Source organism: Sciurus carolinensis, chromosome 13 (assembly GCF_902686445.1).
Source record: "Sciurus carolinensis chromosome 13, mSciCar1.2, whole genome shotgun sequence".
Taxonomy (NCBI): Eukaryota; Metazoa; Chordata; class Mammalia; order Rodentia; family Sciuridae; genus Sciurus; species Sciurus carolinensis.
Window position 1 is genome coordinate 43,064,983 of NC_062225.1, and position 144,179 is coordinate 43,209,161.

Here is a 144,179-nt window from a genome sequence, read left to right on the forward strand (position 1 = left end):
CTCTCTTCAAAGGGGCCTCTTAAGTGGTGAGACTGTTGCCCCTCCCCCATACATTATTGACTCAGCATACAACCACCCAGTCTAGAGGCAAGTATAGACTTACTTAGAGCCAATTCAGCTTTTCCCTTCCTTTCTTCCTTTCTTTTCTCTTTCCTTTTGGATGGGTCCATCCAGGTATATGAAGGAGCCCTCCAGCTTCCGGAGGGCCAGGGAGCCTTTGGAGAGAGTTGCTAGACTGAATAATGGTTCTACCAGGAGCCCCCTGGGGAAAGTCTGTTTTTATAGAGGTGTGTCTACTGTCCTCCAGGGACCCCCTTGGGTCTCAGCTTCAGGATAACACTGGGGATAGAGGAAGAAGAGGAAGACCACCCCGTTCCTCAAACACAATCTCCCTCCTTTTAAAATTCATTTTCCATTGTCTAACACCTTAGCACACCACCCTCAACAGCTCCAGATTCGAAACCTACATCAAGTTCAGGATCCAAACCTAAATTTTATTTGTATGAAGAAAACTGCCCATTTTCTATTTTCTGATCTGACATTAGAAAAAAAATAAAATAAAAGCGGGAAGAAAAAAGGATGAAAGGATGAAGTCATAAAAACAAGGTGGGATTGACTTTTTAATCATTCATTCAGTCATTCATTTATTTATCTTTAAGTCTATATAAAAGTGTTTTCCCCTAAAGGCAGACAGTGAATATTTTATTTTAATCTCGTAGTTTCCATCGAGACAGACCTTTTAACCCTTCATTCTCCAGCTCAGTCCGAGTCCCCCGCGCCAGGCGATCCTTCGTAAGAGGGCTGGGGCTGTATTAAGTCTCCCTCTTCGAGCTGTTTGTTGACCACATTCACGTTCAGAGCCCTGGAGCTAAAAGCACTTTACACCATAAAATAAAAGCACTGTCTTTTTTTCTAAAAGGTTACGTCTGGAGGCCACGCGGCTCATACTTCATACCGAAAACTACTGAAAGGACTATGAAATCCTCTATGATTTACACTCTCTCGCTGCATTAGGGTATAGATCTACTCGACTCTAAAAATACGGTGGGTTTCTAACCGACGTGAATATATGTGCATTATTTCAGAAAGTCTGTTAGAAAACTTGTCAACACATTATAAAGCATAAACCAGGACTTGGCTATTAAGTACGGAGATCAGAGGCAGAATATATACTGCAGGAAGTACTGGGGAGTCTCCTCCGCCGGCAAGATAAAAAGTGGGAGGAGGGGCGGGGAGGGGTCGTCTGTTGGCCTGGAGTTTACATGCAGTGTCGTCACCAAAGGTTTGGGAAAGAGCCCACGGAGCGTAATTACCCTCTCAATGCAAGCAGAAAAGGTTCTACAACCCCAAACGAAGTTAGCTGAACGACCAGAAAAATAATTTTAACGTTGTCATAATTTATTGCTTTCTAAAAGCCACTTCTGGAAAGGTAAATATACTTATTGTGTATCCAAGTGTGCACGTTTAAAGTGACCTTTCACCCCCTCTACAAAACCACCTGCATCATTAATCAATACTTATGTAATATTTTAAAATCTCTTAAAACAACACTTTCTTTACTTCTTTAAACACAAGTAGAAACCCTCCCCCTCCCCCACTTTTGGACTCTGTAGCAAGCATCCAGCAGCGATGAGGGAGGGGGCGTCACCCGCACCGCAGACCAAGAGGGAATGGGGGGGGGGGTCCGCGACGAGGAGAGATCAAATGCCAATGCACAGCCCTAGTTTTCTAGACTGGGTGAAATCTGGCTGGGGGAGGGGCGGAAGAGGAGGGCAGTTCCCATTTCACCCTGGGCATTTTATGATGGTGAAATTAAATATATGTTAATGGTGGAAACGTCGCTCCTTACCTCTCCATTGGCACCCAGGGAAAGCAGCTGCAAAGCTGGCTTTTTAATGTATGTTTTAAGATGTGGTTTCGGAAGGAACCCCCTGGAATCTGAAACAAGTGCAATAACATAGCAGACCTACTTGTAACTAAGTGCTTAATTTCCTATGATTTTTTTTTAAAGAAAATCAATAAAATGTTGCCAGTTATTTATTGGAAATAACCACAGATAGCAGCCCTGATAGGGTGCCGGTTTTAGAGAGCACACAATTGTGTAATGAATTGTAATTCAGAAGACTGTTAAATGTGAACCACAGAACCTTTCAGAGGTAATAAAGTCATTACTTTTTACACTACAGCCAACCCTGAAAAGCTTTATACACACCATTATATATAAATCACACATATACAGTATATATTTCCCCAACACAATTCTCCCATTTATATATCTTCTCTCTATATGGACTTTTATGGATGGATGGGAACAAGATTCAAATTTGAAAAGCTCCGTTCTGAAAGAACCTGACTCACCATTGTTACCTGAAGGGGCTTTCATTTTATTTATTTATTTTTCAAAGGCCTCTCAGTTGCACTTTCTTCTTCCCTTTCCTTACCTTCCCTCCAGGCGTCCACCTCATTGTCCCACCTCCCCTCCTACCCCTGCCTTGGCATTTTTTTGGTAGCTCAGAGGCTGATTTAACAAGACAAAAAACCAGATAGTAGAGATGCTGACCTGCTCTGAAGAACTCAGTGAAAAGGGGAAATGGTGTCATGCACACGCTACAGAGCTTTACTGCGAGTGAATCTTCCTGCTTCTTAAAAAGAACTTGAGGTCTTCCCCCCTTAAAATGGAGGGAAACAATAACAACAACAAACCCCATTTACACAAACCCAGTCCAGCCCACACCTCTCCTAAGGCTCGGTATCAAAACCTTCTTTCCTTCCTTAGAGGGGCCCGAAGCTTCACCGAGCTAGGCAAGCCAGTCATTTTGTAATAGGTTTGAAACTTTCCTAAGACGACGCAGGAATAAACAGCCGCTTGCGGGAGAAGCTGGGAGGTGGGTGAGCGCTGCAAGCCCGAGGCCCTTGCTTAAAACAATAAAGCCCCCCGCCGGTTGGGTGAATTTACGGAAACGACACCTCTCAGGCTGAGGAGGGGGATGAGAAGACACGAGGGGATGTGGAGCCGCTTGGAGGAGAGGGAAGGAAGGCTTCTTGTTCTGCAGACACACACATGTCCACCTGCAGCTCGGGGTTTCTCGGGCCGCGGCGACCCGTCTCTACCCTGCACCCTCTTTGCCTCCCTTGGACTTAAGTCCATCCCCCGCCCCCCTCCGGCCCTTCCCGATTTTGAATCCAAGCGCGATCTCCCAGGCGGCGGCGGCGGCGGCGGCTGCTGCTGCTGCAGGGTGGTGCAGGCAGGCAGGGAGGCTGGGAGGCGGGAGACGCCGGGGGACTTTGCAGGCACGTTTCTGAATAAACTTTCCAATCGCAGGGGGTGCTGTTGCTGTACATTTTACGTAAAACTGAAAGTATCCCACGCCAGAGTGAAGCCCGCTTTTTGACAGCGGCAGCGCGCGCGTGTGTGCGTGTGTGCATTAAAGAGACAGGGGTTTATTTCCAACAGGTCTTCCCTAATTTCCAGGGAACGTCTTGCGGAGAGGCGAAAAGGGGCTGCGGGCTCAGGGCTGTGCGCCACGGCTGCGGGCGTCTGGGGAGTGAGGCGCTGACCTGGGGCGGTCATCTCGCCACCGTGGCCTCCCCGCGGCTCCTGAGAGCCAGTCACTCTCTCCTTTCCCCATTTTCTCTTTCCCTGGGTAACAGCACAGAACTGTTGTGCTTCGCCCATAAGAATCATTTTCTTTCTATCCCTCTGTGCTTTTGCAGTTGCTCTGGAGTGGGAGGGGGTGTGTCCCTCCCTAAGACCCGGCTCGGGGACCTCCCGCGGAGCCCGGAGCACGTTCCCAGGGACTGGGACTCCAGAGACTGCCCGCGCTTTGTCCTCCGGCCCTCGGCCGCTCACAGAGAGGTGGAAGCCTTAGTGCCTCAATCGACCCGGCCCCCAGCACTCCCCTCCCCGGGCTGGAACCCGCCCTGACTCTGGCTCCTCGGTCTTTATTCCTCCGCCTCTGTCCCTACGACCCTTGAGAGCTGGGAACTCGGTGCATCCAGTTGCTTTAGACCCAGTTGCTTGTTGGGGCTCTCCTATCCTGGGTCCCTGGTTTGGCATGGGGGCCCCCTCCGGCCCTTGGGCCCAGGCCCGCGCCGTTTCCCTCACCCCAACCCCTTCCCTCGAGGCCGCCCAGGCTCCGGGAGGCCCTGGCGCTACCCTTCCGGACCCGCAACCCTCCAAACTTGGGCTGGATTCCGCTTCACCACGCGCTCCCTCCCGCCTCCCCTTGCCCGCTGCGGAGCTGTAACTTGGAGGCTCAGCTCTCAACTTCGGGTGATTTTTCTTTCCTGTCCTCTCCGTGGGCAAAGTTTCCTGAGCGCTGCCGCGGGCTCGGGGCTTTCACTTCGGGCCCGGGCGTCAGCAGGCAGGGAGCTAGAGCGGCGGCAGCGGGGAGGGGAAGTGGGTGTGCGCACCGAGGAGGGTGTCCGGGAGCAACTCTACCTGGCTTCCCTCCGCCCGCGCCTCCCTGGCCCTGGGTTGCAGCCTCCTGGGGCACTCTTCCTCCCCTCCCCCCTTAAATAATCTTTCATTTTAGGGTCCGCGTGTGGCGGGGGGGAGCAAGGCACAAGTCTTGCTCCCCCCCTCCCAACCCGCCGCCCCTTTCTTCTCTCCCGGCCACGCCACCGCCGCGGCGCTCGCTGCGGCCACTGGTGAGCCAGCGGCCCCAGAGCCCCCTCCCCTTCACCCGCCCCTCCCCCAGGGGCCGCGTCTGGCGTCTGCAGAGCCCCCCGCCCCGCACCTCCCCCGCCCCGCACTGGCCATTGGCTTGTCCTGGTCTCTTTTTCATGTCCAGCCCCTGATGTGTGTCCATTGGTGTGAGCTTCCCCTTCCCTCCTCCCCTTCTCTCCTGCTCGCCCTGCCCATGTTTTGTGTGTCTCTGTCCATCCAGACTCCTGACGTTCAAGTTCGCAGGGACGTCACGTCCGCACTTGAACTTGCAGCTCAGGGGGGCTTTTGCCATTTTTTTCATCTCTCTCTCTCTCTCTCTCTCTCCCTCTATCTCTCTTCTCTCTCTCTCTCTCTCTCTCCTTTTTTTTTTTTTTTTTTTTGCTTAAAAAAAAAAAGCCATGACGGCTCTCCCACAATTCATCTTCCCTGCGCCATCTTTGTATTATTTCTAATTTATTTTGGATGTCAAAAGGCACTGATGAAGATATTTTCTCTGGAGTCTCCTTCTTTCTAACCCGGCTCTCCCGATGTGAACCGAGCCGTCGTCCGCCCGCCGCCGCCGCCGCCGCCGCCGCCGCCGCCCGCCCCGCAGCCCACCATGTCTCGCCGCAAGCAAGGCAAACCCCAGCACTTAAGCAAACGGGAATTCTCGCGTAAGTAACCCAATAATAGTAATAATAATTATTAATAATCACGAGAGCGCGCAGGACGAGAAGCAAGAGCGAGGGGGAGAAAGAGGTGTGTGCATGCATTTTAAAAATTTTCACGTGAAAAACCTCAGAGAGTCGAAGTAAAAGAGATTAAAGGGGAAAAATACCCTCATCACCTCTCGAATCACAGTCGTGTGTGCACTTTTGAGATAGCACGCACCTTTCAATTTTATTTAATTTTACAAAAATTTGACTCCTCCTCTTTCCTCCTTTTCCGCCGCTTTATTTCTCTTTTCAAAAAGGAATGCAATGAACCCCCCCCCCCCCGATTTTGCAAAATAATGAACAATGCTAAGGATGGGAACAACTCACAGGCAAACCTGGGGGTGGGAGCTGAAGGGAAAGGAGGTTGCTTCCACTCACCGTAGGAAAACTGAGGGATGGGGGGAGGCATTCCAAGTCTAAAAAACAATTCCTGGGGAGAAAAGATCGGCCCTTGGACACCAAAGCGCTCACGATCAAGTGTGCAGCGGGAGGAAAGTAGTCATCCTCACAATAGTGAGAAAGTGGGACTGTGGAAAGGGGCCCCCGGCGCTCCTGAGTCTGCGGAGTCGGGAGAGGGGCTGCGGTGGCGGGGAAAGCCTGGTGACCGAGAAGGACAGGAGACGCGGCCGGCGCTGCCGCCTTTTGTTCCGGCCGGAGGTGGGTGTTTGTCCCGCTGCCTTTTGTGCCGGCTCCTAGTGCTTGCCCTTCTGCGCCGCCGCCGCCGAAGGCAGGAGCAAGGGCCGGGGGAGGAGGCAGCCGGGGGGCACGCGGGAGAGGGAGGGAGGGAGCCTGGGCCGCGGCCGCCCGGTTGCGGCTGCCCGCCCCTCCCGGCGGAACCTTAGAGGCGGCAAGGAGAAGACGTGCAAAATAAATAAATAAAATTTGAATTAAATTAAACAAGGCAAGAGAATGTACAATTTCTTGCCCTCAAACAGAAGTCAAACGCTCTGCCAGCCCTTTTCTTCACCATTTTCCTACCCCCCCCCCCCCGCAAAAATCTCACAATCTCTAATCGGGGGAAAAAAAACATTGACAATGACCTCCTTCCCCCAAACCCCTTCAGTGGTAAACTTAGAGCGCCGGCGGCACAGAGAGGAGCGAGGAACTCCCTCCTCTTACTATTTTTTGGAAGATTTTCAAAAAAAGTGGAAGTGGATTTTGATTGGGAAAAATCTCGTGTCTGAATGTTTACAAGCACCGCGTGTGCGGGAGCCTCCTGCCAACAAACAGACAGAGGACCGTGCGCGGCGCGGCTGCCCGGGAGCAGGCGGCGGCCTCGGCCGGGCCTCGCGCGACCTCGCCGCGCCCCAGTCTAACCCGGGATCGCCCACCCCGCGCCCGCCGCCCACCCGCCAGGCACCGCGGCTGGCCAAACTGCGACTCGGAGCCTGTCGGGTCCGCGGTCTCCGTCCACCTCCAGCACAATGCCCAGATCTCCTCCCGACCTCCCAGACTGTGAAATCCGCTGGATGAAACTCTGTTTTGCAAAGCATTTTTATTTTGCAAAGCAACTGTGTAAGCACGTTCTGCGCGCCTGCTCCACGTAGCCCCGGGTACTCTCTCGGTTTTCTCTAGCTCCGGACCCGGGGGAGGTCACCACGTGCTTTCCCTGCCCCCTCCCACTCTGTCGGGCCACCAGCCTCTTGCACCGGACCGTATCCAGACCAGGTTGACGAAGGGGGTGGGGTAGGGGAGAAGTGTGTTCGAATATGCATTTTGGGGCTACTGTATCCCAGGACCCTGCACGCTCCACCTTTAGGTTCTTGTTCTTTACCTTGGGCCTGGCTTGGTCGGGGGTCCTCGTGAGCCTGTGTGAGGGGGGAGTTGTGGTGGTGGTGGTGGTGGTGGCTAACTCCAACTGAGCTGCGCCTGGGAAGACCGGCGGTAGGCAATTAGGAAAGTTTGCGATTAAGAGAGAGAAAGACGTGAGAGGGCCCGCATCAAACCCAGCTCCCGCATTCATGACTCTTTTAATTTTTGATGTAAGTTTAAAGGACCACCTATACTCGTTTCTGTATTTTTTAAAGGTGGGGGTGCGCACAGGGAATTGAATTTTTCACTGGGTCCTGGAACTTGTCACACACTTCGGAAGCTCCCCCGCCCGGGCACGTTGCGGGGCCCTCCCTCTCCCCACCCCCGCGCATCCCTCCCTCGCGCTCTCCCCCGCCCCCCACTCCCCGGGCCGCGCCGGATGCGGAGCAGACGCGGCGCGCGGCGGTGTGAAGTTACAACCCGGCCAGGTACCGGCGGGAAGGAAGGGCAGTGTTCGCAGGACTCGGGAAAGCCGGGCCGTTCGGAAGGATGCAGTGGGGGCTCAAAGGACCGACTGGGGCGCGCAGTGCGAACTGCTCCCTGGTACCTCCTCCCTCTTGGGTCCATTTCGGGACACTCCAAGATGGGAGGGTTAGTCTCCCCGCCCGTCCCAGTGCGGGCACTGGGTTAGGGGGCCAGATTTTGTGGGGGCATGGAGATCTCTCCTTTCTCTTATTTTCTGGGTGCGCAGGGGGTGGGTGGGAGTCATTCCTGGTCCTTAGGATCCCCCCCCCCCCCCTTTGCTACGTGGGCCGAATGAGCCATTCGGTCGCTAGGAGGCAGAACAAGATCAAGAAAGCTCAGCGAACTTGAACCTGTACCAGAGCCTCCCCCACCCCCTGCCCGGCGTTCCTTGGCCAGGGAGGGACGAGCTTTGCGAGGGTGGGGGTGGGGGTAACGAACGGTTGGGCAGAATTCCCTTTCTTCCCCCCACCCCCATCACCCCTTGTGTCTTTGTTCTTCATTTTGACTTTAAAAATGCTTCTGGCCAGGGCCGGGAAGAGGAGACCGGGCGCGCGGCCGCCACCCCTGTGTGCGAGCCTACGAGACCAGTGCGTGTCGGGCGCGGAGCGGGGTGCAGTTTTCGCTTTCTTTCGGGCCAGGCATTTTTGGTACGAAGGAAAGGGGAGTGCGCGCTCTCAGGCTTCAGGGCACCGCCAAAGGGAGGAATATATAGCAAGTTCGCATTTAGTCTCCAGGTTCACTTCTCCCAACCCCTCATCCCCGCGCAAAGCACAGGTCTCGGCGGCTAAGGCAAGCTTGCCGGGCGGCTCGGCAGCCCGATGCTCCCCCTCCCCGCCTCCCGCAGCTCTCGCCTCGGAGCCCGAAATCACAACAATAGTAATAGTTATCATCATAATGATGCGGGCAAGCAGCGTCATTAATAATGAATAACCGTGGCCGCCGCCTGACGCACACCGGGTACCCAGACTTACGGGGGGAAAGCATTTGCACGGATCCTGTAAAGTAAAGAGTGTTAGCGTGTGGACACAGAATGAATTTCAGGACCCGCGCTTGTGGGATGTTGGGGGGGGGGTGTAAGGAAACCAAGACTGCACCAGATTAAACAGCCGAATTTTCCAAACCTCACTTCCCTTTTCACCAACTGGCGGGCCTAGGGAACCATCACCCCGCGGCCAGGCTGGATGGGCGTGCACGCTGCGGTGGAGGCCCCTGGCTGCCCGCCGCCTCCGGGCCCTGGATCCCGGGCCCCAAGGCCGCTGCTGCACGTGTTAGCAGCTAGCGCGGCCAGATCCTGTAGCCTGAAGGCTGATCGCTTTGTGCTTCAGAGTCCGGGCGCCCAACTTCACTTTCTGCACTGCCCACCCCATGCTGGGCCCCCGGCCCCGGGCCTGTAGCCTCTGGCTTCGCTTTTGTTTCTTTGCTTTCCCCCCTCTGCATTTCAGCCCCCGTTTGCTTTACCCTGTTAAGAAAATTCAAGGGGAAGGACTTGGAAAGCAAACTTGAAGACACATCTCCTTTTACCCCTCCCCCCTCCCCAGCAGCCCTCATTTCCCTTGCTTCTTCCCGACATGTCTTCTAAGGATTTTTTTTTTTTTTTTTTTAATTTATTCTTCTGCAACTACAGAGAGAAGAGAGATCTCAGTCAGCCTTCGGGACATTGAGATGTTCCAGTAGGTTTTGCTGAACGCAGAAGCATTTTATTTTCTATTTCTTCCTTCTCTTGTAAAGAGAATTCGCGGCTAATTATTATGATTATTTGCCCACTCCCTTCCACTTCAATCGAGGACTCCCTGCTTTGTAGCCAGAGTTAGGCCGGAGCTTAGAAACGATGGTTTTATTGGGGGGAAGAGGATAGAGTTGAGTCGATGGAGGGGGTAAAATGATTGAGGTTAGAAATGTTTTTAGGGAAAGAGGAATTTGCATTAAAATACAGAGAAATTATCTGATGCCCAGAAAGGAAATGTTGATTGCCACTGAGAAAAGATGTCAATGCAAATCAGTAGACTGCAACAAGAGAATTGTATTTTCATATTTTCTTTGTGCCCCACTTCGTCTGATTTTTAATAATATAGCAGCAATAATAAAAACACGTTTTGGTCTTTCTCTGAACATTTCTAACCAAATGTTTTTCAAGGAGCCGATGTTAAATGTATTTCATACATTAGGATATAATTCTTGTTAATTAGCAATAATTTACGTTAAGAGCATAGAAAATGTTGAGGTTACAGGTTTTATATCTGTACATTTGATCATCTTGTTATTTTCAAGAACTTTGCCTCCTATAAAATTAATTAGGTGAAATGTGGAGGTGTAATCAGCAACCTGTGAATTACCACTTCATTTCCTGGTTTTGATTGTAAATCAGTTCAGTCACTACATTTAGAAGACTTTAACCAAGTCTGTTTTGTACCGAATTACCTTTAACTATTTGATACCTAGGAGAATATTTTCTTTTGCTTCTAAATAATACTCCCACATTCAGGCCTTGGGAATTAAAAAAACAAGTAAACCCAATTTTTAATGGCGGAATTTGTAAAAATGTTTTAACTTTAATAAAATATTTTTTTCCTGAGTCTTCCTCCGGTCTGCAAACCTCAGCACCTGTAGTTAATGCTAAACAACAACAACAGCAAAAAGCCAACATTTGTCAGTGTGTACTTCATTCAAATAGCAGGGATCTTGGAGAATGAGTTCCCTATTTCATTCTTCAATTGGTCAAAATGAAAGCAAAATGTTGGAGAAAAATGACAGAAAGGCACAAAGCAGAAGCACTTCCATTCCTCTCCTTTTATTTGAGAAGTATGCATGTGCATTTTGAATTTACCATTTGATCAGAATGTTGGGCAAAGAAACATTAAAGTGCTGACTTTGCTGTCTTTATTAGTAGGGATATAACCTTCATATTCCTGTAGTGACCTTATGTTAAATTAGGAGGTGTACCAGAGGCTAGAAATTATGACATGTCCTACTTGAGCACAGGTGCAGCTAGGCAGGACTCTCTCAATATTATTTCACCTAGCACATCTGGGAGTTACTCCAGATCTTCCCCCTCAATATTCAGCCTGGGTAGGGTTGAAATAAATTTAACCTGAGTTCACTGGATTTTTGCACTTTATCAAAATCTGTTCCAATATTCTACACTCAAATTAAAATCTATTTTTTGATTCTCTGTGGCTTTAAGTTCATTAAATGTGAAATTGGCAGCTTGCTAAAGAAGGTCAGACTGATTAACTGTTTAAGACTTGTACATTTTCTGCTTCACTTTTTTTTAACTGGCAACATCCTGGTCGTGTTTTGTATTTTATGATTTTTTTTTTTTTTTTGAGGGGATAGAGCAAGCATAAGATTTCACAAGCAGAGACTTCTCAGATCTCCTTTCCCCTCTGGAAGGTTAAAAAAAAAAAATGATAGAAGCCGTTCAAATAGATGCTGGAGTATTTTGGTGCAAAGTTAAAAAAAAAAAAAAAAAAAAAAAAGAAAAACAGGAAAGAAAGACATGTCTACCTTGTTATACCATCCGCTGGTGATTATGTGTGCAGAAATAGTCCCATAATGAAGCATTTTGGAGCTCATTCAGAAAATTAGTCAACTTTGACAACATTAGGCGAAGTATTTCAAGTCTAAAGAAAGGACTTCTCAGCCCTTTTCTGAAATGTGGCGTTTGCTTGACCATTCTGATTTTTATGTCATGGATGCCACCAAGTGCAAACATGTTTAGAATATTTTAGGCTTTCCTTTCTTCAGAATGAAAAAATGACTAATTGGCTTATTTTCTTAAGTACTCAAAGTATCCCATTTAGCTAATGTGTCTGAGAAGAATTGCCAGTGAATTTGGTATTTCTTTGATTTTGTGGCACTGCTGAGAGTAAGATCAGAAAGATTTTTGGCAGAGTGAATTATGCTGCGTTATGATTATTACTTAGATCAGTTTCACAGGTGAATGCAGTAGTTTCCTTGTTGCAGCAGTGTAAATGTGGCACATTGTGGTATAGTAGCTTTCTAATTTATGAAACTGTATACTTAGGCATATATACATTCACACACAAAAGAGTATGTGTTTATTCCCCTCTTTTCTTCTTTGGCATAATAGACAACTTGGTGTACAGGATAAAAAGAAACAAATTTGGTTTCAATCTGTTTTTACCAGTTTTTCTTGGTAGTTATCATTTAAGCTTTCTTTATGCCCCTTGTATTAACTATTTAAATCACATTCTTCCAAAACTTATAAACCAGACATATTTGAATTGTGTGTGTGTGTGTGTGTGTGTGTGTGTGTGTGTGTTTTCTTTAGAGTTAATACAAGTCAGACAGGTTTCTTTAAATACATGATGATTTGCTTCATTGATAAGTGCACTTTCTTGTTGATCACCTCCACATCCTTATACATTTTGTATGCTCAAATTTTCTGTTACATAGAGAAAGCTAGAAACATTTTATGTAATGTGGTAATGTGGGATGGGGTTGAGAATGTTTTTTTTTTCCCTTTTCTCTCCCCTCTGGCACTTAAATAATTGTGCTTTTGTTTTTCCAACCACAGCCGAACCTCTTGAAGCCATTCTTACAGATGATGAACCAGACCACGGCCCGTTGGGAGCTCCTGAAGGGGACCATGACCTCCTCACCTGTGGGCAGTGCCAGATGAACTTCCCATTGGGGGACATTCTTATTTTTATCGAGCACAAACGGAAACAATGCAATGGCAGCCTCTGCTTAGAAAAAGCTGTGGATAAGCCACCTTCCCCTTCACCAATCGAGATGAAAAAAGCATCCAATCCTGTGGAGGTTGGCATCCAGGTCACGCCAGAGGATGACGATTGTTTATCAACGTCATCTAGAGGAATTTGCCCCAAACAGGAACACATAGCAGGTAAATGAGAAGCAAGGAGAAAAGCTGTTTGCATGTTTTCTTTTCATTTTCAGAGGCGCTGTAGCCAAGCAGTAAGGAGTGGTGAAGTGCTTTCTGTATATCTCCATGTGACTGTCCATGACAGCCCTGTAATGTTAAAATAATCATTCCTATTGCATATGTCCAGAACACAGAAAATAAATATTTTCCACCTCATGGAGTCAGATGTAGGTGGAATAGGTACACACACCTGACACCCTCTCTCTGGATCTGTTGACTTTGAATTTCTTTCCGTTACCCTGCCTGCCTTCTTCTCACTTTGAAGTGTTGAACCTTAACTACACTCAGCCCCATTTCCAACATCCATTTCTGGCCTTGGTGACTTGTCAGAGGCAAAGTGGTCAGCCACATAGACATTTGTGGTTCAGCCAATGACCTGCCTGACTCAGGATACCTGGTTGGGCCTCCCTAGGAGTGCAGTTAGTTAAAGGGTTCCCGAAGTGGCGTGGGTTGTCAGGGTGACTTAGAGAGGGTGGAAAGAGTTAACTGAGCTCCAGGGCTAGCCTTGGATCCATATTGGCTGTCAGCCCGTATGGGGCTGTAATTAAACACAGCCCCGTGGTGGGATGACACCGTGACCTTGACTTTAAGATGCCATTTTCGACTGGCCAGGCCAGAGTAGAGAGGGCAGTTGCTGAAGCGCACAGACATGCTTACTCGAAAAGTTTAAGGGCATGTTGGAAATTTCAAAAGGTTGGTTTGACAGGAACGGCTGCTCCCTGCAGCCTGCCTCCTCAGCTCAATGATAAATGCTTCTCTGTGCTCTCTCTTGTCTCTGATGTGGTTTTGACAGATGTATCTTGATTTTGTTTGTGGTTTACACAACCACATGTCACCCTTACAAATGTCCAGTCCAGACTCCACTGTTTCTGTATAACACAATGTAAAATTTTTCTTGGGAAAATACATATACATATTCAACAGCTCTCTTTCCTTCAGTTAATTTTACCAGGGAGGTAGCTAGATGTGTGGGTTTCTTAGCAGCTCAAGGGAAAAGGAATTAAAGGCTAAGAGAGGGACTTAAATTCCCTACTCTGAGTGATAAACAGCAACAGTATATGATGACCCTTAAGATACTCTTTTGATTTAGCACATTAGACAAAGCAAGTGCAGATTCTGTGGTGAGAGAAACGCCACGCCTATCAATGGATCACTTTCTTCCATCTCTCCACCCACCAAAGGCAGAAGGTTCATTCGATTTTAGGAAAAGTAGTGCACATAATCAATGGATTTCCCTGAAACTTGTCTCTCTGACATAGTTTGACCATAAAGTTGAATCATAATACGTTAGTGGCCAGAGGGGACTAAATGTCATATTATTTCTTCTCTCCTTCTCTGGAATTTGATCATTAAAATCATCCACGTGGCATTTTCTTTCTTTTTAAAAAACATTTTCTGTAATACTTTTCCTTTAGTGAAATGAGAAGTCTGCTACCAGAGAAGCTGCATTTGTGAAGTGTTTTTCTTGAATCTACCACATTTAGCTTATGTGACACATAGGTTGAGGTTTTCATCTCTCCCACCCCACAGTCGGATATGGCAATGACCATTTCCATGTGCTGTCTTGTGACTGGAAGGAAAATGAACAGAAGTGTAAGGCATGATTAATGAAGCAAGAGCAGGCGGAAGGGGATTTGTCGTCTTTGGAGATCCAAAGCCTTGCTAAATCACCAAATATGGAGTAACGCTTGCGTGATGTAACACCGTATTTACATATCGAGCTGCTCGTTTAAAAGACAAAACACAGTGTCTGTCAGGCAAGAATTAAAACCACACTTCTTTCTGAGGTCCTAGATAGTTATTCAGTCTCAGATTAACCAGCTTGAAATTCTGGGCCTCTGTATTTAGAGGAGGACTCTGAGGCTGGGGAAGACCTTATAAATAGTTAAGGCATTTTTTCTTACAGTTGTGAATCTACATGGGAAAAGAAATTAGCTTTAATTCTCTGGTTGTCATAATGGTTCTGTTCCTTTTTTTTTTTTTTTTGAAATGGTATAATAGCAGAATCCAGAGAAGTCCCTTCCCACCACCACCAAAAGGGCAAATTTGAGATATATTTTATGAGTCTAATAAGACATAGTTGCACTGAGATGGAAAGCTATCCAAGCTGTCTAAGATAGTCAGTGGGTGCGCAAGTGCTGCGACCCAGGTGAGGTAAACCTTGTAAGCAGGAATAATTGCAAAATCTTGATTCCTTTCATTGTGTTTAATCACCTGTTCCCACCCTGGAATTGGCTGAACATAAATAGCATGGTCACATCTCAAAGTGAGATGTCAGTAACTAGAATCATGACTTATCATAATTCACAGTAATGAATTAAGAGTTTCCTATGGTGAAATTAACATTCTACCAATGCACATAAATTATGATGCTCTGGCCCTCAGGTGCCCCTGAAGCAAAGTTCTGGAAAGACGGCTATGTACTCCCAGCCCATTTCTCTAATGCACATCTCCACAATTCTGTTTTTCCTTTTCTTCTTCTTCTTTTTCTCATGAGGAAGGAAACAATAACAGTAATCATTCAGTAGATATTTGAATTGTGTCACAAAAAGAAAGGAGAAGCAATGCTCTGTATTAGGAAGGAGATATATTGATGAATCTCTAGAAGAATATGTTTGGCAACTACATAAAAGGTAGTCATTTAAGCACGCTGTGTAGAAAAGGCTTTATTAAAGTGATGTAAGTTGGATTTGAGTTCACAGTGTGCTCTGTGCCATTTTATAGAAAGGAAGCAGGAATAAAACCGTGACAGATCCTCGTCAGATAAATAAAGCTTAGAATTTGGAGCTTTCAAATAGGAGAATAAGGTAGAGTTCTTAAGCTCTGTAGTAAAATGGTGTGCATTTTGACTGTTCTCAGAACTCCCAAAGCCGAGTGGGTTTTGGAGGATGCTTTTTACCTGGTGAATAGATGGTATGTGCTCCCACATTCCATTCCTGCGCAGGTGTTACCTGTGTACAGAGACATTGATCAGGTTGTTTTTCCATTTTATTCTTATATTCAGAGTATTGTGTGATTGTGATCTATAGAGACCACTGAAATAGTATTAATTGAACTGGAAATTAGCACCTTTTATTGTGTTGGCCCAGTCAGTTCATATGTGTGTGCAAGTACTCACCATCAGATATAAGCAGCTTTAACTGGCAGTCAGAGCTTTCAATATGGATTTTGTTTTGTTTTTGAGTCTCTTATTTTATGATGGGGGAAATATTAATGGAAGGTTAGTGGACATGAAACTGCTGTTCCCTTAGAGAAAAGGCCAAAAATATTAACCCATAGTGTCAGATTTGGAGTTTTGACTTATTGCACATAGGAATCTTTAAATTAGGGTTGAACTGTCATAGAAGTTAGCGTGTAGAGGAAATGGGGAAAATATGATAAATCCTACAAAATGCAGTAAAGTCTGCTGTTTTTGATATGTAACATTGTTTTCTCCTTAAAATCATGAACGTAAACACTTATATCAGGATATTTGAAATACTTGCCTAGACAATACAGCTGATGTCTAGATAATGGTATGTAAGACAGAAACTCTCATGAAGGGGGTTATACTAATTTTAGCATATTGCTTACAGGTAAATCAAGTATAACATATTTGTGCTTTTCAGAATTTAGAAAGTCAACTTACCTTTTCTTTTTGTACCCATTCTAATTCTTTTCTAACTTGGACTGAACTGGAGGATGCATTTGTATACTTTATGATATAATTGTAAAAGAGTATAAATTATAGTATCCTATTATAACTACTTATTTTTCATTTCTCTTCATTTGTGTGATTCTGAATAAAAACTACTGACCTCTGAAGTGAATTTTCAAACCTGGCAGCTAAAACAAAAAAACACCAGCACAAAAAAACAAAACAAAACAAAACAAAAAAACCCAACAAAACAACCAATATACTGGCAAACATTTTATTTACCTTCAGAATCCAGAGAGTTGAGAATATTGTTTCCTAATAAATACCTAGGATTTCCATAGGGAGCTCTGTTTGTGAATCCCCTTCCCAAAGACTCATGTTCATGAAACTGGGAGTCCTATATACAAGCTGTATTTGTAAATAAGACAGAGAAAGGTTGTGAACTGGCAGCTTGGATGTTTTGTCAAAGTACAATGTCAGAGAAACTCTTTCTAAGACAAATTGTAAATAGAACTGTCACAGTGATTGCATGATTGAGCCGCAGAAGTGTCCTACAATTGTTGGCATTGTCAGAGGACTTTTGAAAGCTTAATTAAACACGGTGGCCCGCATGGCTGCTAAATTTACTTTGGAAAGCCAAAAAGAAAAAAAAAAATATCTAAAATGTATAAGATCCCAAAGATCCCAAAGTTCTTCTGACGGTGCCCTTTTGGTGGCACAGAAAAGATGCATTGTGCATTTTCCGAGTCGTCTTTTATAAATAATAGTTTTGAGAATAGGTCCACGTGATATGAAGATCATCCTGTGTGTGATGTGGAGATTGTGTTAGTTTTTCTGTCTCCTGCTGTTACAGACAGTTAATGTAAAAATGGCCTTTTATTGGAAACACAAATATGTATTCACTTCAAGAACAGGAGCAGAGGGGGACAAAGTTTCCCTCCCATTCTCTGTGTTTATTCTGTGAAAGCTTAAAAAAAAAACAGTGCTGTAATTTCTCAAATCATCCCTTCCCTTGTTGTGTGGCAGGTTGTGCCTTTTCCTTTAAAGGATCTGAAATATGTTTTGCACACCTTTCTCACAGTGAATGTGGCATTTAATTGTGGAGCTGCCCATGGGCTGAAAAATGTAACTGGGTGTAGAAACGTGTAGGAGGGTCAAGATAGGCACCTTCAGCTCAGGGAAGAGGCAAGTTGGATGCATATTAATGGCACATTTTAGAGTCCTGGAAAATCATTAATTTCACACTGCAGTCTCTGTAGTTTGGTTAATGTGGGAGGGCTAAATTGGGGTACCTAACAAACATGCAAATCCTGGGGCAACATTTTTCAGATTTTCATGATTTCTTAATGAAAGTGTTTAATAAAGGAGAACAGATGAATGGTGACTTCCCACACTAGTCAGTGAGCAAGGGAGAAAGTTTGGCTTTCCTTTGGGGGAAAATATTAAATCTAAAAGAAGTAGAAAGCCCAGCTCGGGAGATGCACCGAGATTGCATCACTCCCTGTTAATTTAATCCACTTTGGTTGGTCTGTTCACACCCTTTATTGCACAAAGAAATCATTTGACAAAATTTACCCCAAGCCCAAGTCTGTTTTTACATACAGTAGTACCAGCTTTGTGCAATAAAAAGCACTTAGCATCAAGCTGGACCCAGCCTGGCACCTTGCCACTTTTTTAGCATGAGATTTAATCACCAAGGATCTTTAGTACCTTTCTGCTTGTTCAGATTTCATTTGGGTCATGGCTATGTCAGCAGTGTTGTTATTTCAAGGATTTAAAAAAAAAAAAGATTTTAACTGAGGGCCCACTTTTAATATTAAATCAAGCAGGTTTTTATTTTATGTATCAATTTGGAGGACATTAATAAAGTTCATAAAATATGTCCAGACTATATAATTTAAAGGAGAATGAGCAGTATTTTTATTTGTAATATGAATAGAAAATTGACCATTGTATCCTTTTCTCTCTGTCTTTTCTCCTGCTCAAGTAGATAAGCACCCTTAAACTGTTTCTCCCCTTTACTGCCAGGGTATAGAGCACTGGCCAATATCAGTAAATTTACCTTTGTAATTTGCCATGTAGTTTTTACAACAATGACCTAATTAATTTGAGCACGAACCATATTATTGCTACTGGAGTCATTTTCTGTCACAAACTTAATTTCCAGGAAATGTAACCTGATGAATAAGAATTCTTCAGCTCTCCACATGTGCTCCTAGAGACCAAAGGCAGATTTAAAATAATAATAATAAAAAAATGCCAGCATTATTAAAGCCAGTATTCTTGATGCCAAACTCAATTTGAAGCCAGTAAACATCAGACTGTATTTTTAATCAGTTTTAGAATGTAACGTATTCCAAATTGGGTTCACTGGAATTTGTCTCCCTGCTTTTTACTGGCCAGCTGCACTCCCTATGCATTTTTAAAACATTTCAGCAAAGGCTTTTGCTGTTCTTAGCAGGGTTCGTAACTTGGGGTCTATTTCTGAGCTCATTCGTCATTCTGCGATGGCATTGAGTTAGGTTGGCAAGGGAAGGATTTGAGGCATGGGGGGTGGTGAGGTCACTTCTGATCCCAGCAGGGAATAGGTGAGCTTCATTTGCCTTTACAATAGGTGCACAGTTACTGCACCTTGGAGGAGCTCTCAGGTGCCGCTCAGATGGGCGCATGTAAATGCCCTGTCAGATGCAGAGCTGGAATATTAATGCTTCTTCCACCACCGCACCATAATAAAGCTGTACACAGCAAGCTTAATATGCAGCTAGTCTGGGGAATTGTATAAACTTAGATAGCCCAGTGTGAAAGACAGCAATGGAAGAATGCTCGCTATGCCACAGTTTCCATCTTGTTCTCCTTTGATCTATAGCAAAATGAAAACATCATCCTTTCCTCCTCTTGGAGTTGTCTCCCCAACTCTGCTATCTCCCCATCCACCACCAGAAATTTTTTGCATGTGCTGGTATGGAGAAATGGGACATAATTTGTTTCATATGGTTAATTACAGGCGTTTGAATATTTAAAATTTTAAATAGCCACAGTTCCAGCTTTTCCTGTTAAAAGTATGTGATTTGAACAAAGGGATTACAGTGTAAATATTTGTGGTTATTTGCAACACCCCTCTTCCCTATTAAACACACACACGCACACACACACACACACACACACACACACACACGAGTTTAAAATCTAGTGCTGACTTAAAGGACTTCACCTTCATTTGTACTTTTTTTTTTTTAACCAACTTTCAACTGGAACTCCATTAAAATGCTTTACCATTATATTTTTGAGTCCGCTGTTGCTTGAGGTTTTAAAGAGGATTTTGATAATGTGTTCATTTAACAGAATCAACAGCTGTCAGAACCAGTTGTGGTAAATCCACAAAACGAACAAAGAAAAATACACAGGTTTCCTGAAACAAAACACTTGGAAAAATAAGGTGCCAAGAACTGGCAAATTAGAAGTTTGCAGACAGGGAACTGAAGTGGCTCGTCTCTTGGTTTGCCCTAGAGACTGATCTGAGCAGATCTGATGCAATGCTGCTGGGAGGTGGACCTGAGCAGGTTGCTCCTTAAGGCAACGCTGTGTGCTGTGTGCTACTGACGTGTGCACCAGAGGTAGGCCGGGCCTCGGTTCGCTCCCTCTGCTCCTTACTTTTCTTTTGGATCTTCTTATATAGATAAAATATCAAGTTCTTAGAGTGCTAAACAACAAATTATATCCACCTTAAGGTGAGACGATCAGGTTTAAACTTCCTGTAAAAGAGGCCAGAAGGCGCCTCCCACACCCTTTTCCAGATAGGGTTTGGCAGTGTGTTATTCAGGACCGAATCACTCTCTGCCAGGCAATTCCCAGTGGGAACCTGGAGCAGGTATGTTGATGAAGGGGATACCTGGGGACCTTTGGTCACTCACAATGAGTTTTTGTTTGTATCCTCACTGTTGTTAGCACTGGCGCTGAACAATTACACCCACAATTTGATCTCAGTTTTAGATAGAGGTAAATCCATTGATTAAAAACTCCTATTAAAATGAAGAATGGAATTATTGTGAAACCTGCAAAGGTACTTTCAGAAGGAACACAGGTGCCTGTATCCACCCCCCTCTTCTATTTTCTTTTTTGAACTTTCTGAAAAATACCAGGGAGGCTCCTGCTAAGCATCAGGGCATTTAAATTTATATTCATCACTTGTTCATTTTCTTGATATGTAATGATGGTTTTTTTTAAAAAAAGCTTTGGGGGGAATCACATCTGCTAATTTTTAGGGAAATAAGATATATCTTGGATTCTCACTTTAGTTGGAGCACAATGTTTTATGTGCCAAGTCTGATCTTTTATTATGTTTCAAATATAGTTTCTCTTTAGGCAAAAGAACTCAAACCCCCCAAAACCATAAAACAAAACCTGAAGCACTTTCCTTCACCAATTATAGGTATACCATGATTTCATGATTTATTTACATTTAAAGGCAAGCCTATAATGAACCATTTGCTGCCCATTTTAACTCCTCCACCCCAAATCCTTTGAGTTCACAGTTAAAACAATGCATTAACCAATGTTAAAATTTATATCTCAGGAGTTTCTCTCTCCTACTTCATCCCACCTTAAGATTTAAACAAAAAAAAAATTATTCTTTTACATTTAAAAGTGAACATTGGCTACTGAAGAATGATTTAAAGACTGAAAAAAAAATTTTTAATAATAAATCCTAACCTTCTCATGTTATGTTTTTGTTATGTTAAGGGGAAAAAATCAATAAGGAAAAATTTAATTCTGATAAAGATACTCTTGGATCTTTGAAAACAACTGCTGTCCTTTTAACTAAAACATTTGAGCAGCTTCAAAGACTATGTATTTCTTCTGATCTTGGAGCTGTGTGACTGGTAGCAAGAAAGAAAAAAAAATCTTATTCTACATACAAGTGGATTGCTTAACAAGTCAGCACAGACACGTACTTGTTTGTACAATAGAGATAAAAATTCCTGTATAAAAATAATTCAGCTGCTGACAGCAGGCATTGTTGTTGGACCTGTCTTTTGTGCTTGTCCCAGCTCTGGGCCCTCCTCCCCTCCTATCTGCTTGGGGCAGCCTGCTGCCTGCAGACTCCTGACCAGAAGTTAATTGCTATATATTAAATATATAGGTATTGTATTTAAAGAGGAATATCCCAAGTCCTCCTATAGGCATTCCACTCTACTTTCTGATGTGACTGTAGCATTGCCAGCAGGGGGGTGGCAGGCAGACGCTCTAATAGGGAAAATGACTTGAAGGCAGTTAGGGGAAATTTGGCCTTCAAGTCCCATTTGCTCTGCAGTGTAGCATCGGTTTCTAAACTTTTGTTTTTAATCTAATTCTGATTTACCCTGTCACATCCCATATCAACCCTCATTGAACTCTACTCATGTAGAGTAACATTAGTGTCAAACGGAATTGGTCAGGACTGTGGACCTGTGGCTCATACAGATGGTGGTGAATGCAGGTTCCATGCAGCTCTGCATCCTATCCTTTCTAATAAATGTTAAAATGTGGCACACTTCTGAGCAGGGCCCGTGGATAAGAGTCAGGGAATCAGGAATAGTACCTGAGGTTTTCTTCCCTTTCTTTCTTTCCCACTTCCTGATGCTCCTACATTTCCAGTAAGATTAACTCTATTAAGAAGTCTGATCCTGGAGGGTGGAGAGGGGAAGGGTGGCAGAAAGAAGTTTCTGGAATATTTTTCAATAGGAGTGCAAACAAAATCCCCACAAGCAGAGAGCCTTTGGGGTCTAGCAGTGGAGCTCTCAGCATGGACACGTGGCCCTTTCAGAGCTGTTCTCAGTCTGACTTATACCCTGGCTGGGATGGGACTTCCACACACTTCCGAGCTTTCACCTGGTTTGGGGTATTTGGGGTGGGGGAACAGGAGGAGTTCATTGGGAATTCTGCCACTAGACTTTTCAAAATGTCAGGAGGTTGGTAAGATGTCAGCGTTCAAGGAAAGGATTCTTCTCTGGTCTGGTAATTGGGAAGCACAAAAACCCAAATTCCCACGGTACTCTAATAACTGGGGTGGGCTGGTGGCGGTGGTGGACATCACAACTTCCTAAATGTCAGCTGATGCCTGCATGACCCATTCCTCTTGGATCAAGTGCTGCCAGAGCAGAATGGGGGAAATCAGGACGATAAATAGCAAAGGACAGGATTTTCACTCCTCAGAAGTAAAGCAGACCTCGGTCCTCTGCCTCCCCTTCCATTCCTCTCCTTTCTTGCTCTTCCCTTTGGAAGCAGAAACTTCTAAAATTAATGCCACTCCAAGCCCATGAAAAAGCTGTTTTTCTACCATAGTGGATGTTTACACAGGAGAGGCAACTCGAGGGGAAAAGGCATTCTGGGAGGGTGGAGGGACGCGTGTTAATCTGTGCTGTTGGAGTCTTGTGCAGTATTGCCTATAAGCAACTCTGGGCTGTTTTTGATAAATTACCATGTTTAGAGATAGGTTTGGCTCTTAAGGGCTTAGTTTTATGAACAAAGTCCGTAACGATGTTTGCAGCCTCTGTCTGTCTTTTAGCCCCTTTGGCTTGACTAGAAGCTCTATGTTTAGTTTAAGCTCAGTCTGGAAGATATAACAATTTTGCATTAAAAAAATGAGGAAATCATAGGAAGAAAAACCCTTTGCTTTTTGGATGAATCTTACTGATAATTTGCTAAAGCTCATTTGAATTTTAAGCACTTCTTTAATCTTCAAAGGCTAAATTGCTTTATGAATATGCATGGTGTGGGCAGACTTCAGTTCATTACCTAGTTGTAAATTCTAATGACCATTAGGTCCTTCCAGTAATTGCGAATTGTTTTGCATTTTTGATTGGCCTATTAACATGTACATTCGGTGCACATCAGGCTGGCCTGTCAGCCTGCTGAAGGAGAAAAAAAAGGTGAAAATTGTTTATAGCACCAAGATTCTTAGATTTTCAATCTTGCAAAATTGATGATGTAAAAAAATTAAAGCAGTGTTTTTTCTTCTCAAGATTGAAAGTTCACCAAGAGATTTGACATATTTAATTTACATGATGACTTTGCACTCCTTCATTAATGCAATTTGCATATGAAGCTGTTGTTAATCACTTTTGATCATGTTTTGTGTATTAGCTGCCTCAGTGGCTCTCCTCCTCAGATGCCCCAGTAGAAAGAAGCAAAATGATGCCTCTTCTTGCCAAGTTTCCTTTAGTGAATTGAGGAATTAGAAGTCTAACCTTGAGTAATTACATATGTTTTATCCGTTTTCTTTTAATGTTAAATACAGTTTGTGGACGTGTTGGCTGGAAATTGTTCTCATTTGGGGAGAAGACTGTAAAATTTAAGTATGTGATGGAGGCACATCCAGAGATGCACAGAAATATGGATTGCCTGTCTGTCCTGCACACACACTGTTGGGCAGGTTCGTTGTTAGCAGTTGGATGATAGGCTTAGATGTTCCAGTATTAAGACGTCAGGTTCCTACTTTGGAAGAGAGAAGGCTACAATCCTTTCTAACAGGCTTTGGGTTTCTTAAAATAAATGGCTAGCACCTTCACAACGTTTTGGGCCTGGGTTTGGATGACTCTTTTTTTATCTTTTAGGTCCAGTAAGTTTTCCTGTCCTGAGCTGCAGGGTGTTCTCCTCTGGCAGGTCAAAGTAAATCATGGTCCCCAGGCTGCCCCCTCCTCCCCATGCCTCTCTCAAGGTACATCAGTGCCCTGGTTGTAAAAACAAGGTGCTAACTAACGGTTTCTGACTTTCTTGAGAGCCTGTGATTTTAGTGTTTGCCTTTGCTGTGGAATAGCCTCTGCTCTATTATTGATGTTCGTCTTTGGTTTATGAGTTTATCACTGGTTAACAAGCAGAATCAGAACACTGAAACTGCTATTCTGATTAAAGGGAATGTTTAATGAAAGAAAATAAATTGTGATGGAAAATGAACAGTGTGTAAGAAACATAACTATAATTTTAACCTCTGAGGGACCTAGCCTTGCCCTACCGTGACTTCCATCCATACCATGCTAAAAGCATGCTTCAGTTCAAAGTTGTTAATATTCAGCTGGGAAACAGTATCCAGAACACAAATAAATTATTAAGTGCATGAACTTTTTAGGCAGTAAGATGAACTGATGGGGTCCATCTGTGAGATCCAGGGGCTTTTTATTTGTGTGTGTCGAGCGATTCTGCCCTCTCCGACTTCACAGCCTTTGGTCTCCGGCCAACTGCATGCATAATTGATTCCACACGCACTATCATTTTCTTGATGTAATTGCTTTACTAAGATATGATGAAATCTAATGGATAATTTGCTATTTGAAAATGGGCAAAAAAATCTTCATACTTTATGTTGGGGGTGGGTGGGGAGTGGAGAAATGGGGTGCTCAGGTGACCGAGTAGTTAAGAAAGCAAAACAAAACAGACAGGACTCACTAAAGCAGCGTGCGCCTGCCTCAGCCACGTTGGCTGTGGATGGGAAGGTCTTTGTGACATATGGAAGCCAGTGTATAAATCTCTCTATCTCATATCAACCCCCTTCATTCCTTCTCTCTCTGTCTCTCCCCCAAACTTTACAAGAAAGGGATCCTAACAAGGTAAAAAGTAAACAATTTAGTCATCGTAAGCCTTATTATTCAGTCTATCCAGGAGTTTTGCCATGTCGGTTTATTTAACTTCCAGGAATGTAAACACTGACAACACAGCCCTCGAAGCAGCAAGAAAGATTACAGTATTAGAGTTAAAAACGCGAGCATGGAGTAGCTGTGCTTTATACTCAGCTATAATAACACTGTACATTGAAATGTAATGGTAAGTCAAGACCGACTGGGAACTTCTGCTTATATGGAGTACAAATTTCACTCTAATAGATTGGCATAATCTAGTATACCCAGAGTAGATTGTTATATAATGGAGAAACTGTATAAATGTCAAGTACACAAATAATTTTACAGGAAGTAAATGAAAAGTATTAGAATTTCTTAAATCACCATTAAATTTTGTTGGTGGGACAATCTCATTAGCTCCCTCAAAATCATGTGTGGCTTTGCATAAGCCTTTCGGAAACGTATTTTGAGGGAATTTACAGACGTTGAAACATTGTTTTAATCCAAACCAGTTCATGCTTTAAATGTACCTTAAAAAAATTGTAGTTTTTCAAAGTACTTAAAGGGAGTGGAGGACTAGAAAGCATATAAAGCAAATCCATCTCACTGTGGCAAACTGTTTTTCAAGTAAAGTCATAATAATGAACAACACATGATGTGAAATTTGATCAGCAAACATATACTTATGCCAAGGAATTTTCTTTCTTTCATTCTTTTTTTTTTTTTTTCACCATTCACATACCAAGGTTCTGTAAATCAGTAAACCAGGCAGAGTGACTGTTGTAAGGGGGAGACCAAACCCTAATATGCAGAATGGCGCAGAAGCTGTTGTTTTAGAGAAGCATTAATGCCACTACCACTAACAACAACAACCCCAAAAAACCCTTTTTACAAAACTGGAAATGACAGAATAGTTTTAAAAGGAAAAAAGAAAAAAACTACTACCTTCTGACGCTCAAAACTTCAAACTATTAATAGACCACCAGTGAGATAGACTGCCTTTGTGCCTTGAAATGCAAAACGAGGGAAATAATTAGCAGAGGAACAAAATTCTCAAAATTTGAAGAACTTCTGTGATTACTGGGGGTACAGTGAAAAGAAAATGCAAATTTCTTCCTGATCTTAATTAGATTCGATTGTGCGGTGGATGTGTTGGATTTGGGGGGAGGGGTGGGGGCAGGGAGTGCGGCGGGTGGGGTGAGGCCCAGGCTGAGTGACTGGAGACAGGTTAGCAGGGCCAGGCGCTGTGGCAGGAACAAAGGCGGCTTCTAGCGCTGGTGCAGTATAGGGTGCCTTGAGCCAGATGCTGATGGCGCCGGGATTTCATTTGTCTTTCTTTGGGGCGGGTGGACACTGACTTAACTGCTGGGGCCGACTTACCAAGCAAAAACAGCCTGTGGCTAACTTTTCCTGACCACATAGGTAAGACATTATGAACCCCACCTTGGGCTCTAGAGCCATCCATTTCTCATGGTGGCATCTTTGCAGAGCCCCACACCAGGGCATAGCCCAAACACGCACTTGAGAGTTTAATGGTGGTGGTTGATCAGAGTTCTGCCAAAGTGTGTGCAGCAAGTTTCGTTGGCTGCATTTCCCCTTGTGTGAAATAATAAAAGCCCTGGCCAAGGCTTATGAATCTATTTTTGTTTCATTAATATTATTTATTATGTATTTTATTAATATTTTTAGGAGGGACTGTGCTCTCATTTGACCATTTGTAGTTATAATTAATACATTCCGTACTGGTTGTAAAAAGTGTACTTGCATTTAATTGCAAGTCAGGATAAATTAATGGATATGATTTAAAACAAAACTCACTTAAAATATTCTTGCAAGGAGCAAAGGAGGGGGCAGCCCCTGCATTTAATTTATTTTCTGGGTGAGTGTCAGTGGTGAGAAGGTTGGAGGACCTGGGAGGGTCTAAAGGGATCTGGGGAGGTATGTGCAGGATGGTGGGGGCACAGAGGGAGAGTGGAAAACCTGCCCAGGAGGAGGGCCATCCAGGAGCTCTGGTCTTTTCTTTAATTTCTGAGGTTGCCAGGAGGGGCTTAAGCAAAGTGGTCAAGTCCATCTGCTCTGGAGAAGGTGGTAAAGAAAAGAGGTTAGTGGCAAGAGAGAAGGAGCACAAAGGGAAAATTGTACGTTGGGAGCATTGCTCTCCCTGGCCGTGGTGTAGCCAGACTGGTTTAGCAGACAGAATGATAGATTGTTTTGTCAAGGGTCCCAGGGTGCGCCCTGAACTTGAAGCACTTTGTTTATCTTGAATAGAAAGGGAAAAGCGCAGACATAATCGATGTCTAGTTTTTAGGAGCTCGAAAGAGGTAGGAGAACAGAGAAGACTCCGGGAGGGGCAGGGGCTGTGGGGGAGGTGCGGGCCCTGGTTGTGGCTGTCCATTAACAGATGAACTTGGCCAGGGGCCAGGCTTTAGATGAGAGCGTGTCAGGGCCCCAGTGCAGCCAAGCCTTTTCAGTGTCTCCCCGCCTTTTCTTTCTTCTTTTTTCTTTTTCTTCTTCTTCTTATTTATTTTTCTTTAAATGCCTGCTGACTGTACATCAAATACTCTTAGGTCTTTTGGCTAAAGGCAGAAAAATAATAATAATAATTAATAAATAAATAAATTAATTAAATCAAAAGACACACAGGTCAATTATTTTGTTCTCCTCTGAACCAGTTGGGGCCAGTCTTTTGGCTGCACACATGGGGTTCTATCATCTTTCCTGGCTTCCCACTGGGGGGAAAAAAAAGAGTTGTGATAACGCCAGTAACCCAAGGGCCCTGGTTGGGAAGGGTTGGTCACGTTCAGGAGACCAGTGTGTGAGCTCGAGGCTGCAGCAGGGCAGGGCCTGGCTTAGTGGGGCCTGTATGTGCAGGTAGGAAATTGGTGGAAACAAAACAAAACAAAGATTTAAAATTCTAACTTGTTGGAAAGGACCTGTGAATTAATCTGTTGGTGACTGAGAAAGATAATACTCAAGAAAGGCCCAGGAAAGGCCAGGGATGGGGAAAAGGTGCCCAAGGAAGCGTCTCAGAGCTGATGATGGCAAACCCATGTGTTTGGGCTGGTTTTGTTCTTGATTATCTTATCTTTCTTGGTCTGTTTCTGTCTTTTTTTAGTTTATTGTGACATTACGCATTCCACATATGAGAGTTGGCAAGCGCGAGTCATCAGCCCAATAACTTCCTGACATTTTTAGCTCTTTTAATGTGCAGTCCTAACCCTCCTGCCACCAATGGCGAGGTAATTGAATTTTCCTGTTACTTACTGGCAGGTGGCATGTTCTGGTTCCCACCAGAGGGGCTACTGGGGCTAAATCTGGGTTCATAGCATTCCAGCTAGGAAACACCAGGGCTTCCAAGTGGTTTGGGGACCTGTCCGAAATGCCATTCACACAATAATACTTTTCCACCCCCACGGTTGCCTTGAAAAGGTGCCATAGTGAACATTGGTACAAAATGTGACAAAATCATGTTTCTGTCTCTAGGCTGAAGCCTCATAAGGGAGGTGGATTTTTATCCTCCTTTTTTAGGGGCAATAGAAACTGGGAAATTTGGGAGCCTCTGGGCTCATCCTACTGATAACTCATAAAACTCAGCTTTAAATGTAGTCTGCTCTTCCGTCTAGGTTTATTTGTAAGCTGAGTTGGTAAGAAAGGGAAGAGGGGCTGAAAGAGGGGTATAAACTCTCAAAAATATGTTCGATATCCTTTCTTTTCAAAACTCTTTGGTTTCTAGTTACATGAAGTACCAGGGTTTGGACTGAGGTTGAAAAGATGCTGCCCTCTCTAGTTGCGTGATCTTGTGTGGTTTTCATCTCTCCAAGCCTCAGTTCCCTCATCTGTAAAGTGGGGGGAACCTTAGAACTCACCTCGTGGGCCACATGAGAACTCTGGGGGCATCCGTCTTAGTACTGGACCCAGTTAAGGTAAGCACTTACCAAAGGGCCAGTTTTTATTATGACTCATGACTTGGGACTTTTTCTCCTATAAGAGCTGGAATGGGATGCTAGGTTGAGGTAAGAGGAGAGGAGAGCATGTGGGATCTAAAGAACTCAGTCTCTTTATGCCTCAGGGTGACTCCTTCTGTTTGAACCTGTGGGGATGGGTTCTTGGGTGGGGACAGATAGCAAATCCTTTGAGGTAGGATGATGAGGGACAGGGCCAGGACCATTGGCAGCTCCCACAGGGCATAGGGTTCCCCTCTCCCCATAGACATCTGCTGTTATAAGGAGCACCATCCTGGGTGTGCGATCTCATCACCCTGGATTAGATTTCCGCTTGAAGAGAGTTTGGACAAATCATCTAAACCCTCTGTGAAATGGAAACAACCAAAGTCCCTACCTTGCAGGGTCCCTGAGAGAGGTAAATGAGAGAAAGCACATAAAATCATCTGCCATGCTGGATGCCCATGAAGGGTGGCTGTAGTGATCACTCTGTGCCTAATGTGCCATTACTCCACCCACATCAACCCTGGAAAGGAAGTCCTCACAGCAGCCCCATTTAGTAGTGCGGAAGTTGAGGCTCATCAGGGGTCAGATAATTTCCCTGAGGGGCCACAGTTAGTAAGAATTCAGCCCTTTGGCTTCCAGTCATTACCCTCTTCTACCTTCTCAGTAGGTTTGCAGCTTTCTGCACTGGGGTTGTGCACCCACTGGGCAGGAAGTTCGGTTGGCCCTCCCATGGGTCCTGTGGTCAAGTTTTTCAGTCTTCTGGGAAAGAGAAGAATGTTCCCGTCCAGCCCTGGGGCGGATGTCCTGGGCATGTTGGAGGGCCTTGGAGCAGTTGGAACAATTGCAATGTAAGGAATCCTGCTTTGCAAGTAGTTACTTCCCTATGTGTTCAGAATGAGCCAGAAACTGGGTGAGGGTCTTGTGAAGTTGAGGGAGAGGATTTATTGTTTGTGTGTGCTTTGGTTGGAAGATAGCAGTGGGCCAACCAAGAAACCAAGCTGGGACTTTTAAGCGCTGGTAAATTCTAGCTTTCAGCAGTTCTGTGTCTGGTCTCTTTGGCATGAGCTTTTCTGGCCACACCTTCGAAGGGTGTGGAGTCAGAATTACTCTGTGAGGAGAGACCGTGGGAGTGTGTAGTGGGTGGGGGGAGGGGGTTGTTGGGGACAATGGATACTGGGGGCAATAATCGAGGGAGGTTTTTGTTTCTGTCCAAAGAAGCACTGTGGTAAAGCTAACCGAGCAGGCAGGCTAGCAGACTCGAGGGCAGTTTTGAATGGAAACTGCGGTCAACAGCTCCCTATGATCCACATGTGGCTTTCCCCCAGGCGAATTTTCAGCTACACGGTGCCCTCCCCCATTTATTCCGCAGGCTGCTCTGACACCATTAATATTTGCTGAAGCAAGACCTGAGGTTCCTTGCAGAGGGATTACATAATGTGTTCAAACCCAAGTGTCTGTGTTTTCCTCACATTCGCCATCCATTTATTCATCTGCAGTAGTCAGGAAACACCTACTGTGTGCAGAAGCCCCACGGGGAGTGGAAGGTTGGCAGAAGAGAACACTGTCACTTGAAAAGTCCTGTTCCACCTGAGGGAGGCTGTTCAGATTTTGTTACTGAGACGTCGACATCTGCATGAACCCAAGGGGCCTTCTGAATTGGAGGTGGGGATGGAGGTGACTGCTGAGAATACATGTGGGCAAAGAGCTCCAGACTGTCAGTGGCAGTCTGCCCAGGATGGCCTGGTTCATCCTGCCTGGCTGCGGTCAAGTCTCCACCTCCTCCCTGCCTCTTCACTTGGTGCTCCACATTATCTGTACATACTCCTGGTTCAAGAGTGGAGTGGGGCTCCCTGGTGGCCCCAGAAGAGAAGCTCTTGGTTGTATTTGCTGAGACTTCTGGACTGGAAAGCCGAAATGGTAAAAGGAATGCTGTTGCTTTAGAGCCCCCCAACCCCCACGCCCCCCTGTTTTCCTTTTATTTCCTTTAAAAATCAGGCCAGATCTCTGATGGTGGCCTTCTGTTTCTTTCTCTTTTTTTCCCGTTCTGCCTTCGTTAAGGTAAGCATGAATTTAATGTCCCAAGAGGCAAACTGGTGACCCTTCAGGCCAAGTGCCTGGATGTGGCAAAGCTACAATAAATATCGAATGGTGAGAGCAATGGAAATTTAACAAAGCCATAACGGAGGAGACCTCAGAGGGGCAGCGGACTGGTTAAGAGGCTGTCGGATGAACTGGGTAGTATTTCTACTTCAACCTGATTGAAATGTCGACTAAAAATCAATGCTGTTGACTAGTGATAATTTACAATGTTCCTGGCGCTAAGTAGTTCCCCGCTTAAGAATGCGTTGGCCGGGCAGAGATTAGTGCAGGGAGTTGTGTGTGTCACTATGAATCAGACGCATTATAGGTCAGCCCTTTATTTGTCTCATCATGACTTTTACACAGTTGTCATGTAATTTATGGCTGCTTTCACGTTGTCAAACATTTTCATTGCATCTTCTTCTTTAACACAGTCCTGACACTGACGTGCTGCCTTCGAAGGCTTGCTATTGTTTCATAATCCGAGAGGAGGCCTATAAACCATCAAATTACACTATCTTCGGGCTAATCTAAATGCGCTGCAGATTAAAATCAGAGCTCATTTGTCCCTGATGCAAATTATTAAGTTCTAATTATAAATATCCATTTAATTACCCCATACATTTTTATTTTGCGGACCCTTTTGAGCACTGCTGTCTGCGACGGGGGAGGAGGCATAGGAGACAATCTGCGGTAATTAATGTACACTTCCCAAATGGTAAAAGATAAACATATGCTGCTTTGTTTGGCTTATTTATTGATTGATTAGATGTATAGAGACTTTGGCATTGGCACAATCTGAAGTTGAGATCCTTTTAAAAATGAAAACTATTTAAAAATCTTTTGGGAAAGAAAGAGCAAATTATAGCCAACCAATAGCTTTCTGTTAGAACACATCATCCTAAAATAGGGGATTCTGCATTTGATCAAATCAACACTTTCTGAATTTGATCAAATCTAGATTTTGCAGGAGTTAAGGGTAAGAGAAACCATGCCTATTTTGTACCTAGAATGCGAAATCATTGTTACAGAAAAAAGCCTATACTGTTTAAAGAAACTGCATCCTTTTTCTGAACCCTGCTGCAATCCTCTGCTAGAAAATAATAGTATCCGCCTGTGATGTGAAGATATTTCAGCCGAGAGCCTTATGACAAACTGTTTTTGATTACCAAACAATAAATTAGGAAGGAGATCATGTAAAAATTAGTAAAGACCTTATAAATAGATATTTACCCTCCCACGAAAACAGTGGAAAAGTTACTAAGACTGGGTGGAGGTGGGAGTGAGTCGTGGTCTTTGGGCATTCCAGATTTTTCTAGAACCAAATGTTGACTTACAATGATAGTAAAAAGGCAGTGGTCTGAGAGCCAGGACATCTGAGTTCTAACCCTGGTTGTGTCATGCTGTGGGAACTTGGGTTCCCATTACGTTTTGTCATTTTGGTTTTCTCATCTGTAAAATGGGTCATTTGAACTGGGTGGATCTCTGAGTTCCCATCACATGCCACTGTGGACACCACTGGCCAATTCCTCCTTCCTCTTTTTGGAATCTGATTGCTGAATGGAGCTCACTTGCAAAAAGGGCAAGAGTATTTTCTTGATTTACCTCAAAGATAGAAGCTGTCATGGGGATGAAGGCTTGGGCTTAGGATCCCCTAGCAGAAAGCTTAATGACATCTTTCAAATTGCTGGAAGCTAAATTGAAGCCTGGTGTCATGGAATGGTGACAATTCACAGAAGTTTCCAGCCTTATAAGAGTTCTCCATCTTTTAATTGTTGCAAGCTGTTTTTTGATAAACTCCAAAGAATGTAATGTGTACTTTCTCCAAGCTTGCTTTTTTCTTTTTTGGGGGGGCAACTGTAACTACGTCAAAATAGAAATACATTTGAAAAAGAAGTTAGTTGAATTCAAACAACCAGGTATTTTAAATTCAATTAACTGACTGAATTCAATGATACTTTCCTCCTTCCTTCTCCTAAAAGCTGGTTTCTCTGTATGGACATAGCCTGCATATGCTGAGTTCTTGGAGTTTCACATTCTTGCTTGTTAAAGGCATCGGATGCAACATGTTTAGAAGAACTCTCCCTCTGTTAGTGTTGGAAGGCAACATAAATTGAGGGAAAATGTTCTTTTTTTTAAATTCATCATGTAGGTAAAAGCATATGGCCTGTTCTAGGACATGTGATCTTTGTAATCTACTTTCTAAACTTGGTGCTTACTATTGACTTTTAGTGCGATGTTTCCGTTTTCCATGCTGTCCAGAAAATGCTGTTTATACATGGCATTAAATTAGGTATAAGATGATGTTTTCAGAAGCATGCCAAAAAGGAGCATTTGAAATTATCCTTTGGACAGGGATTATCTGAAACTTTCTTTTATGATCTCTTGTGCTTAGGAGAAGGGGAAGATGAACCAGTTGTGAAATATGTGTTCCTTGCTGGACACAGTCACTCTTGAGATCTATAGCTTCAATAAAAAAGTAATTTATTTAAATTACTGCCTCTTTAATTTATAATGTTTGGGGGATTTTTATTAGGAGTGCTCTGTAAGGGCATTAGCTGTTTCAGATTTTGCATGCTCTTCTGTCTGGCAAACAACAACAACAACAACAAAACCCCCAAAATCAAGGAAGAAAAAAAACGAGGAAAATAAAGTTTAGCCTTGACCCAAACCCAAAGAAGATAATGAACCGATGGGATGAACGGTAACTACTAGAGGCTCTGCTTTCCCCTTTGGTTATTATCTGAAAGGAAAGCATGGTAACATTCATGCCAAAGAGGGGACAGAATATGTATTCAGACAAGAAGTTTAGGATTTCATAGCCTGATATTCTCTCTTCTCTTCCCATGCCTTATTGTACTGTGCAAATGTATCGGCCGTTTTATTGTTAATGTATGATAGGAAGTGGCTGCTAGGACAGTCTTGGCTTGCTAATGGGGTCAGCTGTGTCACAATGTGATATATGGATTATGTTTACCATGGCATATTTTGTTTTCGAACTGGGCTGTGAGATGGGAGCAGATGATAAATGAAGAGACCCTACAGTGTTCACACTAGTTCCTGTGGTCCTGAGTTTCCCAAACAATAAAGCACCCCTGATAATGTAGAGGTATTTATGGGGACATAATTGACTTTAGAGTTTGAGATCTCTGGCTGAAGTTTAAGATGTGATAATCCATTACATTAATGCCTTTGCTTAAAGCTCCTATTTGACTTAAATAAATCATTTAGGATTTGTTCATAAAATTGTGGTCAATTCATGGACTTTTGGGCTAGATGAGTAACTTAACAGTGGCTCTTTGTGCCTTGGTGATTCATTTATTTGAACTCCTATGTGTTTGTACAATTGCTAAAGTTATTTCTCAAGTTCTACCTGGCAATGATTGTTCTTCCTAAAGAACACATGGAGGAAAAACCCTGAACCATCATAAGATAAAGTATATATATATATATATATATATATATATATATATATATATATATATACTTTTATGTATGCACACAGATACTGCATGTGTATATATACATGTCTACAGAGAGAGAAAGTATATCTTTAGGAAATTTAGTAGAATTTACCATGATTCCATTAAGTTTTTAAAAATTGTTCATGAAGATTTCACTTTTCTTCAAATTCCAATCTAGTCAAGCCCATTTTGTACTCTATGACTCTATGACAGTCTCTTATTCATGCAGCCCTGGATGGAGGGTCACAGTTGCAATTTAGGGACCAGGGTCCCAGGCAGTAGTCCAACATGGCAGCCTGCCCTCTTCACCTCCACTGAGTTGAGAAGGCCCTTCCTTCTTCTTTCTCTCAACACTTGTTGCATTGAAGCCTTCCTCTTTGAGAGATCGCCTGTTTCCTGTGACGTGCCTCTGCATCTGGTTAAGTTGACTTCAGTAATCTGTACATAGTTACTTCTTACTTATTTTGTATCCTGAAAGGTATCAAGTCCAACAAGCTTTTACCCACCAAGCCTACAGAAAAAAACAGCCAGGCAATTTTTGTTTCAATCTCTGTGTCTCTCTGGAGCACTAGTTCCAGAGGCTGATCAATAGGTTTTATTGTAGACCTCACTGTCTCTAAAAGCATTGTGACCTTATCCTGTCTAAAAATAGTATTTGCTCTTGCCTGCAGAACCTTGACCTGTGAAAACCCATTTGGAACATAACTGACATATCTAGTCAGCTGTAGATCCAAGACATGCTCTGTGAATGAATTCTGTGCAGAACCATCCAAGAGAACACATTCTCAGAAGAGAAACAAGTACCAGTTCTGAACACTGGGAACGCACATGCTTGTCTGTGTGGTCATGGGCCACAAGGTGGGGCGCCAGGAAGACTCGTGGCCCTCGGGGCAATTAAGAGGGGTGAGGACTGTCAAAGAGGACTCCTGAAGGGTGCATTTAAGCCCTCAATAGGGCAAAGGACAGCAATGGGCAGGAGTTTGGACTTTGTATGTATGACATGCAATGGGGCTTTAAACAGGGTCTGTGACTCTGTCGGAGCATGTGATTTCCCCCAGTGCTTTCCTTGGCAGCTTCAGTCTTGAACCCTGGTGGAGGGAATCCCCTGAAGCATGACCCAGATGGGAAGAAGTATTTCTGAGTTTTAAGTAACTGCTCTATTTGGTGATAAGGAATTATTGTCACTCTTTTTTTTTTTTTTTCCCCTTTAGGTGTGATAATGGTTTTGTGGTTGTGCTTAAGAGAAAATAAAAAAGCCCTTATCTTTTAAAAATACATATTGAAGTATTTACTGATGAAATGATATGATGTCTGGGATTAACTTAAATAATCCAGTGGGCAGGGGAGGTGATAGGGTTATAGATAAGACAAGAACAGCTATGAGTTGCTAGTGGCTGATGCTGGATGATGTGTTCTAGGGAACTGGCTTAGACTACTCTCTCTACATTTGTATATATTTGACATCTTCCCTCAAATATAGGTACTGTGTGACTGGTAGAGGGCAGAATGACCTTGCTCAGTGGTTTCTACATTCAGGGATGGGCTCAGGGTAGGGAGGGGGCAGGTGTCCTGTGAGGAGGAAAATATCCTTGAGCTGGATCTTTTGTCTGAAACTTGGTTGTTAAGGGGGCCCTCTTGGGGTCTGTGCTGTGCATTGTTCCCCATTCTCCTGGAAGAAAAGAGAACCCAAGCCTTTTGCAGTGCGTGAGGAAGAGTTGAAGGTGAAGTTTGGCTGGGTGTCAGCTCAGATGCCTCTTTTTGTTGCAATGGGTGTTGGGAAGAAATCAGGGAAGTGTCCACCAAGTTGGCTGTGTTGGTGAAGACACGGCTAATTGAGCCCTGGCCTTAGAGAATGATGATTTGCCTGAGAGGAGGCTGACCTCACTCTGTGGAAGGAGCGGGCAGAGAGTGCTGTCAAAGTCTCTGCAGCGTCCCTCTTGGAGGACCTGGGTGTAGCCCTGGAAGGATGAGAGGGAGCAGGACAATAATTGCAGACATGGAAAAGGGAGTTTTTCAGACCATTGGAGGGTCACAAGGGAGCCAAGGTGGACTTGGTCTCTGCTGGATCTGCTGCCTGGAGGCTGAGACCAGCCTCCCTGTGTCCTTCCTGGGCCTGGGTCCCTCTGGTTTCACAAAATGTCGGCTTCCGCTCTCGCTTCACGCAGAGGCTATTATTAGCAAGTGTCACTCAGTTATCTGAGAGTGGTGCTTTTAGCTGCCATCTAAGTGCCCGACACTTGGACTTATAGCAGATTAAATTAAATTTTAGGCTGGTTTGGCTTCATTGGCGGTAGACAATAGGAGCAACTGTTGTGGAAATGTAAACTGGCACCCTCAAGGACCTCTGTGTGTGTGTAGTATGTGAGTGCAAGTGACTTGTGTGTGCTCTCATGAGCACGTTTAGAACTTCTGAGCGTGTGGGCGACTCTTGGGAGAGAGCAGGGACTTGACTAACCTTCCAAGAGTCACCTGCCTCTCCCACTGTGTGAAGATGTGGGAGGTGCCATGGTCTGGGTCTGGGGCTGACCACTAGGCTGCATCTTCTTGTCCTCTCTTCCTATTTCATTCCTTCCCCAAAAGTGTTCAGATACAGAGTTTCTCAAACTCAATTTTATGATTGCTTGATGAGGGGAAAATAAAAACTGGAGTGATTTTTTTTTTCTTCCTTCTACTATTTGCACACCCATGTTAGTGTTTTTCTGCAAAGAAAGGACTAAGCTTGCATGGGAACACCAGTGGAGATCAGCAGGAGAATTGTGTAGCACTGACTGTCTGGTCTGTCAGTAGTATAGGCAGCAGATTCCTATAGGTCCAGCAAGCTGACCAACATGGGTGTTGGGGGTTGACGGGACATCTGCTCTTTTTGATTCAAATACCTTTACTTGCTTCGGTGTTCTGTGAATTTAGGACCTTTATGCCTCATAATGTTGAGTCAGAGCAAAGCAGTGTACATCAAAGCCCACTTATTTAAAATTCTTCAGAAAACTCTGTGGGGATAATTTCTCCTTCTTCTAAACGGAATGCAAATGTGTATGTTATTCCACAAAAGGGCGATGCTCTTTACTTGTATAATCTGGATTTTTAAAAATTCTGTGGCACTTGATTTCAGTTCTTCAGATTCCAGAATTTATACTCACTGATTAGTAATGCATTATGCAAATAATTCAGTTTACATATCCAAATACTGTTTTGCATCATTCACACCTCAAGTCTTGGGAAAAAAAAAAAAGTGAAATGTTTCCTCAAAATAAACAAAACCTGCAGAAGAGTTTATTGTAAGGGTGAAAATTAGAGAGGCATCCATTTGCCTGGGAACTTTGGAGGAGATTTTTAATACTCCTGCATAAATAATTTTGCAAGTTTATGTTTTTTTCCTTTTTTTGGCTCCTACCCACAGGATGTGCCATTCATGGCATATTGCATTATCTTTGGCTTCTGAATTTTTCAATTTTGTGGAAAAATAAGCCATAACATACATAATGTACACATTTATTCAGAGACATATACAGCCATAAATGAAAACTTGGGCTGAATTGTTTGAAGGAGGTACAATAATTGCATATCACTGACATGATTCTTCTGCAAGAGAGAGAGGAAAATAAGTAGGTGCAAACTTTTAATGTCCCATGTCAAGCAAGCTAGCCCAACATAGCCATGAATTCCCAAGTTATGGATTGGCAAATGGCAGTGTCCTAAGAAAAATCTCTCTCTGATTTCATTGGTTTTTTATTATCATTGGAGCAGTTCAGGAGAATGCAGAATATGACCAAGAGCCCTTGTCTGAATAAACAGGCCCCCATGCCTACATGAGAGGCTAAACCAGTGACTTCCAACCCTATATGGCAGGAGAGAACTGGACCCAGAAATCTGCACAGGATTCCACTGGTTCCAACCTCACTCTCTTGAGCACAGCATGTGAGATTTCAATAGCGATTTTCCTCAGAAGGAAGGAAGGAAAGAAAGCAAGGACCTTCATTTCTGCCTGCAGCATGAGGAGCACAGCCGTCTTTCTCCTAGGATGCTCCACACCCCTCTCTCTTTATAGGTTATAGACACATTTTTGGCACAGCATAAAATAAGTGTTCCAGCATGTTTTTAATCTTTAACTTTCATGTCATTAAAAGTCTGATGTACTGACTTTCAGCTGCCTGGAGATAGTTCAGGGTGCAGCACCTGACAGGTGTAATGTTCTGTGTTTTATGTTTCTCAGTATGGAGGGCATAGAATCAAAAAGACTGCAAAATGCCTTAAAGATGTTGGTACCCATCGATACGGTCTTTAGGTTCTCTTTCTTGCCCCACTTTCCCATCTACAATTTTTTCTTTGGGTAGCACCTGTATTTATGAGGAACTCTTGGTGTACCTGGTAGAAAAGAAACTTCTTGGCTTGATACCACCTACCCCAGACTCCCTGCTTCCTGAGAGTGTCAGGATTGAACAATCTCCCTTCTCTTTGTTTTTCTCTCAAGGTCTGAAATCTGAGTGCCACAACTCTTTCAGAGAAAGACCTTTCCCATTGCCACCGATGCTAGGGAGGCAGACTTGGTGCTTCAAGTCTCCACTTAAGTGACAGCATACCAGTAATAAGCAGCCCTAGGAAACATGGTTGTGAATGATTGCATCTTAATATTTGCCCATTGAATAGCAGCATGCCAGTGGGTTGGTCCAGCTCAACTTGAACTTGAATAGTAATTGCTGAATCCATAGAGTGTTCCCTGCTGAAATCTTTGTGGCACCCCCTCCCCCTTGTCCTGATTTTGAAAGGACTATTTTTTTGGGGGGTGGGGTACTGGGGATGGAACTCAGGAGCACTCAACCACTGAACCATATCCCCAGCCCTTTTTGTAATTTATTTAGAGACAGGTCTCACTGAGTTGCTTAGTGCCTTGCTGTTGCTGAGGCTGATTTTGAACATGTGATCCTCCTGCCTCAGCCTCCCAAGCTGCTGAGATTACAGATTGGCCTGATTTTGGATGGACTTTTAAGGGAACTTCATAGTGATGAGTATGTTGACTCTCAGCATCCTCTGATGGACTCGTGTGCTCCCTCAGCCCTCTCTGGTGGGCGAGGATATGCAGGTCCAGCACCTTGCTTCTCATCTTGTCCCCCAAGTCCGTGTATGTGAGGTACTGACAAATGTTGCCCTCCTGTGTTTTCACCTGGTCCTTACCTCTCCTTTCCTCTCACCGCAGGCCAGGTAAGTTGGAATGTGATTTCACAGACATGATCTAGAATCTGCTGCAACACAGATCTTTAAACAGTAAATAGTTTTTAAACTTTAGTAGTGAGTAGTGACAAAATCCTATGGGTCTGCTTCACGACAGACTGTAAGACACCAGGTGGAACTGTCGGTCTAATTTGACACCTCCTTCGTCTACAATGTTTTATGTAGTATGGGAGCTCAGCAGATGATGGAGGGAATGAGATAAGATGATTTCAGGCCTAGACTTGTTGGAGGGAATCTGGGTAGAGAAAGAAAGAAAGAAAAAAAATGGACTTAATTCTTAAGATAGCTAAATCTTATTAATTATTTTAAAGTGTTTGAAAAAAATCTCCTCTTTTCTCCTAAAATTGACTGTTAGGACAAGACTGTTGTTCCTGTCATTGAACAAGAGTACCTGAGGAATCATGAGAGAAAGTATAGGTCTTCGAGTGCAGACATTTTCCTTCGTAGAAGAGCTGAGTAAATATTTATTGAGCATCTTTTATGTAGATGTAGAATCACGGAGTCGTACTATTTGTCTTATTTTATGGATGAGAAAGGCTGAGGCCGAGAGGGGAGGCATGTTCCAGAGACCACTGGCTAGGCAGTGATAGAACTGGCCTGGAACCTGGGGCTTTGCACTTTCAGGACCAAGTCACAGGGTCTCTCCAAGTGCTATGGGAACGCCCCCCCTCCCCCGCCCTCCTCCACCCTATTTCTCGGAGGCACTTGTGCCAACACTTTTATGTGTGACGCTAGAGGACTTCTCTGAACTGGAGCTTTGCTGAGGAGCCTGGCGCTCTCAGGGCCACACTTAACCTGGGGGTCCTATGGTAAAGCTCAGTCAACACTTGGCCACCTATGCCTGTTCCTTTGTGACTTCATCTCACCTACTCCCTTCCCAGCGCCTCTGCCCTGTGTTCAGGCCAGCCTTCCTGCCACCTTTCCTGACAGGGCTGTCCTGGGGAGGCAGTTCTGAGATTTTCAGTGTGCCCATAGAATAGCTTGACTTTCTTATTCAGATCATTGTCCATACTGGGTAGGTGAGTCAGGGTCGTGGGGGAACTGTACCCTCTCAGAAGCAGACAGTCTTAAGAATCAGCCAGCCTGTCCTCTTTTGCACCTCATGGTTCTATTTTTAAAGACATCTCTCAATAGCAGGAAATCCTTTCTTTTGTCTACCTTCAATCCCTCACACTTCAGTTTAAACCCATTTCCTCTTCAATCTAGAGAAGACAAAGTATGTTATCACCAGCATGTTGTAACATCTCTCATATTTTAAAATTCTTTGCTCTACTCTCTGCCACTGTGTCTGTCCTCTCTCTCCCTTGAAGGTAAACTCATAAATCTATTTTCTTTTTGCCCATTTTTAATTTTTGTTCCTGTCTTCAGAGGCTGCTAGTTTCCCAGATCTTTTACTCAGACACTAGTTTTGATGACTTCAGAGCATGGTAGCCAGATACCTGTTTTCCACATGCCTTCTTCTTACATCTGCATTCTTATATTCTTGCTTTTTTAAAAAAAACCCTTGCTTCATTGATGCCTCACTCTCAGCTTGATGTACACTAGGATTCCTAGATCTTCATCAGCCATCTTGGAGTGTAGCTGAACTTTCACTCCCCACTGTATTGATGCCACTTTTCTCCTTTCCCACATCTCCTGTCTGTCCTTGTCCATACTGAACTTGGTTCTCCTCTGCTGACACAAGTTCCCTGCCCACCTCTCCGCTTCATGGACTGAGGTAGAGTTATGATCCTGTCTCTAAATATACCTCCTCCCTCTTGGCTCCTCTCCCAGTGACAACTTCACCGAGGGTGAGAAGAAATACAGTGAGTGGCCTTTCTTGCCTCATTTTTTGGGTAACTTAGCTCAGGGGGGGAGCTGTTCATAACTTCCCACTGACATCTGAAGAACAAAGGTTTTAGAGGAGCAGAGCCCAGATTCCCTGTGAGCCAGTGAAGTCAAGTCTTTTTTGAGTTTCCAGCAAAACCTGTGTTAAAATAATAGGAGCGGGTCATTGTGTTTAGTAGTACAACAAAACCTAAGTGCACATAATAAGCACATCTTTTCTGCGTGCTGGGGTGAGGAGAGGTGACAAGGAGTGTGTAGGATGATATGAAAAGCATTACAGACATGGGAAAGCATTTCAGAGTACACAGATGTGGCATGAGTAATCGCAGGCATATAACCACAAGGCTAGAGTTTCAATCCCTGTCTCCCCCCACCCCCATCTTTTTTGTACCCCAGTTCAGTGAAGATTTAACTGAAGTGGTGAGAAAAGGGGCCACCTGCTCTTCCCACTCCAAGGGTTTTGTACCCCTGGACCCCTTTGTGGGTACTGTCCCAGCAGTGCCCAGACAGCATCCCCTGATCTTTCTCCGATTGACTCGCTCACTTCCCTTCCTGCCAAGTCCAGAGGTGACTGGGTAATCCCCACAGGGTGACCTCACAGTGAGCTGGGTGGCCTGGGAACTTCAGCCTCAGACCTCAAGTCAGGAGCAGAAATGGAGATGCTGGGATGCTGGGTGGTCAGGAGTGCTTAGGGACCCTGGTTAGGGACCTTGGGTCAGACCCTGCTTTTGTCTTCCCCATGATGCACTGCCACCTTCTCTCCTGAGCACGATGGCTGTGCTTGGGAAGGGTAGCCTGGGCCCTCGTGTTTGTCAGGTTGCCTGCTTCTCATCTCCATGGGCCATGTCCCCAGGTAACAGAGTGGCTGGGTGGGCATGGCCCAGGCAGACTCCACCAACAGCCTTCCCTTTGGAGGGGACATCGCTCTGGAACTGGTGAAGGGGATCAGTCGCATTCACAAGGCCTAATGGATTTTCTTATCATCTCCTCCCTAAATTGTACCCTTTAATGAAGGCAGAGATCATGTTTTAGTTTTTGCATTTTCATGGTGCCTCACATAATGCTGGTTCATATACGGCATTCTCAGTTAAAAGTGGTCCATGGAGATTGAGAAGCAGGCATGTAACAAATGTATGTGGGCCCAGGCTGCCTATCCAAAGCAGTGGAAAGGCCAGGCTTTGCCTTGAATTCCCTGGCTCCTTGTGATGAAATGAGAGGCTGGACAGGTTTACTTCCCACGTTTGTCCCTGTGGAGAAGACTGAAGGGTTGGGGTATGGGATGGTGTCTTTGTGGTCTTCGTGGAAAAGAAATGAGCTCTATATGCAGCTTCTGCCCCCATCCACCTGGAAGATGGTGTGGGGGAGGCTCTTCCCAGGTGGGCGAATGCTGGGGAGCAGGGGATGCCCTGGGGATATGGGAAGCTGGAGCTGCATCCTGTACATAGCCCAGAACTCTCCTCACTGGAGGAATGTGGTCCTGGTTCAGTGGGGACTGTGTGCTGCTTCCCTTCCGGCAGCGCCGACTGACTCTGAATTGCATTTAAAAGCTGATTCTTTCCTCTCTCCTCTTTCTCTCTCTCTCTCTTTTTTTTTTTTGGGTGTGCAAGACCTTTGATATTTGAGTAGGGAAATCCCTCTTATCAATGGAATTCACCGACTCTTACAGTGTGTTACCCTTTTCAGTGTGCAGTGGAGAGTCAACCAGACTAGATTGATTTGAACAATTCTGATTTCTTTCTTAAGCAAACAAACAAACAAACAAACTAAACCAGGAAAACAAAATAAACAAACGAAAACACAAAAAAACAAAAAATGCTACGTTGAACTCTGCTTTTAAATGACTTGTTCTCCAAGTCCCAGGATTGTGCAGAAATGGGCTGTCTCAGGACTGGCAACCCAGGGTGGCCTATAGTCCTCTGGTTCAGCTGTACCTTTCCATCTGCTTCCATCTGTGTGCTGGAGGTGGCCTAGCCTGAAAGCCTTCTCCTTGGAGAGCTCTAAGAGTGTCCTAGGTGCCCTAGGATGCAACTCTGCTATTGCTTGTGGAGGTGCTGTCAGGGAAGTTCTGGAGGAAGTGGCTTGTGTTACCAGGAGTCCAGGTGCATGCCTTAGCCTGAGCTCGGGCAGCCACCTGCCTTCCCTCCTTCGGGAATGCTGGACCTTGGACTGGGAGTATTCCAGATGGCATAATGAGAATTCAAGCCCTAGCCCAACACAAATGGGAATGGCCTCTCCTCCCTGTCTGCTCACTGGCAACAGGGGTGGCTTATTCTTCAGATTCTGGACTGTTTGTAGTCTGGGACTCCTTTGGGTGCTCAGCTCTAGAACAAGGGCTCAGTGCTTGTTCCCCAGGTGGAGGCATGACAGGAGTATTAGTTGTGGTGCAGTCTTTTTCTCTTTTTTTCCTTCTGTTCAATTATCTGTTCTGTTGTGGGTGTGAGTGGGGCGACTAAGTAGGTAGCTGACTCGGGAGGCTGGGAAGATCCAGAAACCAATGGGAAGCCTCTCACAAGATTCGAAGATCTGCTCCCAAGAGAAGCAGTAGGAGTTTGGAGAGAGGCCACCTTGGCGTCTACCCTGGTGAAGTGCTCACACCAGGTGGAGCTTTGGGGCACAGGGCTTCTGCTGCAGATAGCCTCACAGAAGTGGTGGAGGCAGCAAGCCCTCGCCACCTGGCAGTGAGGAAGTACACCAGTGGGATCAGGGATTGCACCTTCTGCCACGTCTGGGACCACACTCCTGTCTCCTTCTTGTGCCCTGTTCCACCACCTTGGAGCAGTGTCAGCTGCATAATGGGGATAAATGGGGACTGGGGCATGACAGGGGTTTACCTGGACGTGAGTCCCTCAGTCTCACAGGTAGCCATGGATGGAGGTGTGGTCCAACGTGACTTTGCTACTGCCCTGGGTGTTTGTTTTTGGGTGAGATTGATCTTGGAGCTGTTTATGGGGTAAAATGTCTTTCTCCTTCTATCATCCAAACGGATGATAATGCCTCATGGGTGGGCAACGTGGTCAGTCTTATTCATTCACTTCAGGTGTGTATTGTAGTAAAACTTGCTTGTTCTCTCACCCCTCATTAAAGGTGACTCACAGAGGAGGAACTGAAAGAAAATAAACCACCTTCACCAAACCATGAACATCACCAGAATGTGAACCAACTTCACGTAACCTAGGGGAGGCCCGACAATGACTTTCTCGAAGCCGTCTTAAAGTAGATAAGACGAGTTACTGGGAGCTTTAGTTTTCTTTAGACCTAAGCATTTAGAACTGAGAGGAGATCGGTCTCATCCAACTTTCATATTTTTTATTCAACGTGTGTCTGTCAAGCACTTCTCTATGCAGAGCCCTGTGCTGGGAACTGAAGAGGGAATGAGCGAGGCGAGGTAGGCTTCCTCCCTTGAAGCACACTTTCTCATTTGAGAGGCAGAAGTAGGGGGGCAGGGGTGGATAGAAGGGGGCAGATTCTTTCCACCTGATCGCACGACATGCAGCCAGAAAAGCAGAGGTACACAGGTCAAGTGATTTGCCAGGGCCATCCAGCCACCTGGCAGAGTTCAGTCACCAACCCAAATGAATTATTCCGAATCTTAAACCCATGCTTTCTCTAGTGCATCAGACTGCCGCCTTCAGCAACCCAACAGACTGATAGGTGGGGCTCTGAGTGCTTCTGAATTGTCCCTTCTCAAATATCCTAGGTAAGCAGACTAACTCTTTCACAGCCTTCTGGGGATGGTGAGCACACAGGTTCCTTCCCAGCTCTCTAGCTTTAACTGTTCTGGGCTTTTCGAGTTGTTGGTAGGAAGTTGCAAGTCTAGGGGACCGTATAGCTCCATTTTGGAGTTACTCTGACACTGGGAAGGGTTGTGGTTTGTTTGGCCCAGTTAGTTCTAAGTCCTGAGCTATTGCCTTTCTTTTCCCTTTGAACATCTCTCTACCCTATTGTCAGAAGGGCAAATTGGGGAGTGCGCCTGGACCTCTGAGTGGAGCAGAGGAAGCACCTCACATTCTTATTGATCTATTTATTTGAAAGACAAAAGTTTGTATCTCATTTACTTTGCTATTCATTCTGCTTTCTCTTCCCTTCATAAAGACAGTGCTTGAAGCTTAGAGAGTGAATGGCATCCCGCCCTCCATGTTTTACCTTATAAGCTGCTTCTTTGCCAGCTGCACTTCCAACTTATTACAGCTTTTCTGCGGCTTGGAAAATACGTTGACTGAGTGATGATTGTTTTCGTGAAATGGTGCAACATAGAAAGCAGTGGTTGTCATTAATAGCACCATTACGTAGAGTGTAGCTCTTTAAATCTTCAGTTTCAAATGAGATTAGTGCTCTGTTAATTTAAAATTGCCCCCAAAGAAGAAGAAGAAAAAAAACACCCAGAACTGTCGGAAATCAGAGGGAAGTATTAGCATTATGAAACATGTTAACAAGTGTCCATTAGCACTTTTTATCGACATGAATAGCATCTTTAAGTGTTTTATTGGTAAGAGAATAGAGCAGAGTCACATAGAATGGCATTACTTTCCAAATTGGCAAGTTCTTTTAATTCAGACTTCTCCTTGTTATTGCCTACTGGGGAGCAGTCATTCACCTGTCAAAAGGTATACCAGGGTAAGAAAGGGCACGTTAGCACTTCTGGCTGCATCCGGGGCTCTTGGGTGTAAGGAAATCTGTCCCTTCACTTTGTCTGCCTTCTCCTCTGCTCCACCCCCAGGAGGAGGGAGAGTCTGAAAGCATCAATGGAGGGAAGGTAATGCAAGGCGACTGGCATCTCAGGTTTGTGCCTGGCTAGTGTCCCCTGTGAGGCATTGAGTCTGAGAATGAGCCCTCAGCTGCACGGGTATTGAGGGGGGACCACCAAGTGGTGCTTGGAGTGGGTCCTTCCCTAGGTACTTAGCCTTTTCTCTTCCTGAAGTCTCCTTGTAAGCCTTGGGGAGAAGACCTTAATTAGTCTTTACTGGTATCTGTCAAAGGTCTCCACTCTTTTTCCCCCAAACCAGATGAACCCCACCATTTATATTATAATGCAAACATTCTTCCTTCTAGGCCTCAGGACCTGTGGGGAAAATGGAATTTGGCCCCAAACCAAACACCAAAGCCAAGTGCCCCAGGTTGAACTGCCTGACAGGTTTATAGATACAGTGTTGAGCGGCCTCTTGGCAGTTTGGAATTGTAAGGTTTGCTCATTCATTTTTCAACAAATATTTTGAACACCTGCTGTGTGCCGTGAAGTGCTCTTGGAGTTGGGCATACAGCAGTGGTCAAACTAGTAAAAATTCCTGCTCTTGGGGTGCCCCTCTCTAGCTGGGAGAGATAGCTAATACATAAATAAATATGTGAGTTGTGTAGTACGTCAAATCAAACTGCCCTGAAGAAAACTAAGACAGGGAAGAGGAAAGGGAATGTGTGGTACGTGTGCTTCTTTATAGGACGGTTGGGGGAGGCCCCCTGAGAAGCCCAGTCTCCGAGGAAGTGAGGAAATGTGTCATGTGGCTTCTGGGGAAGAAGATTCAGCAGATGCAAAGAACTTGTGAGTAGTCTGTCTAGTTGTGGGAGGAGGGTGGTGCTAAAGTCAGAGAGGCACTCGGAGTGTGGAAGGTGACTGGCTCCTTGAAGTTTGTTGGGCAGACTTTGGATTTGACTTCAAGGGAGATGGAAGCCACTGGAGTAGTAGCATCATACAACTTGCGTTTCTAGAAGATCCCTTAGGCTGCTTTTTGAGACTCGAGCATAGGAAGGTGGGCAGAAGCAGAGGGAGACAAAATCCAGGCCTGATCATGGAGGCTTGAACCCAGCTAGTGGGGATGTGAAAAGGGGTTAGATTCTGGACATATTTTGAAGGTAAAGCCAATGGGACTTGGTTGGGCATGGGGTATGAAGGGAAGAAGGTGGACCGAGATGTTTGACTGTGAATAGAAAGGTAGAATTACTGTTTTTGTGGGATGGGCCTGGAAGGCCATGGAGGTACTTAAGAGAATGGGTGTGTGTGTCCTACAGGTTAGATCTCAGGTGGGTTCTGTTGGGAAAATGAGTGGCCCCCAGATGTGGCTGTTAGGAGACCTCCAATTAACTGCTCACTGCTGAGCTGACTTAGGTCAAATCTAACTGCCGTTCAGGAGGGGAGGCTGGTTCCCCATTCTGCAATCTTTTGTTTATTTTCTTTCTCTATCATTCTGTAGCCACCAAAGACAATTTGATCTTTTGACTCAGAAGTACCTGCTTTGTTTCTTGCACTTCTTCACTTAGCTTGTTTCCTCAGGGCTCAGGTAAACCATCAGGGGCTGCTGGTGTTCCATGGGATTTGGCAATGAGCGAGTAAACTACATCTTTTCCTGGCTTCTCAGGACGCTGGCTGCCACTGTGTCTTGTACGTCTGAAGATGTCTTTGCTGCTGTGCTGGGTGCAGATATGCTGGTCGGCCCTGGGGACTGGAATTTCTTGTGGAAATCCCTCGTTCTCTTTTCCCAGATCCTCCTCCTCCCTTTCCCCATTCCTGGAAAGAGGAGGGCTGGCAGATAGAGCATTTTTCCTTGAAAGGAGAGTGGAGAGCCCTCTAATGGAAAAGTAAAATAATTCTTGGAATCTTCACAGCACTCAAGCCAGCCAAAGCTGAGATCAAGTAAATTATTTGGGGGTAATTTGCAAGGACCTGAATCAAACAAATTGTTTTCTTGCTCTGACCTCAGCTCAAATCTTCAGACCAGAAGCCTGTGACTTTAGGAGTCTGATGAGGAATGGGAGCCGGTGTTTTTGTCTGAGCCTCTCAGGACTCTGGGGATTAATGGTAAACCCAGGACAGGTTCCTTTCAGGAGGGATCCTTCTCCTTTATCTCAAGAAAGACCTTAAATAGCAGTGTTTCAAGTGTAACTTTAATGTCCCTCAAGTTAGGCCTGGGTTTTCTCTTTCAGTAGTGCTGGTTTTTCCACACATAGAACAAATTGTTTGAATCACAGGTGACCCAAGGGAAAACCCATAGACGAGTCCCAGCTGCAGCTCACAGGTCTAGCCCTGTCGCCAACAAGACCCTCAGGGAAATCCAGGGGCCTCAGCCCTCCCCATGGTCCCTTGTAGGTAAACGCTTGCGACTTCTTGAGCCAGATGACTGAGGTCTTTCTGCCATCTTCATCCTCGTAGTGAGGTCTCTCTGACCAGTTTGACATGGGACCTGAAATAAGTTTTCATGTCTCACCCATCAGTCGTGTCCCCACATCCTGGAGGGTGCTGACTCCTCTTCACAAAGGGAAAAGCCAGAACAGTGCCATATTTTGCTATTTCAAAGCCCTTTGGAAACGTGTGTGGGGGATGTTTGTCTTGCAGCATCTGGAAACCTCCTTGTTTGTGTCCGAGCAGGGCCTGCTCCTGTCCCTGCGGTGAGCATGGGCTGGGGCAAAGTCCATGTACCCAAGAATCTTCTCTGGCTCCTCTTTCCCACCCAGCTTTTCTCTGAGTTCTGAACCGAGTAGTTTTTATTTGTCTAATTTGTTGTTGTTGTTTGGGGGAAAGGGTGGGCAACCCTCCGGCTGTTGTTGTTTTAGGCTGGTTCTTCGAGATGAATAATTACTTAGTTGTTGCTCAACTACTTTTGTTTGTGAAATAAAGGGCAGTAAGCCCATGACATGAGAGAATTTCAGGTTTATTGTGATTTTTTTTTTTTGCATTTGTATCTGTTCTGCTTAGTTTGGGGGTATCATCTGGAACCCTATAGGAGCCAACACCGAAGACCATAGGATTTTAAAGCTTTAGAAGTTCGCGTGTGTAATATGTCTTTTGTGGAATTTGTTGTTGTAATAATAATCCATAGTAATTATCCCATAGTCTGCTGTACTTTGTTGCAGAAGCATTGGGTTAGTGTGAAAACGTGGCCCTTGGACGGTTTCAATAGCTTGATTTTGCTTCTCTATCAGCTCTCTCCCCGTTTTCTTTCTTGTGCTGTTTGGAAGACAATTTCCACATTTCTCCCATATGTCTTGGAAAAGCTCAGAACTTGAGGCAGTAGCAGAGTTAGGAGAGGGAGCTTGGTTCAGGTGGGAGGTGGCCCTGCATGACAATCTGTTATGCAGACAGTGAGCTGTGGAAGCAGCTGCATTTGGAAAGAGTTCTTCCCCTTGCCTGCCCGCTTTCCTTGAGAGCCTCGGAAACATTTGAAAATGCAAAAACACTTCACCAGGTTTTAACTTTGTCAAGGAGAGCACAGCGGCTTTGTAGGTTTTGTACACATTTTTCCAGCTTTTCAAGAAAGACAAGCACTTTTTTCTTTTCCTCCTCCTTTCTTTTCTCTCTCTCTCTCTTTTTCCTTTTAGTGTCTTGTTTTGCATTCTGCTGAACTGGAAGAGCATTTAATCCTTGGCCTCCTGTCTGTGGGGATATTATGTTTTTTTAATAGTGCTTGTTTATGACTAAGGTCAAAGACAGTATTTCAGAACAAAAATTAGAGTTAGTTCATAATTGAGTACATATGTATGTTACTGTTTATTTTTATAGTTTGCTAATTTATTTTTAAACAGCTCAGTTACGCCAACATGTTTATAGCTCTGTTCATCTCACATGCCTTACCAGTCAGGGTGTTAAAAGGCACATGCTTTTCAATAGTTTGGATCCCAAGTTAAATTAGATAATGCCATCAGGTAGCAATTTAATTACATTAATTGAATGTTTAGGCGGAAAGGTAGTTTTGCAGAGGCTATAATGAAATAACATTTATAAGTACACATGTATAAATCTCAGCATTATAGACATTATTTGAGGTTGCTGACAGAAAAATGGATATATATCAGGCATTTAGAAGGAAACATGGGGGGAGGGATTCTCATCTGTGGCCAATGCTGCTTTCTTGGTTCAGGAGACTGCTGGGCACCACCATTTCCTTAGTGAGCCGCCTCTGTCCTTGGTTCCCTGAGCAGCAATACAGAAAGGCACTTTGGGTGCTGTGGTTCTGTTGCTGGGCTTTCCTGGGAGGCAGAAATGCCAGCTCAGGTGGGCTCACTGAGGCTGAAAAGACAAGACACAGTCCAGTGAGGTCTTTGTCACCTTGGAGGGACTGAGTGTTGGCATTCTTGGCTTTACCCCGTGGCGCTCCAAGCCAGCTCTGTCCTGACTCTGAGCAATGCTGTCTCAAGGTTTTAGGGGATTTTACAGACCAGGATGGAGCTGCTGGCAGAGTCCTGTGGCTTCAGATGTGGCAAGCCAGGCCACAGCCTGACCGTGAAGGTGACTCTTCCTTGAGTGGGAAGGAATTAAATGAAGAGGCCAGAAGCCCCAGCCACTGGTCAGCGCTTGCCCCTGATGTCCTCAGACAGTGGGAGTACTCGGCATTTGGCCAATACGATGAGCTGTTTGGGGCCCAGATGTTCTTCCCTACCTCTCTGTGATTTAGTGTGGTGGGTGTTAAATGATGTCTGGAAAAAAAGGGATTTTTAGGTGTGCTAACAACAGATCCTTTGCCTAGGAGTAATTCATTGTCTTCTCACACCATCTGGTGTCACTGGGGCTGCAAAGCCTAGTGCGGTGTCCCATACCCTGCAAAACCCTATTTGGGTTATTTGCCAAATGCCACCATGCCACCCTCATAGCGTCTGGTAGATATACCAGGTGCATCTGCTATTACTCCTGGGTGTTTACTGATTGCAAATTTCTAGCCCACCTTTGTTTTTTTTGGGGGGAGTGGTATTTGCCTCCTCCCTCAGATAGGACCCCCTGTGTAGGAGTCAGCCACGAATGACAGTCTAGAATTACAGACCCACAAAGGCTGGGTGGGGATGAAGGTCAATGGCAGAGTGCTTGTCTAGCGTGTGCCAAGCTCTCGGTTCAATTCCCAGTACTGAAAAAGAAAAGGAATTATAGACCCACATGCGTGTGTAGGGGGAGTGTTACCTACTTTCTTTATAGAGTGCCTGATTTGTGTCACCTGCCCCTGGGAAGTGGGGGCAGGTGGGCTTGGGATCCTGATTTCCTAATGCTCTTGCCTTGGTGATCTGGGGACCTGTCTGTCCCCTGAACAAGAGCTAACGGAACTGGGAGGAAGGGTGGGAGATGTGGGAAGGGGTCTACAAGGTGAGACAGGAAGGTAAAGGAGAGCTGGGTTGGCTTCCCTGGAGGCATAGGAAAGCTAGGGCTCCCCGTGCAGATGCAGTGTGTGTCCAGCTGAAAGCAGCCCCACCTGGGTGACTAGCTGATGAGTGATTTTCCCCACACTGACAGCTGCTCCAGCACATTTCACCTACAAGTTCTGACAAAGTGCTGTGTTCTTTTGGGGCTGTTATTACTGCAGCAGGCATTTGGAAGAATCTGGAAGCATGGAGCTCTTAAAGGACAACCTTAAAGCAATTCTTAATATCTCTTCCTTCCCTTCTCTTCAGTCCTCTTTTTTTTTTTTTTTTTTGGGTTTATGAAAAATTGGGCCCATCCCTTTCGAATGTCCATTGTGCTGTTAGTAATGAACACAGATAAAAATCGCAGTGTTGTTTTATAGGTCTTGAGTAAGCTCTTTGATGAGCATTGTCATATTTGAACCTCACCTCCTGAGCTGCCTTGTGAAGAAGCAGAAGGTGAAATCTGAAGCCCAAGAGACTCAGTGGCATGCCTAGTCTCACACAGCTGCAGGGGTGGACTTGGATTTCAACAGAAGGCTGGATTTTGGTAAAAGATCTGTTTAAGCAGTTTTGAGTGGGGTGCTCCCTGGGAGGGGAGACCAGTTGTAAAAATTAATTTGGTCTTTGTGGGGTTTGGAGAAATAGAAATGTGACTCTGACATTCAGCCCCTCTGTATAATTTCAAAATTTTATTGCTGTAATCCCTAAGCACCATTGTTAACTTGGAGAAGCCTCTCAGTAAGTACATCAGCTACCTTTGCAGGTGAGAAGCAGTACTTGTTTCTTGGACTTTTTCCTGTCTTCCTGAAATGCTGAGCAAGGACTCTGAATAGGAGAGTTTTGGGGGAGGCAGATAGGAGTTGGTTGTTTCAGCAGATACACTCTTCCATTGCTTTTAGCCAGAGACGTGGGTTCCATGATGCTGAGCTCCAATTTCAAGAGAAACATTAGTATAAATCTAGAAACCACAGGTAGTCCGAGGTCACCATTATTTTGTTTTTTTTATTCCTTCCTTCTTGGGAGAGCAGGCTGGCAGGTTCAAGTGTGTGCAATATCCTGGTGTTCAGATTCCTGTCCTCCTCTGCCTTTGTAGTGGGTGGCTTGGCTGGGTGATGGCCCGCAGTGATTTAGAAAGGGAAAGGCGGATCCAGACAGATTTGGAAGATGGTGCATCTTTATCGCAATTGCTTCTGCACACATGCAGGGGGGAACTGCTGTGTGTTGTGAGCTCTGGGCCCTGTTCTCTCGTTCTGATCTCAGCGGAGCACCTGTATTTTGTGTGGGGAGTCCCGCGAGGCAAGCTGAGACCAAAGGGAGACCAGAGCCCTGGGCACAGGGACAGTGTAGGCTGACTGATACTTTCCAGAGCCACGAATGACTCCAGCAGGTATTGGGAAAATGTGGGATTTGATCTGGTTGGAATTTAACACTCAGTATCCCTCCCTGCCTTCCTCCTCCTTGCCTTCCTTCTTTTTCTCTTTTTCTAGAAGCAATAAAGCAATAATCAATTTGCAGGTTTAGGTGAATGCAAATGAGTTTAATTGCAAAAATTAAGTTAAAAAGTACTTAAACTCTGACAAAAGATCCAAAATATTGTCTCTGTCAGTGGGCATTGGGTTTGCATCTTGTCTCCCAGATCTTCTAGACAGGTTATGTTAGTCCTCACAAGGTGTCACATTTTCCTGGCAGTAGCTATAGGTTTCCAGGAGGGTGAACAAGGGCCATCTGGGTGTTTGACGAAGGCTGTCAGGGCTGGGTAGAAACTGCTGGGCATGGAATCCACCAAAGCTTTGTAAACCCTGAAGCAGCCACTGGTGTTGGGAGCATGTTTGGTGCTCAGGCCCCAGCTCTGCAGATTCTTGGGCAGTCCATAGCAGGCTAACCCATAGGTAGGACTGTATGCCTATCCCAGGAAGAGCTAGAGAAGGTACAGAGAGAACTGTCAGAGTGCTCAGAGGGGGAAGAGCCAGCTGTCCCTCTGGGAGGGGCCTGGTTCCTGGAATGCCTGCCCAGGCTTGGGTGGGCGGTGTAAGTGAGGATTTTAACGAGAAGTCAGAATCTCTGGGGAAGTGAAGTTCCTTTGCAGCCCCCCCCCCCCCCGGTCTGTCTTTGGTCTCCTTGTTGGACTCAGTGTCCCCCCAGCTGTTTGGAGACTGCTGAGGCTTCAGAATGGGGGCCAACACCATTAGGGGCGATGTAGGGCTGGAGAGAGTCCAGGTTTGAAGGCCCTGCCTCTGCCACCAAGGCAAGTGAAGTGAACTGGGCTGGCGCTGCATCTCCCCATGGTTACCTTCTTGACAGGCTTTGAGCCCCCACTTTAAACATATTCCATGTGCATTAAGATGACAGATGCATTGGTTTTGCTCCAAGCCAGTAGCCATTCACCCTAGATGTCCTGGGCCCTAGAAGACAGACAGGTGTTGGAAAGAGAAAGCAAAAAGCCTCACTGTTGTGTTCTTTCTGTTTCTTATGCCTTCCCCATCTCATTCGCCTATGTGAAACTTGACTCCCCCTGAGATTAAGGGCTTTGTCCTGGTCACTTGGCTTCTGAGTGACAGGACTGGAATTTATGTCTATTGACCACCAGGTGAGTGCTCTTTCTGCTCTACTGTATTGCCACAATCAGAGCCACATTTGTTTATCTGATGATGATAAATGAAAACCAAGTTTTATTTGTATCAAAAAGAGCATTAGAACACAAAAGAATGCCATGTTAGAAAACTCTATAAATGAGTATTTCTTAACACTTCTATTTTCATATAAGAGAGCATGATGGGATTGGGTGTGAAGAATAATTTTTGTTGCAGGAGGATAAAGGGAGGAAGTTGGTGGGAAAACTCAAAGCCGGACCTGAGACCCAGGCATCACGCACAGAGCGGGTGCTGGCACAGCTCACGTACTCTCTGGCACAGCCGCTGTGCTACTCCCTGGAGTTCCACGAAGAAGTTACTCTGCCTGTGTAATTTTATTAGGCTGAGACTTTTTCCGATAGTTTATTTTTCCGTTTGCTCACAACCTGTAGAGGAGAGCCAGGGAGGGAGTCCGCGCATTTGCACTATTTACCTACTCTCCGACTTGGGAGCTCAGCAAATCTGTTGTGCATGGCTTCGTTCTGCCGACTTTTACCAATCTGGACAATAAACTGTGAGCCTATCAGCACTTGTGGAGGTACCTGATCTCTGATTGTTGCTTAGATAAGTGTCTGTACAAATATTTATAATTCTGATAGTCTTGAGTTGCGTCGTTATAACATGCAAAGCTGTCAGATTTCCAGGACTTCTGGTGGCCCAGCTTCTCTGCAGTGTGAGCTTTATTCTCAGTCTGGTCTTTCCTTCCTGAAGGTCTGTTAGCCTGTGATTTCACCCAGGGCAACACGAGTAGAAAGAAGCATAATATTACTTTGTTCCATCCTTCACTAGAAAAATAATTGGAATAAGAAGTCATTCTGGATGGCAGAAAGGCCAATATAACTTCTCAGAATGTGTCTTCCTGTTCTCCTTCTTCAATTTTTATGTGAGACAAGTGAATTGCTGTAGGAAAGCATCTTCACATTTTTGGAAGGCCTGTATCAGGGTGAACACTTGAGAGAGAACATATAAAGCAGGTAAAGTGTCTGGAAGTGATTAATCAAATTACAAAAGTATCCTTCAATTCCCTAAAGGACTCATGGCTCCTTGAGACACTCACACGCATATTTATAGATTGTGGAAGACAGAGCCCAGACTGTGAGCTCCTTAAGGGCAAGCAGCAAGGCTCATACCATTTTGTTCTCCTAGCAATTAAAACACGTTTGAAGTGAATGAATGAAATTGGCTTCCATGGACTACCAGGCAGGATGAATGCAGTGTTTCTGAAATGATGGTGGAAGTAAGTGCGACATTGGTTATTTTGCATGTCAGGGCTATGCTCTTCAGAAATAGGTCTTGTTTTGGGAAAATGGTCCATAAACATCTTTTTTGGGAGGGGTTTGTGGGGCAGTTGGAGACCCTTGCTTTGGAATAAGTTAACCATGAACTGGATGAAGTAGTTCAGATTTTCCCCATACTGTAGATAAGGATGGGGATCAGAAGTACCTGTGAGCCCACCCAGCTAGGTTCCTGGGTTCAAGTGGATACAGGACTTGTGCTTTGGGCTGAATGCTTCAAATGCACTCCCATGGCAACCACAGGGCCCTGGTGACACAATATGGTCATGCACATTTGACTGATGAAGAAACTGAGACTCAGAGACGTTCAAGAGTTGCTCAGAGTCCACAACCAGGAAGCGGTGGTAGATGAAGAGTCCAGTTTAATCTACACAGCATGGGAGTCTGGTATTTACCCTGCTGAAGCTGTATGTCCCAACTCTGAACTGTAGGTTTGCAGTTCAAGGCCATCAGTCTTACACCTCCAGTGCCGGCAGGTACTATATCTGTAGGTAGCAGCCACCAGCCTGGCTCTAGACTTCCTTCTGAAGGGTTGGGAAGTGTGGGGTGTCTGGTTCATCCCCTGGTACTCCTTGTCCCTGCCTCTTGTCCCCAGTGTCACAGGGCCTCACCCTCCTTCTGCGGCTCTTGCATGAGTGCCCAATCTAATGCCCAGTCCTGCCAAGGGGATTGTGCTGGCCAGGCCACCAGCCAGTGCATGCCCTGCTCTGCCGGCATGTCTGTCAGCCCACAGAGGTGTGGTTCATGGGGCGGAGGAGTCAGAGGCAGCACAGTCTAGGGGAACTGGTCTCAGGGAACCTCACCTGCCCCCTACCTGCTCACTGCCCAGGCTGGACTTGGGGACTTTCATACCGAGGGCCACTTCTCTAACAAGCACATAGCCCTTGTGCTCCCCGGGTGTTGCCCCCTGACTGAGCCAGGTCTCTAGGTTTCCAGTCCAGGGCAGAGCAGCAGGACACTGGGAGCCAGAGTCCTCAGTGCCTGGGGCATAGCCCTGACATGCAATCACTCTGGCAAGCAGCCTCAGGCAGGCCTGGGCAGAGGACTGAAAGCCGGTGAAGGAGGGCAGGGAGCTGCAGCAGGGCGGACCAGAGACAAAAGCCAGCTCGAGTAAACAGGCTGGTGGTGGGGTGGGTGCCCTGGCTGGAGGGGCTCGCCCAGGCTGGCCTGCCCTGGGAGGAGGCAGATTGGCGCCGGCTTTCTTGAATCTTGGTCCCACTTCAGGCCTGCCAGCAGCTGGAGCTGCGTGTGGGGCTGGAAGTCGGCTGCTTATGGGAGGAGGAGAAGTCAGAACTGAGATGGCAGAGTGTCAAGTAGCTTCAGAACACGTCCCCTCCCCACCATGTTGTGACCCCAGCATTGCCCCTTGGACCTGGGGAGCTCGTGTTCCTTGGGGCTGATGGAGAAGGGCAGGGTTGCTGGAGGGACCTCTTTGCCAGCCCTGGCCTGGAGTAAATCCTGTCTTCAGAAGGCAGGACTTGAAGGAGTTTGGGCTCTGAAGACAGGTACCCCTGAGTTTTCACCTGCCAGCCTGTGTGGGGCTCATGCTCCAACCTATAAAGTGGGGCTAATTTTTTTCTTGTCCCTGGGAAGAAATGCGCCTATAGACCTTCACTGGCAGGTGTCACAAAATGTGTGGCTTCTTTTCGGGCATGGCTCCTGAAGGAGGCACGAGGGTCTTTTGAATTCAACCTCTAACACAGTGAGCCACACAGGTGGCAGAGGAACAGGTGCCTCTGAGCCCTGCAGTCCACTGAAGGATGCTGTCTTCTCACCTGGCATGTGGTTGGGCTGTGTTCCACTTGGCCTTCCCAGACTCTGTGGCCACTCTTCTCTAGCTCATTGGCTTGAACCCCAAAGTAGGAGAAGATAATGATAGCCCTAGAAACCTGAGCACCATGGGACACATCTGAGGATCATTGCCTAGAAAAGGCAAAAATAGCTGGACTGTGGCTGTAGTATTTTTCCCTTTGAATGCCCACATGTGGACAGGGTCAGGGGAAGAGACCCTGGCCCTGCCTCTCATCTACCCCAGTGCTTCCCATTCCAGTGAGGAGGTGTGGTCCCTGGGTGAGTTGGATGGTCATCTGAGTTTCATCAAGATCATGGGTGATTTGAACACATGTATGAGTTACATACATATTAGTACAGAAATTTGAGAGGCTTCTCTAAGCTGTGGAGTCTTCTAGGCTGCTCAGAGAATCAATGGTCAGGCCAACAATGGGATGAGTCCTACAATCCTGGACCTGCAGATGCCCTCAATGACTTCTAGCCTTTCATCTCCCTGCTTCCCTGTCTTTGCTGATCTTAGGTGTTGGTGAGTAGATGGAGAGACCAGATCACTCCTCATTTCTGTTCAACACCCTAAACCTATTTGCTGTTGAAATTTGAAACAGAAATGCCAAGTGCCAGAGGTGACTAGATTATGAATGTGCCAGGCCACTTCTAGGAAAAGAAGTGGGTATGGGGCAGTCTGTTGCCTTCCTGGTACCAGGATGATGCAATGCTTGGAGGCTGTGACCTCCCACCTCCTCAGGGCACACCCTGCAACCTTGTAGGGACCCCTCTGTCCAGCCCAGCTTGGGCGTGCATCTTGTGTGCTTGTTTGGCACTGATAGGGGTCACTGGTGGGGAGGAGTTCTCAGAGCACACTGCTGCAGGTCCTGAGAACTGTCCCTGAGACTGTGCCCAGCCTGGATTGTCCAGGGCCTCTTCTGCTGGGGCTCTCTGTTTATCACTGTGGGCATTATCAGCACTCACCACCTCTCTGCCCAAGGCTGTGTGTCCTCTTGAGGAGCCACACACCCTTCTACCCAGAGGCCCTTTTTGCTTGAAGTATGACCCAATCCCCCTTCCCCACCTTCCCAGACTTTGGACTCATGCCAGCCCTGAATAATGTCCTTCCCCAAAGGAACCAGACCCAACTCTCTAGGGTTGGCTCCGCGGTTCCCCCAGCCCCTTGCTTCCATGGGCCTCCTGGGTTCTGTGCACAGAAATTGTGACACCCACATCATTGTGGGTTCTCCTGGTGGCTTTTGGATGATGGAGTGGTGGGGTCCCCTTTCTGTCACCTGGGCCACTCCTGTACTGTAAAGGAAATTGGTTTCCCTTAGGACAATGTACAACTACCTTTTGATCATTTCTCTCCTAGATCATTGCCCTATTATCAGTAAAGGGAGAAATGGGACAAAAAGAGGCCACAGAGTCCTTTGGGGGAAAATGTGTGCTGACAGTAAGTCGGTAGCCCGGAGAAAGGGGAGAGAGTAGAAGAAGATTGGTCTTGAAGGGCTTCAAAGGAAGTAAAGGTTGTTAAATTGCTCTGTAAGCTGCAAAGTGCCATCCGTGGAAGCTGTTATTATTATGATCATCATCATAATGGTCATTATCATCACCATTACAGGATGTGGCAGTGACGGAGGTGACTGGTGAGTGCTGATTGAGTTTCCAGCCCATTCCTGATGGTACAGGCCATGAATTTGCCTACCTGGGACCTTTGAATTCAATTCAAGAACTGGGGTTTGAGCCTAGACTTCAAAGCTCTCTGACACCTCCCTGGCCTGCTAGGTTGAGGGCTAGTTTTTAGGGATCGACTTGAAGACAACTTATCTCTACTTGAATAAGTAGTTATTCATATTCTGAAAAAATATGAATTTATCAAACAGAGCAGTAAAAAGGTGATGTTTCATTTTACAGAAGGATTTTCTTCACCTCACAAAAGGATCCACAGTAGTCTGCCTTTTCACGGACTGTTTCTCTAGCTCATTAAGTGTATACAGGTCATTAACTGCTCTGCGGAAGGACTTTGATAGAGAAGAGAAAAGCTGCGAGGAGGTAGTTCTCAACTCTAGCTTAGGGGATGCTGGTTAAAGAGAATTAGAATTGGTTGGCTAACAGGTGACCGCTGAGGACTCACTGGAGCAGAGGAGAGGATGCTCCCTTCCATCTGAGAATTTACGGTCCCTTTGGAATCCCAAATGTAGACATTGGGTACCTAGTTGTGTTCACTCTGGTCTCCTGATTGTAGCTAGGAAGTGGATCTTGCTGAATAGAAATCCAGTTACACTGCTTTTCTGGAATATCCCTGGTGCATACAGGGAGGGAGATCTGAGGAGGGAGCTGACCTAAGACTCTCGGAGCATGGAGGGAGCTCACAGTGGCACTTGGAGCATGAAAGGCTACCAGTTGGATGTCCGGAATGTAAGTGGGTGGTCAGTGTTTGCACTCCAGAAGTGGCCCAGGCCCGGACTGTAGAGGTTGGAAGCCATGCATTCACTGGTTCTTCCAGGAGGAACTGGCTCCGTTTTGGGTCTCAAGGAAGGTGATCTTCTCTTCCTCTTCCTGCTCTCTGCCTGTAGCTGCTTTTGCCTCAAGTCCAGAGCTGACCAGAAGGAAAATGGCAGATCCATTGGCAGTCTCTCAGCACCAGCCTGGCCTTCCACCTCTGCCCCAGATACCTGCCCCTTTGGTAATGCCTCTGGGATGATCCACCCTTGCCCTGTCCCCATGTCAGCCTGCATTGTCCTCCTGGCCCAGGCATTCTGTAAGTGTAGACTGGACTTCCATTGTAGGGAGTCATGCTTTGTTTTTCTGGTTTCTAGGGGTTTCCCTGATCCTGGTGTTTTGGAATTTCATGAGCAAGTCTGTATTCCCCTGATCCATTTCCTTTGAACATTTTCCATGCATAGTTTCAATCCTCTTTCTGCTTGTTATCCTAATAGCCTCATCATCAAATTTTCATTTCTGAGGTGGACTTCTCTTCGATTTGCTCCTTTCTGTGGGTAATCATTCTCAGATCTGTGGTATGTTTCTTAGGTGTTTTCAAAAATATTCTAAAAAGATGAAATCATCCATGTACTTTGGAGACTCAGAGACATGGCAGCACTGTTGAGTTCGGTTTGCCATGGAGCGTGCCCTCCCTGCCCCAGGCTCCCATGGCAGCAGGGCTTTGCTTTGGGGGCCATATCTTGAGTGGCCTCTGTCTGAGCAGGAGGGGAATTGGGGTTTGCCAGATGCCTCCTCTCTATATATGCAGATTTAGGGTCCCTTTCACATATTTCCACTTTCAGGAAAGCCCCAAAGTCTCACAGGACAGGGACCCCAACACATATATGTATACTGTTTGACATGATATGTATGCATCACAACAGATATGTAATGTCTGCGCCCCAGTCGGGGAAACAGCCTGACTGCCCACTAACTGAGCTGGACTGGTTTCTAGAGGGTTCTGCTCTGAGGTACTAATGGAGCCCACATGTTATCCCTGTGATGAGGAAGGAAATAAGGTCAGGACTTGGGACTATTTATAGTGATATACCTGAAGAGAGACACAGTGTGGTCTTTGCCCAGGTGTGCATAACAAAGAGCAAGTAGCTGATACGAGTGCAAAGTCCCAGCACTCGGCCAGGAAAGACAGACAGCATCCACTCTTAGACACAGTGCACTAGGGTAAACACAACTTTAAAGGTGGTCTAGTGCAGTCTTAAAGTTGCTTTTGTCATAAGCCCCAAGGAAGGGTTTGGCCTCTGATTGGGGTAGGGTAGAAGAGAAGTGGTAGATCTCTGGGTTTGTGGCCATTTGCTCAGGTGACCTCTTGCAGAGGTTCTTTTGCTGGTAGAGAATTGGGTTTTATTTCTCAATGGGAATAAAAATGATTTGTAGGACCTACTGGGTAGACTGATCATCTCTCCCCAAATTGTAAAGAATAAAATTTTCCCTGGTCTGCTCTCTCCCTGCCTCATCGCTCCCCATCCGTGTTCCATCTGTCTGTCTACTGATGTAACCATTGTACGTAGGCACTTATCAGGCACCAGCTACTCTGCTGGAACCTGCATTTCCAATTGACTTCTTTCCCCAACCTCATATTTTTTTCTCCTTTTTTCTCTTCCTCTCCCCTTTTCCAATGATCCAAACTTGCTTTTGGAAAAAAGGTTGATAACCATTTCTGTTGAGATGCAATTAACAAATAGCAGGAAGTTATGTGTTTTAGTTCACCAGTGCAGAGTACTTACTCTGCTCTAAGTACTTCATGAATACACACTTATTTTATTTTCATAATAATCGTATGAAGCAGATACTAGTATTATTCTTATATTATAGATAAGTCAATTTTTTTTTTTTTTTACTCCAGCTGAAGAAATCGAGTTGGTGGTGAATCCATTAGGAGTGAGTCCACAGTTACTTGTCATCACAGAACCAGTCCACATTGCTGCAACTCTGGGTTTGCCCATCAGAGATTGGGTAGATGGAATGAGCATTTTTCTTCTCCTTCCACATCTCTTCTCAGCTAGCTCTGGGTCATTTCCACTCTTGTCTCCCTATCTTCCCATTCTGCAAAGGTGGTAAAAGATTCATAGGACATTAGGATATTAGATGCCATTTATGCCAACTTCCTGTTGATAGTGGGGTGTCTGAGATCTACAACCATGAGGAGACCTAGAACGCACCTGCCAGTTTACAGGCAGTGCCCAGACGAGAAGCCAAGACTCCTAGTTCCCAGCCCCATAGCTGCCACACTCCCATAGCATTCTGTTGGCACCATCTTGTCTCTACCTCAAGCTTCCTCAGTCATATGTAGCTAAAAGATCTATTGCCCTGGACATCTTAAGAAATGTAGGGAGGCTGGAGTTGTGGCTCAGTGATAGAGCCCTTGCCTGGCATGTGTGAGGCACTGGGTTCGATTCTCAGCACCACATATAAAGAAATAAAATAAAGGTCCATTGACAACTAAAAAAATATTAAAAAAAGAAAAAGAAAATAAATGTAGGTGTGCTTCACTCATGGGGAATTACTTTCTAAGTTTATTGCCAGTAGTAGTCTCCCTTCTGTTTTCTTCAGCTTCCCGTCGTGTTGTTTCTTTCTGTTCAAGATGGCTGTCCTCTTTCGTCCACTTCCCGGCCACGTCTCCATTCCTTCCCTTAATCCCCTTCTACCACTGGCTAGGGCCAGTATAGCTCTGGTCCTGAGGCCCTAGCTCCTTTAGGGTCCTTCACTGTCTAGTGACTGAGGGAGGAGGAGGAGGGTGAATCTTAGTTTCCTGCATTGATTCTTTCCTCTCCACAATGTGGAGCAGGAGCTGGTCCCCAGGAGTGTTGTCTGAGACCTTGGTGTTGTCTACCCTCCCAAGGCCTTTTGGCAAGGTAGAAGTTATCTCCTGCTGTTCAACTCTGCAGCTAGCAGGTAAGGTCTGGCTGGGTGGGGACTCTTAGGGCTCTCCACATCACATTAAATAGTTACCTCTAGCCCAGATGGGGCCTCAGTTTAATGATGTCCACTCTAAGGATGTTTTAGGGTCTCTTCTCATCATTTTCTTAGTGTAACGGAGAGGTTTCTGCTTGGAATAAGGTGACATTTGGTTGTTGAGGCAGACAGATAACTGAAACACAGGCTTTGGAGTTGAATTCCCTGGGGAATGGTGTGAATGTGGGGCAGGCAGAGGGTGACAAAATGGGGGCTCCACAGATTCTCAAACTCAACACCTTTGCTGTGTTCTCAAAGTCCCTTAGGTATTCACCTAAAAGACACAAAGATGTAGTTACCTGTGAACACATATGCATGTTCACCGTAACGTTGTTCACTGTGTAGTCAAAAAGTGGTAACAACACAACGTCAATCAACAGGTGAATGAATAAACAACCGTACAAGGGAATACATCTCAACAATACAAGAATGAAGTAGTAATACACTCTAAACATGAATGAGTCTCAATCATTCTGCTCAGTGAAAGAAGTTAAATACGAAAGGTGACATCCTGTATGATTCCATTTATGTGATATTCTGGAAGACCCACAACTATAGTGGTAGGAGGAATACGAGTGATTATTATAAGGGGATGGGGTTTAGGGGAGGGGATCCCCCAGCAAAGGGGCATGAGGAAACTTTAGAGTGATGGAAATTTTCCACATCTTGATTTTGGTGAAGGTCATACCAAAAAAATCCATCAAACTATACACTTGGAAAGAATGACTTATTATATGTAAATTATGCCTCAATAAAAGTAAAAAAGCAAAATACAGCACCATCACTTGAGTTGGACCAGCATGGAAAACTGCCTTTCTGTCTTTACCTGTTTGGGTCTTCTCAAGACTCCAGTCATCTCTGGGGGGCTCCCAAGTATATTTCAGGGAGATGAGAATGCACTTTGGGTTCTGAGGAGACCTCACAGAAGTTGGTAACCCACTGGGAGAGCAACAGAGGCCATCTGGGTGGGGCAATCACCATGATTGGAGATTGAGGGCGTGTGAGGAAGGTGTGTGTGCTTGTGAGTGTGTGAGGGAGAGAGGCGAGGAGGGATTTATGTCATAGAACTCCAGTGGGCTTCAGAAAATAAAAAGAGGAGAGATTGTATGACTCAGATATACCTTCTCCTTGGGTGGAGTCCCAACTGTGTAACTGTCTATTCAATTCCTGTAAAGTGACATTAAAAAAAAAAAAAATCCATCTTCCTCTCCATGCAGTAGACAGCATAGAAGTGATATCTGGGCTTCATTCATTTATTCTGCCAACTTGGGTGAAGTGCCTTTTCTGACCCTGGCAGGGTGCAAAGTGCTCTGTAGATTTGGGCCCTTGACATGGGAAACCTCTCTGCATATAGTACTTCATACTACCTGACCACATTCCTGATTCCAGGTCTTGGCTCTCAAAATGGAATGAGGATATTCAGGGTGCTTTGATATGGACAGTCAGTCTATCCTGGAGAATTTTTGTTACATAAGATTTCACATAATAGTTAAATTAGTGGCTCTCTTAGTTTTTTCTGGGGTTTCTCTTTTTCCACATCTACCGGTAAAGGGGACCAACAATGTCCATGTTTGCTGCTCTCTGGCATCACAATAAAGTCTTTTTTAATGGTGCTGGATTTAAAAGAATATTAAACATACATTTTTCAAATTTAGCTTTTTGCATTTAGGATATGCTTCCTTTGAATGTAACTTCTTTGCAGATGACCATGGCTGAAACACAGCTGTAGAGTTGCAATACCAGAAGGTTGGGTTTTGCATAAAGAAGATGTTATTTTTTGGTAACTGACAGTCAGACTTGATCAACCTAGAACACAGCTTGGCAGGCCCAGGAACTTCACGTTTGCTCTTCTCCAGGGTGTGGGGCGGCTGTTTAAAGAGGGTGGGTATTAATACTAATCTTTGGGTAGCATAACTTGTTACCGCCACTTGCCTTTTTTATCTGGAAGTTCAAGCAGATATCAGAAGGGAACTGTTTGTGGGTGCTGAGAACTCTCAAATGAGCATTTTGAACCGAAATGATGTTTGGAAAAGTAACTTCCCATTTAGGACTGTAAATCAATTATTTAAGCTCAACTTGTTGCTTTGGATATCTGAATATCATATGTCATATGCCATGTGGGGTACTTTTAAATAATAAGTAGAACAAGTAGAAGACAGAGTCTTGCATTTAAGAAGCACATTGGGAAGACATGGAATTAACCAGAGGCAGAGGCAGTGACCAGCTGTGGGAGGCCTGGATCTGTGTTAAGAGGAGTGGTAGGTACATAGACTGAGCGCTCTGTGAGCTGGGAGAAGGAGAGGTTGATTCCTTTTGGTAAGATGACTAGGTAGACCTTTAGCAAGACCTGGAAGGAAGTGATTGGTGAAGAAGAAAAGCCAGAAAGGAAACCAAGATGGAAGGGATTGTCACTTGAGCAGAATATTTTCACTGATGGGAAGGGGGAGCTAAGACTGGAATAAAAATTTGGAGATGGATAATGGAGCTCTGGAATGGTGGCTTGAAGAGTTGGTTCCTATCCTGTGAATCACCAGAGGCTGTTGAAGTGCTCTGAGCAGAGGACAAAGGCAGAATTCCAGGAGACACAAACTGCGGGACTCAGGTCGGGTGTGGGGTGGGGGTTGAAATCCCCTGTGCTATCCTTCATGCTGAAATCCAGGACACACCCCTGTGTGCTCTCTAGACAATGGAGTTGGTTGACTGCAGGGTTTCCTTTCCCAAGTGGGATGGAGCCCCTATTGTAGGAGACTAGTGTGATAGTAATGTGGAAGTGTTACTAATATAGAAAATGTCAAAATCTGGGGAAGTTCTCACTTTGCCCCTGCTGTGGATGGAGAGTGGGTAGGTATGAGGGTATTGTGCTCCCCTTTGGCTCCCTGTCCCTCTCCTCCAGTCTATCCATGCTGGGGAATTGTTCAGGGTCAGGATAATTCTTCATGATGACTTTTTGTCCTTTGGATGATGTTCGATGATTGAACAAGGCAGGTACCAAAATACATATGCTTGTGAACTCCTTTTAACCGCACCCTCTTGCTTTGGGAGTTATTAGACTAGCTTGAATTTGAATGCTCTTTCTTGGATGGGTTAAAGAGGGGTTGCTAAAGAAAGTAGTGAACAGGTAGTTAAAAAGGTAAAGGGGCCTGGGGGCTTAGGAGATGAGCCAGTGAACAAGGAAAACAGAGAACCTAGTGACCCAGAATGTGCTAGAGGAGAACTTGACTCTGTTAGCATTGAAAATGTCAGAACTTCTCTTCAACCTCCTTTAAGGTAGTTTTGCTTCTAGCCAGAATTTTCTTTTGAGACACAGGTGTCGGTCCAATGAGCTTTTTTTTTTTTTTGGTTGGTCACTTGCACAGAGCATGGTGCCCTGTCCTGTGCAGTGAGGAAACCGTTTCAGTGGGAGGCAGGCAGCCTGTGTTCACTGTAGGGAGCAATGGCTTCTGGAAGATTAGGTGGCTTTGCGGGAAAACTCCCAGGGGAAGAAGTTAATCAGAATATGGAATACAACAGGGTTCCAAAGGCTTGTACTGTATGGATTTGGATGTGTTGTGGGCAAAACAACGTAAAGGAAATGGGATGAAAAATGGTGGGAGTGACTGGCAAGGACCTTGTTGGCACTGCAGACTGACTCCACCTCGTGAGTGTGGTTATGTGTCTCCAGGTTATCTTTCCCAGACTCTCTAAACCAGCAGTTTTTTGGGGGTTTGAGATATCGTTCAAACACCTCTTGGCCACCTGTTACTTATGACCAACAGCAATGTTTTTTCTTTCTTTGAAGATAAATTCATTTTGGGGGGTGGGCAGGTAGTGACTTTGGGCTATTTCTGTATCTTTTGGTTATTGGTTGGAGATCTTTTTGTTATTATTTTCACATCAACTGAAGCTCGAAAATTTCGCGACTCCCCCTGCAGAGTCGTAAGTGTTCCCTTTCATCGGCAAGCCAACTATTTACAGCCATAATAGGGTTTACAATGAAGTGTATAAGTGATACCGACTTCTGTGTCAGCAAAAAATGAAACAAAAACTGATCATAGATGACATTACCTAAATGACAGTACCTACGTGTGTCCTTTCTTTCACATTTGCTGTAATCCTGTTATGGCATTGTCCTATTACCTCAAGTACTGTCATCTTTAAATGCTGTCAAATTGTAACTGGATTGCCAAGGACAGAGGAATCAGAGACAGCTGTGGCGGTTCCCAACAGAGACGTCTTCTTACCCCCTCTCCAGGGTTGAATTCTTGGAGAAATCATTCAGTGAGAATCATGACTCAAGTATCCTTTACAGGCTTTGATGAAACAGCCCGATTCATTGCTCTTGTTCCTAGAAGGAAAGAAACACTCTTTTAACAACAGCCAATGAGATAAACTCTGATTGTTTCTGCATAAAGAAATGGATCATGAGTGTTATTATTATGTTTTTAAACCCCAGGTTAAAAAGAAGAACAAACAGAAGGATTTGAGAGTTTAGCATCTAATTGCTCTTCATAATGCTATTTCAGACTTGGTTAGGGGACTCTATTCTAGAGCTGGGGAAACTGAGTCAGACAACCTCAAAAGGCAGATGTTATCAGAGTTGAAAGCACCTGTGTTTTGTGTTTGCACCACCTGACCATGTTCCTCTCCATGTAAGTGGACCAAATTCTTGTCTAGATTTCCCATAAAATGTTCATAAATTTCCAATCTTCACCTTTCTGCTGCTTCCTTAGATAGAATGGTTGATGGGGAGTATCACTGCATTAAAATTAAGCCTCTTGCATTTTATAATCTTCTGCTCATAAAGAAGGGAGTGAGCGTGGTTACTTTGAACACCCTCATTAAAGGCCAGTTTGGTTGCCAGAGAGTAGGGCTAACTCAAGGGGCACCAGCTATGACTCCTCTTTCATGCCTTTTGGGGTTTTATTTTGGATTTCGTAAGAGCCTTGTAGTTTTTCCTTAATCCAATTCTATGCTCCTTTTAAAATATCTAATGTTGATTAGTGTATTCTGTTATTTATAGTCTTCTGGAAGGATCCCATGGGAAGACAATCTCCATACAGATGACAAAAAAAGTAACTGCCCATGGTGGCTCTCGCCCTGTGGAGTTTTCCTCTGATACTTGTGGTGAGAAGAAAAGGCTGACTGGACACCCGAAAGCCTGACTGGAGGCACAGCCTGGGCCGTGCTGACATTAGCACGAGGAACTTGGCTAATTGACTTGCAAAATATAGGTTAGGGAGTTTTATGGGATATCAAATTATCTTACACTTTCTCTGATTAAAGACAAAATATTATATTAAGTAGATCATTACGTGGGTGAAAGGTTAGAACTTCACACTTAGGGGTGTCATGCTGTCGCTCCCCTCTTGCCTTGTGGCAAATAACAAATTGAAGGCCGGGAACTCGTTGTTCACAGAGCTCCGAATGTCTGATCGCCCAGTGAGGTTTCCAGGAGGGCTGTTTGCCTTGCCTTGGCACTTCCCGAGTCTTTGGTTCTGATAGAATAGTCATCTCAAAATTAAATATTAATTTGTTCAGATTCCATTTCTGTCCACAGGGAAAGGGGTGTAGGCAATGGGGCAGAGCAGTGGCCAAGTTGGAAAGGCACAGTGTCGTGTCTCAGGCTGCCTGTGAGCAGCGATCACAGGGTGCTGCCAAGACGTAACTTGGAAGGGATGTGGACCTTCCTTCAGGAAGACCTTACTCAGTCCCATTGTGAGGTGGCGTTTCCATGTAGCTAATGATAATCTTACCAGCCAACCCATCATGCTACCATTTCTGTGCCTTATTTCAAAACCTGAAGACATCACATCCACCACTGGGCTTGTAGTCTGTGGAAAAGGACAATGTCAAGACTTTTCTGGAATGTACCCATTTTCTTTCACTATCTTAGGTTGGTAGTCTTTAGAAATTAACTCTCTTAAAGAGTGTATGCGTGTATGTCTAAATATAGTTTCTTCGTCTCTCACTTCCGTACTTCACTACACATATGTGCATGAAGTGAGCGCTAGAATGGGCCACCCATTCTGCCTTACTGTGTGAGAAGAAAGCACTGTTGCCAAATTAGAGGTGGGGCAAGGTGAGTTAGTGGAACTGTAATTGGTGTTCTAATTTGATGTGTCAGGGAGAGAATAAATCACCAGTCATTCCTGGGGAATGAGCTGAGGTCCATCCACAGAACAAGGACCCTGAAGCCCCAGTACCAGTCTCCACAGGATACCTCGTATACAGCAGCCATTCAGTCAAGTTTGTCTCAGGATGGAACAGAGTTTGTCACAGTTCTAGACCCTTCCCCTGCTGACAGAAGAAGGGCTCAGGGATCTTTAGGTAATTATAAAAAAGAGAACTCTCTCTTTTTCTCCATGAGAGAGAGGAGAACCAGAAGGTAAGAGAAAGAAAGGGGAGGAGGGAAACACTCAAAGGAGCAATCTCATTCCTCCTCTTCATGTGGAAGACAGGATCAGACATGATAATGTATATTCCCAAGAGCAGCAAAGCCATCTCTTTGGTGAAGGGGTGCTCCTGGCAGACCTGTAATAGCTGTTTGACTGAAGGGAAACACTTGCCTTCTCTGGGTTGAGCTCAGCCCATGTTCACGAGGGGCATTGCTGGTATTTATAGATCATGTGTGACAGTCCCCAGTGAAAGGCAACTTCACTTCTCACCCCAGAATAGCAAGCGTTGTTTCTCATATCTAGGTTGCTGGGACAGCTTCCTAGGAACCCAATATTCAACAACTTTGTGACGTTAGATGGAGGGTTTTTCTGTTTAAGTGAACTGATCAGTGTTTGCTATATTTCGCGTTATTTTCTGGATTTAGGTTTTTCTCCTCTCAGGCAAGATCTAAATGATGAAGGGTCTGACTTGGCTCAGACAATCCTGTTTTCTCAGTTAGCTTAAAGTCACAGAGGATTCTTGTGGGACTGGTATCTGGAAGCCATTGGCCAAGCCAACAACAGCAGGATGTCTTTGGAGGCATGGTTGCATTGGGGTGACTGACCCCCTGCAGCCGTGCCTCACAGCATCCTTAGCACTCTTGCTGGGGACACCTTTCTTCACCCTTTCTCATCTCTGTGCCACAGAAAATTCTGGCTTTGTGTGAATGCATAGTAAGTGGGGTCTGTAGCATCCCATCCCATCCCATACCATTGCATGTCATAAGCCAAACTCCCCTTTGTTTGCAGGGACCTCAAAGAGAGGGGTTCCATTTAGGGAACTGGGCTTTGACCTGGTGAGATGAGTCAACTCTGGAACTCTGGCTACAAGGACTAATTTGCTCTTCTAGGACTGTGCCTCGTTAGAGGTGGTGGTGGTGGTGGGGAATGTGTGCATACACTTTTTACATTTCCTGTTTAGATTGAAACACTGGTCTCTTTTTAGGCCACATCCTTAGCAAATGCCTCAGAGGATTTCTTTTTGGCTTGACCTTGATGAAATTTAGAGTATATGAGTTCATATATACATGGTCATGGGCACACTCCCTCCTCCCCATTACATCCCATATGAGCTATTCTTAAGTGAAAATTCCTATAATTTCCAGGTCTTATGTTGGGATGGTGATGAGAGCAGGCAACCTCAGCCCCATTTGACTTTTACCTGAGTTGTTAACCTTCCCCCTTTCTTCTGTCCCTCCAAGCTCCCCTTTCCCTTAAGGAAACAAAACAAAACAAAACACCTGAGCCATGCTGGAAGTAGAGACTTGATCTCAACCTCTCCAGGTGCAGCTACTGGCCGGTACAAAAAACTGGAAAATATTTTTTAAAAAGGAGAAGGAGGTGCAGTTTCTGTTCCACAATCACTACTGTTTCCTGGTTTATCTGCCACATCGACTTCCCTTTCTGGTGAATGTGCCCATTTTCTATAGGATAGGACCCTGATTGTCGGGGAAGGAAGGGAGCTAGGGTGAGAGAAGGGAGAATGTAGGAAGCAAGGATGGGAGAAGAGGTGGAAAGGAGAAGAAAGCTGGGAGGACAGAGGGCAGAGGGGCCAGAGAGCATTGGAATTTGAACTATTTTTAGCAGATTGTGAGTGTAGATTCCATCAGGCTCCTTGGCTATGGAGAAGCAGACTGTGCGGACCTTCTTGTAACTTCCTGTGAAGCGGCCGTGGTGGCTGAATTCTCTGACACTGTCAGTCTGGACAACCCTGCCAGCTCCTGGAAGGGCCGCCCAACAACTGTCACAGGCAAAGCATCAAAAGCATGAGCTGTCGATAGTGACCTGCATTTGCAGAAAATCTGAGGGCTTCCTAATTAACGGAGGAGCTCTAAATGAGAGTAAAGCAGCTCGACAAGCCCCCTTACACGCGGTAAGTGTCGAGATGCAGATAATCATTACTTCTAACAAGCTTCTGATTTTCAACAGAAGCGATGAGACCAACTCCCTTACAATGTGGTTCAGTTGCAAAGGGGGATACGCAACCAAGAAAGTAAAAGGAAAAAGGAAGGAAAGAAAGAAAGAACAAGAAGGAAAAAAAAATAGGAAGGAAAAATGAAAAGAAGTCTGCACTCTAGTGTTTGGGGTGAATGCTCAGAACCCCTGCCTGAATTTTTTCTTTGTTGCTAGCCAAAGCATTCTGATACATCTTCTCTTTTAGATTTTCCTTACTGTAATCTATGTCTGCTAATATGCCAGCTCATTCGTCTGACGTTTCCTGGAGACGAGCATCCTCTGTGTTATTTCTGACCATTGCAGCATTCCACAGGGTCTGAAGTGCTGAACGTGGTGTGCCAACTTAAATATTACAATCAAAACATGTGATGTAGACAACAATTGATTCAGGTTCTACCTTGGATGGAGAAATACACTAGGGCTAAAGGGAACTGCAGCTGTAGCAGGGGACTTGCCTGAGATCATTTGGGGCTTGCCTGGACTTAGGCCTCCTGGCCCTGGCTCTCTGCATAGGGCAGCGGCATTTGAGTCCTGGTTTAAGGTATTGATTTAAACTAGCTCTCAGAGGCCTGAGTGAAGTGATCATTTATGTGTCTTCTTTTCTGGGTATTCCCCCTGTCAAGACCATTTCTCTCCCATGTTTATTAGAGGGTAAAGGACTGTGACCTCCGATGGCCAGCATCCTTCAGGAAGTGCAGGGTTAAGAAGCAGTGTGTCTCCTGCCTGCATTGATTCTCCCCAAACTACCCACAGTATCCTTGCAATTATTCATGGGAAATAATATAAATCACACTATGTGCTACCTGATTCTTCTCAAACATCTCACAAAGTAATCACAGGCTGAAGTACAGGTTTTCTTGCAGTGTCTTTATCAGTAAATCAGATTTTGAGCATTTTATCAGCAAAAGTTAGATTTAAGCATCATTCCTGTAAGGTTTGAAAGAAAGATTTGTTTCAGTGGGGACTCTGCCAATCAATGATCTTCCAGCTTGACTCTGCTATCAATTATTGCTGCAATTATTTGTCTAGTTGGATATTTAAAATGTCATCAGAAAGAGATGATTACATATTCCAGAAAGCTAGGCACTGTATAATCAGATGAACTGAATCCAGTTAAATGTAGTGTGGGACCAACCTGTCCTTCAAAGTAGAATTCTTGAGCTACCACAGAAGCAGCAGCCTTCTGCCCTGCTTTCAGGAGACTGATCTTAACCTTGGGATGCAGTGTGCTGTTGGGGTCGGGCGATACTCAATTATGGGGAACTTTCCAAGTCTGAAAATGGAATTGCTCCTTCAGAGACACGAGAAGTACATTTTGGTTATCTTGTTTAATTCATCTGCAGATCTATAAATAAGCAGTCCCTCTATTCTTCTTGCTTCCTGTGGATTTAAATGCCAAATCCTGATTTGTGGCAAACTTGTCACATGCCCCTTTCCCACTCTCGATGCCGGGTGCCCAGGAACTAAGCAGTGGCGTGGAAATTACAACTGTTTAGAAGCCAAGAAAAAGCTCCATTTCTCACTTTTCTCCAGTTCCGGATATTCTCGGCCCTGCTCCATCTCTCAGCCTCCTCCCCACACACCTCCTCCACTGCACACCCTCCTTCTGTCCGCTCCATGAACAGGAAGCTGAAATGCAGCTCCAATTTTTTTTAATGGAAGAAGAGAAACCACAACCTGAACAAACAACCCCCCATAACTCCAACCAAATAAAACTCCCTAGATAGAGTGGCCCTACATGTATTGAGCATGGAGAAATCCCCCTTTAACAGGTCTGCCTCTTTCTAAGTCACAAGTGCCTTGATGTGCAAGTGACAGCCATGTGCTCAGCTGGGACACCAAAGTCCATCCCCATCCTTTTGGCACCAGGTTAAAACTGACCAGAGGTTCCATGGAAGGTCTGTGTATCTCAGGCGTGGGGGGGTTCCTGAGTTTGAGAAATCTCTGTCTGTCTGTCTGTCTGTTGAGGCTTTTTTCCCAGTTCACTTCTCAGACAGCATGCTGAGCTCTTATCATTCCAGGGCACCATGGTGGTCCAAAGCCACCACTCCCCACCCCCCTGCAGCATAAAACACACTGGAGGGTCTGTTAGAGAATTAATCCCATCTGGGGTGGGGGGGGATAGAAGCCTTTGAAAACACTGGAGCCCTAGGTTGTATGTGCCAGAGAATATGGAAAAGACAAGACCGTGGGGCGGAGTACCCAAAAAATGACTTAAAAAATCATGAACCATGGGAATGGAGAAGTGATGTCTCTGCTATAGTTATCTTTGCCAGGGGCCAGCCGTGGACAGTTCTGTCATTCTCTCCCTTCCTCCTTCTCTCCCACACCCTGCTCCCTGTGGCCTGAGTGACCTCCATTGCAACCCTGGCTGACCCAGATCTTCCTGGTCCCACTGCCCTATTGGGGGAAGAGATTACTTTGACCCTTGGAAACAAGTTTGTGTGCTCATGGGGTGGGTAAGCTACAGTATGTAGAAATCATAAAACAGGCAGGAAGGGTCTGGTTTGGGTCTTAGGAGCAGAGGTGAGGTCCTGGGTTTTGAATGTTGTTTTTCCTTTTCTTTTTTCTGGGATCCCTCCTCCTTTTTTTTCCCCCCTTCAAAAATGATTGTGCTTGCTTCTATGTTCATACCTCCTTGTATGTCCTAAGTAGAGGTGGGTGGCTGGGCTTGGGCATGGGGCTCTGGGAGGGAAGAGAAACCCTGCCTGGGGATCTCCCAAGCCCACGGCCGGCCATGGTTTCCCATTCCAGGGCCCTTGCCAGTTGTTGCCTGGGAAGCCCTGACCTCCTGGAGCACATGGTGCTTTGTCTTCTTTCTTCCCTGGGCTGAACCAGGGTCTGGTGCCTCTTGGGTGTTGAGGTGTGGGCTGCTACAGGTGTTCTGCCTGCATCTGAGGCAGGGAGGCAGATGAGGGCAGCCTGTCAGCTTTTAATGTGGCTTCTATGGCTAGCTTCCTGGCCTTTTAAAGCCCCTTTAATAGAGCAAAACTATTTAGAGCTATGGGTTCGAATGGATGGACTTCACATTGTTCTTTCTTTGGGGACAGAAAGATTGGGGGTACAGGTTGGGCGTGAGGATAGAGAGGGAAGTGTGGAGGAATGCTTAGAAAAAATTGAGAAGGGGAAAGGAAAGGGACCCAGACTACTAACTGGGATGAATTTATCAGAAAACTTAAGGAAATTTGACATCCATTGTGGTTCTTCTAACTGTGTAATTACACAGCATTTGGAAAGTGAATTATTAACCTGATTGTCCATAACAACCATTGAGTAAATACACAATTAGAGATTGCCAAAATAGTACAGTGAACCAGTGGGCCAGCAGCCACTTTCAAGGGGCTATAATCATCTCCTGGTTCAAGGCTGACCCAGAGGCTCCTTGGTTAGTGAATCATTTACTAGGGAGACATCCATGACTTGGGGAAGGGAAGGAAGGTTTCCCCTTGGTCACTACTGGGTCTGTGTTCCGTTCTTTCTAGCAGGTCATTTAGAATAGCTCTCCAACAGGAAGAAAAGTTCACGGCATAGTGCTGCATACCTGGCCATACCAGATGATGTAGTCTTGGTTCTCAGAAGGCTTGAACTTCAGTTGCAGAACCAGGGGTAGTTTCATGCTGGTGACTTGGAGTTCTGGATCCAAGAGAAATGTAGTGGAGAGCCAGGGTCAAAAGATAGGCAAGCCTTATGCAGTCCCTTGTGTTGTCTAACCAGTTGGCTTCGTGTCTGCAGCCCCTGACCTTTGTCCCCCTCCACTGCCCCACCCTTGGTGCAGAGGGAGCAGTAATCTCCGTGGGGCCTCTTCCCGGGGAAGTCCACAGCCTACTCCAAGCTGAAGGAGCCACCGGAGTCAGCCAAGAGCCGCAGGCCATCAGTGCAAAGTACAATTTAACAAAAGCAGCTTTTGAGTGAGAAAGCTGAGTGGAGTTGTCTCAACCTGTCAACTTCAGATTTCTTTCCTCCTCTCCATAAATCAAAAAACGGTTGGTGGAAGGGAGGGACAGAAGCGTTTCATTTTCAGATTTTGTAAGAAAATAAAATCAAATCAAAAGAGCCTGTCCCACGCTGATACCTTACATGCCAGGTTTGAGCCTGAGGCAAATTTTTGTGGCCATGTAATAAGCCTTTTTAAAATGGTGACAGACCCTTGACTCTTTGCCTTGAATTACATTGATAAAAGACATTTTATTGCGTTAGAGCTGGGGCAGAAGTACAGGATGGTTCTTGCCTGGTCGGCCTCTTTGAAACCGTGTCCGCCTGCTGTCCACACTCCCCACCGCCTGACAGGGTTTGAGCACCATGGCAGCGGAGATCTATGGGCTGGTGACAGAGGGGGCTTTCTACCTGGCAGTTGAAGATTGAGGCTGTGGAAGCAAAAAGATTTCAGCCTGAGGGGTTTGTTACAGAAGAGTTGAGTCTTCCACATTCCTAGTAGACCTGAGAGATCTTGACATTGGTGGCCTCAGGTCAGCCTCATGGTTGGGACTCAGGGTGAGGGGTGGGAGGGAACTGGAGTGTTGCTGGGAATGCTGGACTCTGGGACCTCGACCCCAAGCAGCCTCAGATGGATTCAGAATAAAAAATGATCCCGTGGGCTTCCTTTAGCCCTCCTTGATATCTGTGGAGGATGGCCCCTTTGCCCAGAGGCCAGGTGTCTACAAGCTGAGTTCCCAAGTGACTCAAAGGACAGAAAGGAGTTAACAATGGCACATCCCTGGTTAGAGGAGCTTGGAGATGTCTGGGACCCTGGGCTATTACTCCCACTGCATCAGCAGAATTAATAAACCCCAGAACAGCCAGCAGCACCTCACACCATGGACTGGGGCCTCTTGAGTGATTGCAGATTCGACCTGCAGGCATCTCCTTTTTGTTCAGGGGACTCTTTCTGGATTGGTCGGTGGTATAAATGAAGGATTAGAAACTGGATAAAAAGCCAGGAAAATAACCATGAAGCCAAGAAAACAAGCCTGTCTTTTGTTCTGTGGGACGCTGTCAGAGAGATTAGGGCTGCTCTGTGCCTGGGAGGCGTGAAGGTGCTGAGGGACTGAGGAGACCGGTAGCAGTTGCTGCCTGCCCCGGGCAAAGGCCTGTTTCTGAAAGAAGGACTTGCTGTCATGGGAGGAGGCCTGTCCTCGCAGCACTGGAACCCTCCTTGATTCAGCCTCACCTCAGGCAAGAGGGCAGCCTAGTTTTGTTCCTGAAGAAATGTCAGAGCCTGACCTGCTAGACCATTTTTTTTTTTTTTTTTTTTTTAGCTTTGAACCTTAAATTAGTTCTCATAATTTCCAAGCTGTTCTGTGTTAGCCACAGGACATAATAGGTTTTAATTCTGGAGAATGGTCAGTTCTGTTTCTCTTAGCCAAGAATGTCATAGAGTAATAGTCCCATAGTGTGTGCCTTCCCCCACCTTCCTTGAAGTATGCACACCTCTTTATAGTCCCAGAAATGCAAATGATTGCCCGTAAGTGGCTGTGAGGACACATTCTCTAGTGGTCCACCTTGGGGGCTCCTAATGTGAGTGATGAGGAGTAGTGATCCCCAAGTAGAGGACAAGGTTCTGAGGCCCAACCTTGCCCTCACTGCTTCTAAGAGCTTCCATTTCCTTCCTGGGGAAGGCCAGGACATTCTTCCTTAAGAAAGCTGGGAGGCAGGAGTCTCTGTCAGTAGTGGGAGAGTCCTGCCAGAGTCTTCCTGGACCAGCTCATTCTTCTGGACCCCTTCATTGAAGAGGGGCACAGATGTGTCATGGAAGCTATGACCATAAAGTTCCCCAGTTGGCTGGGCTGCCATCTTGCTTGGGCCTTCTCACATCCACTGTCTGTATCTGTCCCTTCCTGTTACTCTCTGCCTCCACTGGGCCACAAACAAAACCTCAGTGGTCTCTGTGTAAGCACTATGTTTGTTTTTCTTCATTTTATTCTGGTACTTTTGGGAGACTGATCAAAATGGTGATCTAGAGACATAAATGACATTTGCTGTGAGTTGACACAGATAAACAGTCTAGGGGTGGCTCTTCAGAGTAATTTGGGAGTTGTGTGTTCTGCTGTCTTTGATAGACAGGCCCTTTGTCCTGGAAGGTGTTATCAGAATTAAATGGTCATTCTCATTGGCTCCATGGTCACAGACACATGCCTCATCCTCCCCTCAGAAAATGCAGTTCCACCCTCCTCAGGCATCTAATATTTAATGGGGGTTGGTTGTCATTCCTATGTGGTTTTCAAGGTTTTCCAGGTGTTGGAGACTGTGATTTTCCATTTCTTTCTTCATTTCGGGACTGGGGTGTCTGTGAATGCATTTGTGTGATGCTGGACAGTCTGAGAAAAAGCCAAGTATTGGGAGCAGCTTCTTTTCCCGTTCATCCCTTCTCACCTCAGAGGCATGGATTGCAAGTGCGCCCCACTTTCAGAAGGCCCAATACACACCAAAACCTCATCAATGGAAACTGATAAATTAGAGGGTGATTTTTCACATTACAGAAAGATTGTTAACTTTTCAAAAGGTTTCACCACAGGGTTCCTTTAATAGTTAGCTCCCCCACTGAATTTAAAGTGTTTGTTTACAGATCATTAACTACTTGACAGAGAGGATGTTGGGGGGGGGCGCGGGAACGCACTTAAAAGGTAAAATGTTAGAAGCCCTGCCAATTTTCGATGAGCTTGGGAGGGTGACGAAACCTCTCTGAAGTTCTGTCGGTTAGCAAATGTGATTCAGTTTACAGAAATTCATTTTACGCAGGGCTTTCCAGGAACCCTCGATGCTATTCCAGGGCAGGGACTACAAGGCACTGGGGCCTTGCTGCCTTGTTTGGAGGTGGCTGGGTAGAGGACTCATATTTTTTAGAGTCCTGTGTGAATTGTCTTGAACAGTAGGTACCAGGCTCTGGAACAAGGCCGAGCTTTGCCACTGGCCTTCTGGCACGGGCTGCAGAGACCTTTTCCCTTGACATTTAGCCTGGGTGTGTGGGAAGTTTCTTCCTGGTTTTCTGACCTTCATTCTCATTGGTTTAGCACTTACCTGGGTTCCTCCTTGAAGCTCAGTTAGGTGAATTTCCAAATCTGGGTCCCAGGAGGATGAAATCTACCATGAGGCTCACATCCCAATCTAAGAATGAGCAGAGGGTCCAGGCCCAGGCCCAGGCCTGCTCTCCTATAGGTTCTTTCTAATGCCTGCAAGGTCCCAAGGGAGGTTCAGGCAAAGCCTGGGAAGCAAGATGCAGGTGTCTCCCACACCATCCAGCCTTCTTTTTTTGTTTAAGTGGAGAAGACTGAAGGCCTGAAAGGGGATGGGATTTACTGAAAATGAGAAATGGTCAGTATGTGGCAGTTAGGATGGAAACACCAAGAATTTTGACTTTGCTTCAGCAAGAGAAGAATTGGGGAAGGACTGTAGTGAGACTCAAGGCATTGGGCAAAGGCATCTTTAAAAATAGTCCCCAAATTTCTCTGAACAATCTGAAAAATACCTCTAATAGAAGAAAGTGCTTGTGTGTGCACACAGCATCCTCATAAGGGCTCAGAGTAAGTTTTCCCCCATCCTCCCCATGGCTTTGAAGAGAAGAAAGGGGAAATTGGGAGGGAAGGTCAAGTTGATGATGTAAGAGACAAAGCTGTGTAGGAAAAGCTCAACATTTCTTGCAGTCATTTGTTGAAAATGTTTCAGCAAGTATGAGCCCATCTTAAACTGGCAATGACACATCTGAAATAGATTATTTAAGCCGGGGAGGCAGTATTGAAAAGAAGAACATGGCTATCAACACTTGTTTGTCTGACTCAGAGGAATAAAACAGAATGGATTCTGCAGACCACCCACAATCCATCAGGGAAGACAAATTCGAGGTGGGGGGTGAAGCAAAACAGGACAGATGCGCTTTCCTAGAGTTTCCCAATAATCCACATGCATGTGTCCCTTATTTTAAGAAAATCTAGTATTTGAAAATATGATCTCGCAAAAGCTAAAGACTCCACAAAAGTCCTCAGAGGATTTATTTAGATGATTTAGCCTCTTCTGTCAACTGGATAAATGGGTGTGCAACATTTTGATTTGAATGTAACTGCCTGTTGAGCCCCTGTGACCGTACATCTTGAGTTTTGCTTCTCTCTGCACACAGATGCCTACTCTTTTTGTCCAGAAAGTTCTTCTCTTTGCTCTCTAGGTCTAACTCCTAAGTTACTCTCCTCTAAAATCTCTATCTTCCCTTCCAAAGGGAAATACATGCAATTAGCCCTTTGTATTCAGTGGGTTCTGCATTCAAGGATTTCAGTCAACCTTCAATTGCAAATGTTTGAAAAAAATAAAATGGCATCTATACTGAACATGCACAGATATTTTCTTGCCCTTTACTTAGAATTTGCATTTTTTTAGACAGTATAAGTCAGGTAGAGATGACTTAAGTGTAAGGGAGGGTTGCATAGCTTGTGTATCATGTCATTTCATGTGAGGGACTTGAGAATATACTGATCGGGGAAGCCAAAGGGGTTTTAGAACCCATCCCCTATGGACACTGAGGACCTACTGTAATTTCTCTTTCTTTGAATTTTCATAGCAGTTTTCCTGTGCCTTTCTTATGACACACTTTCTACACTTCAGTAGGGCAATTTCTGTGCAGGCCTTATCTTCTCTGCTAGATGTAGGTTCCTGTGGGGAAGACTGCTTCTGAGTTTTCTTTGTACTACCCACAGAGGCTGTCCCGTTGCTTTGGGCATTGTAGGCACTCCGTAAATATTTGTTGAATGAATGCATGAAAGAATGAATGAATGGGATTTATCCTGGGAACACACATTTTGCATAGTAAGGTACATAGTTAAACAAACAAAAAAAAAATTGTCCTAAGACAATTTGTCTTTTTATGCAGCTGCCCTTCTAGTCTCCTAGATAAGTCCCTCCTTTCTGAGGCAAAAGCTTAAAGCGTAATAAAAATTTATCTAATTCACGATCAAGTGAAAATACTTTGGGCCCAGAGCCAACGAATATTATTGGAATGAACTTTTTTCAACACCCTAAATTTAACCAGCTGGAATTCTTTTTTTAAGTACCATCCTATTCAACCTTTTGAAATGAAGGATTTGCCTTTTAGTGGGAAATCTGCATTTCAACACAAAGATGGAACACAATGTCTCCGGTTTAGTCCGGTTTAGTTATTCTTCAGAAAAGCAAGCTTTTTTTTTTTTTCCTCCTTTTTTTGAATTATATGCTTTGCTTATGTTAAAGACACAGATTGCAGAAAATTTTGTTTAGGCCTGACAGATTGGTGCCTTGCATCATTTTTTTTTTCATTATTATAGATAAAGGGGCATGAAAGATGCTATCTTTCTCTCCCCCTCTAATTGAAAGAAGACTTGGGATGAGGACTCTTAAAGGTGAAATTAGTAATCTGTTGTTTGAATAATTGATACTGTAAGAGGATAGAATTAGCAAAAAAAAAAAAAAAAAAGAAAAAAGAAAAAATTAAATGAGTGATCGATGTAATTGAAATCTCTGGTAAACTATCAAGTAATATAAAGACCATGAGCAAGTTTCAGCAAAGAAATTCTGTGGTATGGCATCTAAAATTCTTGCTTGCTTTCTTCTTTGTAGAATATACTTTTTAAAAAACATTTTGATTTGGGAAAACAGTAGCCAGTGTAAAAAACAAAAAGCTATAAGGAAAAAAATGGTCATATAAATGCTCATTTCTAGAACAAAAGGGAATGTGATTTTGACACTATCAGAAGGTTAATTAGGAATTGTTAGCACTGATAAAGCTGGCACATTTTCCATCCAGATTGACACAACTCAAGACACAGGCATGGCCAGTGTTTGCTTTAGAATGCTCTTGGTGAAGACTTCAGAGTAGAGCTGGTAGTCAAGGTAATGTGTAAGGTCAAGAGGTAGAAGCTGACCAGAAAGGACATTTCAGGGATTTACTCTCCCATTAGATAAAGAAACTTCTAGCCCAGACAAGCTACACTGTTGTTTTTGTGGCTGGAATTCAGCAATTGTTTTGAGAACTGAATTGGATTCTTTAGGGAACATGTAGTGTGCACTTTAAGTGTGACCTAGAAGGTGGCTATTTGGAGGAGGAGGGGCTTGAGAATCCTGGAGCTGAAAGGGACTGTGTAAGTCCTTTATTTGGCTTGTCCCCAGTGTAGAGATCTTTTCTGGTCATGATGGGGTATCTTCCATTCTCCTCTCGAGGACCCAAGGTGAAAGGGAGGTTATAAGATATTTTGTTCCACTTGAAGACATACATATCTAAAAATGTATGCTTAAGAAAATAAATATATACATACACATATACATTTCAGTGAACAGCATATGTCTATGTACTCTTGTGGAGAGACTTGGGATTGATTTTTCTTTTCTCTTGTTCCTTCCCTCTCTCTCTCAATGTGGTGCTGGGGATTAAACCAGTGTCTCACACATGCCAGGCAAGTGCTCTACCTCTGAGCCACATCCTTAGTCCCTAGGTCTGATCTTTTAATACCTGATAGAAGTTGGGCACCTGAAGCAGTCATTAAGTGATGCTTTGATCTGAGCTGTTTTGCATACTTGGAGATCAGAATATTACTTGTTGATTATTAGACAGTAAAGTAGTTATATTACTTAGTTGCAGAAACAAATCACAAATTATAGTCAAGACATCTTTGACATGTTCTTGTGGAACCCAAAAACTTGATTTAATGACCTTAAATTCCAGGGATATCCCGTGGAACTTATAGAGCTCTGTGTCAAAAGTTGGTACCCAGTTTAGTCTAGAAATGTAAAGTGACCAATGTGTAACCTGAAATCAAAACCATACTTGATTTGTTGCAGATTTTTAATGAGACCCCAAAAATAAGATTCATTACATTTTATTCAGCCATGAGGAAACTTTGCAACTTAATAATGCAAAAGGCATTTCTGAGACCCAAGTGGAATGGGTTTAGAGAGAACTTTATGAAACAGAACAGGCTGAACCACCTTCCATCAGGAGAGCACAAAGCTCAGAAGGAGACTGATTCTAAAGAAGGCAATATGTCAAGAGTCTGGAAAGGGAGACAGGAGTCCTGTACTTGCTCTGTCCATGCCGCATGCTCAAACATTTCAGCTTTTATTTTTTAAACAGTGCTGGGGACCGAACTCAGGGCTTCACACATTCTAGGAAAGTGCTTTATCACTGACCCCCATCCCTAGCCGAAATATTTCAAAAGATTTTATGCAGAAGTGAGGATGCCATCTTTCTGACATTGTGTATTGTCTTATGCTAAGAGAGCTCGTCACTTGATGAAGAGATTGGGTCTGAGTCTATTCCCCATTCTCATTGATGACGAATGGATAGAGTGGAACCTCTTCATTTCATGTGGAGTGACCCTTAGGGATTCCCCTGGTTTTTATTCTTCCTGCCCTAAAGGAGGTAGGTCCTGGCAGAAGGGATGACACCTTCATGGCCCATGAATCTCTGCCCAGGGAACATCAAAGCTCCCAGATCCTTACCGCCCCTTATCTAAGATGGGACTTATTAACTTTGAAGGCTCTCAGAGTCACCTGGAGGGCTTGTTTAACACAGATTGCTGCTTCCTCACCCCTCTTCAGTTTCTGATCCAGTAAATCAGAGGTGAGGTCTAAGAATTTGTGTTTCCAAAATGCTTCCCGGTGGTGCTGATGCTTGGTCTGGTCTGTGCATTGAGAACCATTTCCTTAAGAGTGCCACACCCCTTCTCAGCTGGCAGTGGAGCCCAGCTCTGCCTGGGGAGAATGGAAAGGAGGTTGGGAAGAGAAGCAGCCATCCACCAGCACTGCTTTTTCTCCCTCTCAACCAGGGAGGGCAGTGCCGCTTGTTGAGTTTGACGCTCAGAAACATTAATTGTGATACTTTGCTTTGCCTAAGCTGTGATGAAATAATTGAAGGCATCATAGCAAGAAGTTAAACCCTAGGGAGGCTATTAACAATTTAGCATTTCCAGTTCTTGTGGGAATGTCGATTCTCCTTACCAAAGAGAATATTATGGACGTGTTTAGTGGAAGAAGCAGCAAAATCAGCTGGGTTCCCAGCCGGCTCTGCTTTGACCCTCTTCCTGGAGGAAGAGAAATGCAAGGCCAAGTCTCTGGCACAAAGACAGCGTGCCACTTTCTAAAGTGAATAGCATGTTAGGCTGGTAGCAATGCTTTGTTTCTCTTTAGCTGGCTAGTTCTTCAGGGGAAGCAGAGGTAGAGGGTGAAATGAAACTGTGGGGCTGAGGCCAGGAGGCTCAGAGCAGTCATTGTTTGCCATTTGTGAAACAAAGTCAGCTCATTGGGACCTTTTGAAAGCCCCTCTCTTCACACCTCTGGGCTGTTAAGTGCTGCCCCCATGAGGTTGTTAAATGCTGCCCAGTGTGTCAGTAGAGAGAGAGACTTCTTTATTGGTTCTTCTAGGCATTGAAGACCATGCAGTGGGCAAGTAAGTTACTTAATTTCTCAAGGCCTGAGTTTCCCCATCTGTAAAATGAAGACATATACTTCACAATTTCTAAGTTTTTACAATTCAAAAACTAAAACCTCAAACAAACCACGATGCCAGATACTCTGGTCCGTGTGACTTCATTTTGCCACTTGGTCTAGGCTACTGCTCCAGGCTCAGCTTGTTTGGTGGTAATGGGTTAAGAGACAAGCTTACCAACCAGAGACATGCTAGTGCCTAGCTGGGAATGGGCTAACGGTTCTCCCATTTCTTGCTGGAATAAGTGGCAGGAAATTTGAAATTAGACGTTCCTCATGTGAAGGTCTAAAGATCTTGTTGCTTTTGTCCTGGGGTTACGGATACCTAGGTTGTGTAGGTTTCCTTAAGAAAAGGATTCTAGTCTCCACAACAAACTAACTTGCTGAGGCATTAACAGGTGCAAAAAAATAGATTCTCGGATTTTTTTCTTATAAACTACTAGGACTAAATCTAGAGTTAATTTTACCATGAACTTGCGATTCATTTAACATAAGCAGCCAGATGTAGAGATACTTTTCTCCTAAGTCCAGTCTTTCCACTTTTATTGGTTCATTTTGTGGCTGTTATTTTGTGTTGGGTCAGAGAGGAGGAAATGTCTCCATAGATGGTCTCAGGCTCGACGGTGCCTCCTAGATGGCCTCCCTTTGGAAGCCTGGTCACAACCGATTTATGCCATCTGTGTAAGAGCTTTCTGAAGCCACACACCAAGGTTCCTCATGAAAGGGAACCTTGTCCCAACTGCCCTGGCTGCACTTGGCAATGTGCTCAAAGAGAATAGGATGTATTTCACATGTGGGATCTGCTAACCTAGAGTATACCAATGACCACTTTTAAGTGCTCTTATTATTAAGCTAATACAAAACATACTCTGTTTGCTCACATTCAAAGTTTGTTTTTCTTCTTTCCTGCCTCCCCTAGTCATCACAAACTCCAAACCTCTAGAACACACAATGTCTCCTACTCCATCTATCTTCCACTCTGCGTCAAGGTTAACATCTACATCATTAGTTAGCTAAAGGTGGATTTGGAAAACCTAGACACATACCACAGACACCAGATAATTCCCAGGTTGCATAAACCAAAATTTCCTTTCTCGCAAACATCAGTGCTAGGAACACGTGATCGACTGCTAGATTTATGTTTATTAGTGCGAAAAATCATTTTTTTTTGACCAGGTGTGCAGTTGAATGGGGAAAGCGGGCCCCGGTTTGTGGATGTTGCTATTGTTGAATGCTGGCTCTTTCCTCATCATTTAATGATACAATCCAGCACCTTCAACGTGGGGATCCAGCCAAAATTATTTTAATCCCAGAAGTCTAATCATCATTCTCCACTGCTTTGCACTATGAAAAGGCATGCCAACAGGTATCCCATTGATAGAATTTTAGAGTATGGCCTGACCAAGTCCAGAAATGCCTGAGGTTTCCCCATCATTAAAGGTCTTATTGTAAATACAGCATGGGGAGAGGGGTGTGGAATGGGGAAGGCAGAGTGGAAATGTCCCATAAAAAATGGTTCAAAACCCACTCATTTCCTATTAGCTTATTGGTTTTTGCTTGGGTTTGTCTATAAAGTTGAGTCAATGTATGCATGTAAGCCAGCCTTGCAGATAAATTCCTTTTTTCCAGTCATATAAATGTAAAATTACCAATTTTCTCCTTGCTATTTATATGGCAACGATAAACAAGTAACAACAAATAATCAAGCAACTGAACCTAAGAACTACCCTCTACCTCTACACCTAAAACAAACCCTTTCCCTTTTGTCCAAAAAGTTCAAAATTTAAAAAAAAAAAATTGTGGGAAACAACTTACCACTTTCCTTTAGTTTCAGGCCTTGGGCCTATTAACTATCTGCAAGGCTGTTGTAATGATGTTAATCTATTTTAATGGAATTGAAATGTGATATCCTGTGGTTTACGATGCACATTGTTTATGACTGCAGTGCTTGATTTTGGGTTTCTTTCACAGATAAACTTCTGCACTGGAGGGGCCTGTCCTCCCCTCGTTCTGCACACGGAGCTCTAATCCCCACGCCTGGGATGAGTGCAGAATATGCCCCGCAGGGTATTTGTAAGTTGAGCATTATTTTTTTACAAATGTCCATGTGTTTAGAGATGAGAGTTTCTAGAAATTACCCTTACTTTTTAAGTACTGAAGGGAGTTGCTTCCAAAACAGATTGGCACCTGCATATGTATTATTCCATTACTCACTTGGCACCCACACCCCCACTCCACTCAGCCCTGAAAGTCTTTTCTCTCCCTCCTCTCTTTCATTCTTTCCTCACTGAAGGCAGGGAGCTGACAGCCACTCATCCCTGAGAGTGTTTTCCCTAGGGTTTTGCCCGGATGGTGGCTGGATACCTCTGTGAGTTCAGAGTCCATTTTATTGCTGGACATTCATTCCCATGGCCTCCTGGAGGACTTTGAATTTATTCCATGGTGTACCATTTAGCTGAGGCCAGAATCACAAGGCATCAGTTTAGAGTTACTTCTGACTTATTCTAATGCCTGCTATTTATGCATTTATATGTATATTTGAACATGGTAGATTTATATATATACATGGTATTTTATATATGTGCACATAATATGCATATAAATATACACACATACACATAATTTCTGCTTATTTTTCTTCTAGTTTTAGAAGAAAATGCACAGCATTGTAGTTAAAAATATAGATTCTACTACCACCATCACTGCTACCACCATTGCCCAATTTACTTGTTTAAGTTAACTTTTATAGTGGGGACCTTTGGTAAAATTTAATGTTCATTTATGAAAATGGTTTTTGAATGTTACTTTAGAAAGTAATGTTTGCATGTCTTATGTAGAAACATGATGTGAATTATGCATGGCTAGAATGTTGGGGAGAGGGGTTTGTTTCATATTCCCCCACCAAAAAAAAAAAAAAAAGCAGATTCAAGGAAATAAAGAAGTGTGACATCTAATTTTTATTTTGCAAGTAAATGAAAAAAAAAAACCTGTTAGAGGAAGGAAAAAAGAAAGGATCATAGAAAGGGAGTAACAAAGAATAAGGTACATGAGTGAAGGCTAGAAAGGGGACTGTTTTTAATACCGGAGGGAAATTAGACTTACCCATCTTGTGAATGGTGTCTGCAGGGCAGGGCATGCACCCTGAGACCACATTCAAAGCCAGTTGTTTATTTTTGTTAACTCCTAGGTAATCCCAGGCAACAAAGAGTTATTGTAGGAATTTCACAAGCCCTTGGGTCCTGAGGGTTGGGTGGTGCAGGGGTTAACAGCACCTCATCTGCCCTCCCCCTAAACTGGGCCTAAGCCTGGGTTAGGTCACACACTGCAGAGTTTAAGGGGTTGGACTCATGGTTTCGAGTCCCAACCTGTTGACTAAGTGGGAAGAGCTCTACTTTTCCTGGGGGTGCTTGGGGCCTGCACTTGGCTGTGGGAACAGAGCCACCCTCAGAGGGAAAGGAGATGAGGGAGTGGGGAAGTGGAGAGGAGGGTGGAGTCGAGAGGCCAAGGGCTGCTGGCTAGGGAAACAGTTTATTATTCTGTCTTCAGCTTAGCCTTCTGAGGGCTGGGGGTGTGATCTGATGGGTGGGCAAGTGGGAGCATGATATAGAACCCCTATCCTCTCCCTGCTACCCACAAAGGGTAGGTCCATAGTTTGCTGGTGCCCAGGCTGGTAAGGACCAGTTTAGAAGTGACCAGAACAAGGTATGTAGAAATGGATGGTGGAGTTCCAGAAGGTACTAGGGCAGAGCTGATGCCCACCCCACTCCATTGCTTTGAGCAGCTGTCCTTGGCTTTTAGAGCCCACAGCTTTGTGGCCTCCCTGGTTGTGAAAGTGGAAGAGTGACCTAAAATTTCCCTCTCCTGCCTGTTTAACCAGAGCCTGGGGTAGGCCTGCATTGGGACCTTCCTCTGAAAGTGTACTGGGCATGTAATGTAGTCAGTCATTACCCTCGGTAATTAATCACACCCGGTAGTAATGAAAACTCACATGCATGTTGGACCTGATAGTTTACAGAGGGCTTTTAGATGCTTCTGTCATTTGAACCTCACAACAATTCTTTAAAGGCATTGTTTGTATGCTCATTTTACAGATAGGAGTTATAAGGCTCAAAGAAATTAAATGAGGGCCCCAGAGTCGCAAGCTAGTAAATAACAGAACCAGAGGTCCCACTTCAGACCTCCTTGTTCTTCCAAATTTTGAGGCTTAAGTCACATGACTTTTTTTGTATTGGTGACACACTAGAAATGGAGGTCATTCCTTCCCATAAAACAAAATAAAAGCCAGGAGGTAGGCTAACCCCTGCCTTTAACCCTTTCAGTGCCTTGGGTTCTTACGCTTGGGGGCCAGGTCTCACTTTATTGCTTCAAATCAAAACAATCCCAGTGAATACCCAATGAGGCTCTCAAATCGAGAAGTTGATTTTTATCAGAGTAAATGAAGAATATTATTATATTTTACACGTCAATAAATCAATGTAGTCCTAATTTTGCCACGCAGGAAATCAATTCTGGTCTTTCTAAACCATCAAAGATGTTATGAACAAAGTAATTTCACAAATTATGGCAAGTAACACATTTATTGATGACTGCAGTTTAGGAATTTAGAATCTGTGAGCACTGTAATATAATATGGTGCACCAGCACGAGCTGAGTGAAATACAGATTATATGGTGAAATTGTAATGCATCATTTGCTATTAGTGGACTGGTAATAATTACCAGTTTCAAAGCAGCTCTTTCCGTGTAATCTTTAGTCTCAATCGTAACAGCCCTTCTCATTGACATTATGATTACACTAGCTGCCCTCATGATCTAGAATATCTAGTTGATGGGAATACTAAAATGCGATAGTGAAAACTCTATGTTGTATCCTCATTATAAGATAAAATGCCATTTTCTCTGACCTGATGTATGAGAGGGGGAGGGATAGCATCATAGTGTTAACATACTGTAACATAATCACATAACTGGCTCTGAAAAAAAATTTTAAGAAGCTCAGGACAGCAAAATAAAATGGACTTTTCTTGTTGAAGCCTCTTGGAAAGGATACAAATGAGCTTCTTGACGTAGTGCCGTATGCCACAGATTTCAGCATTTATCAGCAGCAGCAGCATCATGGCACACACGGAACTGCATCACTAATTATGGGTCCAGTCCTGGGTTTAAGGAGAGGATTATAAGGGTAAAATATGATTTTAAGGCATTTGGAGTGATGAAAGTGTGAAGGACTGGCTTCAGCTGACAAATTTCCTTTTTATGTCCCCAATTCCGATTGTCAGGCTAAATGTATGATGATAACCCAGAGTCCTAGGGCAACAAAGGAGAAGGCCACAGAGGGTCATGGTACTTGGAACCAGATAGTTTTTTCCTTGTCTATTTGGGACCCAAGTCATTGTTCAACAACAACAACAAAATTATGAAAATACTCTCAATGAAGCTTTTTATTTCCCTTTGAGGAGAGGAGGCGAACCAAAATAGGCAGATAATGTGATACTAATGTCAGCGTTTTCTTTCAAAATCTTTCTGCTTTTTTTCGCCCTTCCACATTAGACAAATGTTTGAAACCTAATTTTGGTATCTTACCATCTAATCTTGTTAAAGAGATTTACCCAGGAGTGGGATATATTGAGTGAGATTATAAATGCATTGTAAAGTAAATTACAAGGTCAGGGCAGGAGTCCATTATTTAGACAAGTGCTTGAGCGAGGCTGGCTTGTTTTGGAATATGAGTGTTTGGGGCTCCTGAGAAGACCCTGCCAGCTTTTCTTTCTAAATGGAGGAATCATATAATTGATGAATTCCTCATTCTCACTCTTTAGCTCCCTGGTGAATTCTGTCCTTTTAAAAAAGTTACTGACAAATGCTAGCTGTGGGCTGAAGGAACTCTGCTAGCCCCTCTTTTAAAAGAGGGAGAAAGTTTATTTCTCAGTTATATTTTAAGCCCTGTCTTTTTTCAGAATCCCTGGGACATTATCTATTCTTCTCATCCTTATCCTTAGGCCACCATCACTTGTGCCCTTTTTAAGGCTGCAGTTGACTGGTAAACTGTTGGTTAGTTACTCCATATATATATATGTATATATATATATATATATATATGCATATGTATATATATATAAAACACATACATGTACATTTTAATTTAGCTATCTCCCAAAATGAATGATTTCGTGAAGTCAAGCTGGCCCCCTCTTTGCCAAAGTGGCATTTACCACTCTCGGGTTCTTTTCAGCAAGAGAGAAATAATGTGACTTAAGCAGGGCCCCTCTCCAGACGGCTTGGCTACTGGCCAAAGAGTTGACTAGCTGAACTGTATCTTTCTGTTTCTTTCTCAACTGGAGCCGAGTCTCAGCCGAGGGCGCAGGATGTTGTATAATTTGGTTCACGTTGTTAGCCTCTCAAAATAATGAGGAGGAGGCTAGTGTAGCATTGCTCAGCCTGCTGCCTGTCATGGTGTTGGCGGCCTTAACTGTTCCTTCAACCAGGATGCTGTGTCTGCTGAAGTTGGCACCAGCCACTCCTCCTAACTTCTTCAGACTTGGATTTGCTGCACTGGGGGACAACTCCTAAGCATCTCATGCAGCCTTTCAGTTAAATCTGAATTAAATTTTTCTTTTGAGATTTTCACAACATTTCTTGAGATTAAAAATGGGTGTTCCCTGTGGGGGGTTATGGATAGAGTCCAGATTAGAACTCACTGACTGGCACATAGGCTGGGATGGGAGAATGTTGCTAGTCTTTGTTCCACCGAAGAATTTTTTGAGTCCCTTCTTATTTTTACAATGTCAACAATTAGTATGTTTCAGGTTAAGCCTCAGTGGGGCTACAGAGAACTATAGTGAGTTTCCTTTCTCCTCTTTTTGACATCTAGATGGAATGATTGCCTACTTAGAAAAGTCACCTGTCACTTAGAGAGGAATAGACTAGGTTGATAGGATTTGAGAAGCAAAACAGCTTCCTTCAGGTCACCTTGTCCAAGTCCCTTTTAACAGATGAGGAAACAGGCACACAGATGAAACGGCTTGCTCCCAACCACATCCCTTAAGGTTGGAAGGTTCAGAAGACATTTGCCAAGGTCCCTAGAATATAGGAACCCTCATTCTCAATCTTGAATTGGTCAGAATTTTCCTGCTTTGGGGTGTGGATATAGAATTCTTAGAACAGAGTCTAATGGCAGAAAGACTGACTTGATGTATATTTATTGGGCACCAACCACCAGGTGGGCCAGGCACCATGTAGGCATAGGGGTAGGTCTGTAAGGGCCTAGGCATTGGGGCAGTGGGGCCAGCAGGGAAAACTGAGGGTGGAACATGAGTAAGCAATTGCTGATGCCCGCCTCGGTGATTAAACATTGATGTTGCTGTTGTATTATTTTGCAGGTAAAGATGAGCCCAGCAGCTACACATGTACAACTTGCAAACAGCCATTCACCAGTGCATGGTTTCTCTTGCAACACGCACAGAACACTCATGGATTAAGAATCTACTTAGAAAGCGAACACGGAAGTCCCCTGACCCCGCGGGTTGGTATCCCTTCAGGACTAGGTGCAGAATGTCCTTCCCAGCCACCTCTCCATGGGATTCATATTGCAGACAATAACCCCTTTAACCTGCTAAGAATACCAGGATCAGTATCCAGAGAGGCTTCCGGCCTGGCAGAAGGGCGCTTTCCACCCACTCCCCCCCTGTTTAGTCCACCACCGAGACATCACTTGGACCCCCACCGCATAGAGCGCCTGGGGGCGGAAGAGATGGCCCTGGCCACCCATCACCCGAGTGCCTTTGACAGGGTGCTGCGGTTGAATCCAATGGCTATGGAGCCTCCCGCCATGGATTTCTCTAGGAGACTTAGAGAGCTGGCAGGGAACACGTCTAGCCCACCGCTGTCCCCAGGCCGGCCCAGCCCTATGCAAAGGTTACTGCAACCATTCCAGCCAGGTAGCAAGCCGCCCTTCCTGGCGACGCCCCCCCTCCCTCCTCTGCAATCCGCCCCTCCTCCCTCCCAGCCCCCGGTCAAGTCCAAGTCATGCGAGTTCTGCGGCAAGACGTTCAAATTTCAGAGCAACCTGGTGGTGCACCGGCGCAGCCACACGGGTGAGAAGCCCTACAAATGCAACCTGTGCGACCACGCCTGCACACAGGCCAGTAAGCTGAAGCGCCACATGAAGACGCACATGCACAAGTCGTCCCCAATGACCGTCAAGTCCGACGATGGCCTCTCTACCGCCAGCTCCCCGGAACCCGGCACCAGTGACCTGGTGGGCAGCGCCAGCAGCGCGCTCAAGTCTGTGGTGGCCAAGTTCAAGAGTGAGAATGACCCCAACCTGATCCCAGAGAACGGGGACGAGGAGGAAGAGGAGGACGACGAGGAAGAAGAAGAAGAGGAGGAAGAGGAGGAGGAGGAGCTGACGGAGAGCGAGAGGGTGGACTACGGCTTCGGGCTGAGCCTGGAGGCGGCGCGCCACCACGAGAACAGCTCGCGGGGCGCGGTGGTGGGCGTGGGCGACGAGGGCCGCGCCCTGCCCGACGTCATGCAGGGCATGGTGCTCAGCTCCATGCAGCACTTCAGCGAGGCCTTCCACCAGGTCCTGGGCGAGAAGCATAAGCGCGGCCACCTGGCCGAGGCCGAGGGCCACAGGGACACTTGCGACGAAGACTCGGTGGCCGGCGAGTCGGACCGCATAGACGATGGCACTGTTAACGGCCGCGGCTGCTCCCCGGGCGAGTCGGCCTCGGGGGGCCTGTCCAAAAAGCTGCTGCTGGGCAGCCCCAGCTCGCTGAGCCCCTTCTCCAAGCGCATCAAGCTCGAGAAGGAGTTCGACCTGCCCCCGGCCGCGATGCCCAACACGGAGAACGTGTACTCGCAGTGGCTCGCCGGCTATGCGGCCTCCAGGCAGCTCAAAGATCCCTTCCTTAGCTTCGGAGACTCCAGACAATCGCCTTTTGCCTCCTCATCTGAGCACTCCTCGGAGAACGGGAGCTTGCGCTTCTCCACGCCGCCCGGGGAGCTGGACGGAGGGATCTCGGGGCGCAGCGGCACGGGAAGTGGAGGGAGCACGCCCCATATTAGTGGTCCGGGCCCGGGCAGGCCCAGCTCAAAAGAGGGCAGACGCAGCGACACTTGTGAGTACTGTGGGAAAGTCTTCAAGAACTGTAGCAATCTCACTGTCCACAGGAGAAGCCACACGGGCGAAAGGCCTTATAAATGCGAGCTGTGCAACTATGCCTGTGCCCAGAGTAGCAAGCTCACCAGGCACATGAAAACGCATGGCCAGGTGGGGAAGGACGTTTACAAATGTGAAATTTGTAAGATGCCTTTTAGCGTGTACAGTACCCTGGAGAAACACATGAAAAAATGGCACAGTGATCGAGTGTTGAATAATGATATAAAAACTGAATAGAGGTATATTAATACCCCTCCCTCACTCCCACCCGACACCTCCTTTTTTCACCATCTCCCCTTCCCCATAGCCCTCCAGCCCCACTCCCTGTAGGATTTTTTTCTAGTCCCATGTGATTTAAACAAACAAACAAACAAACAGAAGTAACGGAAGCTAAGAATATGAGAGTGCTTGTCACCAGCACACCTGTTTTTATTTCTTTTCCTTTTTCTTTTTTCTTTTTTCTTTTTCTTTTTCTTTTTTTTTTTTTTTTTTTCTTTATGTTCTCACCGTTTGAATGCATGATCTGTATGGGGCAATACTATTGCATTTTACGCAAACTTTGAGCCTTTCTCTTGTGCAATAATTTACATGTTGTGTATGTTTTTTTTTTAAAACTTAGACAGCATGTATGGTATGTTATGGCTATTTTAAATTGTCCCTAATTCGTTGCTGAGCAAACATGTTGCTGTTTCCAGTTCCGTTCTGAGAAAAAGAGAGAGAGAGAGAAAAAGACCATGCTGCATACATTCTGTAATACATATCATGTACAGTTTTATTTTATAACGTGAGAAGGAAAAACAGTTTTGGATTAACCCTCTACAGACAGAATAGATGGCACTGAAAAAAAAAAAAAACTATCAGCTAAATGTCTGTCTCTAAAGGGTTAAATGTATCAATTGGAGAGGAAAGAAAAAGAAAGGCCTTGAATTGACAAATTAACAGAAAAACAGAACAAGTTTATTCTATCATTTGGTTTTAAAATATGAGTGCCTTGGATCTATTAAAACCACATCGATGGTTCTTTTTACTTGTTATAAACTTGTAGCTTAATTCAGCATTGGGTGAGGTAATAAACCCTAGGACCTAGTGTATAATTCTATATTGTATTTCTCACAACAATGGCTACCTAAAAATATAACCCATTATGTCCTAGTTAATCATCATTTTCCCTTTAGTTTAACTTTGTGAACAAAAACTGATTATACCAGTATAAAAGCTACTTTGCTCCTGGTGAGAGCTTAAAAGAAATGGGCTGCTTTGCCCAAAGTTTTATTTTTTTTAAACAATGATTAAATTGAATGTGTAATGTGCAAAAGCCCTGGAACATGATTAAATACATTGGTAAGGAGTTCATTTTGCAAAGATACTTGTTTTAAATAATATCTTTTAAAAATTCTGGCACCAAAAGAAATAGATCCAAATCCACTTGGTTGTCAAATGGACAATCGAATGATAAACTTAAAACCTAGTATACTATATTAAAAAAGAAGAGGCTGACAATGAGGTTTGACAGAGGGGAACAGAGGAAAAAACGAAGTGATTTATTAGCACAACGTGGTACTATTTGCCATTTTAAACTAGAACAGGTATATAAGCTAATATTGATACAATGATGATTAACTATGAATTAAGACTTGCGTTTAAATGTGACATTCTTAAAAAAAGAAGAGAAAGAATTTTAAGAGTAGCAGTATATATGTCTGTGCTCCCTAAAAGTTGTACTTCATTTCTTTTCCATACACTGTGTGCTATTTGTGTTAACATGGAAGAGGATTCATTGTTTTTATTTTATTTTTTTAATTTTTTCTTTTTTATTAAGCTAGCATCTGCCCCAGTTGGTGTTCAAATAGCACTTGACTCTGCCTGTGATACCTGTATCTTTTTCTAATCAGAGATACAGAGGTTGAGTATAAAATAAACCTGCTCAGATAGGACAATTAAGTGCACTGTACAATTTTCCCAGTTTACAGGTCTATACTTAAGGGAAAAGTTGCAAGAATGCTGAAAAAAAAAAATTGAACACAATCTCATTGATGAGCATTTAAAAAAAAAAAAAAAACTAAAAAACTTTGCCAGCCATTTACTTGACTAATGAGCTTACTTACTTGGACGCAACATTGCGAGCGCTGTGAATGGAAACAGAATACACTTAACATAGAAATGAATGATTGCTTTCGCTTCTACAGTGCAAGGATTTTTTTGTACAAAACTTTTTTAAATATAAATGTTAAGAAAAAATTTTTTAAAAAACACTTCATTATGTTTAGGGGGGAACTGCATTTTAGGGTTCCATTGTCTTGGTGGTGTTACAAGACTTGTTATCCATTTAAAAATGGTAGTGGAAATTCTATGCCTTGGATTACACACCGCTCTTCAGGTTGTAAAAAAACATACATTGGGGAAAGGTTTAAGATTATATAGTACTTAAATATAGGAAAATGCACACTCATGTTGATTCCTATGCTAAAACACATTTATGGTCTTTTTTCTGTATTTCTAGAATGGTATTTGAATTAAATGTTCATCTAGTGTTAGGCACTATAGTATTTATATTGAAGCTTGTATTTTTAACTGTTGCTTGTTCTCTTAAAAGGTATCAATGTACCTTTTTTGGTAGTGGAAAAAAAAAAGACAGGCTGCCACAGTATATTTTTTTAATTTGGCAGGATAATATAGTGCAAATTATTTGTATGCTTCAAAAAAAAAAAAAAAAAAAAAACAAAAAGTGTGACATTGTACAGATGAGAAGCCATATAATGGCGGTTTGGGGGAGCCTGCTAGAATGTCACACAGATGGCTGTCATAGGGGTTGTACATATCCTTTTTGTTCCTTTTTCCTGCTGCCATACTGTATGCAGTACTGCAAGCTAATAACGTTGGTTTGTTATGTAGTGTGCTTTTTGTCCCTTTCCTTCTATCACCCTACATTCCAGCATCTTACCTTCATATGCAGTAAAAGAAAGAAAGAAAAAAAAAAAAGGAAAAAAAAAAAAAACCAATGTTTTGCAGTTTTTTTCATTGCCAAAAACTAAATGGTGCTTTATATTTAGATTGGAAAGAATTTCATATGCAAAGCATATTAAAGAGAAAGCCCGCTTTAGTCAATACTTTTTTGTAAATGGCAATGCAGAATATTTTGTTATTGGCCTTTTCTATTCCTGTAATGAAAGCTGTTTGTCGTAACTTGAAATTTTATCTTTTACTATGGGAGTCACTATTTATTATTGCTTATGTGCCCTGTTCAAAACAGAGGCACTTAATTTGATCTTTTATTTTTCTTTGTTTTTATTTTTTTTATTTGGATGACCAAAGGTCATTACAACCTGGCTTTTTATTGTATTTGTTTCTGGTCTTTGTTAAGTTCTATTGGAAAAACCACTGTCTGTGTTTTTTTGGCAGTTGTCTGCATTAACCTGTTCATACACCCATTTTGTCCCTTTATTGAAAAAAATAAAAAAAAATTAAAGTACACAATGTAAGCTTCTTGTGTCCTCATTTGACACACTCTGTAAATTACTTTCAAGAAAATAACAGGTTTTAAGAGAAGGCCAGTCAGTCTTTTTCAGGATTATTTCTATGGGCATTTTGATGCGTGTCTTATACCCTAAAGGAACTTACTTACTATATTAAAATAGACATCTCAAACCATGGACATAGTTATTAGGCTTTACAATTCTAGAATAATTTTCAAGAAACTGAAGATGTTTTCAGTCCGATGTTAAAAACTTTTGTTCCATCTCTTAGCAGAAATCCATTCAGCTATTAAGTGAAAAACTTGCTGGTAATAGCATCTTCAACTTTTATTTCCTTTGGATTTTTTGCTGTTCTTGTTGTCTAAAAGTTCTTTTCTATTCTCCCATCATTGTCCTATCTTAGAATGTAATGTAAAAAATGTTTTTAAAAAGAAATCAGTTCTTTAGTTTCTACCTAACAGTCGTTTCTCATAACAAGAATGACCCCAGCCCTCAGACCTAAAAATCCAGAGACCAAGTCGTCAAGTAACCAAACAAGCAAACAAATCGAAAAGGAGAGAGGAGAAAAAAAAGAGCAGAAAGCAGCATCCAGGGGTAGCCAGACAGAGCCAACACTCTGGAATCAGACCCTGCTTTCCCGAGATGAGGGTAGCTTGCCTTGTGATTCTGAGACCCCACAGACCTTATGTGCAACAGATCGTTTCCATGTTTTCCTAGAGTCTACCTGACTGACAGCAAGTGAGAGTGGGGATACCCTTCAGTTATCTTTTGACCAACAGATTTATGCTATGCCTTTGAAAAACAAGTTAGGCTTATTTTTTAAAATCCCTCCTTACAAATCTGTGTTGTCGGTTTTACAAATACTGCATGTCGCAGCATCAATTTGCTTTATTACAACACATGCCTCTGTGATACTGTGTTCCTGTTCCCAGTGTAGATGAATGGATCCGACATTGTTCTTATTTTTGTAAAAACCAAAACAAAAGCTGTTCTGTCGTCTTCTTGTGGTAGCATTTTTTGTTGCTCAGTTCTTTTGCCCTAGTGCCAGTTAAGGTGGTCTTTTCATGTAATGCCTTTCATCTGAGGCAAGAAGAGTTTTATCTTTTTAAAGTATAGAGAAACTAGGTTTTTTTTTTTTTTTTTTTTTTTTTTTAAAGCCAGTTTGGGTGGGAATCGGAAGAGTCCACTAAGAGGATTTTGGAGAACATTGCACAGGAGCTAAGATAGGATGGGGACAGAGTACCTTGGAGAACTTGGTGTTTGTCAGTGAGCTGAGAAAAGATACGTGTGTTTTAGATTAGGTTACTCCAAAATGGAATCCAAAATGCTGTTTGAGACAGATAGAAATATTCCCCAGTGCCACACTGGTTTTAGACATGCTGACTTCTGCTCCACCATATTAAATGGCCATAAAACTTCCGTGTGTCCCTATTGCTCTTTTATTAGGAGCTCTGGAGTGCAGCTGTGTAGGTTTTATATATAATATTCATTTTAATTTCTCAGTATATGATGCTCTTAGTGTAATTAGGTTTTGCATCTGACAGACAGAATTAATGGTGGATACAGTATACTTGTATGTTCAGATTTCTTAAATCAAATGGGGAATGGGGGAGGGGTACAAACATCTGGTGATAAATCACAGATTATGTTTGATTTACATGGTCCCAAAGTTAAATAAATTTATTGGGAGACAGGTTCTTCAGGTTACTTCTTTTTCCTGAAGTACTGGAGCCTTCTGATAAAATATTATTTCTGAAGCTGACTGAACAATAGGAGCATGAAAACTTAAGTCAAAAAATAAAACTTGTGACATTTTGCATCTGGAGCCCTAAAATTTAAAATCATAGTATAAAATAATATTAAAAAAGTTTCCCACAGTAAGATGAATTCCTGATATAATTTTAAGTGAAGAAATACTAAGAATATTAATATCTCTCCCAAATTCTCAGTTAAGTTTTTGTAACTATTGATGTGCTTGCTGATGGAATGTTCCCTACGTACTCAAAACCTGATGCTTAAGATGTTCCTTTTTATCTTCGTTTTGAGAGCAATTGAAACAGGAATACAGCAAATACTCTTTCTCACAGATTTAAACCCCCAAATTCTTTCAGGGCACATATTACCTCCTTTTGGCGCCTGTTTGCTATCCTCTCATTATTCAGGACCTGCAAAAGGACTGAAACCAACATATCTTAAAGGTTGCTAAGAGGTGGGGTGAATGTGGGTTTCCATGTGTACCAGACATGGCAGAAGTGCGAAGTGGTCGAGTTTTTCCCAGAGCATTCTGTGGATAGAACTGTTTATTTAAATACCATTTTTGTGTATGCAATAAGTCCATATTGTATATAACCATAGTACTTGAAGTGAGAATTCGAAAGGAAGTGGCAGAGAGAGGGGTTGGATTAGATATGATTTCAACTGGAGAAATAAGAAAAAGAGGTGGTTTATTCACAGATGCCAAAAAGTTTGCAGGAAGGTACTAAGATTATTTGGGGCCATTCTAAAAAGGGGTTGAGAAGCCTCAGGACTGATCTGTCCTGCTTCTAGCACTTTACTAAGAGAGGGAGTGAGGGAGGAAATACAGTGTTTTCTGCTTTTAACCCGCATCCTCCCACCCCCTAACATGATTGTTGGTGACTCTAGGAACTGTGCATTCATTTTCTACTGTGAATCTGTCACTCCTTTGTCTCTGGGCTTGGGGTGTTCAAGAATGCATCCATCTCATTTTTTTTTTTTTTTCAGACAACTTCCCGTAAAAAGATTGTGGGAATTTTGCTGATATGAGGATGGGATGGGTGGTGTTCTTTCAACCTTGTTGGAAAATTGTTTTTGAGAAGACAGCTAACTTTTAAAAGGCATGAGCCACTGAGCATATTTTCCTTAGTGCCTCCTGCAGGCCGTCATATTTTCCAATGGAGAATAAACGAACCCATTTTTAGAGAAATGGACACTGCATAGACAGAGTTGGGGTCGAGTACGTTTGCTCCAGGGCTGCTGGAGCTCACACTGCAGACCTGAGTGGTTGGATCTGCGCTTCTGCTTGCTGGCACCTTGGTGCCCCATTAGCCTGCTGTTCCATTTACTTCAGCACATGGCCAGGGAATCGGCCTGCAGAGGGACAAGCCTGTTTCTCTCTCTCTCTCTATTTCCCAGTGTCATCAGTGATCATGGAATATGATTAATTCCTCCCTTCCTAATGGGAAAAGAGAGCAATACAGTTCACATGGGTCACTGTACTTAAGTACCTAAACTTGGCTGAACACAACTCAACGGTTTACCCAAATACTGTTTTTCCTTTCTGTAACATGGCAAAAACTGTGTCAAGGAAGCACAAGTATGTATCTCTCAAGTCTTTCATATAGGCAGCAGAAAAGGCCAATGAAGCAATTTCCCTAAAGTTTCTTCTAAAACCGGCGCCCCCAGATCCCTAGGGGGCTGTGCTTTTAAATAACCATGAATGTGGTACATGCCCATGCTATACTTTGTCTGTTAGGGCTTTAAATACTGGTGGCAGGTCAGACAAAGGGGTTTGACTGGGATATCAGCTAAGGGGGCCTCAACAACAGTGACTAGTGCTGGACTGGGAATGGAATTCCCCAGAGCCCACCTGGACACAGCAGGCCCCTCAGCTCAGGTCTCCACTGCTCAGGGGGGGAAGCCTGAGAGCAGCTGAGCCCCAGACCCCAGGCCTCCTGCGGCGCTGAGTCAGGGGAGAGGAGGCCCCAGGCCCCTGCTTCGGGTCGCCATGGCAACGAGGCCTGGAATGCCACAGAGGTAGCCCTCCTCCTCGGCACATCTGGACTCCCAGTTCTGCTACTTCAAGTCAATATCCACAGCAAGGGAGGAACCCGGAGGAAATAACCACTCCCTTCTTCACCATTGCCTTCCCCCCTGAGAAACAAGGAAAAAATAAATAAATTTAAAAAAAAAAAGGAAAAAAGAAAAGAAAAACTGCATGTTTGAAAGAAACTACAGGCAGTTTGGGGTGCAATTTGAGAGCAACTATTTTGGGTTCTGGTTTTCTCTTCAGAGATTTGTTCGCCTCTTGTAAATCGTTGGCTGCTTTGACGTTGAACTTGATGACATTTCATGTTTTCGTTGTGCTGCTTTTACATCAATTTTGATTTTTCGTTTCTTTATAATTTTATTATTATTTTAAGAAAATGTCCCCCTTGCCCCCTCCCTCCCCTGCTCTCCTCAACCAAAGGACTGTTTCCTACTAAGTTTTCTCAGTCATAAGAGCAAGTGTTTCCTTCCAGGCGTGTCCCGAGTTTAGTAGGACTGTCATACGACTGGGTAGGGGGGTCTGGGTCCTTTGGGGGACGAGGGGAGGGAGGCGTGGGAAAGCCACTCAGAGGTCAGATAACTGGGGAGGGGAGATGGCGTTGGAAACCACGCTTAAGATGCCGGTGGCTCGACCTGTGGTTGATTTAAGTCATAATTTGAAACAGCTAGTGAGAGAACAGAAAATCACTGGGCCAAGTCACACCTGTACTTTTTTTTCCCCCTCCTCTGTCTCCAACCTCTTTCTAGGTTCTTCACACACCCCCATTCGGCGTAGTACCCAGAGAGCTCAAGATGTGTGGCAGTTTTCGGATGGAAGCTCGAGAGCCCTTAAGTTCTGAGAAAATTTGAAGCCCCCAGGGCCGGGGTGGACGTGTGCCGCCCAGCCGACGTCAGCGTGGTCTGTCATCCTGCTAGTTTGTGATGTTTTCTGACAGTAGCCTCCAAGAAGCCGTTGTGCGAAGACAGAATCCTGCGGAGTCCTTCCAGCCTGGGCCTGCAGTGCCATTTTATTTATATTTTTTAATAAAAAGTAAAAGCAAAAAAACAGACCCACATTGGAACAGTGAATCAGTCCCATACAGAGGGCTCTTGGACCATTGCTGTCCTGAGCAATGTCCAGCCCTTTTGAAACCAGCCAACCTAATTACCTGTATTGTGGAAATGAGCATGAGCCCCCCCAACCCCTTGTTTCTATACATTCTCTGTTGTCTTTTAAAAAGTGTGCTTAACATTGACACAATAAATGTTGGAGCTTTAGGTGGTGTTTGCTTGTTCTTTAATTTTTAATGCTAAGAAGACTGCAGCTGCTTATGACTTTGTATTTCTGTACCTGTTTCCTGCAGTTGCCCATTGGGTTGGTAGGAGGAACAGATTTGAGAAGTGGGCAGGAGGTATAGGAGGGGAATAGGTTACTGCTTATCAGATGGCATACATTTTCAAGGAGAATCAGAATGCAAAACTTGGGAATAAATCATAGCAATATCATAATTAATGTAGTAGTAGTGTTGCTGTTTATTAATGCTGAAGTGTGGTTTTCCTAACTGTCTGACTTATAATTTGCATACCATTAAATAATGCATAATATGGCACACTGAATCCTGTTTCTCAAATATATGCTTTTGGTGGCTACCGTGCAGGATTTGAATTTGTCTTTTAATTTAGCTCAAGAAAGATAATGTCACTGGGTGAGTGATAAATCCTAAAGAGGTGATAAATGTCAGTAGTTGCTTATTAAATATTCTAATTTTAAGATCCCAAACCTTCAGCAAATATATCTTAATGCGGACAAACAAACAAACATAAAACTTCTTCTTTAGCACTTACATCAGGAAATTTAGGGCAGATTTTATATGGTGAAAAAAGGAAAGAGGTTTACATCAGAATAGACTACTGAAATCATAGTAATGCCCCTTTCCTTAGAAGTTAGTGACAATAATCAGTGAGATCTACAAACAAGTGATAAAAATTCCTTCTGGCCCAATTAATTTGTCAAAACCTTTACTCAATATGGTGGGGTTGTCTGTTTGTTTGTTTTACTACCTGGAGATCCAGAAGGGAATTAGAAATAATAGAGCATATTAAAAATAATAGAACATATTATAAATAGTAGAACTCAGATACCTGCATATTATAGGTTGGTTACACATCGACTTGAACCTAAGTGGGGAAAATCTTACCCACCCACCCCCTGGCTAGATTACCTCGCCTAGTGAAAAGATTGCAAAATAATTGGCATCTGGATTCTTTCCTGCTTACTCATCATAAATAATAGCATTCTACCTTATGCTTTCCACAGTGCTCTCAGGGGCATTATTTCATCTGATCCTCACTGGGACAGATCTCACTGCTTCTACTGTATAGGTGAGGAGACCAAGGCTCACCAAGGTAAAGGGCTTTCTGGAGGCCTTATCAGTAAGAGGAAAAACAGAGAAGTCAGGTTTCTGATTTCTAGTCCAGAGCTGATGTCACTGAACTCTAACTGATCAAACGGAGTGTCTCTTTCTAGGGTGCCTCTGTCTGTTAATACGTAAGCCACACATGTTCACAGACACACACGTGTGGTTTACAGAGACCAGGGATGCCCACTGGTAAAGGCACAGAAAGTGGTCTCTTGCTACCCAGAGCTGTGTGCACTGCAGAAGAGAGCTTGGAGCAAGGGCCCCTCCTTGCCATCTCTTTTTCCCTGTGACTTTTGCCTGACAAATAAATAACCCCCGACTGCACTGGTCTCCTTGATGTATTTTTGAAAGTTCCTAGGTGAGGATGGGACTTCCAGACAAGAAGTTATTTCACAAAGAAACTCCTTGCTTCATGTTCTGCCTCTATATCATTGAGAATTAAGACCTAGAGCGATTACATGAAAGCATCCTCCCTAAATGTGCTCAGATCTTGCTGATACCTGGAAAGCGTGGTACCACTTCCAAAGGTAGACCCAAAATGAAACAGAAAAATCATGGGGTTGAGATAACTTTGACCTTGGAAACTGCGCTTGGTGTTCCTACACTTTCAGATCTGATCCTTGCTTCCATTCCCACCTCTTATTTCTTTTAAGAGTCAGTTTCTAAATCAATGGTTATTTCTAGAAGTGGGTTTTTTTTTTTTTTTTTTTTTTGAGGGGAGGGAATTTTATTTACCAAAGTGAATAAAAGACATCTTTTCTACCTTCCTCTTTGGAGAAGAAATATCCTTCACTAAAAACAAAGACAAAACACTCCATGTCTTCCTTCATAATGTTTTTAGTTGAAAGAAAATAAAAATTCATTTTTGGGATACATTATGAAATGGTGTTATGCTAGGGTTAGTTTGAAACCCATACAACTGATGAGTTGGGAAGTCATCTCTCTGTGCAATATGTCAAGGTCGTGGTTATTTGAGAATGGTGGAATCAGGGGAAGGAACTGACAAATCTGACTGGGGTCCTCGCTGTGCCCTCTCTGGAGAGTGGAACTTCACATTGCAGAGAGATTAATTGGTTGCCCAGCATGCACTGAGCACAGATTAGAGGACACAGTGCCAGTTACTCAGATGGGGAGGACCAAATATGGCCATTTTTCTTATCCCTTAATCCTGGTCTAAACACATCAATTTTGTGATTTGTCCAGATTGCCACACATTTAAAAAAAGGTCTGTAAGACTTTAGGGTCCGTGATGGCAGAGAGCAACTTGGAGCCCCTATAGCACTTAGCACCCAGCCTGTGGAATATTGGTTGTGCCTAAGAATTAATTGAATCAAAACCTAGTGATCATTTAAAGAAAAATCTTAGACAAGGAGAGCAAACTTAGGTTCTACTGAGGCCTAATTGAGTATCTCAAACCTTGGCAGAATATTTCCTGGACTCTTTTGCTTCAAGTTTTCAAGAGCATTTGAATTAGAGCCAAGCCTTTCAAGCGGCCAGGAATATCTTTTAGGTTTTGTGTGCATTGACTTTTTAATTTTATTTTGAGGACCAGATAGTGATGTTCATGTTGAAGAAGATTATTAATATTAATACAGCATTTTAAAACCTCAGTATTAATGTTTGTTCCTATTTTAAAAATCTTATTTTCCAAATCAGTATCCTAAAAGTTGCAGTAGAAAAGACTAGAATTGGAGTATTTTTGTAGGTTCTTGGTTCTCAGAGTGCATAACATAGCTTTGGTTCTTTATTGGGTACAGGTTGAAGGAAACAGATTTGAGGAATTTCAAGTCTAGAGGAAGTTCAAAAACAACACATGTTGCAAGCACACCTTCTTTCTTCAAGAATTCATCCTGTCTGAGGGAAACACTGGCTTTGCGTTTCTCTCCTCTGACTTCCTAGTCGGGATAACACTCTACTCTTCTGGAGTTACATCAAGCCAAAGAACTTCTTATTTTCAGCAAAATCCAGAAGTAGAGGTTATTTTCCTTCCTGTAAATCAAAATAACTTTATTGCTAATTACATTACCTTTCTTCTTGCTGTATATTAAAAAAAAATGCTCCCAGGAAACATGTAAGGATTATAGAACACTTTCATATAGGTGATAGAATCCATTTTCCTTGTGACTCTATAATAATAAGGTAGGAAAAGAATAAACTAGTTTGAAAGGAACCATAGCAATCTTCATTTCACAGATGAGGCAACAGAGGCACAAAGATAAAGGAAAAGGTCACTTGGTATGGCAAAACAGAGCTGAGCTTGCGACCACACGGTTCCTTAGTGGCTGAGCCAGAGTTGGGACCCAAATCTCCCAGCTCCTGTGGAAGGAATTCAAGTGGCAAATCTCTCCCTGGTGACCTACTAAATTCGAAACCAGAATGGCAGAAAAGTGTGCATCTCAGAAGGATTTAAGAATAAATCAAAAGCTTGTTTGGTGGTGCCTGGCCTAGTGAGCAATACTCAGCCTGTTCTGTACTTAAGGGTTTCTAAGTAGTATCCTTGTGACAGAGAACATTTAGGCCGCTACCTGGAAGGATTCTTTAATTCACCCCTCCACTGGTAGAAATAAACTTACGGACCAAGAATTGCTGAGAGATGGCTTTTAAAGTTAAAAGGGCATAAAAAAGAGCTACTCATCAAACCAGATTCATCTCAAATGACTTAAATAGATCTCACAATCTGTTCCATTCTCTAGACAGGAGTTAAGAGAAACACCCACCAGATTTAAATTTCGAGGCCACATCACATCCTGTTAGGGAATCCAAAGACCCAATAGCATGACCTGAATCTTGTTATGGGTATATTTCATTTTGAGTTCAAAGGTGATGAAATAGCAATGAACTAAAGGGAGGGCTGATGGAAATGGCCTATAACTCTGGGTTGTGAGGATTGTCATACTTATTTATGCCTCATGTGCTTTCTCTGTGCGATATGAAGTCTTTTTCCTCCCCCTTCCCCAGCCACCACCCCATCAGGGTTCCTCATTCTGTTTGGAGATGTGCATATTCTGCTTTGCCCTTTCTTCGATCTGCTGTGCTCAGCGCTTCTGCCGTCATTTCTCTTCTTGCCTATCACCCTTTGATTCACAATTACTTCTTGGAGAGGACACAGGTGGACTTTGAATGTCTTGGGGCCCGGATGGGGCTGCAGGTGCATGTGGCAGATGTTTAGAGCCTGCACAGGCAAAGTTGACCCTGGAATGGTGCAAAGCAGCGGGCAGCCTTGCTGGGCAACAGCAAATCAAATGCCCCTGCTGAGGATGGTCGGAGAGGAAGTAATTTTCCCTTCTGGTGATGGTTCCCTGAATTTCCTTAGATGGTAATGCAAACAGGCAACTCCTGCTGCCATTCCAGTCCCTTCTCCGGCTTGTCCTCTCCTTTAAGATATGGAGACAGTGAACCAGAGTTCTCTAGACCATCTTCCTTCCTCTGGGCTCTAGGATTTTCAGAGAGTGGCTCACACCCCTATTTCTCAGCGACTGATTTTGCCTGTTGCTCTATTTACCACAAAAAGCGGGGAAACCAAAATTACCAATATCCCTTTTCAGACATTCACCTGAAGCTCGGAACTCAGGAACACAAGAGATGTTCCTTTATGGTGGTCCCCTTTGTGTGAATTTGCCTGCAACCATTATACTGTATTTGTGGCACTCTTTTTATTTTTCAGCTTCTCTGAAAGTGCATTTTCCTTTGCCTCTGACACAAGCTGATGTGCCAGGGGTGGCCTCCTACACCCTAATGATCCAGACTGGTGAGTGGTATGGTCTCTGAGTCTGCAGCTCAGGGCTGCAATCCTGGCGTCTTATTGCCACGCTGGCATGACTGGTATCCCCTCTTTCTCTACTTGACCCTTTCAAGGCCTGCTCCTCCTTGCTGCCTGCTGCTTCTCAGAAGCACATGATAGTTACAATAGCAGGAACATTCAAGGTTTTGGATGCTGGGTGGGGTTGGGAGCACTGCCTTCCAGTTTTGATGGAAGTGAGGAAGTGAAGTTGTGGTCCGTTCTAACACAGAGGACTTCCCTTTGCTTTTGGCTAGTAAACTTTTACTCTTTATAAGTTTACGTCACAGAAAAAAGCAGCAACTGGTTTTCCTTTGGAAGCTAATGCTGTCATCATGCTGGCATTTTTTTAAATGGCTGCGAGGGTAGCACAAGTGTAGACCTTGAAAACGGAACTCTCCCACAGGGCCTTGGGCATCTCCCAGAGGCGGGTAGGGCACCATGCATCTGCTGCTGCTGGGCGATGGAGGGCCAGGATGTGTCCGAAATGCCATCTCTGACTGAGAACATAAACCTTCTCATCCTTGGCTGGCAGACTGCCCAGAACTTGGTAAACAGGAAAAACATGGCTAAAAGAAATAATGACGCAAACCAATGTTGATTGAGAATTTACCACATTCTAGGCACAGAGATAAGTGTAGTCTGTGTTTTTTTTTTTCTTCTTCTTCATAAACCATCTTATGGGATAGCCACTATTGTTATTCCCATTTCACCAAAGCTTAGAGAGATTAAATAACATGTCCAACTTTATATACCTAGAACTGGTACGGTGATACGACTCTAGAACCTTCACTCTTAATCTCTACAGACTGAGTCCCAGTATCTCATTCTAAATTTTTGTCCCCATTTGTAAAAATGCCAAAGTTAAGAGTACCATGTTAAAAAAAATTAACAACAATGCAACTGAGCTGATTAGGAAGCCTATTCAAAGTGGCTTTGCTTCGAAGGTTTGGTTACCATTGATAATAGAGCAAGGCTGATGTCCTTATTTCCAGTGATGCGTGTGTTTCTTTCCATCCTTCTGCTAGGAGGACCAGTTCAAGTTTGTGAAGCATATCTGAAAAATTTACTTGTGAATCTTCTCCATCTGCAGCAAAGCTCATCCATTTGTTCAATCAACAAATATTTATTAGGTCCCTGCTATATGCAGCCTACTGAGTTAAGTGCTGGGGAAGGGATGTGAAGAGGTAAAAGACACAGTCATTGCCCATCAGAACTTGCCACCAGTGGAGAATTAAATTAATTAGAATCCTACTAAATAACTGGTCTCAGTTAAACTGATGCAGTGAGAACAGTGAGCCTTTTAAAATGCTAATATATAACTCACTTTGCCAATGTAGACAGCAGTCCTAGACAACGGGCTTTGGTGCTCTGGAATAAATGAGAATGTTATTTTTTACATATTATCAGTAGGATGCACACTTAAAAGTTGCTTTTCAAATAGTGAGGGTGAATATACATTGATGTTTCCTCATGGATTTGGCTTAGTACTTTTTGTAAATAATGATATTAGATGATTTATAAAGAGAGTGGTAATAGAAACATAGTTGTGATCCTGTGATTGAAGATAAGTGACCTAGACAGGGGAGAAGTCCACATATGGCAACCCTCTGGGTTGACCTGTCACTGATTACCTGCTGCTAGTTCATTCTAATGGAGCCAACACTCAAATCTGTACTTCTCCCATGTGTAGAAATAGAATCTGTGTCAGAACATCAGCATAGATGAAGTTATTTCTCCAACTGGACAATGTGCAAGGTGGCATCCTAGGCACTCTGGGCAACTATTAGGAGGTCCAGGACCCGCCCTTGTCCTCAGAGGGATTATAGTCGGTCCTCCTTAGGTGGATAAGATTTTGTGCATACGAACACACAATGGTGGGAGTGGGGGTGCTACATGATTCATTCATAAATGAGAAACACAAACTGGAAAGATGTAGAGGATCATTCTCTGGGGCCCAAAGAGATGCAGGGCTTTTAGTTGGTCCTCAAAGGTATGCTAGGATTTAGATGACAGGGAGAAAGACTGAGGACAAACGAGTTCAAGGAAGTATGGGGCACTTGGAGGGCCATGTGGCAGGAAGAGATTTTTCTATGAAAATATTGAAAGATAATGTTGGAAACTGGTTTGGGTCATATTCTGGAGATGCTTTAATCATAGACTAGGTATTTTTTATTTTATCTTATAGTTAATACTTTTTTAAAAAAAAACTTAGACTCAATAAATGATTTTTCAAAATTAAACCCTCAGAAAAAATTTAGGGCAAAGGTAGCAGGGCATGGAATGGATTAAAGAGGAACTCAAAGGAAGCCAGAGACCTGTATGAGACAAATCCTGGAAGGTGCTGGCCAGTCACAGAGGAAGGGCTTTGCTGTGAGTATGGTGTCTGAGTCAAATTATTTAGTCATCCTTGCCACATTCAAACAGGGAGTAGTCTCAGTGTTGGACAGTATACCTTAATTCTCTATTTGCATGGGTCTAGATTCATCTCAGACTGTCCTTAGAAACCAACAGAAAGTCTTTCTTACTGGTTAACGGTTGTTAGAAACCTCCCAAACAGAGAATCCTGAAGATACAGACCCTAAGGTCCAAACAGGTCAGTTAGTTCCTAGAGATAGACTATTTTTATATTACGAAGGAAGACATCGTGTCTCATCAAATGTTTAACACTTTAGCATCATGTCTCAGAGCAGAATGATAAACCCGGCTAGAAAAAGAACAGAAAGCTGTATGTTTTTTTGTAGGTCAGCCAGATTCATGGGTTTTTGGGCAGAAGATTCAAGAATTTTTTGATTCTACTACTTATAAGAGTTGGGTTATGTTGCTTTTTCTTTGCGATTTGTTTTTTGGGATGTTTGTAATAATATTAGTTTATTGTCATTTGGCCATAGCATTAGATGAATTTTATAATGAAGGCACGGATTGGAAGCAAGCAAGCATGCTCTCATGTGGAATCAGGGAAGAATTCTCTGCACAAAGTAAGGCAGAGAAGGCTGGGCTTCCCTATCTGGGAGCTTATGTTTCAAAAATAGAGACCTTGTATTTTCACACTGCAGTCCTGAGTGACATCATCTGGTATCCTTCCTTACCTTCCTTCCCCCTGCCTACCACCCTGTTCTCTTAGAGACAGAACTGGTCTACTGATGTCCAGTGTAATAAGTCAGGATATTTAAGGCACATAAAAAATTTGGTTTTGACTGGATGCAGTGGCTCATGCCCATGATCCTGGCAATTTGGAAGGCTGAGGCAGGATTGAAAGTTTGAGGCCAACCTGGGCAACTTAGCAAGACCCTGTCTCAAAATAAAAGATAAAAAGGACTGGGGATGAAGCTAAGTAGAAGAACATTTCTGGGTTCAGTCTCTAATACCTCAGGAAGAAAGAAAGAAAAAAAGAATAAATTAGCTTTTGCTGGGTTACAAACTCTCCATTTCACCCTAGAGTTTCTTCCAGAGTCCCCTCACCATTCTTGAAGCCTGTGTGTGGCCATAAGTTCCAGCAACAGCCCCACCTCTGGGGACGGTGTCCTAGGAACAAAGATGTAAATACACGCTAAGAATCAGTCCTAAGTGAGTGGCTTGGAGTCACTTGAGAAGTTCAACACAAGTGGAAATACTCCCCTGAGCTGTAGAAACACTTTGTTATTACTAGGATGGCCCAAATTTCTCCTTCCACTGAAATATAATAGATGTAAGTCAATATAGTAAATATAGCGAAATGTAAGCTAAGTATTCCATATAGATTTTAATGGGAGATAGGGAATGAAGTGAGGCCTCTGTGAGCAGAAGACAAATCCCCTTCAGTAGCTAAGCACCCCTTCTTCCATGTCCACACTGGGCTTAATCCATGCCTCAGGAACATTATAATCACTCAGAGTCACTTGCACTTGGGTTTGGAAATTCAAGTGTGCATTCCAAAGACCTATTTGCATATAATCTCCCTTTCCATTTTCCCAAGTGTCACAATTATGGTATATGTATAGGAAGTGTGTATATATGAACAGTTACACCTATAATTCTTACGTATGCTCTTGTAGCATGTGCATATTCATGTCCTGTGGCGCTGCCCACAGGCGCATCTGGACAGGAAAACATGCCTTACCTGTAATGACTGTGATGATCTCAAAGACATTACTGGGCCTCGATCTTCCATAGCCATCACCATTTGTTTCTAGAGTCTTACCCTCAGATACCGTACTCAGGCTGGCTTCTAACCTTCTCTAGGAGTTAAATGGCCAGGCTAGAAAGCCTGGCTGGAGGAGGTTAGCTTATCCTCTCCCGGCCTCAGGAGTCACTGTGTCTACAGAACAGATGTGGGATGGGCAGGAGCAGGGTAAACTTATCCCCTCTCCTACTGGAAATCACATTTAATTCTGACCCAAGGGGCCTCTGTGTCACAAATGGAGAGGTAATTAAGCTGCCAGACTCTGAGCCTTTTGCGGGGGAGAGCGCTTAGGTTTTCACATCCAGTATATTTTTTGAAGAGCAGGGGTAGAGGTCAGAGAGACATAGGAAGACTTGAACAGAGAAGAAACAAGATGACAGGTGTTGGGTATATTGTCGTTAGGTGACATGGATCAACAGACAACATATTTAAAAATTAATCTGAGTTTTAAAAAGCTCTAAGAATTCAACCAGCATTTTTGATGGTGTGACAGAAGAATCGGGTCACCAACCTGCCCAGTGAGTGCTGATGGGAAGAAATGTGAATTGCTGCTATAATTATGATTATTTTATTTTATTTTATTTTTGGGGTCCTGGGAGTTGAACCCAGGACCTCATGCATGCCCGGCCTATCACTGAACTATATCCCCAATGATGATTATTATTAAAATGATTTTTGATATGGAAACGTTGTACCTGCAGAGACCTAGAGTGAGACCTCGAAGGACAGAATCCCTCCATGGGTAACAACAGTTCGTTGTTAACCAACATAGCTCAGGATGGAGGCCAGTACCTAGAGGGAGGTGGCTGAGGAAACCAATCCCCAGGAGCAGTCCCCTGAGGAATGGCAGTCCCATTTCAGCCACTGCCAGCAAGGAACATTCCACTCATTGCTACTCTGTGTTGATTTAGATGATCCCTCCTGGGTACTTGGCTGTGGTAGAGTTTGGAAAACCTGAAGCAAGAGAGAGGACTGTGATTTCCACTTAGGAATGTGTCCTGGTCAAAGGACATGTGTGCATTGCTATGTGTGTGTTGGGCCTGTAAAAGGGTGGGGGCTCCACCTCTTTATTACCACTCAGTTGCTTCACCCTGGTGAAGTGGAAAGTGCTCCTTCTTCTCATCACCCTCCTTTGGAACCAAGCTGAAAGAACTCTTTAGCATGGGCACCCTTAGTTTTTTTTTTTTTTTTTTTTTTTTTTTTTTTGATGGGCCAAGCTTACAGTTTTCAAAGTGCTATGACAGGATGGTTGCAAAAATAAAAAGCTAGTGAAAGCTTAGTCACAATATTTCTATAGCTGGCAATCAAAAGATCATATTGCATGCAACTGGCAAAATCATCATAGGGAAATTATGCATTTTCCAGAATACCTTATTCCCTTCTGTGTATTAAACATTACTTTAATATTCTGGTGACAATGTTTTATAATTAATCTAAATGTAAGGGAACGAACACACGAGAGATTATGTCTCTGTGCAAAGAGGTGAAAAAGCCTGCCTGGCAGTGGCAGACCAGATGACTGCCTCCACTCCTTTCACTTATGAGCAGCCATGGAGGCTGCGGAGGGCTAATTTCCCCACATCCTCCGTGAATGCAAACCTTCTGCACACTTTGGGGAGTACAACCCTTTCACTCATAAGGGTGTTAATGTTAACACAGAAGAAAAGTGTTTTAAAAATTGCATTAGTTCATAGACTTATATTGAACTCATGAGGGGGAATCTAGCCCCAGAGAGATAAAAACTAAAGAGCTGAGCCATAAACCAGTATGATAACATCCTTATTATAAGATGCAAATTGAGGGACCCAATTCACTAAAACACATGTTACTGGTATTTAATTTTGCTTGTGGGAATATATCAGAAGTTGGCCTATGCCTTATGCACAATGTACTTAAAACGAGGGCGAGTAACTTTAGCTATAAAAAAAAGTGATAAAGAAGCACAGGGCAAGCCAGGATTGAGAGATAATTGCAAGGAGCTAATTTAAGTGTCAGTGTACACAGCTTGCTTTCCTGGCTTCGGCTGGGAGGCATGGCATTGGTGCGATGAAGGCAAGCAGAGCTGAGCTCTGGGTGGGGTGGCTGGTGTCCTGTGACCTGGCAGGGGATGGCAGCCCTCTGGGCGGGGTGGTAAGAGGCAGGCCCACGCCCAGTGGCCATTGCAGGAACTTCACTCAGTTCGTGGGCCTGTAAGCCTGTGGTTTCTAGAACAGAAGATCACTTCCTCATGAGAAAGAGGTCAGTTCCTCTTTCCTGGGTGGCACAAACAGCCTGCAGAGGGTACTTGGACTTCCTGCCACCACGTCCACCCTGAGCAGGTGAGTTATGCTTCCCTCTCAGGGTGACTCAAGAGGATAGACCCCACATCTTTCCAGGTGGTCAGCCCTGTGGGGAGGAAACTGTCCCTCACTTCTTGCCTCCTCTTAGAAGCCTTCCTCACACAAGGGGCTCTGAGATCTTCCCCTGAGACTCAAAGAGTGAGTACAGAGCCTCAGAGTGGCCCCTGAGAGCTCGGTGGAAATGCACAACCTGCAGTCTCTCCCCAGAGCTTCTGACTCACACACTGCATTTTAAGGAGATTCATTAAATTTTGAGAAGTATGGCTAGCCCCATTCTCTGACCTATAGCACGAGCTCCTCATCCTGCATTTATCATTTTGGGTTTGTAGCTTTTGCATAATTGAGAGTCCTCCAAACACTTGAAGTTTTCTTCAAAACTTTGTGATTAGAGGAAAAAAGTATCATAGGAAACAATGGATGCTTTGGAGACTATAAGGGTAGTGTCGTCAAACACCAACTTAGGTAATATTGGGGGTCACATTTTGGGGTGGCAGGGGAGGGACAGGGTGTCCAGCCCTTGGGAATTCATAAGTCTGCTGGGGATTTGTATTTGCTCTATTGGCAGTGTTGATTCAAGGCCAAGAAGCTAGGGATGTAAGAGGGGGCTGTCCCTACTAGCTTTCTCTGGAAACAGGTCAGCCACCTTCCTGAGAGTGGACCTCATAGAGTAGTAAGGAGGGGAGGGAGCAAGAGGACAGTAGTCCCTAGGCCACCCTAGATGATGAAGCCAGGCAAACCTCAGGTCAGGCTGAGTGGGCCCGCCGTGATTTCAGGGACTCCTTGGACTATTATTAGACAACCCACCATCACCTGGAATTCCTCTGCTAAGAAGAAAATCCTTTCGTAACACAGCTAGTAGAGAAAATGCTTATACGTCAAAGGCAGACTGAGATTAAAGAAGAACTACCAGCCAACCAGTCACCGCGTCTCAAGGCCTGGGTAGATGTGGACTCATCCTGGTCTTAAAGGTTGAACTCAACAGGGTCCTCCATCCCAGAGGTGGGAAATAGACTTGGACGAACAGTAAGAGGACTGGGTGAAGAGTAAGGATTTTGAAACCTTCACTGTTGTCCGTGAGTCAGGCCCCGTTTACTTCAGGCCAGGCAGGAGGACAGGAGGACCAAGCAAGTTTTGACTCAACTTCGCATTGTTCAGGGAAGGTTTTTGTTTTCAAGCCCAGGTTATTGCAAACACAGGAGTGTGTTCCTAAGGTTTCAATGTCTTATCTCCACCTAGCCTGCTCCACATTTTGTGGCTTCCCTGACAGCAAGCCCAGTGTCCTGCACATAATTCCTGAGTGATGAATAAACCCTTCACAGATGCCCAGATGGAAGTGGCCTTTAGAAGGGCTGACAGAGCTCCAGTGGGATATTTTGTCCCCCAGGATGGATGTTACCTCATTGTGTTGTTGCTGGAGCAGCCGCAGGCCTTCTGGTCTCTGGAGAGACTAACTTGTGAAGTGGGCATTTTTCTTGAGCCTTTTAGAGTTTGAAATGCACCTTCAGATTGATCTAAATGCTCGCAGATGGGCAGGGGACTGGAGATAGGTGGGATGGCATTACTACTTAACCCTCTCAAATGTGAGGATTAAAATGTTCGTGCTTTTTCAATAACTGGGATTCAGACGCTGACTTCAGATTCCCATTTGACCTTTGAGAAGTCATGTCTGCAGGAGCTTTGTTGGGAATGGAGAGCCCTGGGTGCCTGCCTTTGAGGGAGGCCCTTGCTCCATTTGGGCTTAACTTGGCCACATGGAACGATCTGCGAGCGTCAAAGAGAAAAACCCAGCTGCGGAGTTCCATCGCGGGTACAGCAGCCCCTGGTTCTTGGAGGAGGCATGAGAAGAAGTTCATGGAGGGCTTTAGTTCTCTTTCAGTTTCAGTCACTGTCTTATCACTGCTTCATTCGTGTGACCCGCTTCTCCTACTGCACTCCCTCATGCAGTGTTCACTGCTACCTTGTGGTTTGGTATGGGAAGGGCAGGGTTAGACCTTCATTTCACCAATTGGAAAACTGAGTCAGAGTGGTTTGGTGTGCTCCTGAGATCACATGACAGGTTAGAAATCCAGTGAGGCAGATATTTCAGAACTGCATCTGTAGACCATTGGTTTTCTCTGATAAATTCAATTCCTCTGCCTTGCTCTTCTTCCCAAGTCTCGGTAGTAGGTGCTCTCTGCTGGAGCAAACTTTGGAAACTTCTCATCAATGCCGCAGAGCTGTTTCCTTGACTTTCTTCATGCAACTCACAGAGGTCTGAGGACTTAGGGTTCATTTATGGCTCAGGACAAATTGTACCCCATACCCCAACCCTCAGCCCCAAAGCAAGCAAACCTACAAGGCTGGGTATTAAAACAAAGACATGATCCGTGTTGGTTAGGATGTGGAGGAATGAGAATCCTTGTGCTAGCAGGAATACAAAATGGTGGAGCCACTGTGGATAACAGTTTGGCAATTCCTCAAAAAGTTAAGTATAGAACATCCTGTAGGGCCCAGAAATTCCACTCCTAGATATGTAACCAGAAGAATAGAAAGCAGCAACTTGAACAGTGGTCTGTAATAGCCATGTTCACAGCAGCATTATTCACAATAGCTGAAGGTGGGAAGAAGCCATCAACGGGTACCTGGGGGAACACACCCAACAGAATAACATTCAACCATACAAAGGAATGGAATCTGGACATATGCCACTACCTGGGTGGACCTTGAGAATACTATGCTAAGTGAAATAAGCCAGATACAGAAGGATCAATGTTGTGTGATTCCACTTACATGAGAGTCCCAGAACAGGCAAATTCACAGAGATAGCAAGAAGGGTGGAGATTGCCAGGGGGATGGAGGCCAGGGGAGTTAGTGTGTCATGGGTGCGAAATTTATGTAGGGATGATTTAAAAAACTCCGGAGATGATTCAAAGGGAAAACTATTACATCATATATATTTTATCACAATACAAAAATAAAACTCTTTAAAAAAGCACATAAGAGCTGGGCATGGTGGTACATGCCTGTAATCCCAGCAGGTTGGGAGGCTGAGGCAGGAGGATCTTGAATTCAAAGCCAGCCTCAGAAACTTAGCAAAGCTCTATGCAACTTGGTGAGACCCTATTTCTAAATACAATATTAAAAAGAGGGCTCCGGGTTAAGCGCCCCTGGGTTCAATCCCTGGTACCAAAACAACAACAACAACAAATAAGAAACAACAACAACAAACAATGACAGCAAAAACCACAAGCAAAAGAGAAAAGGGGATGCAAGGACAGGGGCTGGTGTGGAAGAGACAGTGACATCCAACTTGGAAAGGAAGAAGAAAAAGGGAGCAGTGACCCAGGCAGGGTCCAAGAAGTGCTCTGCCAGGGGTCCTGCAGGCCTTGGTGCTGGGGAGCAGGGCCCTGTCTGTGGCCTGAGGGTCCTGCAGGGAAGCTGTCCCTGTGTCAGGCAGACAAGGTCTGACTTCTTTTACAACATGGCAGAGTGCCTGGAGCCCGGGGCGGGATCATATCCCCGGGGTGGAAGAAGTGTCCATTTCCAGTTTATTTATGTGTTTTATCCCCTGAGTAGGATAAATGACTGTGAAACTGACCTGATATTTATGTCCACTTTAAGGCCGGTGGTTTGATATGAGTGCTTTCCCGATGAACTGCGCCCTCTGAGCCATTTACTTTGGTAGGAGGTTTCGGTTGAGGAGGAGATTGGAGAAAGTCATCAGATCCCGAGGTTGCTGTTCCCTCTAATTACACCTCCCCTTTGCATAATTTTTAAGCACTAAGAAAGTGCAAGAAGTGCAACCCCTTAAAGTTACGGCAGTGCTTCCAAGACAGGTGAAACATTCCCCATCCCGCAGTCAGCCTCTTTGCTGTTAGAGTTTTACTTTTATCATTCTAAGAGTTCATGCTGTCCACATTGCCCCTTAGAAAAAGTGGGGGAATTTGGCTTTCAAACATGTCCTTGGTCTGCATCGGAGAAGACAGAGACCACACTGTGACTGTGCTAGTGTGCATGGTCAGTCCTTGTTTGTTTAGAATCATCTCTTCTTTCCTGCCTTTAGGTGGTGTGATTGCGGCCTTCACCTGTACACCTCTGTTTGTCCAACCTGAAGGTGAAGGTCTGTAGCTAGACAGAGGTAGAAATGCAGGGTGTGATCACAGATGAAACAGTTCAGGCAGGACTTTGGTCTGCTTGCCATTGGGCTTTAGAACCAGAAGGGCAAGAACAGGCCTCAAAAGCAAAGGATCTTCAGAAAATTAAAGTTGCATTCTGAGACCAGCACAGAGGATCTCAGCATTTGGCACTGTGACTTGCTCTGAGGCAGAGTTGAACATGGTATTTGCTGATGATGGAGGCAGATAATTAGAATTTCTTTTCCACCAAATGATTTAGTTTTCTGAATTCTGAGAAATGACCTGGGCAAATCTTCCCTTATAATTTTATTAAAAAAAAAAATCAATTGGTACAGGCTGAGATTAACTACAAGGGAATTGGAACAGGAGGAGAAGCTGATTTTTGCAAGCTGCTTGGTAAACGTGGGGAGTTCTCTGAAGGATTCTGAGTAAGTGGGAGGAGGAAAAGGAAGTGATGGCATGTTACAAATAACACAATGAGACAGTCATAGCTTTGATAAAGATTTTTAATGTTGCTGAAGAGTCATTTCATCATTTGTCTCCCTGCCACCCAGGAGTTGTCAATACCCTTATTTCTCAGAAAAGTAAACTGAGGAACAGAGATTTCTGGTGGTTTGTTGGAATTCACAGAACTAGTTAGGAGGAGGCAAGGATGAGAACCCAGGTATTGTGACTCAGCCTGCAGACTTTCCTTGGGGTTGTCAAACTTGTTCTTTCTGGACATGCCTGCTCCTGGGTGCTAGGTGAGAGAGCACTGGACGGATTGGGCTAAGTTTGAGGATGAAACGTTTCTGGAAGATGCTAATACGTTTCAGTGTGAGCCTGGACCTAACCCCTCCATGGAAGGGACAAGAGGGACTGGAGGGACTGGAGACAGACCCTTTCCTGGAAGGGAGGAATGGGTGTTGAGTTCATGGTATGGATGCTTGATCCTCAGGGATTCCATGCAGGCTGCAAAAGCAAGTGCATCTGACGACTGGCCTCCTCTAGGTCACATCTGAGCCTGGTCAGCTCTTATGTCTTAGCCTTAAGAGTGCAGCTCTCCCGTTACCCTCCAGGCTCAAATGCCTTCTTTTAAAGTTACTGTTCTGATTGGGATAGCAAAGTTGTATCCTTCAGAAGGTTATTGTTTTAATATTCTCAAGTATCAGGGAGAAGTCTTTAGTCTTCTCCTCTCAGATGGATTAGTTTGTCAGAATTTCACCTTGGCTGTTCTGGACAAGCAAAGAGTCTGACCTTGGGTGATGAGATGCAGGGAATTCAGCAAAGACAAGACTGGAGCTGGCAGGGGTTTGGGAAAGGAGGATTGCAGCCCCAGAGACCTTACCGGGAGAGACACCTGGGGGTCAACCTGAAGGCAAACTCCTTGGACTTCACAAGTAACCTCATAAGTGACCTCTTGGGAATGTGTGCCAGGAGAGCGGCTGCTGAGGACAGCGTCAGGCCAGGGGCCTGGTGGACCTGTCTGCCCCACCAAGACTTCAGAATTAAGACTCTTCAAGTCTAGTTCCTTCTGTTTGAGTTCATTTGTTCTTTTTTGCACCTTAGTTTTCTCATCTGCAACAAGTAGATGAATTCCAAGGTCAATTCTTATTAATATTCTTTATACTTCTCCCTGGTAAGAAGAACCTCCAAGGGGCACCTGGGATACCAGGTAGGAAGCCACTGGGTACTACCCTAGGAGGAGTCTGTGAATCACTGAGAGTTAGTTCAGTGACCATGGTGAGAGAAGTAGGCTCAGACCAGCTAGTGAAAGAAGGTGACCACCAAAAATGCCAGGGATGTGTATGAGGAGGTTTTACTAGGAGCCAACAAACCAGTTCAGGGTCTCAACTTGGTCAGGAGAAGAATGACTTTTCTTTTTCTTCTTCTTATTTTTTTTTAAGGAAGTAAATCTAATTAGGCCTTTTATCTTGTGTAGAAATCATAAATTTAACATGTATTGGGGTTAGTAGACCAGTTCAGGGGCTGTTTGGGGGCATGGGTTCATTAGGCTGGGAGTATTTATGAGGCAGGGTTTAAAGGGCACCATTCAACAATTCTTGGCTCAGGGCTATTTTGCCTGTAGCTTTGAGCCATCCTTTGGAAGTCTGTTTTGGAGTTCCATTTGTTGAAATATAGTTTAGAACACAAAGAACTGAATTCCTCTGAAAACATTTCCCTCTCACCCCAACCGGTTAAATTTCCAACACTTTTGAATCATGGTCATAATTCAGTTTACAAACACAAATGGAGTGCCTGCTGTGTCTTGTGACCTGCAAGACTCAGGTGTTTTGAGGAAAACAGCAATGAATGAGACCAGGGCTACAGCAGGTGACTCAAACGACGTTTTCTGAATTGCAATACGTTTGGGAATTTCTCTTTTCCGATAAGAAGGTGCATCAACGCACATCTGTAGATGACCTGCATGTATCTTGTTTTGTAGCAGGAGTTGGTCTTGGTTCTTGGGAACTATTTTTTGCAATTGATAGGTCAAACTTTATCCTAATCAAAATATGGTAGATGTGTCCCAGAATGAGCAACAACAAGAACAACAAGAACAACAAATCCAGAATACAAACCGGTTTAGACAACCATAAATGAATATCTGTCTACTCATTGGGCACTTGGTGAGGGTGAAGGACAGGCTCTATTCTTGACGATCTGTTAAGTGTGTTTCATTTATTCCTTTGAGCAATGTGGTATTATCGCCATTTTTCAGATAAAGAAACTGAAGCTTACACTAGTTAAGTGATTTGATAAAGGTCACTTAGCTAGTGTGACGTGAAGTCAGATCTTTCTGACTTGAAAGTGTGTGCTTTCATTCATTCATTCCACAAATATTAATTGAGAATTTCTCATCAAAGTTGCTGCCCCCACGTGGGACCTTGTTCGTAACCTAAGGGACACAAATCAAGCAATCCTGAAGCACAGCACAATATAACACATTTTGTAATGAAGGGCTAATTCAGACAGAAGATGCATGCTGAGGAGGCTTGGCCGCATGTCTTGAGAGGACCTTAGGCTGGTCTCAGCACAGCAGAGGTCTGCAAGGTACAGAGAGCAGAGAGTGGCTGTACATGGTGTGTTTAGGGGCTGGGCAGTGAGGTGTGGAGGTAAACCAGACTAGATGCTTGTGCAGTGTTGCATGCTTTCAGTTGAAGTAAATCTATCTGGAGTGGCCTTTCAACCCTCAAAGTTTAAAAAGATGGGAATAACTTCCATTGTCTCCCCACCCGCCTTCATTTTCCTGGCAGTACTGGGAATTGAGCCTAGGGGCTCTCTACCACTGAACTACATCCCCAGCTCTGTTTATTTATTCATTTTATTTTATTTTTAAATTTTGAGATAGGGTCTCACTAATTTATGGAGCCTGGACTTGAACTTGTGATCCTCCTGCCTCAGCCTCCTGAGTAACTGGGATTATGGGTGTGCACCACCGCAAGGGGCTATCTTTCATTGTCTTATTCCCATGTTCATCTGCCTTAATTATCTCCAGGTTCAGAAAGAAAGCTGAGAGGGGGAGAATATAAAATAATTATTCACTGATGGCAATTTCCTTGTGCTTCTTAAAACTACTTCCAATCCAAATGACTCTCCTACAGGTACATCTATACAGGTGAGGTTTAATAAACTTTAAAAAGTAATGAGAGAAATCTCAAAGTAGGGAGTTTAAAAGTCTTGTGTTCCCAAGGGCCATAGGTCACTATGGGAAAGTACTCTTTTCTGTGTGTGATTCAGATCTTTAAAAATAATACACTTGTAAGTAGGTGCCTTATTGGTTGAAGAAATAGTTGCTTGGCTGCTGACTTCACTTTCAGAGAACAGAAATGATATTTTTTGTGAAATCAACTTGAATAGGTATTTAACTCAGCTCCTCAGAAGTTGCCAATAACCTTTACTTAAAGTGATTTTGGAGGAGGCTGTCACGGTGACTCTAATTTTTTGCATTTGATATACACTCTTTCCTCTCTTTTGGCCTTTTTTTTTTGTACCAGAGATTGAACCCAGGGGGCACTTAACCACTAAGCCACATCCCCAGTTCTTTTAATGTTTCATTTTGAGACAGGGTCTCACTAAGTTGCTTAGAGTCTCACTAAATTGCTGAGGCTGGTGTTGAACTTGCAGTTCTCCTGCCTCAGCCTCCCAAGCGCTGGGATTACAGGTGTGTGCCACCATGCCCTGCTCTTTTGGCCTTCTTTTCTAGCCCTGTGTCAGCCCTAGGAGGTGGGAGGGTGAAGAGACTATGGGATACTTTGGGGCTATGCAGGAGAAGTCGGAAGTTGTAGGATAGAGTCCCAGGAGAACATGGCCGCTTGCGGTACAGTGATGAGGCCTTGTAGCTACCACAGTGGCTCTCCCCAGAGACTGCCATGGCTGCCATCCTCTTCTGTACCAGTGGTGGAAACTACTGGGATCGTTTCCCATATGATCTGGGATGGACGTGCAGGTTTATCTCTTGGGGCCCATTACTTTGGTCACTTGGGCACTCTAGTGACGGATGCATGAGGTGTGGTAGAAAGAGCACTAGATTATGAAAGAAGCTGAGGCTCTGGACAGTTCTGCTGTGTGGTCTGAAGTGCGTTCCTTCAGGTTTCTCCATCTCAATTTCCTTATTTGCTCTATGGATGGTTGTGCTAGATAATCTCCAAGTTCCCTTCCAAGTCTGTGAATTGAGGCCAAAGTTGTAAATTCTGTCCCAATGCTGCTTTGTGCTGGAGTCAGAGATGGCAGCTGAACCTGTCCTCTCTTGACCCCTGTGGTTTTGAATGTCAGTGGTTTAGACCAAATCCTTTGTCGGTTTGTATAAAACAGCTCCAAGTTGATGGATGCTGTTTGCAACATTCTGTAGGTGGTCTAGGGAGACCAGCTATGCTGGTTTGTCTGAGACTGAGGGGCTTGCCTCAGTTTTAGAACCGGCAAAGTTCTGGGCAAACTGGGATGAGGCGGTCACTCTGAGAAGGACAGCGCTCACCAATTCAGCACTAAGGCACTGCTCAAGCAGGATGAATGAAGTCTCACTAAAATGTAAAAACAGTTCTGGAAAACTCCAATTTCTCTTGGCAATTATTTAATTTCCCTAGAAGTCTGTTGAAATATTGAAATTTAACTGATGAAATGATTTCTCCACTTGATCCCAGACCTGTGTTACTGAGATACTTCCTGTCCCAGAGGCTGGTTTGGACCTGGTCTAACTTGTCTGGCTCCAGCTGTCTCTGGAACCACGGTCTCACTCACCCAGTCTCTGCTCTAGCACCCACCTGTCCTTAGGCCAGATATGAAGATGCAAAAGTGTCACAGGTGACCGACCGTCCTTGGCCAGGACCGCCCGGTTCTCACGCACCCTCCCAGCCTTCACCCTATAGCAGGCAATGAGAAACTTCTCTTCCAAAATGCATATTCCTACTGGGTTGCTAAGTAAGAAATGTGTGCCCACAATAGGGCTGAGCTGTAAGAGAGAGTAGGGCGGCTTTGTGTATAGGATTCTACGAGGCCCTGACTTACCGCGATTTATTCTTGGAGCGTGGGTTCTCAGGGTGACCATAGAGTTTAAAAGAGCCCATTTTGGTATGGCTGCTCTTTATGGGGCTATGACAACTTCTTTCTGGGGCTTGAACTCATTTCCCACTCTCTTCTAAATCTCTGTTGATTGGCGAGAGATGTGCAAGAGGTTCTCTCAAGTCTCTTCCCTCTCATCTGATTCTCCCCTACCCCAGTTCTGCTGCTCAGGGTATTCTCTCTATTCTCTAAGAGCACAGAACCCGTGTACAATTTTTAAAATCTATTTGAATCACCCAGTTTATATGCACATGTGTCTTTGTTGTAAAATTTTAAATGTTGTCAACGTGATAGGTTAGAAAGGTATGTTCCTGGTTTAATTCACAGTCCCTGGGTTCCTGAATGACTCTATGGACTAGAGCCTCCTTTACCTTCCATGCCCTGGCTAACCTGCATCAGACTATGACATAAACTGGAAATAAAGTTTTATTCTGTTAGGCAGAGATTGGGTTGTTACAGCAGTTGACCTATGCGGGCGGATGTAGGGCATTTCAAATAATGTAGAACACAGAAAACTTTTTGAGCTCTTAAAACCTTACCATGAAGACCCTGCGCTACCTGGCCTGTGTGTGAAGCTGACTTTGATTTCTTGAGAGCTGGGCTATGGTTTGAAAACACAAGTAACTACAGGTAATTGAAATAGCCATTTCTTCTGCCTCTGTTTGTCTCTCTCTTCTAGCCATTCTTCCCTTGTCTTTTTAAATATTCTTCTCCTCTCTCCTTCTCCCAATTCATAGAAATAAAATGGAATTGTTCAAAGGTTAAAATAGGCCAATTATTCTTTGGCTATGTCAACGCATAACAAATTGGGGTGGAAATTTTCAATAATTACAAAAAAATCGTTCTGAATCTTCCTTTGGCTCTAAGAACCATCTAGAGAATCACTGCCAGAGTGGCATCTTTTCTCCTCTCTCTGGGTAACTAAATATTTGCACCTCAGCTCCCTCCTTCTCTTTGTGTATGTGTATAGAAGTAATTTCAATGCCCTAACTTCGGATCTGGCAGTGAAAAATATCCTTATCCCCTTGGAGAAGGTCATCCAATTCTGTAAAAGCCGCCTCAAGAAAGGACCATATACACATTTTCTAAAAGCATGATTATTAAGTTTCGGGTTTATTATCATGCAAATGCTTCCATTTCCCCTCTTACCCCACCCAATCCCCTCCTACAACTGTGATAAAATGACATCTGGGACGTTGGGAATTTCACCAGCCAGTCAGAAAGGCTGAGCAATGTTTCCTGAGCCACTGGTTCACAGGGGTCCTTAGAGGGCCCTGGTGGGAAACTTCGGAGTTGTTCCTTTAAACAAGGTGTCGGCTTATTTCACACTTTTAAACTCCCTTTGCTTTCAAAGTTAAGTGTTTATCTTCTTGGGAATACGAATTGGCACAACCTTTTGGGTAAGCAATTTGGCAACACACATCGGAGGGCCTTAAAAACATCTACTTAATGTAACTGGGCAGTCTTCCTTCTAGCGTTCTATCTTGAGAAAAAAATCAGAGCTGTGATCACAGATGTATGTACAAGAATGCTTTTCATAGGGTAATTTATGATGGTAAACCACCTGGAAATAGCCTAAATGCTGAATAATAAGAGTAAGGTAAGTCTGCTTATTAATGGAATATTATGCAACCTTTAAAAATAGAATTTTCAAAAAATATTTAGTGACATGGGAAAAAGCTTATGATTCAGTGTTACATGGGAAAAAAGGGCACAAAACAAATAGCTATCAAAATAGTTTATTTATGACTGCACACGTAAAAGATAAGAAGTAAGTAATTATAAGCAAGAAGAATTTGGTTCTAACCCCAGCTCTGGTGAATTCTAATTGCCCGTCATGGAACAGATTCACAGTCACTTCACTGAATTTTTCTCCAGGTTGTGGAGAGGATCTGAAAAAATGTTTGCAAAGCTCCTGGCACATAGTGGATGCTCAATAAATGGTAGTAGCTCCTAATACTATGATTCTTATCACTATTATTAGTGGGAGGAGTGTGTTAGTGCCAGAAGCCAGGTAGGCATATCCTTGTGGGGATGGTCTTTCTGTTGCTAGCAGCTCACTTCCTGTTGTCCACCCTCTGGTTTTGGTGAAGTGGTCCTGCCCACTGCCTGGTGACAAACCCAAGGTGTGAAGCAAGAACTGTGTCAGGGATACAACTGCCAGGAAGGGTATGAGTGGAGGCACTCAGGGCAGAGCAGAGCTGGCCTTGGCCATTTGGAGCAAACAAGTTTAGCATTTAGGAACATGGCCAAAATTTACTGGGCTAAAAACAAATGAGAATCCACATCTTTATGGTGCTTCACTAGTTACAATCCTATTAACTTATGGGAAAAAAACATTCCTGTCAAGTAGAGTATGTGACTTTCTCTCCTAAATAACAAATAGTATTAGCTATTTATTACTACACAAGAAATTACCCCCCAAACTTAACACTCATGCCAACACGTATTTATTATTTCACAGTTCACACGGGGTAGGAATGCAGGTGTACCTTAGCTGGGCTGAGAGTCTCTCAGGAGGCTGCGGTCAAGGGGTTGGACAGGGCTGCAGAGCTGCCATCTTCTCCAAGTTCAAGTGGGCAGGGGTCACTTCCAAGCTTACTTAGAGGCTGTTCTCAGGTCTCAATTCCTTGTGGGTTGCTGAACCATGGACCTCAGTTCCTCAGTGGCTGTTGATAGGAGGCTGACCTAAGCTCCTTCCTACCTGGGCCTCTGCAGAGCGACTCCAACATGGTAGCCAGTATCATCAAAGTGAGCGCGTTGAGAGGCATGGAGGCGGAGAGAGAAAGAGATCAGTCTTTCCAAGCTAACTTTGAAATTCACAACCAATCGCTCTTGTATTCTTTTTGTTAGAAGCAAACCACCATGTCCAGCTCACACTCAAGGAGCGGGGTTACACAAGGGTGTGGATACCAGAGTGGGGCCATTTTAAAAGACTACCGACTACATCTTCTTTTTACAGGAGGGGAACCAAGGCTGCGCCAGGATATGTGACTTTGAAATCATCTATCCATGAAGCCCTTGACGGGATCCTTACTCCGCCTACTCCCTCCTGCAAACCCTACCATCCGGGCCCAACATCATTCTCATGCGTAAAGGCATGCGTGGTTACATTATGGGGCCTTTGAAGATTTTTTATAAGATAAAAAAATCCTAAGAAACCTACAACAATGTATGATATTCTAGGATGGGGCACATTTTGGAGGCAGACAGAAAAATGTAGTGATAATTAGAAAAATATACAGAGGCTCCATTACCTACAAACGCCATCTATAGTTTTCACAGAGAGGCCCTGGAAAATAGTTCTTAGGCCATTCAGGATAACAGCGATGATTAATTCCAAGCTGTTAACGCATTTTATTATGCAAATACTCCAGCAACTCAGCCATGGAGAAAGCGCGGGCACCGCCTCCACCCCATTCACTCTGGACACTCGATTTGCATGGAAATGTGGCGCTCTCACTGGAGGCGAGACGGTCCTGTTCTCCTTGGGGGAGGGGGTGGCAGGGGCTTAGGATGTGGGTGGGGGAGGTGGCTGGAGGGAGATCCAGCTACCCATTAGCGACATGGATCAGTTTAATGCCATTTGTGGTTAGAAAAACAATGGTATTACCTTAATTTAGTAATTAAATTGCTCAAAGCAGGAGAGATAAAGCAGAGCCTGGTGTCAATTCCAGGCGTGCGGAGTTTGGGGCCTTCGGGAATGAGAGAGGAATTCAGCAACACCAAAAAGAATAGGTTGACTCTACGGAAGCAGTGGTCAGCTCAGCAGAGCTGGAGGATCTCCTTTCTGGTGCAGAAAGGCAAGCTAGAGATGGGGTCTGAGCTGCCTGTGAATTTATAGAAAGGTCAGTGCTTGGTATGAGGAGTGATCACTAATGGCTCTGAGGGATCTTCCCACTTAAGGATGCTTAGGTGGACTCAAAGCTTCATGAAGCCGCCAAATGACCTTGGCTTACACATAGCAGGCTTATGGGGAGATGTGGCCCTGGCGTGTCTTAAGGTAGCCATGGAAGAGGAAAATCCAGTACTATTGGAGGCTTCTGAGGAGAGGGACCAGAACACCCACAAGGCTGGGGGAGAAGGACTTTGCAGGTTCAGGACTCCAGCAGCCCGCTGAGAGTGGAGAGGCTTCCAAGAGCACAGCAAAGATGAGCTTCAATCTCTTTCTAGAAAGAGAGATGGAGATGGAGAGATTGGTGGAGAGTTGGGGTGTCCACTCACTTTTGGGCAACTAAGCAGCTGAAAACACACAGTGGGGGTGAAAGGACTGAATGGGACTTTCCCACCAGCAGGGGACCCAAGGGTCTTAGCTCAGGGAGAGAGAGTGCAGGCAAGACCCCTCCTTTGTAACTCCTGTTTCTGGCAATGACACTTTGGGAAAATGTGGTTTTGGAGTGTGCCTTCACCCCTGCATCTCCTTGGAGGCCACCTCAGAGGCATGTGAGGGCACGTCTGCCCTTTTCACTGTGTTCTCACAGGCCTTCGGAGCAGGCAGGATGGGCTGTTGTGCATTCCTTATTTGACAGAGCGATTAAACCATGGCTTGGTGGAGTTCAGTGACTGACCTAAGGAGTAAGGGTCAGGTGGTCCAGAGAGCAGGACTCCTAACTTCTGACTCACCATCCTTTTCATTTCATTAAATTACCTGGGAAGCCAAAGCTGACCTGAAGCAAGTGCAGGGAAAGAGGGTACGGTGGAGTTTGATGAGAAGTCTGCAAGCACTTTTGAAAATCGTACATGCTGCCTGCGAATGGACAGGAAGTGGGAGGCATTGGAAAACTGTGTGTCTCCAGTCAGTCTCTGACTTTCTGGGAGAACCATCTGACCAAGTTCTTAGAGCTCAGTTCTGGAAGCTAATGGCTCTATTGACAGATAGGAGAGGACATGTATTACCAAAAAATAAAAAATAAATAAATAAAAAAATAAAGCAGAGTCTGGGATATACTGGAAAAGTTAGAGGAGACCTGAATTTTTTCTAACTCTAGTTGTGCTGCTAACTCATTATTTAATGCTGTTCTTGTTTTTGTTTATTTGTAAAATGTGGGCTAGATGATCTCTGAGACTTTTCCAGCCCTTCTAGGAGAAACTGAAATCACTCAGACATGAAATCAACTTCCATTCCTTTCCTTGGTGATTGATCAGCAGATCCCAGGCTCCAGGAACCACTAGCTTCTCCTAGAATCTGCAGGTTTGTGACTTCTTGGAATTTTATTTGAGAAGCACATTGACCTTCACTATGGGAAAACACTGACTTTCTTCCTGTCACCACCTCCCTGGCCCACTCCCAGGACACAGGGCACCACCCAAGAGTCCCCACTCATTATCCTCACATCTGCATTTGACTGCACACCATTCCTTACCTTTCTCCAGATCTACCTTCAGTCTGTCCACCTCAACCTTCCCTGCTCCCAGTCAGAGCCACTTTCCAAAGAGAAGTCTCACCATCCCTTAGGAACCCGGGGAGAGATGTAAGACAGTTTTCTTGTCCTCCAGGCACTTAAAATATAATGGGGAGAAAAATTGATCAATAGAGTCAATGCAAATTCAATCAAAATTCCAGCAGGCTTTTTTGTTGGCATTGATAAACCTATTCGAAAATGTATTTGGAGATAAAAATACCTGGAATAGTCAAAACAATTTTGAAAAAGAAAGACAAAGTTGGAAGACTTTATATGACCTGACGTTAAGACTTAAAGTTATCATGTGTGGTAGAGCATGCCTGTAATCCCAGCAACTAGGGAGGCTGAGGGAGGAGGATTGCAAGTTCATGGCCAGCCTCAGCAACTTAGGAAGACCCTGCCTCAAAATAAAAATAAAAAGGGCTGGGGATGTAGCTCAGTGTAAAAGTTCAATTCTATTAAAAAAAAAGTCTAAAAGTTACACAAATACTTACAGGGTTGGTATACAGAGAGATGTGGGACTGATGGAATGGAATAGAGTCCAGAAGCAAACCCACAAATAGATGTCAACTGAATTTTGACAGTGATGAAAAAGCAGTTCAATGGGGGTAAGGTTTTTTTTTTTTTTTTGTCAAATGAACCAAATAATTAGAATTTATATGCAAAAAGAAAGTTTACTCTGTATTGAAATTTCTATAAAACAAAACAGAAAACCTATGTGACTATAGATTAGACAAACATCCACAGAAATATTCATCAATTGATGGATGGAATTGATGGATGAATTGATGGATGGAATACTACTCGGCGATAAAAAGAAAACTCTATTAATTTTAATAGTAAGAAAGTACTGAAGTACTTCACACATGCAGCAATATGTATGGATCTCAAAGACATTGTTCTAAGTGAAAGAAGACTGCCTTGAAAGGGTACATACTGAATGACTAAGCAAAATTCTAGAAAAAACAAAACAATAGTGATAGAAAACAGATCAGTGATTATCAAGTCAGAGGACTGACTGGAATAGGGTAAGAGATAATGTTAATGTTCTCTACGTGAGCGTGGTGGTGGTTACACGACTGTGTACACTGGATACTCGTTAAATTGTACATTTAGCGGGGTGTGGTGGTGCATGCCTGTAATCCCAGCAGCTCGGGAGGCTGAGGCAGGAGGATCTCCAATTCAAAGCCAGCCTCAGCAAAAAGCCAGGCGCTAAGCCACACAGTGAGACCCTATCTCTAAATAAAATATAAAATAGGGCTCAGTGATTGAGTGCTCCTGAGTTCAATCCTTGGTACAAAAAAAAAAAAATTGTACACTTAGCATTGGTGAGTTTTGTTTATAAAAATCACACCTCAATAAAGTTGGTTAAAGGAATATCACGGGGAAAGAGAAAACACATTTGCAGAAAACAAACAATGCCGGCTAGAGTCAGAGAGAATGCCCAAACAAGAGGGGAAGAACCAGCACTACAGAAATTCCAAAAATGTGTCCTGGATTCCCTGATGTCACCTGGGACGATCCAGGAGAGGGGGGAGAAGTGAGGCTTCATAGCTGGGCACTGAGGCCTGGCAGGGGTGGCCCAGGAGGTGGGGGAGGGCAGGAGCCGCGGACAGCAGCCTGGGAGTGGGGACTCTGCAGGCAGGCGGGGCGCCCCGGCCGGTGGTTTTGGTCAGCACCTTTACAGTAAGCTGTGGGGAAGTGTGGCGCTGCCGGAGTGTGGCAGGGCTTTGGCCTTGCGCCCCACACATGGGTCACTTTCATCAGAACAGGAAAACGAAACAGGCTCCCCTGAATGATTTATGGGAGGGCTTGCATTTTGGGGATGTGATACTGCAATTTGTGTTATGGGACCAGGACATCTGTTTCCAGGAGGTGTGTTCCCTCACCATACGCCTTTCCCACCGGGGATCTTTGGCCCCCTCAAAGAGTTATCCATTTTATCTTGGTTGTTCGTTAGCATAATGGGGCCTGCTGGTGACAAGTGGCCTCTCTGGTGCACCAGCCTGAGTGGTCTGGGGCCAATTGGAGGTGAGCAAGAACCGCTTGGGTCCCACCCTGCCCCTCAAATGGTGTCCAGCAGTGCAGTAAGCTGTAGGATCAGGGGTGTGCCATCTGTCAGATGGCATGGGCAGGCTCCCACTTAACGATTGCATTTTAGCCATTTATTTGATTAAACTTCAGTTATGCTAACTGTCCCCATGTGGATTAATATCCCTTGCTGGGGAACTCTACTGCCGGCAACCCCTTCCCACCAAGGAAGCACTTTTCTCTGGTGGGGCGGGGGCAGGGCCTGAAATGACAAGTGTGGAATCATGGAGCATCCTGGCTTGGGGGACTTTGGCAAGCTTTTTGCTCAACTCTTCACCGGTGACAAAACAGACTGGCTTGACACAGGGAACTGGTAGGGAAGGGACTTACCCAACATCAACAGCCTGATACGTGTTGAGCATGAAGTTATGCGAACTCATTTCTCTTGGTTTACAAGTGATGGGGACCTGGTGGACGGAGACCCTGTGTGTACCTGTGGCAGGCAGGTACCCCTTCCTGCAAGGGGAACACAAGGGGACCTTTGCTTCTGCCCACCTTTGCCTGCCCAGCTGATTAAGGGGAGGGGGCTCACAACAGGCCACATCTTATTATTTTTAAAAATCCCACCCCCTTCTGCTTTGAAAAGGAAATACAAATCCCCAGGTCTTAGTGAGGCAGATTTTTTGTTTGGTTTAAATCCTAGGCACTTTGGTTTGTCAAAAGGGTGTTGGAAATTCTTAAGCCCCAACCTGCCCTGTTTTAATATTCTCCATGAACCCCTTTCTACCCCCACAGGCCCTGGGCCACACGGTGTTCTGGTCTCCTGGCATGTTGGGGGAGTCTGGCCAGCTCCCACCCGACAGCCTCTGCAGCCGGAGGTCCCCGTGAGCAAATGATGCGAGGATGTGTGTACAGGCACCTTTCCCGTCGCGCACGCGCCATTGAAGATTCATTGTATAAGTAAAATTAAAATGTATTAACTTGCCTTCCAGATGCCCCCTGATAGCAAGTTTAATTACTCTGGACATAATTAAATGAGTTTAAGAGATTAGAAATACAAGGGGGTAGTGAAGAGCGTACATTTATGGGGAAAAAGGGAAATTTAAATTCTGGAGTCTTTTGTCATCTGGTGGCTTGAATGTTGAGGACTAGGAGGGATGGAGGGAATACTTGGGTGGAGGTGGACTGAGGGGTTTAGGAGTGTCCACCTGGTCGAACTTGGCCCCTCCAGGTGGCAATGCTGCAGTCCCTAGGCCGGGCAGGTCTTCTGCAGGAGAGCAGGTCGTTGGGGCAGGTGCACAAACTAGACAGAGGGCAAGCAGGCACTGTGAGTCCTGGCCTTTGCCCTGCTCCTGTTCTGGGGGCTTCCTCATCCTTCTCCACTTTCCCCCTTGTGACTGGCTTTTCCTGGAACATGCAGCAAAATCCACAGGTGCTCAGAGCCTCTTCACCAACAGAGCTGACTCCAAGCGGTGCTGTCTGCTTTGTGTTCCTCGGGTCCTTGAGTCATCACAAACCTCCAGGTCACTTCAACCTCAACCTGGCCTTGATTTCCAGAGCTTGGGTTGGGTGGCGCATTCCGGGGGAGCCAGGAGACCCCATAATTCAGCTGGTTCATTAGATGCTGTCTTTCTCCATTTAACCCTCTCTCTCTCTCTCTCTCTCTCTCTCTCTCTCTCTCACACACACACACACACACACACACACACGCATGCACATTCACACTAATACACATGTCTACACACTCACTGACATACATGTGCACACTCACTTGCACAAATAGGCGCTTACATTCATACACTTATAAACTCCCATACACGCATATACACTCATACACTCAGTATACACACTTGTACTCACACATGCATTCACTTTTCCACTCATACTTACTTGCACAACTATGCACTCGTGCATACACATGCCCACATGCTCAAACACACACACACACACACGCACACACAAAAACAAAAAACAAAACAAAAAAAACTCAAAGGTAAGCATTTTGGAGGAGACTGCTCCTCTTTCTGATGAATTTTCCTACAAGTCCTCTGCAGAATCCACTTTTTGCCTCTGAATGAGAAAGGCTGTTGTGGTCTGTTAAATTTTTCAGCTGCATAGGGCGGAAGGATATTCTTCCTTGTGGTTTAGAATTACACCCTAGAAAGTTGCAAACAGATTTCCACACCCCTTCCTTAAGGTGCCTTCTCTCACACTGGCCCTGTTTTAAAAGGGCTGGTTCTAGATAAGGTCTGATCTTTTTTTTTTTTTTTTTTTTTTTTTAATGAAAGCAAAACTAAAGCACCAGGACACAGAATGAATAAAGAAATTGGAGGAGAAACAGGCGTGAGGCAGATAGAGTGAAAACCCTTTGCATTGCGACTTGGGTCGGGCGGGGGTTGGGGACTGCCAGCCGCTCTAATGGTGTTTAGAAATCGAGTCTGTGTTATGTCTAGGGGTCCTAGTATTTTGTGTTGCTCTGACCCCAGCATTGTATCACTTCAATGCAGTCGGGCTGTGCGAACGTTCAGTTCTGGTTGGAGGAAGGTATTTTGTATTCAAGCCAAATCTACATTTCAGATTTGAAATGGGGGAGCAGGGGGGAGAAGGGGGTGGTGCTGGAAGGGGCAAAGGTCAGTGTTCGCAGGTCTGAGACCATGTTTAATATCACATGACACCTTTGTCAAACAGTGTGTCGCCCCCTCCCCACACACACATGGGCTGTCTGGGTTTCTGTACCTCAGGGACCTTCCTCTGCATTGCCTTCTCACCCAAACTCTCAGACTTGCTTTTTATAAACCAAAAGAAATGAATGAAATTTGACCTCCTCTGTGTTTTTTTTTTTTTTTTTTTTTTTAATGTGATGGCATGAGAAGCCCTGGAGGGTCACGTTTCCCCTCCCCCCCGGTCAGGTCTGTCTGCATCCTGCTCCTGGAGTCCAGTGACTGTCTGAGGCCTTGAGATTGACAGTGTTGTATTTCGGGCCTGTGTCCTTGAAGGTGAGCTGAGGATCTGCAGCCCAGGATTGGGTCATCTGAAACCTCAGAGGAGCTGAATCAAATCCAGGGTCCAGAGATTCCAGAGAGTGGCTTCCAAAGTAGCAGTTATGACTTCTGGGTTCCAGCAGTCTGCTGCCCTGATGGGCAGCAGCCTGGGTGCATGGGCTGATGGCCAACCTTTAACCTCTGTGGACCAGACTTCACCTCTGGCTTTGGTCACCAGAGCTTAAAAATCTTTACTTAGGGGCTGGGGCTGGGACTCAGTGGTAGAACACTGGCCTGGCACGTGTGAGGCACTGGGTTTGATCCTCAACCCCACATAAAAATAAATAAATAAAATAAAGGCATGGTGTCCTTCTACAACTTAAAAAATTTTTTTAAAATATCTTTACTTGGGCCCTGATAAACATCTGTCCCTGTCATGTTGGTCTCACATAAACACTGTTGCTCTGGAAGAGACCTTGGCTATGTTGGTTTAGTGACACAGACTGGTGCATGTGGTAGTCTCCTACCTCCTTCACCTTTGGGACACTGAGTATTGGTAGATCAGGCACAGAGACCTGAGCTCCAGTGAAGAAACCTTTCCCAGACTTTGCTTTTGAGACCTACAGGTCATTCGAGATTTATGAGATTTATGAGAGAGAGAGAGACACATGTCCATGAACAAGCACAGGTCAGCAAGGGTGGGAGGACTCTGGAGACCTACAGACTGTGGTTCAAATGCTGAGCATCACTGTAAGTTGCACCTTCTTGAGATCTCTCTTTCTTCATCTCCAAAACAGGAATAATAATAACTCAACCATGAGATTGTTATAAACATTGAATGAGTTATTGCATGCAAAGTGCCTGGCATGGAGTTGGCACTCAAGATACGTTATTCATTATTCACCTGGTCAGATTTCTATCTAGTCATCATTTCAGAGAGTTAGAGGAAGTTTGTACATATGTCTGTGGGGCATGGGCAGAATTTTAAGATGTCCATTTGGCAGAGGGAAGGGGAGTGTGCTCACAAACGAGGCTTGAATTCCTCCATCAGTTAACACTTCTGACCAAATCAAGAATTCTAGGGACCTGCAAAATTCTCCACTCCTTAGTGCATTGTGGTAGGAAGAATCCTTCCAGAAACCAAGCAGTACCTCCAGGATGGGCATGAATGCTCAGTGCCCTGTTTAGACCAACTGGTGATTTGAAAGATGTCCTTAAATAGGTCAAGGTCAATTATACTCGCTTAATGACCTGCTTGGATAAAGACACAAGAGGCCAGGAATGGGTTGTGAGACTGGACAGTGGCCCTGTGCAGAAAAGCTCCAGCCTGGGGCTGGTGACTCAGACTAGCAGACCCACCCCTCGCCCGCTGGTCCCAGCCCTGCCTCCAGACTGCACAGGCCACTCTTTGAAGCAAGCCATCATCTTTGCAATATTTCTGAGATGTCATGAATCCCATGCAGCAAGCCATTTATTCCCATCTATACAACCTTCTTCATTCATGTTGCTTCCACTTGAAAAAAGACATGAAGTCCCTGACAGTGTGGGAGATGCCCACTCACTGCCAATTTTGAAAGACCTGATATTGAGGAAAAAACAGGCAAAACTGGGCAGGGGACATATTGTAAAATGGCAGAAAGAGCAAGGACGGGATTTCCTTTTTGGTTCTGTCACTAAGTAGCCGTAAGATCTTGGGTCAGAAAGTCTCCCCACCCTTGCCCCTTGATATTCAGGCTTGTTAAGTGGGGTAATGGCATCTGCTCCCTCTCATGGCTTTGCTTGATGTGCATGGAGATAAAGGACACGAGGGAAACAAAGTGCTCTGCACATTGTGTGCCCCTTACCTCTGAGTCTTTCTGAAAGCTAAGCCCAGCTTCATGTGGCCAGAGAGCCTGGAGTTGGGACTCAGAGCATAGTCCCAGGTATTAGCGAGCATCACCTGAAGCCCTCAACCCACGCAGTCTGGAGAGCTTGGGAAACTGTAGACATGACCATTACCTTGAGACTCCAGTATGGAATATGGCAGGATCTTCAGAAGTGACCTGTGATGCTCAAGAAAAGTCACAAAACATGGGACCAATTGTCATAGAACAAGGGTCAGCAAACTGCAACCCAGGGGCCAAACATGAACTCCTGCTTTTGCAAGCCATGCCTGCTCTATTACATAGTGATGCTGCCTGAGTCTATGGCTGCTTTCAATGGCAGAGTTGAGCAGTTATGACAGAGACAGGCCCTCAAAGTCCAAAATATTTACGATCTGGTCCTTCACAGCAAAAGTTTGCTAACTCAGGGTATAGAATATAGATCAAAGTATGCTGTCATGGCAAGCTTCCTAAGAATGGGCTATTTAAAAATTTTTTTAGCTTAGTTTACTCCCAAATTTTTATTTATATCTCAGGGAAGAGAGAGCTGGTTCTGGGTTCAATGGAGAAATAAGTATTATTTTCTTTCCCCACCCCTCTTTTTGAGTTTCCTCCCTGCAAGAGGAAGAAGAAATTGACTGTCTATGTGCCAGGCACTTTGCTTGTGCTATTACCTTTACTTGTTATGATGATTCAGTGAGTTAAATGTTTTACATATGGAGAAACTGACTTTCAGAGAGGTTAAGTAACTCAGCCAAGATCACACAGCTAATATGGGGTGAAGTCAGGATTTTCAATCCACAGGTAATTAAAATACCAGGTTCTTCTCACCAGGGTTGCTGATACCACGCCCTCTGGGGCTCTGAAAACACCTCAAAGATCAGCTATGAATGTCATTCAGGTCTTAAAAGTGTGAATTAAGGCCAGCCAGTTACTTCTTGGGGCATTTGACAGCCTTAATTCCAATGGTGGAGTCAAAGACTTTCTGACTTACGGAAGGGATTTAGACATCACACTGGACTATGACAAGAACATTCTGGAGGAGATGGGTTGCTCAGCAGAGTAAGTTTCCTCTCTGGGTCTGACCTGTGCTTGCTGGTCTTTGCTGCCTGGGTCTTGGTGATGGCTGTGCTCTTCGAAGGCAGTGGGAGAGTCCTGGATTCTGAACTTCCCTGGACATGGGAATCTGTGTGTGCACTGGCCAACTTCCGAACTGAAGCCAGTAGGGGAGGAGAGTGTCCAATCTACCATAGGATGTGGAGCCCAGGGCACTGGGGTTGCCCTCAGCCTGCCCCTTATGCTTAATATATGGTCCTTCATCTGAGGACAGATCTGAGGGCTAAAGGCCAGCTTCGAGTTGACTCTCAATATTCCTGCCCTCCTCTTGCTCTGTGGGGTGGGATCTTTTTCTATTGGGTTAAGTCAGGAAAAACACATTTTAAAGCCATTAAAAAAAAAAAGGAAGAAGACCAGTGATTAATCGTTATTCTCTGGGTGGCAGATCTTAGTAGTTCATATGTCTCATTCTTTATAGACTTAAAACTCCTCGTCCACTTAGGAAGGGATGATAAATAATAAATACCAATTAAATTAAAGATGTGCACACTGGACCCCTCGGAATTCCAGGAAGTTTGAAATCAGACTCACCCTTCATCATAACAAAGACCTTCCACTGAGGATGTTCCAGCTGTGCTACCTGGAAGGGGACTTCACGGAAACTGCCCCCCATACTTCTCGAGCTGTCAGTTTGGCATCCCAGGTCTGGAAGAAGGGGAGACAGAGTGGGGCTGAGGTGGCAGGGTCTGCCCTGCTGCGAGAGGGAGCAGGGAGCATCTGTGGGCTGGATGGGCAGACCTTTATGAAATATTAGTTTGACGCTACTGAATCCTGGGTCCTCCAGGTCTGTGTTTACCAGATCGCTCTCCCTTAACCTGAGAGAAATTTGGGTAATAAACGATTTGCTAATGCAGTGTAACTGTGCAATTTACTTGGGTCTAAGTGGTTGGGTAAAAGCCAGGGATGGCTTCAGTGGAACAACAGCTTCTCAGCAGGGGCTGAAAAGGCTACTTCTTCAGCCTCAGGTGGAAACCCTAAGCCACCCAATTTGCTGGGGCTGTCCCTCCCAGTGAGTGGCATGTGGGAGACAGGCTGGCACAAACAGCAATGGCTCAATGCAGTGTATACCTCGGGATGGTGGTTTTGAACAAATCTGAAGCTTGAGGAGATAATTCCTGGAGCGGGGAGGCCGCTGGCAACCAGAGGTGGGAGGCTCAGTCTTCAAGCAAGAGAGAAAGGGTCAGAAGTGTTATCTGCACATGGAGGGGTGTGAGTGAGGTGGACAGAGTCATGGGAAAGCTGAGGCTAAGGGCTGGCGTGTGGGGGCTGTGGTGGGCAGGTCGAGGCTCTGACCTTTGAGTGAAGGGAATGCCATTTTCCTTTTTTTCCTTAAAGAAAACACACACACACACACACACACACATACACACACACACATAAATCCAACAGTTCATGGTCCTGTTTATTCTCAGACAGGGAGTGGATGGCCTTTTGGAGGTGTCCGACTGTGCCGTCCAGCCAGTCTGACATCTGTGGGAGTTCAGGGTTTTAAATGTTTAGTCTGCGAGAGACCCCCAGGCCCCAGCGGGCGACGCTCCTGATAGGCCTGACTTAGCCATGGACCCCACCCCCTCCTGAGAAATGTATGAGGGAAGCTTGGCTCCCCTGACGTCCCAGGGGAAGGACCTGGTCCAGGACTATCTTCAGAGTTGTAGGGAACATAAGCCTGGGGACTGAGCTGAGTCTGTAGGTCAGAGTTTGCTTGCTCTCTCCATCCCAGCTAGCCGCCATTTTCTCCCCTGCTGGGCACTGTCAGGGCCAGGCCCCTGTCCCTCCTGGGCCTCTCTGCTCCCACAGCCCTTGTTACTGCTATCACTATACAGATACACCTTTGACTCTTTGTGTCTGTCTTCCTCCAGTAACTATGCTTTTTTATTTCTCTCCACATCTCTAGCTTCTAACTCAGTGCCTAGAGCAGAGCCTTTGTTCAATAAAAACTCTTACAATTGGCTGAATGGACTTCCTCTGAATCTGCTTGTCAAAAAGCTCAAAGATCCCACTGTGCGTGATGGAGTTAGGATGCACCTGGGAGAGGGTTTTGCCTATCTCTGAGCTCATTCTCTGTAGAGTCTGGGGTCATTTTCACATAGAGACCAGTAGATGGGGGCTTCTTGGCAACTGTGTCCGCTTGTGGTGACCACCCATTTGGCTACAAAAGGGACAACTTGCGTCATGGGAACAAGTAGGGGATTAGAGGGGATCACCCCTGTGCTGTGGATATGCACGGCAGGCACTGCTTTTCCAACTGGAAGTTCTGCAGGGGCCAGGCTGGAGGAAACCCTGGGGAGATGTTGGGTTGGGTCAAATAATCACCTACTTATTTCTTGCCTGAGTAGAAGCAGACAAACCACTGTTAAATAAGCCCAGTTTAAAAAACATGTTATTCCTGAAAATATACTTTGTACCCAGTTTATGTAACACTTTGTCCCTCAAGTTTCCCAGGGACTAAAGGGTGTGAAGATGTAAGATGTAAAATAAACAAGTTCAGATGGTAAATTATTTACATTGATAAACATAATTTATACAAATAAATTAGCAGAATAGGTGTTGTAAAAAAAGGAAAAATAAAACTAACAGATTGAACCATGTATTGAAATAGTGTCTAATGAGTTTAGTGAAATATCCGATTCACTAAACTCCAGGAAGGGTCCTTGTCCTCCTGGGGTGTTTCCTTGGCAGCTTCTGCAGTTTGTCTGTCCATCCCTCCTTCCATCTAACATCTACAGAGAGACTACTGTGCACGTGGTGTAGCACTGTGACATTGCTAAGGTGATTCCAAAATTAAGGGGCATCCTTGTCCTAAGTAACTCACCATCTAGTTCAGGGTTTCTCAACCTCTGTGCAATTGACCTTTGGACCGGCATATGCTTTGTTTTGGGGGTCTGTCCTCTGCATGGTAGGATATTTAGCAGCATTCCTGCCCTTTACTGGTTAGATGCCAGTAGAACCCCCTCAGTCATGAATATCAAATATATCTCCAGATATTGCCAAATGTCCCCTGGGCCTTTGAGAATTGCTGGCCTGATTGGAGACAGACAGACCTGACACAAAGCAGGGTGTTCAGTGGTTCACTGGATGCATGCCCCAAGGACTATGGGACCAAGAGGAGGGAGCAAGGAGATGTCTGGGTTGCATCTTGAATGGTGCATGGAAGTGTGCCAGGCACAGCAGAGGGGAAAGGGCCCTTCTGTATGCGCAGAGGAGCAGCGTGTGAAGGCGTCAAGGTATTGGACAGCGTGGTGGCTCTGGCAGAAGGAGCTGGGATGTGGCTGAATGACGATGGGAGTGGGAGGAGGCTGGAGAGGGACTAAGAAAGCAAGCGAGGCCCAGGGTGAACAGGACCCTGCAGGCAACGAGGCATTGGGACTTCCTCCTTTTTCTTTTCTTTTCTCCTAGTACTGAGGATTAAACCTAGCGGTGCTCTACCACCGAGTTATTACATCTCCAACTTTTTTTTTAACTTTTTATTTTGAGACAGAGTTTTGCTAAGTTGCTGAGGCTGGCCTCAAACTTGCTGGCACCGTGCGCCACTGCACCCAGCAAACGTCACCCTTTTCTGACATTGGTACAATTAGTTAACCCTGGGATGGGCTGGGCCATCGAGACACCATGTGTGCACGGATCAGCCATTCAAATCAAATCCAAGGGAGGAAAGTGACTTTTGCCGGGTCTTGCTTCTCTTCCGCGATCATCTCCCCGACATCCAATAGGAACCAGTAGTAAAGTGAACGGGCCCAGTTTCTGCCCTGCCAATCAGGTGTAAGCCAAGATTTTCCTGGGAGCACAGGAGTGTGTGAATTCAGAGCCACTGCAGAGGTAGCCGTCTTATGTAATGGAGCTGTCACCCAGAAGGAGCCGTGCAGTCAGGGACTCTATTTTTCAATCCCTGACTTGCATTTAAACAGAGACGGGACAATTCCTCAACTGTGGAAAGTGTGTGGCAGTGATGTGGGACTCTTCTAGGCCAAGACCCTTCCATATCCTTTTCCTCTTACCCATCTGAGGAGACCGAAACTTCTGAGCAGGGCAGTCTCACAGCGGAAGACTGGGAGAAGCGGCTTGCTGGTTGGAGCGACTGCCCAAGATGCTACATGAGCAGGAAGCAAACTTCCTTGTGACAAGCTGCGATCTTTCAGTCTGTTTGTTACTGTGCCTTTGCCTACGCTAACGTATCCAGTCCCAGGGGTGTAGATGTCCACTCTGTTGCCAGCACTGAAGACTGAGCAATGAGGCAGGGCACCCCCCTGGGGAGTAGTGATGTGTCAGCTATCTGTGTCAGGGGTGAGGTGCTGGCTTGGTCCTCCTCCCATCACTTGCAGTCAGAGTCCCAGCTGGTAGCTGCCCTCCGCACTTTTGTATTTCTCCCTCCCCACCCACCATCCCCTTTACCCTGCTGTCCCCTTCATCCTCTTGTCCCCCAATAATTCAAAAGCCTCCTCATGAGAAATTGAAGGAACTCTGATTTTCGTTTTCTGCTAACTCGCCAGGTTGACAGCTTTCTGGAGGTCCTTCGAAAATACAAATGTCCATCACTTTGGATGGTCTGGACCTTAACACTCCAGATCAGCTGTGTTGCCTGGTCCAATTGGCAGATTCCTGCCAGGCGTGGTGGCACACACCTGCAATGCTAGCAACTCCGGGGGCTGAGACAGGAGGATTACAATTTGAGACCAGCCTCAGTAACTTAGCAAGGCCCTATCTCAAAATAAGAAAAAAACAAAGAGGGATGGGGATAGCACACACACACACACACACACACACACACACACGCACACACACTCACACACAGAGCAGACTGCTTCCTGTACTGCTCAAAAACCAGGGCTGTCTGGTGGGAGTGTGTGCACACATGTGCACATTGGAAGCCTGACATTAGACAGGCACATGAGATGCCACGCATTTTTGCAAGGGGGAAAGAGGACTGGAGTTGCAGGAGCACACGTGGATGGATACCTTTTACCTTTTGGCTTGCTGGGATTTTACATGGAGCTTCATACATGCATATTGTTGACAATGGGCAACAAGACAGCGGGAAAAAGGGTTGCTTTCTGAACCCCTTCTCTCAGGTGGTCCTGAAGGCCTTACCTGCTTCATACTATTCAACAGAGGAGGGAGAGGAGGGAAAGCAGGGGTGGGGTGAAAAATAAAGGGAAATTTGAGAGTGCCTTTTTTTTCTTTCTCTTTCTCCACCCTCAGCCATCATTAACAGAAAAATATTTTTAAAAGATCCCTTGATGGCATCCCCAAATGTGAAGTCTGACATTTTCTTAGCTGATGGCCTCCTTTGTGAAGGTATTTTGTGTCCTCCCAGCACGCCTGCCGGATCCTGGTTTGCTGCGGTTGCTAAGGTAAACACTCTTTCCATTAAGCACCACAGCCCAAGAGTGGCCTAAAGCTCAAATAAATGACCAAGGAGCAAGTTAAACATTCCCTGGGGCGATTTTAACCTATGCAATGGCTTTTTGGGAAAATTGCCTATTTTTTCATGTTTTGGCCAGGGGGGTGTCTCTTATTCCCTTCTTTTTTTCTTTTCTTTTCAGCTGAGTACACCTTCTCTTTCATTTATTCATGCATTGGATGAAGGGTGGAAGCAGGATTAATAAATCACGAAGGATTGCTCACCTCAGTATTTGTTAAGAAAATGGCAGCAGAATACAAGCATTATGTTAACTTTGCGGGGACCTGGGGCATGTAGCTGATTTCTGCCAAGACCCTACTTCCTTTTCCTGTGAAAAAATACAACAGGACAACAGCCACTGGAGAACAGTGTTCTTCTGGAAGGTTCCTCTAGGCAGGGGAAGGATCCCGGTGACATTTTGAGACCAGTGTGGCCGGAACTTTACACGAAGGCTTGGCTTTGTTTATTCTTCTTTGCCTCAGGAAGAACGTGTTCACAGACCTCTTAAAAGTGTCTTGACAGTTGTCATGCTTTGTCATTTGATTAAGGAGCAATGGGACAGCCTTATTCATCTTTTCATCTAGGAGTCTGGATGGCCTGCAGAAGGCAGAACTTGGAGGGAAGTAGTGAGTGGGCAGTGACCTCTGGAGGCCTGCTGGACCCTCAGGAAGAGCAGGTCCCATCCAGAAGTCTTCTCTGGTTACCCAGTTTGGGGATTTGCTGCTTTCCTGAGTGAATTTACCTCCCACTGGGGATCATTCCTGCCGCCCCAGAATTGCGTCTGGTTCTTCCCACACTTTCCCATCTGCCCTGGCAAAGTTCTCAGCAAACATCCAGATGCACCTGGTGAGCACAGAAGCCAGCCCTGATGGAAATGAAGACCATGAGAATAGCAACTCTCCAGAATGAGTTTTCAAACCATGTTTCTTGGACCCCAGGAACAAGAAGAGCTGTAGGGCCCGGGTCGGTGGTTTCCCCAGCTGATGTGAACTTTTTAAGACGTGAATGCATCATGTTATTCCACTCATTGTGCTTAGGACAAAGCTGCAGCCCAAGTGGGGCCAGCCAGGCCCGTGTGACTGCTCCTCCCCAGCTGCTTCTCAGGCCCTGTGCCCTCTGCAGAGTTGCAGACCCTCAGCCTGCTCCTTATTCCTGCCTCAAGGGCCCTTTTTCTGGTTAACTCCCATGTACCCATCAAGTTTCAGTTTATGTGTGGGTCTCTGAGAGGACTTCCTTCACTCCAGACAGAGTTGGTTTCCTCCAACGTGTGAGTGTGTTTCATTTAAGATGTCTCTCTAGCTTGGGGCATATAGTAGGTGCTCAGTAAATACATGTTGAAGGAAAGAAAGAATGATTGAATGCCTGTCTACATGGGAGTGATCTCTGGTCTCCTTTTTGTCTTTTCTTTCCCACCCTTCATATTATCAGTGAGCTGTTTAATGGAGCAGATTAAAATAATTTCAGTGGCACACTTCTAACCAGGGAGAGAAGAGTAAGCCTTTTAAAGCACCTTGTTCAGACAGCTCTCAAAGAATATAGTCTTTATTTCCCTTCCTGGTGTGGGAAATCTGAGCTCCTGATAAGTATGCTCTGGGTCTGGATCTTGGATATCTTGGAAGTGACCTGGATGTCCTGGAGGCTGTCCAGGGCCTGGAACTAGATGAAGAGGCCCCATTGCCCATTGCTGAGGCCTGAGCTCCTTGTTCAAGCAACCCCTTTGCCAAACCGCCCTGGGCTACAGCACCAGGCTCCAGAGAAAGACTTGGATGGAGATATTAGAGAATCGTTCTGACACCCACCTCTTTTTCCTCCTGAGAAAGCCCAACTTTATGGCCCTTTCAGGAAATTTGGAAGGGGAAGGCCCAGAACATAACGGGGCAGAAGTAGGGGTGGGGGCAGCAGGAGGAGAATTCTTGTTTTTGGTTCTTGACTCTAAGTCAGTCTGTTTTTGTACTTGTGTCTTTTAAACTTTTCCACATGTGCCCCAAGGGCCCATCGGTGAGTGTGTTTTATAAACTGGAAAAATGAATAAAAATAAGACCCAGAAGGGAAACACCAGGAGGAGCGTGAAGGGAAAAGTGTTAGTTCCTCTGTACCTCCCAGCTAGGCCTGACCTGCATTTGTGGGGTCCCAGGGTCAGGCTTATTTGGCTTTATGGGTAAAATGTGGAGCCTTTGCTCAGAGAAAGCCTCCTCGGTTTTTGTACTTGGCTTGCTCCGTTCAGCATTAATTAACTTCAGGAAAGTAAAGAGCGACTCTTTTTTATTTGACTATCTGGCCCCACAAACTCTGTCGGCTTCCCGTCCCCTAGGTGCTGGATTGATGGGCCCGCAAATGTGTAAAGTCTTGCACAGGAAACCCCCCGGCATGGCCTTCCAGAGTCCCTCAACTCCTGCCGGACCCTGAACACAAGAAGCCAGGAGGCACACAGCCCAACTCTCAGTTTGCACCTTAGGAAATAATACCTGAAAGAACAGTCGGTACTCTTAACAAGAGGGTCTGGGGAAGGGGCTACTTGCAAAATAAATCCCCCAAATTGCCTGAGAAATCAATCACAATCCAAGAACCAAATTGTTTGAAAAGAAGCATGTTTAGGAAGTTCGAAGAAGCTTTGAAATAACTCCAGAAGGTCTGTGTTTGCCTCAGCACGGTCTCTGCCCTGTGACCTGAAGTTTTCTGTACCAAACCCTGCTGGAGCCATGTTATCAGCAAAAACACTTTTGGGAATTCACAAGTCATAAGTATATTTACTTGTAGTTTTGTACTAACACATACTTTGGTGCCAGTCTGCCATGTATTTTAAAGAAACACCCTTAAATAAAAATTTAAGAATTGATACAGATGAAATAAATACTTAAAATGATTTTATCTATTAACTATACACAAAAATTTTTGTTCTCCTTAAGATGTATTACCAATAATCAAGTTTTTGGTGAGAGTGATGAGATTGGCTAGGCATAATTAGGTTTTAACATCTTGGTATAATAGTTTGTGGCACAGTGAGTCAAATGCTCTAAGTTTGATTTTTCAACACTTGGGCTGTTGTAGTCAAGGATGATAAGTAAGATGTAGAAGTCCAAATGGAAGAAGGGAAACAGGCCTCTCATTTCTAAATCCCAGCCACTTCGACTTTGCCACAATTTTTAATTTGTCACAAGGTGCTAAAAGCACCTTGTGAAGAAACACAGGCAACCCCTGGACAGCAAAGAAGTGAGGGTGTCCCTGTCATCTCTTCCTTGTCCTAGGATTCCCACCTTTCTTT

At 44.6% G+C, this 144,179-nt stretch overlaps 1 protein-coding gene across 10 annotated transcripts; it reads left to right on the forward strand.

Moving 5' to 3' along the window:
* Nucleotides 1-4,081: 4,081 nt before the first annotated feature.
* Bcl11a (BCL11 transcription factor A) lies at nt 4,082-101,053 on the forward strand. 10 transcript variants are annotated; one of them, XM_047523208.1, is made up of 7 exons: nt 4,263-4,273; nt 4,536-4,650; nt 5,142-5,322; nt 12,179-12,508; nt 85,347-85,448; nt 90,754-92,776; nt 100,544-101,053. In XM_047523208.1, the coding sequence occupies exons 3-6, from the start codon at nt 5,268-5,270 to the stop codon at nt 92,772-92,774; spliced, it is 2,508 nt and encodes an 835-aa protein (XP_047379164.1). In that variant the 5' UTR covers nt 4,263-4,273; nt 4,536-4,650; nt 5,142-5,267; the 3' UTR covers nt 92,775-92,776; nt 100,544-101,053. The 10 variants fall into 10 exon arrangements, with proteins under 10 accessions (XP_047379165.1, XP_047379164.1, XP_047379169.1 ...); XM_047523209.1 differs by lacking the exon at nt 4,536-4,650 and having other exon boundaries at nt 4,082-4,273; XM_047523206.1 differs by lacking the exon at nt 4,263-4,273 and having other exon boundaries at nt 4,399-4,650; nt 5,066-5,322.
* Nucleotides 101,054-144,179: the final 43,126 nt, after the last annotated feature.

Excerpts from the sequence above, each read along its gene's own strand:
- Bcl11a (XM_047523209.1), top strand. The coding sequence starts at position 5,268 with ATGTCTCGCCGCAAGCAAGGCAAACCCCAGCACTTAAGCAAACGGGAA. Across the intron at positions 5,323-12,178 it reads AAGCAAACGGGAATTCTCGC|CCGAACCTCTTGAAGCCATT; the intron begins GTAAGTAACCCA and ends TTCCAACCACAG. Across the intron at positions 85,449-90,753 it reads ATATGCCCCGCAGGGTATTT|GTAAAGATGAGCCCAGCAGC; the intron begins GTAAGTTGAGCA and ends ATTATTTTGCAG.